We start from the raw sequence: 144,179 nt of genomic DNA, 5'->3' as shown, positions 1-144,179 counted from the left end.
ATAACTGTAGAGGCTTTGGGGTCCCTTCCTGAGGTACAAGATGGCTGGATAGGTATAGTAAGCCATCAATGTTGTGCCTCTGACTTTGCCGTGCTTTGAGTTTACTTCAACCCATATCTAAGTGGGAGCATTCCCTTTGGAGACTTAAGAAATGCATATTGCTGGGGCGCCTGGGTGGCGCAGTCGGTTAAGCGTCCGACTTCAGCCAGGTCACGATCTCGCGGTCCGGGAGTTCGAGCCCCGCGTCGGGCTCTGGGCTGATGGCTCAGAGCCTGGAGCCTGTTTCTGATTCTGTGTCTCCCTCTCTCTCTGCCCCTCCCCCGTTCATGCTCTGTCTCTCTCTGTCCCAAAAATAAATAAAAAACATTGAAAAAAAAAAAATTAAAAAAAAAAAAAGAAATGCATATTGCTTACCACAAGTTTCCAGCAGAGGGCAGTAAAATGTCATGAGGAAAAAGGTAGTAGGCACCTGCTTTTCCAACTCCATTCAAAAGACTTCAATGAAGAGATTGCCTCCCCACCCTTTCCATGTGTGGACCAAGCTAAGGAGACCAGTAAGAGATATTGCACTTGGAGACTGGCAAGAACGGGAAGGCATCACCATTCCTAGACCTCAGAGCATAGAAGGAAATGGTGTTTTCAGAATCCAGTGAAAACTGGAGCTCTAGCCCTGTGGACAGATGGCAGCCACTGCCAGAGATGCAGCCCCAAGCAGGGAGGGAGCAGGAGTAAAGATCCCAACAATCCTTCTGCCCTTTTACTGTCCCATTGGCAGAACCCAAGTCTGTTGGCAACGGAGCCCACGTGATGTAGTCACGAATGGTCAGGCACCGACCATGACAGGGAAGTGTGGAAAACAGATTGATCTCAGAAACAAAACAAAACAAAACAAAACAAAACAAAACAAACAAAAAGAGAAAAACCAGCATGGGGTCCTTTTCCTAAGTTGCACAGAGGCACAGTGTGGACAAACAGCAGCCTGCCTTTGTTAAAGAAGTATTTAAACACTCATCGGAACTTAATAAATCTGGCCTGTGAAGTCAAGTATAGTGGTACTTTTATGTATTAAATACTTAACAAGTACAAATCAGTATGCAGGATTCTGAGGCCAGAGAGACGAGTAATAACAATAGCTAACGAGTGGCTCACTCATTATGTTACAAGCACTGAACTAAATGCTTTATAGGCAATATTTTATTATATCTTCATGTCAACCCTCTCACCTAGACCCTATTATTATTGACGTTTTACACATAAAGAACTAGGATGCGTAGCAGGTTAAGTAACTTGCCTATATCATGAGCTGCCCAGATGGGAAATCACATTAATCTGACTGCAGACCTTGGGCCCTGATCTAAACAAAAACATTGGTTATAGATAAATGGGGGAAAAAAGGTTAGTGATAAATGCTATGTCTGCAGTAACTGTAGGGATTTATGAAAAAAGATTGGTGGGGCAACTAACCCAGAATACAGTGGGAGAGAGGGGCAGGTGCTTATGAAAAGTCATGGGGAGTAGGGACTTTATCTTAACAATGGTGTCTGTCTTATCAACGTTCAATTATATTCTGCTTTGTAGCACAGCTATTTTGTGCACAGGCCACATGCTGGCCTTAGTGGTCCTCAGCTCTAGCTGCACATGCATGTCACCTGAAAGAAATGTCCTAGACCCCACACCAAATCATTTAAATCAGAGTTCCTGCAGATAGACTGTTGGCATCAGTATTTTTATGTCCTCCCCAAGTGATTCTTCTTTGCAGCCAGAGGTTAGAAAAAAAAATGTATTACTCTAAAATTTCGTAGGAGTAGGAGTAGTGCCTTATTTATTTTATAGCTTATAACTCTGCTTTACATATAGTTCAATATTTAATTGAACAAACTTGAATCAAATAGCTAAAGAGAATAATTCATGAATGGGAAGAAAATATAACTTTGAAGGACTCAAATAAAAAAGAGGGGAAAATTTCTTTAATCAATGTTCTTTTCTTTGAATCCGTAAAGGGCATAGGACCCTTGTACTTTTCCCAATAGATTATCAGTGCACACTGTTTTTCTCAAGAAGCACATATTCATCCAAGTGTCAGGAAATTCACTGAGCTATTTCCATCTATATCCAATAGCGTGTAAGTCAGAGGTGAAATTTTTTTAAAAATCATAAAGGGTAAGACTATGGGAGAGGCCATGACCAACATGGGTGTTACTGGCAGAGACACCGTGACCTAGTAATGGTAGGAGAGGGAGCGGTGAGTGTCTGGACTACCTGGAATGGGAACATAGCTCTGGGGTTGAAGAGAAATAAACCAGAGGGAAAGAAAATAGAGCAAGTCTGGGGCGCCTGGGTGGCTCAGTTGGTTAAGCGTCGGACTTTGGCTCCGGTCGGTTGCGATCTCATGGTTTGTGAGTCTGAACCTTGCATAGGGCTCTGTGCTGACAGCTCAGAGCCTGGAGCCTGCTTTCGATTCTATGTCTCCCTCTCTCTGGTCCTCCTCCGCTCACACTCTGTCTCACTCTCTCTCTCAAAAATAAACAAACATTAACAAAACAACAACAACAACAAAAAAACCACTTCAGGCTCAGATGGCTTTCCCAATGAATTCCATCAGGCATTTAAGGAAGAAATAATACCTGTCATAAATGCTTTTATAAAATAAAGGAAGAAGGAACATTTCCTAACTTGTTTTATGAGGCCAGCATATCCTTCATACCAAAACTAAATACATTACAATAAATGAAAAGCACACTATCAATATCCCTCATAAGCACATATTTTAAAACTCCTTAACAAAAATTAGCAAACTGATTCCAGAAACATATAAAAAGTATGACATATCATGGCCAAGTGGATTCTGTCCCAGAAATGTAAGATTAGTTTAATATTTGAAAATCAATCAATGTAATTCACCACATAAAACAATAAGAAGAAAAGTTATATAACAATTGGGATAGAGAATAACAACAAAATAAGTTTTAATACCAATTAATGAATTAAAAAATAAAAACTTGCAGCAAACAAGAAATAGAGAGTGACTCTTAATATGATACACAGCCCACATCATATTTAATGGTGAAACACTGCTGTATGTCCATTAAGACTGGAGAAAACAAAAAGATGTGTACTCTCTCTAACATTATAGTGGAAGCCCTAGCTAGTTTGATAAAGCAAGAAAAAGAAATAAGAAGCATAAATATGAGAGAGAAATAAGTAAAACTATCCTTAATCACAAGTGACATCATTGTTTATAAAGAAAATACTATAGCATCTATAAAAACTAATAAATTAATAGTGAAATTACCCATATTACAGGATATCAAAAAAATAAATTATGTACAAACTTAATAGATGTGCAAATCTGAACACACACACACACACACACACACACAAAGCATTGCAGAGAGAAATTCATGAAAATCTATATAGGGAGATATGCCATGTACATAGATTGATAGACTCTCAAATTTTAAGATTTGAATTCTTCCCAAATTGATCTGTAGATTCAATGCAATCCCAATCATAATTCCAAGAAACTCTGTCAGAAACTGAAGAGCTGATTCTAAACTTTATATGAAAAAGCAAAAGGTCTTGAGGCGACTGGGTGGCTCAGGCGATTAAGCAGCCAATTTTTGAATTCAGCTCAGGTCATGATCTCAAAGCCATGTATGCCAACCCAGCTGTCAGTGTGGAAACTGCTTGGGATTCTCTCTCTCTCTCCTTCTCTCCCTCTCTCTGTCCCTCCCCCACTTGTATTCACTTTCTCTAGCTCTCAAAATAAATAAACTTTTTAAAAATATACACTACTAAATAAAAATTAAATTTAAAAATATTTTTTAATTAACAGAAAAAGAAAAGAAAAGGAAAAGACAAAGGTCTAGAATGGCCAAAACAAACTTGAAGAAGAACAAACATGAAGAAGAAGAACAAAGTTGAGGGAATTACATCCTATGATTTTAGGACTTAATATAAAATACATTAATCAAGAGAGTGTGACATTGGTATGAGCTTAAATAGATCAGTGAAGCAGAACAAAGACGTTAGACAAGAAGCTAAATATATATATATATGTATATTTATATATATATATACAATTATTTTGACCAAAGTGCCAAGGTAATTCAATAGGAGAAAAATATTAAAAAATGGACCTCAGCATTTATTTCACTATATTAATTCAAATGGAAGTTCAAAAATTAGCCTAAATGGAACTCGACCTAAATATAAAGCTAAAATCAAAGAGTATCTACCAAAAAAAACTTGGAAAAATACCTTTTGTGATATTAGACTGTTAAAATATTTTTAGACAAAACAAAAAAGCACTAACCATAAAATTAAAAATTTATAACATGGATTTAATCAAAATTAAACATTTTTGCTCATCAAAAGATATCATTAAGAAAATGAATAAGCATCCATAGCCTGGGAATAAAAATAATTTTAACACATAGGGCTTGTATCAGAATATATACTTCACATACTTTATCATAAGTTACTCTTTGACTCTGCAAGTATGTGGATCTGTGTGAGAGAAGGGGTTGGGGAGAGGTACAAGAATGGGTATAGCATCATTGTTTATAGTAGCCAAAAACTGGAAACAACCAAAATGTCTACCAGTTCAATAGGAGCATGGATAAACAAAATGGTGTATCCATAAGTGGAAAATTACTCATTAAGAAAGGAACAGATAATAAAAGAACCAACTGCTTATACACCAACTAAACAGATAAAGTTCAAAACACCATGGTAAGTAAACAAATGTAAGCACAAAGGTTGCATTATCTATGCCATTTACATGAAATTCAGGAACCAGCAAAACTAATCTGTGGTAATAAAAATATGAACAATTGCTGCTTTGGGAGGTAAGAGGGAACTGACTGGAAAGGAGCATGAGCACACATTCTGTGGTAATAGAAATGATTTGTCTTGTTTTAGGTAACGTTTATATATGTGATGAAATTGTCAAAACTCAGGATCTATATATTTTGTTTTTATTAATTATACTTTAAATTATATTACATAAATTATACTTTAAGAATGTCGGTTTAATATAATCAACCCATAGGATTTACGTATTCCTTTTCTTAGAAATTTGTTCTCCCTTTTCCCTGATCTGACCTTTATTGTGAATTTAAGGCACAACTCATTGTTCCAAATTCTGTATTAACCACTGACCAAAGTTATTATAAATCTGACCTAACCCAAAGAAGCAATGATAGCATTAAAAGAATAGTATGTGAAGTAATTATTTTTGCATCTGTGAGTAGATAATACCGATCTGAACTGATGCAAGAGTGGAAAAAAAGCTTTTGTCGCATGTTTCTGCACATAATGGTTGGGTACAAAAGGCAGCTGAAAAGCTACCGTTACATCACTGGTACACTTTGGTGTATTTCTTTGGTGACTCCCAAAGGAGTCCTTGTGTAATCTCCTCCCCATAAATTCGAGCCAATCCCATGACCTATTGTAACCAAAAGTAAGGCAGAAGTCCCCTGACCTTCCATGTAAGAAGTCTGTCTACCCTGCTGAAGAAATTACATATAGAGGCCATATGGAGACAACATTGGGAGAGGAAAGGTCATAAGATTATATGGAGAAGAACTGGGGAACCCAGCCAACAAGAAGAACAAGGCACTAAACATGACCCCAGCAGAGTCATTCAAGCCCTTACCACTGACAACCTCCAAATAGAGGCATGAGACATGCAAGTTAGGAAACCACTTAGACATGGTAGCTCCAGCAGACATGACATGGAGCAGAGAAAAGTCATCTCTGCTATTCCCTGTCTGAATTCCTACCCCGCAGAGTGGTGAGAAATAACAAAACAGTTCTTGTTTTCCACCAGTAAATCTTGGGTACTTTGTTATACAGCAGTGAATAACTGAAACACACCTAATGGAATAAGCTCCAGAGGGAAAGTTGGGGCCAGGAGGAGAAGGAGGTAAGAAGCTGTTTGAGAATGAATAGAAGATGAAAGAACAAAGGAAACTGAGGCATATATATGATCCAGAGGAAGCAGGAGGATGCCTGAATCATAGACATGCTTCAGACAATCCATCCCATGTATATGATGGCCTTCAGCCCACCGCAATAAAGAGGTAAACTATCATTGGGTCAAAGTATGGGATGAACACGGAACAGACTTAAAAGCCAGCTATTTCTACCAGTTTGACCATGAAACCTAAGCCACATTGACTACTTTAAAAGTTATTTTTAGTCTACACCTCTATATCAAGATTCTCCATAAGGTTTTCAGTGAGCTACAAAATTGAGATTGCCTTAAGCAATTCCAAATGATTTTCTTTTTTTTTGAACAATAAATATTTGTTTCAGTTAAAGAACTTAAGAAAAATTAAATAAAAAACTCAGATTCAATAAAATTCTACCTGTTACTTATTTACCCCAGAATATTGACAACAGAGTTTTATAATTATAGTCCAAGAATTAAGTAATATTTTCCATATCCAAAACAATCTAAGTTTGCATAGTTTACTTGATATCTTCCTATGGTACAGTAATGAGTAAAAGTTAACAATGTATTCATATGTCCTGAAGTTGTTTTTTATAATTAACTAATTTTTTAAATTTTATTTTTTTAATTTACATCCAAATTAGCTAGCATATAGTCCAACAATGATTTCAGGACTAGATTCCTTAGTGTCCCTTACCCATTTAGCCCATCCCCCCCCCCACAACCCCTCCAGTAACCCTCTGTTTGTCCTCCATATTTAAGAGTCTCTTATGTTTTGTATTTGTATATTTTTTATATTATTTTTCATATATTTTTAATATTATTTTTGTTTTTATATTATTTTTGTTTCCCTTCCCTTTATGTTCATCTGTTCTGTGTCTTAAAGTCCTCATACGAGTGAAGTCATGTGATTTTTGTCTTTCTCTGACTGACTGATTTCGCTTAGCATAATACCCTCTAGTTCTATCCACATAGTTGCAAATGGCAAGATTTCATTCTTTTTGATTGCTGAGTAATACTCCAATGTGTGTGTATATGTATATATATATATACCACATTTTCTTTATCCATTCATCCATCAGTGGACATTTGGGCTCTTTCCATACTTTGGCTATTGTTGATAGTGCTGCTATAAACATGGGGGTGCATGTGTGGACCTTGGATAAATACCTAGTAGTGCAATTGCTGAGTCGTAGGGTAGTTCTATTTTTAAGTTTTTGAGGAACCTCCATACTTTTTTCCAGAGCAGCTGCACCAGTTTGCGTTCCCACCAGCAGTGCAAAAGGGTCCCTCTTTCTCCTCATCCTTGCCAACATGTGTCAGTTGCCTGAGTTGTTAACGTTAGCCATTCTGACAGGTGTAAGGTGGTATCTCATTGTGGTTTTGATTTGTATTTCCCTGATGGTGAGTGATGTTGAGCAATTTTTCATGTGTCGGCTAGCCACCTGGATGTCTTCCTTGCAGAAGTGTCTATTCTTGTCTTTGCCCGTTTCTTCACTGGGTTATTTGTTTTTCGGGCGTTGAGTTTGATAAGTTCTTTATAGATTTTGGATATTAACCCTTTATCTCATATGTCATTTGCAAATATCTTCTTCCATCCTGTTGGTTGCCTTTTAGTTTTGCTGATTGTTTCCTTTGCTGTGCAGAAGCTTTTTGTTTTGATGAGGTCCCAGTAGTTCATTTTTGCATTTGTTTCCCTTGTCTCCAGAGACGTGTTGAGTAAGAAGTTGCTGCGGCCAAGATCAGAGAGGTTTTTCCTGCTTTCTCCTCGAGGATTTTGATGGCTTCCTGTCTTACATTGAGGTCTTTCATCCATTTTGAGTTTATCTTTGTGTCTGGTGTAAGAAAGTGGTCCAGGTTAATTCTTCTGCATGTCACTGCCCAGTTTTCCCAGCACCACTTGCTGAAGACACTGTTTTTATTCCATTGGATATTCTTTCCTGCTTTGTCAAAGATTAGTTGGCCATACGTTTGTGGGTCCATTTCTGGGTTCTCTATTCTGTTCCATTGATCTGAGTGTCTGTTTTTGTGCCACCAAATGATTTCCTAAATAAAGAGGTGTTTATTTAAAAAAATTAAACATTAAGATAGCACACAGCTATTACCTCTCTATAATCATTACATCTGTAGCAAATTAAACTACAGATTTATTTTTGAATTTCTGCAGATGGCTTCAATCTATATCTGCCACTCCAGCCACACCATCTGTAGATGGTGCTTTTTTGAGAGCCATGCTTAAGTTGTCGGTAAAAGGACACATTAAGTCTTGCAATGACTGAATTTCTAGACCTGATTGCACTTGAGAAGTAAGAAAGTCTTACAGAAATGACTCATTAATAATGGTTAAAGTTGTGAACAATGGGAAATAACAGAACTCTTGACTCCTCCCCTCTTTTATCTTTTACCAGTGTCTCTATTCCTTGGAGAATTTTAATGGTACCTGGCTCATAAGATTATTATGAGGATTAAATAAGATAGTATGTGTTTAATGCTTCAGACAATGACTGGCATGAAGTGCGCATTCAATAATAAATTTTATTATATTGTTTCCAGTCTGCACCATATTGTTAATCAACCAAAATACCTTATCACTTTTATCTTATACAAATTAAATATCAAGCAGAATTTTAGTTATCCTGACAGATCATGGGGATGCTAAAACACTTGCTACATTGTCACAAAGACCTGCATAGATGTTTCAATTACTTTATACATTTTGGTATGTCTCAAAAAGATAATCAACATTAACAATTTTAGGGCTGTACATGATGGCTCACCTTCACAATCTCTGAGTTAGAGATCCTATTGGATTACTGAAGCCTGAACTCCTAAGAAAATATTAAGATATGGGACGCATGGATGGCTCAGTCAGGTAAGCATTGGAGTCAGTTTCAGCTCAGGTCGTGATCTTAAGATTTGTGCGTTTGAGCCCCACATCTGGCTCTGTGCAGTCAGTGCACAGCCTGCTTGGGATTCTCTCTCTCTCTCCCTCTCTCTCTGCCCCTCTCCCACTTTCTCTCTCTCTCTCTCTCTCTCTCTCTCTCTCAAAATAATTAAATAAACTTAAAAAAAAAGAAAATCTGAAGATAGATACTAAAATACTAGGAAAGACTGTTACACGTATTAGAAACCTCCAAAGCAAAAATAGCAGAACTGACACCAGTTCTCTTGAGTAAATAGGATTTATCAAAGAATATTAGGAGTTGATGTCATTAGTGGGCTTCTGGAAGACCAAACTTGGAATATGGGCCAACACCAATGCAGTGTTAAAGGGCAGAAAAAGGAAGCTTTTGGCAGAAATAACTGCCCCTGCTGTTATGAATTATGCCTAAGTGTCTCTATGTAAACGTCAGTCACCAAAGAGTCAGAGTCCTGGGTGGGAGTGTTTAACCAAACCCAAGTAACGTGACCATGTCCTGGCTCCTAGGAGAGGAGAAAGAGAATCAGGCCATTGTGGTTACTATAATGGGAGGTAGGACACTGTGTTCTATCGAGACCAACGGTGAGTTAACAGGAGTGAAAGTTTGGAAATGCCATAGAAATGCTGGCTATGCGGGGCGCCTGGGTGGCTCAGTCTGTTAAGCGTCTGACTTTGGCTCAGGTCATGGTCTCGTGGTTCCTGAGCGAACCCCATGTTGGGCTCTGTGCTGACAGCTCAGAGCCTGGAGCCTGCTTCAGATTCTGTGACTCCCTCTCTCTCTGCCCCTCCCCTGCTTGTGCTCTCTGTCTCTCTCTCAAAAATAAACATTAAAAAATATATTTAAAAAAAAAGAAATGCTGACTATCCAATACATCTTTGAACTGTTTAGACATAGCAACATGAGACTGGCATCCACCTTATAACTATTTGTTCAAAAAGTAATATTCAGGGCTCTGGGTGGCTCAGTTGAGCATCCAACTTCAGCTCAGGTCATGATCTTGCAGTTTTGTGAGTTTGAGCCTCACTGCTGATCAGTCTGTCGATGCAGAGCTGGCTTCGGATCCTCTGTGTCCCTCTCTCTGCCCCTCCCCAACTTGTGCTGTCTCAAAAATAAATAAAAATCAAAAAAGAAGAAAAAGTCATTTTCATGCTGTCCATTCAATGACCTACTGAGAAAGCCAAATGCACACTCCCCTCAGCCTTAAATGAACTCTGCCTTTTAAGCAATTTGTCTTAAAAACTTTTGAGTCTATATTAGCACAATACTTTGAATCAATTCAGAGATTATATAGACAAATAGTTACAGATTACATGAATATTTTAAATATTAATTACATAGAAAGACAAATTGGTTATTTGTAAATTTATTTGACATGCCCACATCAGTTGACACATCTACATTAACCAGTCAGGCTATTTTCTACCACCATGATCAATTTAATAATCACTTTAATAACTTTTCCATATTTTCCATCTGTATTAGTTTCCTGTGGCTATTGCAATAAATTACAGATTTGGTGGCTTAAACCAACAGAAATTTATTTTTTTGTAGTCAATGAAAATACCAAACACATTTGAGTTTTTTAATGGTTAATCAAAGAAAAATGCAAAATCATATAGAACATTTTAAAATTAAAAAAAAATCTATATAAGTAATAAAATAATGCCATACACAGAAAATATAAAACTCTGGCTCTTTTAATATAACATATACTTATTATATAGGTTCCTTAATAAAAAAATAATACAGGGGCGCCTGGGTGGTGCAGTCGGTTAAGCGTCCAACTTCAGCCAGGTCACTATCTCGCGGTCCGTGAGTTTGAGCCCCGCGTCGGGCTCTGGGCTGATGGCTCAGAGCCTGGAGCCTGTTTCCGATTCTGTGTCTCCCTCTCTCTCTGCCCCTCCCCCGTTCATGCTCTGTCTCTCTCTGTCCCAAAAATAAATAAAAACGTTGAAAAAAAATTAAAAAAAAAAATAATATAAATTATGAAAGCTTAGGAAGCATGAAACAAAAGGATTATCAATATTTCATTTTTCAGTTACTTATATTTTACTTTCAAATATATGAAGAAATTAATTAAAAAACCATCTTCACAGATCCCCAAAGTTTCTTCCTTTCTGATTTCTTATTCTGAATCAGTTTATAGCTTAATAATATATCAAAATTGTTTTACCTACTGCTGTTTGTTAGATCAATTGAATTATAATAAAAACTAGGTTTAGAAATTTTGCAGAAGCATATTGTAGCCTGAAAATTATTTGCAGTAAGCAAACTACGTTTTGCCCTCAGGGAAGCAAATTTTATATTCAAAGCACTTACTTCCTTTTAAAGATAACTTGTATTTTTCTCTTTTTCCATACTAAAAACATCCAAATTTAAGTGTTACAGTCAAAAGTAACTTTCTCACAATTGACTGGGTTCAAATCATAATATAGTGACTTATCAGTGGAAACCATTTCAAATGCTTACAGATTTTTATATAAATATATAGTGAAATACATATGAAATGACAACATAATGGTCTTTCTGTGATGGAAATTGAGGACTAATTGTTAGTTTGTCTAGTATTGATTTCCTAGAGACTGGTTCCCAGAGACGGAATTGGAATATGAAAAATTCCACAGACATAGGCTATGTCTTGTACTTAAGGGAATCATTCCCAGTCAACCCCAAATCTTGGACCCCTGTGTTCTGGTTATACCACGACAGAGATGGGTAAATCTTGCTATTAGCTTACCACATAGGACTTGGACCCAGTCCCTGAACACAAAAAAGGAGAGATACTTCAACCCACACCCTCATAAATATACCTGGATTCAAAGTCTGAGCTATTAGAATAAGACTGATGTCAACATTCTCCTTGGCCCTGATCACACCAGCAGGAAGCCCAGTACGTTCTTACTCATGCAGCCTAGCAGCAAAATAATCCAACTGTCCTCCTGGAATAGAATATTTAGCCCTGCATTCATATATTTAGCTCTGTGCATTTCTCTAGACTGAATGGAGCATGGGATCCCTTGAATATTATTTAGTCTGTCTCTGGTAGTTTCCTCCTAAAACATGCTGCTTTAGCAGGCCTGATCATTAGATCATGCTGCCTGGTCATTAGAACTTGTTTGTATAATAAAAATACAATATTCCTATTCGAAAGCTTGTCATTTTGCTCTTAAGTAATTTTGAAACTACATTTTTTTTTAAGTTTATTTATTTTGAGAGAGTGTGTGAGCTGGGGAGGGGCAGAGAGAGAGGGAAGGAGGGAGAATCCCAAGCATGCTCCGCGCTGTCAGAGCAGGGACCAATGCAGGCTCAAACTCAGGAAACCTGAGATCATGACCTGAACTGAAACCAAGAGTCCAACACCTAACTGACTGAGCCACCCAGGAGCTCTGAAAAATATTTTTTTAATGTTTATTTATTTTTGAGACAGAGAGAGCAGGGGAGAGGCAAAGAGAGGGGAACAGAGATTCTGAAGCAGCCTCTGTGCTGATAGCATCGAGCCAGATGCAAGGCTGGAACTCACCAATCGTCATGACCTGAGCCAAAGTCGGACGCTTAACTGACTGAGCCATCCAGGCACCCAGCTACATTTTTAAATTGTTGGCTAGGGTGGCCATATTCTTTTGATAAAGCTGCCAAATAATTCTTATGATATTAGAGCAAATGAAAACTAGAAAGTGTCATCAGTACTGAGAATTTTGTTTAGAAAAGTGAAATATGTAGCAGTGCTACAGAGCTATAAACTGCTTAGGTGGGTCGTTCGAACATGAATTTGGAAGTCTTAGGCTGACTCTCTCCATTGCAGTGCATAGACTTACTGGGAAATTGTGTCAATAAATGTATTACCATTATCTCCCCCACTCTTTATATTAAGGATAGTAGCCAACAAAATTAGAACAGAAAAAAAACAAACAAACAGCTAAAGACAAATATTGGAAAGGAAGAGGTAAGATTATCTCTATTTGCTGATTATGTGATAGAATACCTAGAAAACCTAAGAAAAACAAAAGCAAAACTAATATAAACAATATGAAAATTCAGTAAGGTAGTAGAATATAAAATAAACATAAAAATCAAGAAAAAGAAAAAAATAAAATTAAATACTTACAAAAATAAACTTATAAATTTGAAATATGTGGAATAAAAATTTTTATTTTATTTTATTTTTAAAAAAAATTTTTTAATTTTTAAAAAAATTTTTTTTTAATTAAAAAAAATTTTTTTTAACGTTTATTTATTTTTGAGACAGAAAGAGACAGAGCATGAATGGGGGAGGGTCAGAGAGAGAGGGAGACACAGAATCTGAAACAGGCTCCAGGCTCTGAGCCATCAGCACAGAGCCTGACGCGGGGCTTGAACTCACAAACCGCAGATCATGACCTGAGCTGAAGTCGGACGCTTAACTGACTGAGCCACTCAGGCGCCCCCTTTTTTTTTTTTTTTAATTTTTAATGTTTATTTTTGAGAGAGAGACAGAGCATGAGTGACAGAGAGAGAGGGAGACAGAATTAGATGCAGGCTCCAGGCTCTGAGCTGTCAGCACAGAGCCTTATGTGGGGCTTGAACCCACAAACCGTGAGATCATGACCTGAGCCAAAGTCAGAAGCTCAACCCACTGAGCTATCCAGGCACCCCTGGAATAAAAATTTTAAACAAGTGTGAAGGACTGAAAAATTCATGAGTAAACTTGAACAAATGGAATGATGTCTCCTCTTCTTGGAAAGTCCGTTCAACATCATAAAAAAGTCAATTCTCTCCAAGTTGTATAAATTTAAACACAACAAAAATAACAAAGAAACAAAAGTTATTTTCTGGAAGTAAATAAGCTTAGTCTACAGTTAATTATGTAAGTAAGCAAAAATAGCTCAGAAATCCTGAAAAAGGACAGTAGGGATGCCAAACCTTATCAAATATTAAAGACAGTACAATCAAAACTGTGTGGTATTGGTGCATGGGTAAACAGACTAATGGAACCTAAAAAGTACAAAAATGGATCCAAAGACAAATAAAAATTTACTGTACAATAAACATGGCATCTCAGATCACTGGACAAAAAATGGACCTGGGAAAAATGTAACAATTGGTTAGCCATTTGGAAAAAGACGGAGGGAGGGAGGGAGGGCAAGAAACTATAGAAATACTAGAAGAAAATAGGGGCGAATTTTTCTATAACCTGTAAGTGGGGAAATATTGCCTAACTATAAATCAAAATTTAGAACCTAAAAAAGATTGATAAATTAAACAACATAAAAATAAAAAAAATGTTTGCATGTAAAAGATAAAGCTAAAAACAGGATCAAAAAGTAAATGATAAACTGGAATGAAAGGGTTTCCAATTTATATTACAGACAAAGGACAAACATCCCTAATTTGTAAAGAGCTCATAAAAAAGAGGAAAACATATACTAGAAAACAGAATTAAAAATGAACAAAGACATGTACATTTACAGATAAAAAGAAAGGATATGGGTTATAAACCTATGAAAAAGTTGTCAGCCTTATTTGTAATAAGAGAAATGTGTTTTGGTTTTCTATTGCCCCCAAACTCACTGGTTTAAAATAACAGCCATTTTATTTGCTCATGATTCTATTGGTTAGACACTTAAGCAAGGCTCAGCTGGATAATTCTGCTCCACGTGGCCTGGGGGCACTCCTGAGACCACATCAGCTGGGTTCTGCTGGTACTGAAATATCACAGAAGGCTTCACCCACCTGTCTGGGATGGCTAGAACAACCTGAGAGCTGACTGAGTTAGCACCTTCCCTCCCTCTCTCTCTCTTTCTTTCCCTCTCTCTCTCTCTCTCTCTAGCTCTCTCTCTTTTCATGTGACCTCTCCAGTAAGGTAGACCTCATTATGTGACAGTTCAGAGCTCCAAGAGCAAGGAAAATGAAGCAAGATCATTAAGGTTCAGGCTTGCAAGTTGCACAGTGTCACTTCTGGTGATTAATCATAGTCACACTGGTCAGCCTATTGTCAAGGAAAGGGGGAACAGATTGTACTTCCTTATGGAAAATTGGCAAGGTAACATTGTCAAAAAAAAAAAAAAGCATGGGGGGTGGGAATTGTTAACAGCCATCTTTGGAAACACAATCTACCATAAAATGCAAATTAAAACTACAAAAAATTTCCCTTCCATCAAACTGGCAAAAATCTAGAAGTTGCTCATAGACTCTGAAGAAATAGGCACTCATATATTGCAAGTGAAAGGTCCCATAAAGGGGATTTAGCAATAATTACACTTTGACACAGCAATCATAACCCTACTTCTACCTCTATAAATAAAATTCTTGCACACAAGAATATATGTGGTATTATTTGTAATAGCAAAGAACTAGACAATCCAAATAATAGGGCTACTGAAATAACCTATGGAACATCCAAACAACACAGTACCATGTAGCCATAATTAGGAAGATTTATATGTCATAGCGAAGAAATATTTCCGGTATAAGTAAAAATAGTAAGATGCAGAACAAACTCACTGATATTGGAAATATCAATTTTGCCTCGTGGTTAAAAAAAAAAACAAAACTTATTTTCTACCTCTGTTCCGTGAAAGGACCTAGAAGCAATGACAGTAATAATAAGCACACCTCTTGTCCATTTCTTGGTTTCTAAATACCATGTCCACTAAAAGAGGCATTCTGGGTATGGGTCAGGGAAATATAAGAATAATATGATTGGGGTGCCTGGGTGGCTCAGTTGGTTGAGCATCCGACTTCAGCTCAAGTCATGATCTCACAGCTCATGAGTTCGAGCCCCACGTTGGACTCTGTGCTGACAGCTCAGAGCCTGAGGCCTGCTTCGGATTCTGTGTCTCCCTCTCTCTCTGACCCTAACCCACTTGCATTCTGTCTCTGTCTCTCTCAAAAATAAATAAACATTAAAAAAAAGAATAATATGATTATGTGGGGAAATGTCTTCATTCTTAGGACATACTTGCTGAAGTATTTAGACGTATAGTGTCTTATGTCTGCAGGTTACTCTCAAATTATTCACCAAAAGAAACTACAGTAGTCCCATTTGGAAACAGGTAATCCTTCTGACATATGATCACAAAGTCAATAGTAGCCTAACACTACATTACAGTGCCTACATCATTCACCTCACCTAGGCATTTTATTATCTTACATATCATCAAAGAAGGAGGCTCAGTAGAATACAATACGATATTTTGAGAGAGAGACCACATTAACATAACTTTTATTACAGTATATTGTTATAATTGTCCTATTTTATTATTAGTTATTGTTGTTAATCTCTTACTGTGCCTAATTTATAATTAAACTTTACCATAGGTTTGTATGTATAGGAAAGTACATAGCATATATAGGATTCAGTACCATCTGCAATTTCAAGAATCTGCTGGGGGTCTTAGAACGTATCCTCCACAGACAAGGAGGGACTACTATATACACTTGTATACACACACATGGGCACACACATACACACACACACACACATGTATATATACAGTGTAGGTATGTATACATACATCTAACTATACATCTATCTATATACACATAAGATGGATACATAGATAAATTACATACTGGAATATATTTAACAATTGTTGGATCTAAATGGAAAGTATATGGATGTTTGTTGTACCGTTCTTTTCAACATTTTTAAAGTTTGAAAACTTGTATTGAAATTATTTAGTACCAAGCTGGTGGCTTAGTCGGTTAAGCATCTGACTCCTGATGTTGGTTCAGGTTGTTATCTCATGGTTGAGAGATTGAGCCCTGCATCAGGCTCTGCACTGAGTGTGGAGCCTCCTTGGGATTCTCTCTCTCTCTCTCTCTCTCTCTCTCTCTTTCTCTCCCTCTCTCTGCCCCTCCCCAACGTGCATGTGCACACATGCACATTTTCTCTCAAAGTAAGTAAACTTAAAAAAAAATTTTTTTTAATAATGGGGGAAAGTTTTTGCTCTCAAAAAAATAAAAAGATGATCAATAATACAATAATGTCCATTCTCAAGAATGACTGAAAAAAGAAGGGGACAAATTAGCATGTATTAAGTGCCAGGATGGTTTAGGTATAGTATTTCACCTAAACCCATAGCCACACTGTGTGACCACTTTGTTGTTCCTGCACAGATAAGAAAAGAGTCTCGTAGAGGTTAGGTAACTTGCCCACAATCATACAGTAAAATTGGTCTTCAAACCTTGGTTTAACGGAGTCCAGAGTCCCTGCTATTTCTACTAAACCATACTGAAGAAGAGAAAGAGCCTACAATGGTGAGGCAAGACAATATAACTGAGATAAAACTTGAGTTGGGTGCAACTTTGGAGAGGGATAGAATTTGGAAGGGCATGGGTTTGGAAGATGTTGTGGCATCCTAGTCATGACGTTGGCCATGGCTTATTTAGGCAGCAAGGAAGAGACCGGCCCCCGACAGACAATGATGGTTGTCATCAATGAATAGAGTAACTTTTCAGAAGAGATTGAGTACTTGCACTTAGGTATCCTGGATTTTGGATGTCTGTTTTAGGAGTCTGCCTTTATGTCATAGATTAGAGGAAGGTCTGTGGGTAGGAAAGTGATATGAAAAGAACGTTTTAGAAAGGTGAATATGGTAGTATATACATAGGAGATCCCAAGACATCGAGTTATTTCAAACAGTTTATTTACCTCTTACTTCATGCCAAGCACCATGTTGTATATGGCAGGAGATGAAAAAAATAATAATAACATTAAATTTATGTTCACAAAATCTTTAAAACATTAAAAAATATTTATTGAGAACCTAGTATGTGCCAAGTATGGGGTTAAGCAAGATAGATAATGTCCCAGCTCTCATGAAGCTTACATTTGTACAGGACCAAAGGGATATATAAATTACTATATCATTGTGATGTAAGTCCATCAAAAAGGGGGAAAATGCTCTGGGGGAGGTGGTCAGATGAGGACAACACTATATCTAGTTCGAAGAGATGGAAACGACATCATGGAAGGAGTAGCACCGGTGAGATGGGTTTTGAAGAATGAAAACTGCTGTGGCAGGCAGAAACAGAAGGGGAGCATTCCAATTAAAAGCAACAATTCGAGCAAATGAAAGGAAGCAGGAGATTATTAAGTTAAGAGATAGGAAGTGGTACCTCATGGCTGGACTATTGGGTGTTTTTTTTTAAAAAGTAAGAGGAAATATAGCTAAACATAATGCCTGGACTCATATATAGGATTCTTGGATGGCAGTATAACAGTTGAATTTACTGGTTAGAAAATAGGAGGACCTAACTTGGGGAACAAAGAAAGCAAAACTATGCTTTAGGAAATTCTTCTGATACTAGTCTATAGAAGACATCAGAAGGGAGATATAAAGCTGGATAGTTATTGGGAGATTAGCGTGATGGTTTAGTAAAAGGACATAACGATTTAGCTAAAGTCTTGAGCATGGAAACTGGAAAAAAAAAAAAGCCAGAAGTTTGGGGCATGAAGAATCGATAAAAATTGGACAGTTAAGTGAATTGGGGGGCAAAGAAATAGGCATTACAAATGTAAAGAGAGGGAGTCTGGGTGGATTTAAGATGAACTAGCAGAGAGAGGCATCAGAAAGTCCATGGGGGAAGGGGAATGAGGGAAAACGGGGTGAGAGGTGTAAGGTGTCCGGAAAACCTCCCTGTGAAGATGTTCAACATGTGGTAGAATTAGGCATCAGTGAGTCAGTAGTGATGGTGGGTAAAATATAGATTGAGCTATTTATGTAAAGTGGTAGTGGGAACCGTGAGAATGGGTGAGATTGTTGGAGGAATGCACGTGGACATGAGAGGGGCTTGAAGGCTGGTTTCCTTGTCCCCAAAGTGCTCTGTCTCTGTATCATCCCTCCCAGGACTCCTTTCCATGGCTGCCAGAACTATGCAAGGTGCGATTCTGACCGTTTCACTCCCTCACCTACTGCCTACTACAGCCGGGGTTCAAGCTTTTAAACTCTGCACTCAAGACCGAGCCCTTCTGGAGCCTCCCTGTTATTACTTTCTGTCTCACACTTTATATTCCACTGTCAACTGTTGGTTCCCATGCTCACGTCTTGCTTTCCTGAGATGCCGGACGTACCCCAGCTGCCTTCACTGCCAATAAGCAATTCTTATGCAGCTCAGACTCCTTTCCTGAATTCTTTCCTGTCCTTCCAACCACTGCCCTGGAGTAGACATCCTTACTCCAAAATGGTAAAGTGACCATGATTTTGCTTATCACACTGCAGCCTGATGATCCACTTGGGTACCCATTTCCCACGAGTTATATCTTGACCTGTCTCTGGGGTAAAAGTGTTCCTCCTTATCAAGACTAATCTCACACTGTATGTGCTAAGGTGGGGTCTTTGTCATTTGTCTTCATACCCTCAGTATCTAGCATAATACCTGGAATGAAAGAGATGGCCATGGGGTACCTGGGTAGCTCAGTTAGTTGAGAATCCGACTTCGGCTCAGGTCATGATCTCACGGTTGGTGGGTTCGAGCCCCACATTGGGCTTTCTGCTGTCAGCGCAGAGCAGCCTGCTTTGGATTCTGTGTCTCCCTCTCTCTCTCTGCCCCTCCCCCACTCGCACTGTCTCAAAAATAAGTACACATACGGGGTGCCTCGGTGTCTCAGTCAGTTAAGCGTCCAACTTTGGCTCAGGTCATAATCTCACAGTTTGTGAGTTCGAGCCCCGCGTCGGGCTCTGTGCTGACAGTTCGGAGCCTGGAGCCTCCTTCAGATTCTGTGTCTCCCTCTCTCTCTGCCCCTCCCCTGCTCTCTCTCTCTCTCTCAAAAATAAAGATTAAAAAATAATAATAAGTAAACATTTTTTAAAAAGATGGCCATAATTGTTGGCAGGGTTTTTTTTTTTTTAAGTTTATGTATTTATTTTGAGAGAGAGAGAGTAAACAAGCAGAAGGGCAGAGAGAGAGGGAGAGAGAGAATTGCAAACAGGCTCCCTGCTGTCAGCACAGAGCCCAACTCAGGGCTCGAACTCACAAACCCTGAGATCATGACCTGAGCCAAAACCAAGAGTCAACACTTAAGCCTCTGGGCCACCCCAAGCACCCTGGTCTGCAGATTTTTAAATTAAACAACAAAAACAGGTTAGGGAAGTAATACTGGGTCTTTCTAGAATTCATTTCTTAGGAAAACAAATGAATCATAAACTCCAAGTATACAGGAGAGTATAGAATCCCAGAAACTAGAAATGTAACATTTGTAACTCAGGGAAAGAATCCCCTGTATTTAGCAGACAGTGACTGAAAATGGGAAGGAAAAAGCAAAGGTCCTGAAGAGAGGAAGAGATGGTATCAGAGGTACAGTGTGAGGATTAGTTGTGACACGAAGAAATGTCCTTTCCTCACACAGCTTGCAGACAGACAGAAATTTTGAGGTAAAAAGGAATGATGCTGACATCTAGGTTGGAGAAGCCCTCTTCAAACCAGGCCGAACTAGCAAGTTTCAGGTTCATCTTTTCGGACAACATGCTAGATTAGAAAATACTAGAATTCCAGAGAATTCTTGGACATAATCACCAGTTCAGGACTCAAGTAGTACTAGTTTTTGTGTGATATCTGTTTCTTTTTTTATGATGACAAAAACTCACATTCCAAAGCACACGTACTCATTTATTTAACTTCTCTTTTCCCCTGCCTGGGCCCACATGAGTAGGCAGCAGGTCAGCGATGATTTTCTTCTAAATTAATTAAAAGCATCACCAATTGATATTCTGTGAGCATCATGGCTGGTCTTCTCCACCTGATACGCTGAGGACCTCAGAATACATCTGATAGCGTCTGATTTTGCAAGTAATTAGGTATTCTGCATATTTACGTATAGATGAGCTTCTGCTTCCAAGTAACTCATAAATTAATATTTAATGAAATCATTTGCCTGGAGATGCTTTGTGTATTCCTATTCATCTCCCGAATGCTTTATATTTGGTGTTGCATCTCACACTCCAAAGCCAGTGACAGACTTGGCGGGACTATTTCTACGTACACATATGTATCCCATGTACACCTGAATGAAAGCAGGCTTATTTCTCTGTAACTTTCCCTCAGAGAAGTCATCTTTCTCCAGGCCAAGAAAAAACTCTTTGTGAGAAGCAATCCAATTACTTATTTGAATTACAGGTAATATTTAGGAAAATCACATTAGATTGAAGCCACTTGAATATCACTTTCAGAAGACTAAAAAAGGCCACCAGATAAATTACTTAAAAATAAAAAAGGGGGCACCGGGGTGACTCAGTCAGTTAAGCGTCCGACTTCAGCTCAGGTCATGATCTCAGTTCGTGGGCTTGAGCCCCACGTCAGGCTCTGTGCTGACAGCTCAGAGCCTGGAGCCTGCTTCAGATTCTGTGTCTCCCTCTCTCTTTCTGCCCCTCCCCAGCTTGCACTCTGTCTCTGTCTCTCTCTTAAAAATAAACATTAAAAAAATTAAAAAATAACAATGCTTAATCATTATTCTTGGAAATATGACCTCAAAAACAAGCACAGGATGTTACAAACAAGCATTTTTAAGAACATTATTAGGTGGTTATAATGTGGAAATCAACTACATGCAGATTAAGGGGGGAAATTTGCTAATTTGATGTTTATACAACAGGTAATTGAAGCATGGAATTTTTTATAACATCATACATGGGTAAAGCATTACTATCTTTCAAAAAACACTGCCTTCTTTCAAATAAGCTTAGACAACAAGCTGACAGGCTTTGGGAAACTGGTGTTTCAAAACATCAAGGAAAAATGTGAAAATAATGAGAACTCGTGCATGGAAAGAAGCTAACGTATCATTTCACAGAATTAAAATATGCACATATAAGCAAATGTGTATTTCATCTTTAAACCATGAACTATAGATTCAAGTAAACTTGATTTGCTTTTTAAAGTTATGCTACAGCATATTTTAGGCACTATCCCTCACCACCCCTACCTAGGCCTCTTTCCACTGGATACCGGTAGTATGCCCCCTATTGTGACAAATAATAATGTCTCCCAATGTTTTCACATGTCCACTGGGGGGTGTCATCACTCCAGTTGAGAATCACTGCTCTAGACAAATGCTGTCAAACATCTGTCAAGTAACTTCCACGTTTTTCTTGATGTTCCATTGTTTAATTATCTGAAATCTAATTAAAATATTGATTCCTCTCTGGTTAAAACAGTTGGTTACTATTCCCCTTATCTATTTACTTTTCCATTAAATTTTGTAAAAATAAGAAATTTAAGGCAGTTATGAGTAACTGTTACTGAGGAATAACCTTGCAAAATATACATTTGCTAAAAAGAAAGGAAGGCTTCATAGAACCAGATCCATTAAAGATAGAGCAGTTGAAATCAATCTTTATCAGAATGGAAATATTAGATACTCTATACAAGTAGAACTATGCTGTTATGACTGCCCTACCTTCAGATCTTTTCATTTTGCTCAGGTTTTCCTTCTCTGAGCCAAACATCCTGTTTTCCTAGTCCTCATTAAAACTTAAATGATGATTAAAACTACTAATGATGGGAAGTATAAACACGGTCAGTAGCAGGCAATCCAAATAGTCTGACCTCGGAGTAGATCTAATTTTTATCTTTTGCATTCTTCCGGATGTCTGAATCTAGATGCTAAAATTTATGTATAGTTCCCAAATCTCTACAAGACAGATGGAGGGAAAAAAAGAGGAGTACAAAATTACTTGAAGAATTTGGACTAAGGTTAAATACTCATTAAGGGTAACTGAATGTGGACTGTAATCTCTCCCATTTTATTTTCATGTGCTCATGTGATTGTTTATATCGGGACACAATAATTAAATACAAAACAGAATGCAAGACTCTCAATTTATAGTTTGTAGCTTAAAAAGAATCTCTTTATTAAACCTGTTACAGAATTCATTTTTTCAAATAGAAGTACAAAAAAATTTGATTGTCACCAAAAATGTAACCAATGAATGATGGTATTAGAAATTATTTTCCTTTACTGTAGCTTCTCTAAATTTTCTATTTTTTTCTATAATGAGTATTTTTTAAAACCACAAGCAAAAAATAAAAAATAAAAATAAATAAATAAATAAAACCACAAGCAAATTCTTTCTGCACTCCCTTTCCCCACCAATTTTATCACAGTTTGTGGCCTATCAAGTAGGATTTTTGGACAAGTGCTTACATTACTCTTGGTTCCTGGGTTTTATTTCAAAGTATACTGAACTCTCCCTAATTTTTATTAAGTGCATTTCCTATTAACCAAAATTAAAAATGTGCCCTTTGAAAAACCTGATTTCAGATGAAAATCTGTCTTGCAATTAGATACATAGAAAACGAATATTCTATGCAATGTAAGACAAACCATGGTTCTTACCATTCTATTTCCTAGTTTGATAAGGACTGTCAAATTTCTTAAAAGAGTACACACATACATTTTTAACTTGGCATTCCATGTTCAGTAAAAATCAATTTGATCTTAATTACTGTGGAATTTTGACAACTCTAGCAATGGCAAAGCTGAGTTTTATCTTGCCGTTATCTAGCAAAAAGTAAATACCATTAAGATTCCAAATGCTTAACCTGGTTAAAATGAGAATATATTTCAATCAAAAACATACCATTGGGGGAAAAAAAAATAGTATTGCTATCTAGCCATGAGTTTCTCAGTACATTTCTGCAGGCCCTAAATGTTTAGAATAAATGTAGCATTCACATAATACTATAGTCCATGAAAAGAGTATATTCTTTTATTGTTTTTGTACATACATGTTGTTTCAACTTTCAATAATAAAATTCAATAAATTTGATTCCTCAATCATAAAAACTTGCTTTACACATTATGTACATGTTGCCAAAGTCTATAGCCATACAAAACATCACAAAGATTTGACTCTATGCATGGTGCCATCACACAGGAGGGAGCTAATCAAATAACATACATTCAAAGATTAAACTGTAGATACGCACAGTGTATTTGGCACTGTTTCCTTAACATTAGAACACCTTCCTCTCAGAGACAAGTATTCTTAAGCTTTAGTCCCAATATACCAGGATTTCTTTTATTCACGTCAAAAGCAGCTTTCAAACTCTATTGTAACAGTAATCAGTTTTAAGAAACAAAATACAACCAGAATTGGGAATGGATTCAAACACGCAAACTTTTTGCTATGCTCCAACCTGCCATCCTTAGAGTAGGTTTACTTTGATAATTTTTCCATTGTCAGGGGTGTCAAGAAGAAACAATTTAAAGACAAATACCTTGAGTACACCTAAAGATAACAGTTTGTTTAAACTTTAAGATTATCAGTTCTTCTTGGGAGTGCCCAGGGAGCCCTGATGATGTGAACTTGTGATGATTTTGGCAGGAACTCCAGAATGACCAATGCCATTCAAGTTGTGGAGACCATACAAGCAGTTAAACTCATGAGGAGAAGGATCTGGAATGCTTATATCTGAATTCAGAATCCTTAGCAACTTGTGTTAAGGGTCTCTTTCTAGGACTATAACAGACTCAAGTCACAGGTTACAGATTTACTTTGATGTGTAATGCTACACTGCTATGAAATGGAAGGAGAAAATAAAAGTACAAAGGCTTAACCATTAAACTTTTAGAGACTTTGGCTACATCCCAGTGGGTAATGTTTGATTAACTTCATTTTACCAAAATTAAATCCCTTCACTTCAACCAGACCCATTAAATTTATTCATTGAAGCCATACATATTCCAGAATGTTTATAAAAGACACATACCATGTTTATAAAAGACATAAATTCAGTCTCAAACTAAGGTAAAAAACCCTCAACAGAACATGGATCACAGTACAGGGGTACAGAAATCAGAAATTGGTAAAGTTCAGGGATATGCTATAGTTTCACACAAAACTTGTAGCAATAAATTAAGACTTAAAAAAAAGTCTTACAATGTACAAAGGACTATGAAGTGCAAAGTAATGTCACTGAACCAAAATTTAGTTTAATCATTTTATTTCAAGTGTAGTTTTTAAAATCATAAATGGGGTCTTATAGTCCAAAGTCCAAACATTTATTCCTCCTCAGAGCTTTAGAACATGACAAGCAACTTTAGACCTTGCTTTCCAAGCCCAGTCTTCCTTGCCATTTTTTAGACTTCTGAGACCTAGTATTTAAGCTACTCCATTCTAAATGTACAATTTTAGACAACTATTGTACACTTAAGATTTTTCTGAAAACAGTCCATCAAGTATAAAGAATGGTTTCTGTCCAAGGATCAGTAGTGAGGGAAGAAATACTAAACATCAAAAAATCATTTATTCATTTAAAAAATAACAGAACCAGTGCTGTTCTCTGTCATGAAAGAGAACATGTAAGGTTAACTTAAATTACTTTTGTAGACTTTGGTAATATTTTATTACCTACACAGACCTCAATCTTACTTAAAGATCTTTTAGGCAAAGTCCCCCATCATCAGGATTTACTGAGTAAAAATCCTGGGAACTAACATAGACCTAAATGTGCTATTCCAAAGAGTAATAGGTTACTACTTTAGGAGGAAAAAGCTGCCTTGATAACTTTTCAAATGCTCTTTTAAATAGAAAGTTAATGGGAATCTTTTTTTAAACCAACTTTGGGTACATACTGCCCACCAAATAAAAAAGGGAATCAAACTTTATTTCCTATTTTAGGAAATTTTCCAACTTATAATCCTTTAAGATTATAACTTTTTCACCTTTTTTTGACTGATATTTAAATTTTTTAAATTCTACATTTCAATGTAGTAAGAGTTCTTTTTCAAATAATTTTCACAACCCAGAACACAGACATCAGAGCAACACTCACAAGTCACATTGTTTAACTATAATGAGATGAAAATGGACGGATATCTGAAAATAGGTATTCCCTCTACTCCAAAGGTGAGCAAACTTTTAACATGTGACCAACACAGAACTCCATCCCTCCGGAGATCCCTCAAACTCAAACGGTTCCATTTAACAATACATTATTCTTAAAAATTAAGTTTGGTCACTAGGAAAGACTGAACAAAAACGATTCCCCTCCGCTCAAAACAACCAAATAGCTCTAGTTACCCCCTCCTCTCCCCACAAAAATAGGGAAGTAGTTGAGGCTGAAGTCTTTAAATCTGAAATTTCAGCTCCTAAAACACTGCTGCTATTTGCTCAAAGTTGCAGATCTATGTATTTCCTTCTCCAATACTTCCCCCATTTATAAATTTATTTACACACACACACACACACGCACACACGCGCGCACGCACACACACACATATATTCACACATACCCTTACTCTCAAGTAAGACACTTTTTTGTGTTTGTTGATAAATTATGAGGATTATGAACTAGGTGTGTACAGGGTTTCATAGGTGCTTTGTAAACATCAGAGTCACTTGGGTCCTTTTCTCCAAAAGCCTGAAATCAAATTACACAACCAGGGATCACTACTTTCCCAGACGCTGTTCACAGGCTGCATATTGACGAAGGGCAGAGAAAAAGTCCTCATAACTGATGTTTAGGTGGGAAGGCAAAGAGCTGAAAAGAAAGCACAGGGGGAAAAAAAGCAATTAGATGATACACTGTAATGTTGACGGGGGAACCAGAAGGAAAATACCCCAAAAGACGTTAAGGACAGAAGAAAGTAAATGATAAACACAGAGTATGTCAAACCATTTCTACCAAATGACAGCTAAACTCACTGTGAAACAGTACAAGTACAAAATAATCTCTCCTTCTTTCCCTAAGGAGAGAAAAGCAACTTGTAGCAAGACAGAGATTCAGAACCTGTATCAGCCAAAGTCTAAATCAATGCAGAACTGGAGACCTATTTGTAAGGATCTCATTACAAATTCACGTTCACGTTAGGAAGTCCTCTCTGCCAGAGCGAAGCCCGCACTGTGTGAAGTGGTCTATGAAAGCCAGGCTTAGCACTGGCAGAGCAGCACAGCACCCTCACATGACTGCATCTCGAAGCCACGCGGTGAGCAACCAACAAATGAACGTTCATCTCTACCATTTCCATTCGCTCAAGGCGGCAATCACAGTGCGATGTGAAGACACTTTAAGGGCAGAATGAATGTACAGTCAGAAGGTTCCCTGTTACATGTTTTAAATACTTAAAATAATTTTCAATAATTGACATAAACAATTCTCTAACGTACACAGCTTTCTTGTGAGGCTTTGGGAATTACAAACTGTATCAGAGCCAAACACCTGGTCAGAGTACAAGTCGCACTGGGAGCTCCAGGCACATACATCACAAAAAAAAGACTGAACAAACTTACCATGAACAGACTCCTGTCTGACCATGTGCTGGTTCTCGTAGCTAGGCTTTCTTTGTCCTTCCTTTTCCCCTCCCTAGCTTTACTGAAATATAATTGACTTATAAGCTTTTTTCTTCAACTGCCAAAAATTCTGAAACAAGTCTCCTTTTCCTCCACTTCCTTCTCTTATTAATCCTGCCATCAACCTTTTATCTTACTCACTCCACTGCAGCGATAACCTCACAAGATATCCTCAAACAACAAGTCAACGACACTCTTCTTGCTGAAGCTTGCTTCATTCAGATGTCCTCCTCAAACAACCCACTTGACTAAGTCTTTCCCATTTTATCCTCTTCATCAATAGCTTCGTCTCCTATCACTCAAGAAGCACTTGGTGCCACTACCTCCTCACTGCCCCCAAAGTGGTCTTGCCATTCCTGTCTGTTCTGTTAGGGCTCCACCCTTCTACTTCTCCATGTTATGATTAAGACGTTAAGACATCAGATGCTTACGGTCTGGTGGGCAGTAGACAAATCCCAAGCAAACCTTATTATAACGTGATAGGGCCATGACAGACATATGTACAAAGATCCACAGGAAAGCTTATTATGTGCTCGGTATCTGATGTCCGTTATCTGACTTAAACCCTCAATTTCTTATTAAAATACCCATTTTACAAATACAGAGAAGTTTAAAAGCTATCCAAAGTCATGTTACTGAAAAGCATCACCAAGATTCAAACTGAGATGTATCTGTTCTAAAACACACTCTTCCCTTCAAACTACTCTCAACCTCACAAAGCAGCACTGCTACCTTTCTTGGAGCCCAATGCACAAGGCACCTGAAATTAACTCAGAAAAACCCTGGAGAAAAAGAAACAAAAGAAACATACACCCATCATACGGAAACCCAGAGTTTGGAGATTTGGGTTCTAATTCCACTTTACTACAAGCAATAGTAAGAGCTATGTCTCCTCCCCATTTTCCTCATGCCTACGAAATGAGGAGGCAGGACCATATGATCTACAGCCCTTTCTGACTCTACAATGCTACGGGTTCTTTTCTGCCTTTTTATTTGACACCTTTACCCTGTCTTGCCCCTGAACTTGGAGCATTTATTAAAAGGCCAAAAGATCCCTTGATACTGTGCTCTTCAAAATACACTTGAGAAAGTTCCTCTATTCTCACAGACTCAACTCTACTACTTCTAAGTATTGTCAAACTCTAAATATACATTTTTTAGCCCCTTGACTTCTCATCCATGGACCAATTCTGCATCTTCATCTGCCCTTGTAAGTGTTTCCACGAAATAGACTATGGCTTTGAAATCATCTTATCCCTGAAATCAACCTTTTTTTTTTTCAAAATCAATGCTCCCTTGACTTTGTAGTTTCTCTCAGTAACGTCATAATTAGGCTTAACAGCTTAGGAGTTATTTCATTTCTTCTCAGACTTTTAGCACAGTTGTAATTATGCTTGATAAATAATTCTCATTAGAGACAGAATTTATAGAATGTTCCTCCTAAGACTCAGAATTTAAATATATTTTAAGGCTACTAAGTCTCTTTAAAATCAGGGGTCAGCAAATACAGCCCATGAGCCTGCCACCTGTTTTTTTTTTAATGACGTTTTATTATGACACAGTCACACACATTTGTTCTGCGCGGTCTGTGGCTGCTCAGCTATACTGCCAATGCTGAGGGGTAGCTGCAAAGAGACTGTATGGATCACACATTCGCCAAAAATACTTACCATCTTACCTTTATATAAAAAGTTTACCCAACTCTGCTCTAGATAAGCAATTTCATTCTCCGCGCTGTATTATGCCCTAAATCATAGCCAAGGGTTCTTCACTTGTCTCTTTACCAGGTTCTTTCCCAAATCCAATCTACTCTAGTACACAGGTGCCAAACAAATCTTCTAAAATCACCATTTCCACACTATCTACAGGCTCAGTGGTTTCCTACTTCCTGTCTAAACCGTTATGCATATTCTTAGTGCTGGTACTTAAAACCTTCCCAGCATCAATACACCCAAATTATTTGTTTTCATCTTACAGAGCTGACCCTTCAACAACATGGGTCTGAACTGCATGAGTCCATCTGTACGCAGATTTGGTTTTTTTGATACAATACAGTACTATAAATGTATTTTCTGTTCCTTATAATTTTCTTAATAACATTCTTTTCTCTAGCTTACTTTATTGTAAGAATACAGAATATAATACATATAACACACAAAATATGTATTAAGTTAGGCTTCCAGTCAAAAGTAGGCTATTAAGTTTTTGAGGAGTCAAAAGTTATATACAGATTTTGGACTGCACAGGGGGTCCACACCCCTAATGCCCACATTGTTCCAGGGTCAAGTGTACTACCATCTAATGTCATAATGCCAAATCTCTGTGCTCTGGTAGGGCCAGTTCCCTCACAATTTCTCTAAAATGAGATGTTGACTCCTCACTTCCCAGCTTTTCTTTTTTCCTTGTCCATCATCCCCTATACTTCTCACCCTTTCTGTAATTACAAAAATTCTATCCATTTTACATGCCCTGGAGTATGTCAGACCTTTTCTTTAAAATCAACAACTATGGGGGCACCTGGGTGGCTCAGTTGGTGAAGCATCCGACTTTGGCTCAGGTCATGATCTCACAGCTGATGGGTTCAAGCCCCACATTGGGCTCTGTGCTGACAGTTCAGAGCCTGGAGCCTGCTTCAGATTCTGTATCTCTCTCTCATTCTCTCTCTGCCCCTTTCCCACTCACACTCTGTCTCTCCATCTCTTAAAAATAAACATTAAAAAAAAAAAAAAACAAACAATACAACACAATAAAATCAGCAACCCTGACCACAGACATATCTCTCTCACTCGTCTCCTATGAAATTTGTATTAGTGCCAGATATTTGCACAAGCACTCTCTCTTGTGTCTGAGTCTTTATCTTACCACTGATACTGTGAAATATCTGAGGCAAAGGACCAGTATTATAAGTCTTTGGGAATTCTCACCATACCTAGTACAGTGCTAGGCTTAAGAAACACTTGCTGAATTGAATCAAAGTCAGTACACTTTTAATTACTTACACAATCTCAGTCAATCTGATGTGCCAGGGAAGAAAGCCTAATGTGCTGTCCACAGGGCCAAACTTCAGTACTAAATCGGGATCGGGGAAACCATTTGAACCTTATAAAGAAAGAAATACACAGGAATTTAACATGCATTGCTCACAAATAAAATGACCAAGGGCAAAATCTGTTCATCAAATTGGCTTTTTATGCTTTATCTGTTTTCTTCACAAGCTTCACTCGTATGTTTCCATACCACCACCCCACTGCCCAACATATACTTTAGTATCTATGTTATTTCCAAACGTGAACGCTTTCTCTAAAGACCATTTGACTGAATGGATTACCTCATAAGAAGAGGTAACCCCACTCCCATCCTAAACCATACAGACAGCCCCCAAATCCCATCCATCTTTCAAGACTCCAAAGTTCTCCTGGCACCCTGAGAACCATACTGCTTTAGGGGCACAAATGCTTATTCTGGCCATAGAATCACAGAACTTCAGAGATGAAAAGGAACCATAAAAGTAACTACAACCCTTCCTTCCCCAATACCCCTTATTTTATAGCTGATAACAAAAAAACCCAACTCCTAGCTATCTAGTATAAATGTTTTCTCCAGAGCTCCAGCCCAGGGAGGGAAAAGACCAGACACCTGCCTCAACAAAGGCATGGCCATTCAGTCTCACAAACTAGTTTCCATACAAGACCTGGTTTGAGAAAAAAAAAAGGGGATAAGGATAGTTCAACTGCTTAAAAAATAAAGTAAAATAAATATTAAAATAGTCACTGGTAGAACAGAAAAGATGCTATTATCCAAGAAACCCAGGCTGCAACAGTTTCTAATAACCTCAATTCTGCCACTAACTTTCGGTTGCACAACCTTTCCAGGGCTTAGTTGTTTCATTTGTTAAATAAGGAGACTAGATTAGACAGGCTCATCCAGCAGTAATTAAGAATTATTTCCATAAAAAAGTCTATTTAGGGGCGCCTGGGTGGCGCAGTCGGTTAAGCGTCCGACTTCAGCCAGGTCACGATCTCGCGGTCCGTGAGTTCGAGCCCCGCGTCAGGCTCTGGGCTGATGGCTCGGAGCCTGGAGCCTGTTTCCAATTCTGTGTCTCCCTCTCTCTCTGCCCCTCCCCCGTTCATGCTCTGTCTCTCTCTGTCCCAAAAATAAATAAACGTTGAAAAAAAAAAATTAAAAAAAAAAAAAAAAAAGTCTATTTAAAGCCCATATTGGTAAAGGTGCGTGGACTAAGAAGAATATATATTCCTCTGACTGCTAAAGAGCAAATTCTCTTTAGTTTAAAAAAAAAAAAAAAAAAAAAATTAAATAAAAAATGGCAAGAAGGAATTTCTGGCTAAGGGTAGTGTGAAGAAGGTGATGAATCCTCCCCCCAAAAATATGTATTAAACTGACAAAACCAAACATTTAAGGGCACCAGATACTGGCCAGACGCAGACAATTATTCTTTTAATAACAAAAAAATGAAACACCAGCTAGAGCTTCAGGTAAGAATGGTAAGGGTCTTTGTCTTTCCTGCCTGGGAATGGTCCTAACTCCCATGCCTCTACTCCCAATCAAATGGAAAAAATTATAGGTTTACCAGCATGGGGCTGATGGCAAAACTGGTAGATTTGTTGCCTGTGGTCAAAAGATATGAACTCAATTTGGAACTGGAGATTGTGGGCAGGAGGGGGCAATGATGAAAGCCCAGGGTTTTGCCAGCTAAAAGCACCAAGTGGCAAACTCAAAAGGAAACAAATGAGGAAAACACACAGCTTGTTGGCTTGATGTTGTGGCCCCAGTTAGGGCAGGCAGTCTAATGGTCAGAAATTTACCAGGCAGATCCTGAAAATAAGGGCTCAGCTAAGCCCTCCACATACCCATAGCTGATGAGGAAACTGCATACATGCAAAGGAGGAAAGTAACCAAGGAAAAGCAACCAAGAAGACTTGAGAACTGGTGGGAACTCTGAACCCAGCAGCCAACATCATACAGATCAGGGGAGCCTTCCAAACTCAAGCTGTTAGAGCACAACCAGTGTGCAAATGACAGTCTGACACATACAACTAGACAGACACAAGAAGTGAGACTAAAACATAAAATTAAAAATAGAAAATCTGAGAAGAGGCAACGGGTGTCATCTTTATATACAGGCAACGCAACTGTATATTTAAAAAATCTTAAGGGGCGGGGCGCCTGGGTAGCTCAGTCGATTAAGCGTCCGACTTCAGCTCAGGTCACGATCTCACGGTCCGTGAGTTCGAGCCCCACGTCGGGCTCTGGGCTGATGATGGCCCAGAGCCTGGGGCCTGCTTCCGATTCTGTGTCTCCCTCTCTCTCTGACCCTCCCCCGTTCATGCTCTGCCTCTCTCTGTCTCAAAAATAAATAAACGTTAAAAAAAAAAAAAAAATTTTTAAAAAAATAAATAAATAAAAATAAAAAATCTTAAGGGGCAGGGTGCCTGGGTGGCTCAGCTGGTTAAGCGTCTGATTTCACTCAGGTCATGATCTCACAGTTTGTGAGTTCGAGCCCCGCGTTGGACTCTGTGCTGACAGCTTGGAGCCTGGAGCCTGCTTCAGATTCTGTGTCTCCCTCTCTCTCTGCCCCTCAACCGCTCACACTCTGTCTCTATCTCTCAAAAATAAATGAACATTAAAAAAAAAATTTTAAGGGGCACCTGGGTGGCTCAGTCGGTTGAGTGTCCAACTCTTGGTTTCGGCTCAGGTCATGATCTCATGGTTTGTGACATCTGACAGTGCGGAGCCTGCTTGGGACTCTCTCTCCCTCTCTCTGCCCCTCCCCCAGTCTCTCTCACAATAAATAAACATTAAAAAAAAAAGTCTTAAGGCTCTGAAAATGAACTATCAGAACTAGTAAGTGAATTTAGCAAGGTGGCAAAATACAAAATCAATATTAAAAAAAAACAAAACTATATTTCCATTTATTATCAACAAACAATCTAAAAGCAAAACTAAGCAAACAATCTCATTAATAACAGCATCCAAAAGAATAAAATACTTGGGAATAAATCTAACAAAAGAAGCAGAAATCCCAAATCCTGTTAAAAACTCTGTTAAAAGAAAAATTAGGACCCAAATATGGAGACATGCTATGTTCATGGATTAGAAGACTCAATATTGTTAAGATGGTCAATCTCCCCAAACTGAGCTACAGATTCAATTCAGTCCCTACCAAAACCAGGTGCTTTGGGGTTGGTGAAGCTGATTCTAAAATTTACATGAAAATGAAATGTTCCTGACTAGCCAAAGTTGTTTCACTTCAAAAAAGAAAATCAAGGGGCGCCTGGGTGGCTCAGTTGGTTAAGCAGCCGACTTTGGCTCACATCATGATCTTGTGGTCCGTGAGTTTGAGCCCCGCGTCGGGCTCTGTGCTGACAGCTCAGAGCCTGGAGCCTGTTTCAGATTCTGTGTCTCCCTCTCTCTGACCCTCCCCCGTTCATGCTCTGTCTCTCTCTGTCTCAAAAATAAATAAACATTAAAAAAATAATAATAAAAAAAAAGAAAAGCAAAGTTGAAGGACTTTAAAGACATGATTTCAAAGTTTATCATTAGTAGGCACTACGGTAATCAAGACCTTGGGGCATTTGAAGGGACAGGCAGTACAGACCAACGGCAGAGAATAAGAAGTCCAGAAATAAATTCAAAGATTTATAGTAAATTAGATTTCAACACAGGAGTCACAGTAATTCAAGGGAGAAAAAAGTGGCAGAAGAACAACTCAGTTTGTCTGCCTCACACCATTCACAAAAAGTAAGTCAACATAGCTTACAGATTTAAACGGAACAAGTTAAGTGATAAAAATTCTAGAAGGAAATAATGGTGACTTTGGGTTAGGCAAAGATTTCTTAGCTATGACACCAAATGCATGATTCACAAAAGAAAAAAATGATAAACTGGATTTCATAAAGATTAAATACTTTTTTTTTAAGTTTTTATTTATTTATTTTGCGGGGAAGAGAGGGAGAGGCAGGGAGAGAGAGTCCCAAGCAGGCTTTGCACTGTCAGTGCAGAGATCAAGGCAGGGCTCAATCTTGAACTGTGAGATCATGGTGTGAGCTGAAATCCGGAGTCAGACACTTAACCAACTGAGCCACCCAGTCACCCAAAGATGAAATACTTTAAGGAAAAAAAAGTAAGCCATAGATTGTGAGGAAATATTCATAAGTCATATCTTACTACTGAAAAAAAGATCTGTACCCCAAATATATAAAGACCTCTTAAAACTAAGTAAGACAAACAACCCATTAAAAGTAGGCAGAATGTCTTGAACGGATATTTCACCAAAGAAGATACAGATGACAAATTAGCACATGAAAAAAGCTCAATGACATTAGTCATTAGGAAGATGTTAATTAAAACCACAATAAGATACTATTACATCCCCAGTAGAATGGCTAAAATTAAGAAACAAAAACAAAAAACTGACAATACTATGCCTTGGCAAGGACGTGAAGAATCTAGACTCCTCTCTCTACATTACTGGTAGAACATAACAATACTATAGCCTCTTTGGAAGTTTGGCAGTTTCTTAAAAGTTAAACATTCACTCAACCAACACAACCTAGCAATTCCATTATTAGTCATCTACCAAAGAAAGGAAAACATGTCTGCAGAAAGACTCGTATGTGAATAGTCACAGCAGCATTATTCAAACAAACCTAATGCACATCAACTGGTGAATGGATAAACGAAATGTACATCCACAGAACTGAATACTATTCACCAACAGAAAGCAATGAACTACTAATACATGCAACATGGATGAAACTCAATAATATGCTGAGGAAAGAAAACAAGACATTAAAGATTATTTTATATGATTTCATTTATATAACATTTCTAGAAAAGATAAAAGTATAGTAAAAGAAAAAAAGCAGACATGTAGTTGCCTTGTATGCAAGTAGGAATGGTGAAGTTCACAATCATAAGCGAACTTTTGGGGGTAACGGTATTCAGGGGGTCTGCTTCTGTCAGATTAGTAAATTAACTTATGGACTGTGTACTTTTTCACTTATCGTGAGTTTGCCACCCCTGAAGGCAACACCTGGGCTCAAAACTTTGGCACTTCTCCATAGGCTCCCTGAAGGACCACCTTTGGTCCCTCTATCACTTTTAGGACACCCTCATAAATTACTCTATGGCTGGGGCCTTACAGAATCCGGGAAACAGTCAACATCCAGTAACCTACAATGAGTCCTTACAATGGTCTACTTTAAGTCTATTCATTCAGCCTAAATGCATCCAGGCAATGAGAGAGAATACCAGAGTAGGGGAAGAAATGAGTAGTCAGTGAAAGACAGGAGTTGGTGAGACCGGAGGCCAGAGAGCAAATGTGCTATATGATGAAGATGTGTCAATGTGGAAGAAACAAAAATGGAGAGTCAAGTAAATGACTGAATTAGACAAAAAAAAAAAAAATGCATGATTAATAAGTAAGGTAAATGGAGACCCTATTTGAATGAACAAAAAATGTATGTCTGAAATTGCATAGCTATAGAAGCTATTAATGGACATAAACTTGTTAGAAGCACTGCCTTTCTTCAAAAGATCAAGGATGGGGTGCCTGGGTGGCTCAGTTGGTTAAGCATCTGACTCTTGATTTTGGCTCAGGTCATGACATACGAGTCCTGAAATCGAACCCCGCATCAGGCTCTGTGCTGGGCAAGCAGCCTACTTATGAGCCTCCCCCCAACCCATCTCTCCTACCCTTCTGCCCACTCCCAAACAAAAGAAAATAACCCAAAAAACAAAAAAACAAAAGGATCAAGGATAATGCCAGTAAGCAGAAGGACCATAAAGTTGAAGCAAAAGGTTTCTAGGAGGCTCTACAGAGAATAAACAAATTAAAGGCTTTTATAAATAGTTGAAGGAAAAAAACCCTATAATGTTATATTTGGTATAACATGACAAATACAGTGAGTATATTTCATATCACATAACAGAAAGAACACTAAAAATAAAGTGACGAATGTTAATAAGATTATATTCTTGGGACTGCCTCCTAAATAGCTGTTAAATTCAAACTTAACAGATAGTTCAAACTAAAAAGAAACAGTAAGAGGAGTGCGATATTATAATAAAAAAAATATGTGTTTGGTCTCTGTCCAGGTTCCAAGCACAGAGCTCCTAAAATCCTTGGAATTTCCTGAATGATAGGAGTGAGAGGAGTATCTTGTGTTATTCCTAATAAGCCCCCTTCCACCACAGCTGAGTTTCTGTTAATGGTGACTCTGGGCAGGCCTCTGGATAGCTTTAGGATGGGAGCTAGTTGCTGGGGAAACCAGTCATGTGACTGGAGGGCTGTAACTTCCGGCCCTACCTTTCAACCTGCAGGTAGGGGAGAAGAGCTGGAGACTGAGTTCAATCCCTAATAGTCAATGATTTCATCAATCATGCTAACATAAAGGAACTTCCACAAAATCCCCTAAATGACAGGGTTCCAAAAGCTTCCAGGTTGGTGAATGCACTGAGGTGCTGAGAGGGTGATGAGCCCAGAGAGGTCACGGAAGATGACTGCATCCCCTGGCGATACCTGGCCCCGTATGCCTCTTACGCTGGACGGCTCCTGAGTTGTGTCCTTTATTATCAACTGGTAAACATAAAGTTTAGTCAAGTTCCTTCCTGAGTTCTGGGAGCCATTCTAGCAAATTAGCAAACCTTAGGAGAGAGTCATAGGAACCCCCTAGTTATAGGTAGTTGATCAGGTGGCCTGTACAGATGGCATGAAAACTGCAACTGGCATCTGAAGTGGGGGCTGTTTTGTGTGACTGAGCCTTTCAACCTACAGAGTCAAACACTATCTCTGGGTGGTTAGTGTCAGAAGTGAATTGAACTGCTGGACACCCATGTGGTGTCTGGAGAATTGGAAAACTCATGGTGTAGGAAAACATCCCACAGGAAGGCTGACAAGCAGAAGTCCGATATTCAAGAACATTCATCAGCCCCCCGCAAAATCCTCTTATATCCTCTCCTTTACCAGTAAGTTCTCTTGCAAGTGAGCTGACTACAAATCTCATTATCTCAAAATCATTTTCAACATGTGGGGCTTCAAAATTTCAGAAACATTACAAATGTAACAACAACAACAAAATCAGGCTTTATAGTGCAAAAGGAACCCAGATGCTCTCCTTCATAGTGTACCCTCGTAAACCACGTACAGTTGTAGGACACAACTGAAAACATACATATTTGTCTATATATGACTTACTAAGTAAACTGCCAAACATATCTACATCCAAATCTGTGGATCTCTTTTGCTGCTGGGCTACTAACTGGCAAAAGTCCTGAGCAGCTCTCACAATATCTGCTTTTCCATCTTCTGGGGAGAGCACCTTCACTGCCGATTGGCAATTTAAAACTGAAAGAAAAAACAAACAAGTTATTAAAAAAAAAATCCTGTTCCAGACATATTTCAAAATCTGTTTCAAGAAATATTAAGTTCAGACTAAAATAAAAGTATAGTTCTTATAGTAAACATGGATCATTTAAGTCCTTCAAATTGAATATCAAAACATACTTATCTACTCTCCTCTGAAAGGACCCACACATCACATTTGTGTGTATATTTATATAGTACCTTCCTCTCAAAGTACTCAAAGACCTTGTATCTCTGAATAAATCCTCTAGAAAATAGGAATCATACGCTAGTTTACAATTTTCACTCACCTAAAATGCCATCTACCATCATAGTACAGTTAGCAGTAACACAAAAGATAAAAACGAAGAATATAGGGGAAAAAATGTGTTTCAATGAAACAGGCACTGTCTACCTTATCAGAATCTGATTCTGTGGGAGCTATTTTATAATTGACAGGATTCTAGGTACCTGACAGGAATGCCAAATTCTTGTCTATAGACAAGAATGCAAATTCTTTCTTGTCTGGTAGAGGTTCAATTATCTTCCCTCTAACCCAAAAGAAAAACCAGTTTTGCCTCCACTTACACATTCATTGCAATATTACTTACCTGTAAGTGTGTCCATTCTTTGGACTCTCTTTGAACTGGTTACAAAATCTGCCTGGTTCCTGGTTATTCATTAGTTAAATAAAATCTTTAACATGTGTGTATTTTTTAATATCTATGAAAGTCACGATTTTATCTTTTTCTGAAAATTCTTTGAAGAAGATGAAGAAAGAAAAGTCTAAATCTGATGATAAAAGAAGCGTGACAATAAAGACTAACAGCGCAAAATGAATGAATGAGTGACAGGACCTGCCTTGAAACACAAAATACATCTGTGTAAGTTAGATACTCAATTTGCTACTCACGCTTACCTTGATCATCTTTGTCATTACTATTCGCAAACTCTGGTGAATATTTGGAACAATCTAAACCCAGAAGTTCCTGCTGTTGTTTTAAAATTTCATCCATTAATCTGGAATTATTTCTTTTGAAAATACCTTAAAAAGAAAAAAAGCAAGTAAATCCCAACTAGGTTAATTTATCCTCTTCAACAATTAATGGACGTTTGCTGTGAAAACATCACTGCACCCAGAACTGAACAAACTCCACATGAAGCATTGCTGACTATGCCTCAACCGGAGTCTAAAAGAAAAACAAAACAAAACTCTGTTAACATAAGAGTCTGGAGTCAGGCTAACATAAAAAAAAAAAAAAAAAAGGATAGAGGTGACTACTTGGAGCCAATAGGAGTATGATGAAAAATTTACACCTAGAAGGAAATTTTTAGCTATCTTTTACTTGAAATTTTCATTTACAGATTAAGAAACTGGGACCCAGAGTCCTTAAGAGACTTGTTCAAGAATCTGTAACTGTGGCAGTGGCCCAGAGCCCTTATCTTGTGGACTCCCAGTCTGATGCACTTTCCTTGCAGACCCATTACGTGCATTCAATATTATTACTTCTATTTGATTCGTTGTTTTATTTATTTTTTATTTTTTTAATGTTTATTTATTTTTGAGAGACAGAGAGAGACAGCATGAGCTGTCAGCAAAGAGCCTGACTGGGGCTCAAACTCATGAGCCGTAAGATCATGACCTGAGCTGAAATCGGACGCTCAACCGACTGAGCCACCCAGGCGCCCCGATTCGTTGTTTTAATGGTAAGAGGAACTATTAAGAATTATGCAGGGACGCCTGGGTGGCTCAGTCGGTTGAGCATCTGACTTCGATTCAGGTCATGATCTCACGGTTCTTGAGTTCAAGCCCCGCGTCGGGCTCTGTGCTGACAGTTCAGAGCCTGGAGCCTGCTTTGGATTCTGTGTCCCCCCTCTCTCTCTGCCTCTCCCCTGCTCATGCTCTCTCTCTCAAAAATAAACATTAAAAATTTTTTTTAAAAAGAGAATTATGTAGAAAATAGAGAGAATACACAAAAGTAACAAAATCAAAATTTAGTAAATTCCAGCAAAGCATGGAAATACACTACCTAAAACTGTTTCTGATCCTTCAACCATGCACAAAAAAAGCTAAAACTTTTAACGACTATTATGTCATTGAAAAAGATGAAGTAACTATGTGGCATAAATTTAACATGAAACTAATGAAGAGAGTTCTAACTAAAAACAAGTGACAACTATTTAGCTATTTTCAGAGGGGCAGCTTTTTTACTGGTCATTGCCTTTTCGATCTTTACTAAGTGTTCCTACTCTGTACTCTCAGTCAGATATGACTTTAATTTTTTTTTTTTCAACGTTTTATTTATTTTTGGGACAGAGAGAGACACAGCATGAATGGGGGAGGGGCAGAGAGAAAGGGAGACACAGAATCGGAAACAGGCTCCAGGCTCTGAGCCATCAGCCCAGAGCCTGACGCGGGGCTCGAACTCACGGACACGGACCGCGAGATCGTGACCTGGCTGAAGTCGGATGCTCAACCGACTGCGCCACCCAGGCGCCCCAGTCAGATCTGACTTTAAAGTACTTCAAAGATTAACTGGGAAAGAGAATATAGTTAAAAATATATAAAATAACACAATCTGGTGAATATGCTGTGTACACATTACGTTGCTAGTCCATGTGTAATAGCAGTTCAAAGGTTAAAAAAAAATTCTCCTTTGGTAGGGAAAGCTTTGTAAAATAAGCAAGACTTGAGCCGAGCTTTCGAAAGTTAGAAAACTGAGCTTCAACCTTAGAAAGTTAAAGACGATGGAGAGGATATTTAGTTTGGGAAAATGTTTAAGAAAAAAACACTGAATACTCAAAAGACAGACAAATGTTGCTGGTGCAAAGGATTTGAGAAAAGGGGACAGACCTAATTTTCATTTCATGTTGCCTACCGACTGGGTAACCAACAATTTCTAAGCCATGTGGGAAGGTGGAAATTTATAACTTTAGGAAAACTAACCTGGCAATGGTATAGAGAAGGTCAGGCAGCAGAATACTACAATCGTCCATTTGTAATTTGATGAAACAATGGAAGGAGTTCATTACAAAAGAACTGAGAGAATGAAAAGCATGACTTAATGAGAGGTGAACAGAGAAAATTCCATGGCATTAATCCTAGCTAAAAGAAAATAATAACTTTTGTTTAAAGTGTGGAATTTCTAGCAGAGAACTGGTTTAAAGGAAAACATAAGCTTAAGTTTTAGACACCTGATGATAGAATATTTGGGCAGGGGTACTGAAAAAGTGATTAAGACACGTGAAGGAAGCACATTCAAAAAAGGTCATATAGGGACACCTGGGTGGCTCAGTCCATAGAGCATCAAACTCTTGATCTCACGGTCATGAGTTCAAGCCCCACACTGGGTGTGGAGCGTACTTAAACAAAAAAACAAAAAACCGAAAGAGGTGATATAAGCACCATGTGGGTAGAGATCTTAACTGTGTTTGCTCACCAGGGGCTAGCACAGTGCCTGGCACAGAACAGACACTCAGCAAATAAATGTCTGCCGAAAGAAGGCAACAGTCACAGACTGACTAGGGGACTTAAAAAGACCTCTTTAGGGTAAGTGACATTTCATCCAGCCCATGGAGAATTAGGAGAATTCTACAGGGGTAAGGCTGGGAAGGTAACATAACAAAAGATGGGGATACAGACACACATTTGGGAGTCACCATCCTTAAAGTGAAGCCGGACAGACACACAAGAAGTGAAAAATAAGATCTGCAAAGGTAAAGAAGCATACGTGAAGAAGAGCAGGGGGCTAAGGCTGTGGCACCTTATGAAAGCCCACAGTCATAAGACCAAAAGCTAGGAAGTATAGAAGTGAATACTGTGTAGTACCCATATGCAAAGCAACAAAAAATACATAGTCCCAAAGACAAACAAAAATTTTAAAGGAAGGTGATTAATATCAGAAGCTGTTGGAATAACAATGTTGAGGACAGCAATACTTGTGCAACAATACAGATATGTAGGATATTAACATTATGTTCAAGTCAGTCATAAAATTCACATGTATGACACAAAAGCATGTACTATAAGACAGCTACATGATACAGTCTTATTAATGTTACAAGACTTCCAGTTGTTTATGCAAGTAAAAAATAAAAAATGATTTAGACCACACTTTGGTCTATATCATAGATATAAATCATGGAAGGCATGCAAATGCAAGCTGGTGCAGCCACTCTGGAAAACAGGATGGAGGTTCCTCAAAAAACTAGATAGAACTAGAACTAACCTACAACCCAGCAACTGCACTACTAGGCATTTATCCAAGGGATACAGGTGTGCTGTTTCGAAGAGACACATGCACCCTAATGTTTATAGCAGCACTATCAACAATAGCCAAAGTATGGAAAAAGCTCAAATGTCCATGGATGGATGAATGGATAAAGAAGATATGGGGTGGGGCGCCTGGGTGGCTCGGTCGGTTGGGCGTCCGACTTCGGCTCAGGTCATGATCCCACAGTCTGTATTTCGAGCCACGCATCGGGCTCTGTGCTGACAGCTCGGAGCCTGGAGCCTGCTTCAGATTCTGTGTCTGCCTCTCTCTCTGCCCCTCCCCTGCTCATGCTCTGTCTCTGTCCGTCTCAAAAATAAATAAACATTAAAAAAAAAAAATTAAAAAAAAAAAAAAAGAAGATATGGGGGGTGTGGGTGTGTGTGTGTGTGGGTGTGTGTGTGTGTGTGTGTGTGTGTATACACACATACACTGGAGTATTACTCGGCAACCAGAAAGAATGAAATCTTGCCATTTGCAACTACGCGGATGGAACTGGAGGGTATTATGCTAAGCAAGATTAGTCAGTCAAAGAAAGACAAACATATGACTTCACTCATATGAGGACATTAAGTGACAAAACAGATGAACATAAGGGAAACAAAAATAATATAAAAACAGGGAGGGGGACAAAACATAAGAGACTCATAAATATGAGAACAAACAGAGGGTTACTGGAAGGGGTGTGGGAGGGGGGATGGGCTAAATGGGTAAGGGGCATTAAGGAATCTACTCCTGAAATCATTGTTGTACTATATGTTAACTAATTTGGATGTAAATTCAAAAAATAAAATAAAATAAAATAATAAATAAATTATGGAAGGCATATGAATTTCAAAAACAATGTAAAATCTCCACAACACTGCTAGAACATATGAACTTACTAGAATGTAGATTTATTCATTTTAATAGTAACCCACCACTAGGAACCCTTACTTTTGTCTATTTACAGGACACTGATCCCTTCCTTCAATACTCCAAAGACCTATGCTTCAGTGCTCACTAATTCACTCATCTCTGCCTTAGCTTCCAGATTAAAATAGAAACACATTTCAGGAACTCTTGCTCTCTCCAAATCAATGGATGACATTCTTTGTCACCAAAATGGTCACTACCTCTTTTCAATCTGTATCCTTTCCTTCTCAATCTTTCTGAAGTGTTACCATTAATGACCAAGCTGCTCCATTCTCAAAATTCCATCCTTAACCCACAACTTGTCTAAACTCCCTTTCTTGGTTCTACTCCCAGCCTGCGCCTTGAATGGCCCCTTCTCCCTTTGCACTGAATCCTTTCCCTCTTCCCACTTCTAACTGGAAGATTACTCCTAGAGTTGCTATCTCAGCCTTCTCCTTCTGTCCATGTGCTCCTCTTTCTCTGAGTCTAGTCACTCATGGGACTTTAAAACCACTCAGGGCCAGGACAAGGGTGAGATAAGTGAAGCAAAACTTAAGTTGGCATCAAAAAACTCAAAGAATAACGCATTATCTTCAACAACTTAATGCAAAAACATCCCATGATGAACAAAACATTAAAATTTTAAGTAAAAACAAGGATTAGCATTTAATAATTCCAGTTCAGTTCAGGGGCGCCTGGGTGGCTCAGTTGGTTAAGCCTTCTACTTCAGTTCAGGTCATGATCTCATGGTTCGTGAGTTCCAGCCCCGCTTCTGTGCTGACAGCTGGAGCCTGCTTCGGATTCTGTCTTTCTCTCTCTCTGCCCCTCCACTGATCATGCTCTGTCTCTTCCTCTCTCAAAAATAAATAAACATTAAAAAAAAAAAAAAGAAAATTCCAGTTCATTGTACCCAGAAGTTCTGTAAGCATCTGAAACATACCTAAAACATAGCAGCTGATCTCTTTTTTTTTTTTTTTTAATTTTTTTTTTTTTCAACGTTTATTTATTTTTTTTTGGGACAGAGAGAGACAGAGCATGAACGGGGGAGGGGCAGAGAGAGAGGGAGACACAGAATCAGAAACAGGCTCCAGGCTCTGAGCCATCAGCCCAGAGCCTGACGCGGGGCTCGAACTCACGGACCGCGAGATCGTTACCTGGCTGAAGTCGGACGCTTAACCGACTGCGCCACCCAGGCGCCCCAGCAGCTGATCTCTTAAAGCTAGTTCTCAGGGAGCCTGGGTGGCTCAGTCGATTAAGTGTCCGACTTCGGCTCAGATCATGATCTCACAGTTCGTGAATTCGAACCCCAGCTCTGGTCTCGCGCTGACAATGCAGAGCTTGCCTGCGATTCTCTCTCTCTCCCTCTCTCTCTGCCCCTCCCCTGCTCATACTGTCTCTCTCCCTCTCTCAAAATAACAAATAAACTTAAAAAATTTTTTTAAATAAAACTAGCTCTCAAACACTTATATCAAGTTTTTTTTTTTTTTTTTAATTTTCTTAAATGTTTATTTTTGAGAGAGACACAGAGCGCGAGCAGGGGAAGGGCAGAAAGAGAGGGAGACACAGAATCAGAAACAGGCTCCAGGCTCTGAGCTATCAGCACAGAGCCTGACGCAGGGCTCAAACCCATGAACTGTGAGATCAAGACCTGAACCAAACTCAGATGCTTAATCGACTGAGCCACCCAGGTACCCCTATACCAAGTTTAAAAAAAAAATGGAGCAGTACCATAACTGTAAAATTTACATGCACTTAGGAACCAAGCTTGGAAGGGAATAGGCTATATGACAACAGTGAATGTATAAGGGTGATAGGACAACAGGGGATTTAAAATGTTAATTGAGGTAAAACTATATAATTAAAAAGAAAAAAAACACCAGCCTTTTGTTGTTTTAGTTCCTTTTTTTTTTAAGTTTATTTTTGAGAGAGAGAGAGAGAGAGAGTGTGTGTGTTTATGTGTGCATGCAAGTGGGGAAGGAGCAGAGAGAGAAGGGGACAGGGGATCTGAAGCAGGCTAACAGCAGAGAGCCCAATGCAGGGCTCATATCCAGGAACCATGAAATCATGACCTGAGCCGAAGTCAGACACTTAACCAATTGAGCCACCCAGTTGCCCCGTGTTGTTCTATTTCTAATAAAGGCATCACTACCTGCCCAGTCACCCAAACATCTTCTCTACTCTAGTATTTTCACTACCACTTCCAATGCCCTATTAACATGCTAAACCCATATACTAATCTACAGCAATATTTCCCCTATCCATTTCCATTTGTCCATTGTCCCCAACTGTTTCAAGTTTTTCTTTTTCATTAAAATATTACAATCACATGATCTTCCAATGGGTCTTCTTGCCCCTTCTAGCATGTATCACTAGATTGACAACCAGATTAATCTTTGGGTTCATCTTTAATCCTGACATATTCCAATTTAGGATCTTCAATAGCTCCCAAAATGCTTAATATACTAAGAACAAACTGCTCAGATCAGCATTAAGATTCCAGCCTACGCTTCCACACTTGGTGGGTGGAAATAATGTTTATGAAACAAATGAATTTATTTCTCTGTAGTACTCTGTCCCCAGCAAATTAGAACTGTCGTATATTCCCCTCAAAACATATGACATGAGCCCAACCTCCATCCTTTATGTTACCTCCCCAGCCCCACACCTACAAACTCTTCACAGGCCAGCTAAAATGTCACTTACTCTTAAGAGACTCTTCCCAATATCTGGCTGGGCATATCCCAGCCAGATATGCCCCATTCCTCCTCTGACTCACCCTTACCTCCTCCAAATACACACATTTTGTTCAAACTCCATAATAAACGAGATTCTACTTTGTACCATAATTACAGCTTAATCCCCCTACTGAACTGTAGTCTTCCTTGTGAACTTGTGGCTTACTCATTTCTTTTCCCCTAAGGTACCTTCCACATAGCAGGAGTTCAATGTTTATTTAATAAACTGAATTAATCAGTGCACAAAGTGCCACCTAACAACAAAACCTAAATGGATAGGTCACTAAGTGGAATTTTTAAGAAGTTTCCAGGAACCTCTCACAATAAAAACAGGCACTTCCTCATTGCATACAGGCAGAAATTCTGTTAAAAAGGAAGAATACACAGAGCCACAGTTACAAAGTATCTTTCATAAAGAAGTTCATAAATTTATTTTATTTTATTTTATTTTTTATTTATTTTTTTAACGTTTATTTATTTTTGAGACAGAGAGAGACAGAGCATGAATGGGGGAGGGGCAGAGAGAGAGGGAGACACAGAATCAGAAGCAGGCTCCAGGCTCTGAGCCATCAGCCCAGAGCCCGACGCGGGGCTCGAACTCACGGACCCCGAGATCGTGACCTGGCTGAAGTCGGACGCTAAACCGACTGCGCCACCCAGGCGCCCCCATAAATTTATTTTAAACACAACCTTTGTCTCAGCTAATTTGGATGGAGAAATTAAATGCACAAGTATAGTTTCTGAGAAGTGTATAGATAAAACAGAGTATCAGCAAGATGATTCCTGATCACTTACAGGTTGCCCCTTCCAGAAATCTGATTATATGCTATGCTGCCTATCTCACTTACCCACAGGCAATACTATCAGCTTAAAATTTTCTTCAGGATTCAAAGTCTACACATACATACTTCTCATGATACACAAGAAATGCAGAAAGATATAAGAGTGCCTTTGTCTATGATAGGCAATTCCTCCACTAATATCATAGTATGGTATTAGGCAAGTATTCATACTTGCAGAGCTCTTTTTCTCATATCACACTTCATCTTGTTTGCCTTCACAGAATCTAAACTAACGCCAAAATGGTGTAATAAAAGAAACTATGACAAAAGTCATTTTATGTAAAAGGAAGTTGAGACTACATTCGCTCAGAAATAACTGACCTAAGGGAAAAACATTTGTAAATACATTTTTCAGAAAATCGTGATTTACAGAATTATACAGTAATAAGCTGAAATAATTATTTTAAACCATCCTTTCACAGATGAGGAAAGAGACCCAAAAAGGTCAAGCAACTGTCCTTGGCCAAGAGTCTAAGATTTTGGCCTGGAATCCAGGTCTCCTGGATTCTAATTATTCAGTTCAGTAACTATTTCTAACATTGATAAACCAATGATGCTAAACCCACTTTACTAATACACCCATTAAATTTTGAATTCCCCTCCCTAAAAGTTGAACTCTATTAAATATATAAAACTGGCCTTTTTACAAATAAGCAGTATCTTTGGAAAAAACTAGAACTAGAGCTCTTTTTTAAAAGACTCTTAAGGAGGTTTCACAGGGCTGACAGTTATTTGAATTAAGAAAAAATAAGTTTGGGGTGCCTGGGTGGCTCAGTCAGTTAAGTGTCCAACTTCAGCTCAGGTCATGATCTCACATTTGTGAGTTTGAGCCCCGTGTCGGGCTCTGTGCTGACAGCTCAGAGCCTGGATCTTGCTTAGGATTCTGTGTCTCCCTCTCTCTCTGCCCCTCCCCTGCTCATGCGCGCGCTCTCTCTCTCTCTCTCTCTCTCTCAAAAACAAATAAACATTAAAAAAAGTTTTATTAAAAGAAAAAAGAAAACATAAGATTTTGCAATAATGATTTCAAGAATTTTATATTTTGTTGCTCTACAACTATACCTCATGTATTCTCAATTTCCTAAGTGTAAACTGTATGTGTGTGTGTGTGTGTGTGTGTGTGTGTGTACATAATATATATGAGAACTATCTTTTAAAACACGCACATGCACACACACAAACATCTACAATTTCCATAAAAAAATAAATAAAATATTATGCCAGAAAAATTGGACCTCAGAAAGACTACAATGTTTTTAGTATTTCTTGACAAACATTAGCTACACACTTTTGGGGCCAAATGTAAACTTCTCATATTCTAAGAAATATCTATTTTGAATTCTAGTATTAAAAACTACTTAAGACACTCAACATTTAGACAATAAGGTAACCATTCATCCTAAACTGAATATTCCCTAACCTCATCACCATAACACTTCCAGTTTTTAGTGTTTCCTAGTCTTTGTTCCCACCCATGTATAATACTGGCCTATATGATTATGCAATTTTATATCCTGCTTTTTTCATTTATATAACATGTATTCTTCCTTGGTGCTAATCTCATGATTATTATAACAATTGCATTATTTAACAGAAAAGCCTTTGCTGATTTGTTCCAGCTCTCAAAATATAAAAATCAATACTTCCAGGACTAAGATTACTACTAGAGCTATTGCATATTCTCTCAGCATTTAGGTTTTCATCATATTCAAGGAAAATAAAATATATTGCCGATATAATTGGCGAACAAAGAAATTAAGTGGAATGAAGGGCATCATATGAGGCCAGGCAAAGGGGTAATACAAAGGGGTCTGTGGGCCTTGGTAATGAGCTGAGAAAACATTCCAAGTACAACAGGAAGCCGTTGGAAGGTTTTACTCAGAGCTTAAATGACGTTATCAAGAAAGATCACTTTGCTGGTGAGTAAAGAATGGATTATACAGGGGCCAGAATATAAACGAAGACCAATCAGGTGGCTACAGCAATAATCCAGGTGAAAGATAATGATAACTCAAACTGAGGTGGCTACAACGAAAAACCAAAACAAGTATCCAATTTGGAACATATTCTAGAAGTAGGGCCAGGGAGGCCTGTTGGTAGATTATAGGTGGAATGTAATGTAAGAGACTCACAGAAGACATCTACGTTTTTGGCTTGAGCACTTACTAGTATGTTTTAAGATGGGAAAAACTGTGAGAGAGGTCTGAGGGGAGTGAAATTCGAGACATGGTTTGGACATGTTAAGTACCTGAGATGCCTAATAAAAGTAAACCTGTTAGGCAGTGAATTAGATATAGGAATCTGGAATTATGGGAGAGATAAGGACTGGAGATACAAATCTGGGTATGAGCATTTAAAGGACTTTTAAAATGATAAGGTTAGAGAAATCATCTGGGACAGGGGTCAGCAAACTACTGCTATGGGAACACAGCCACACCCATTCTTTTATGGCTGCTTTTTGGCCTCATTGGCAGAGTTGAGTAGTTTTCACAGGAACCCATAACCCACTAACCTAAAATATTTACTAGCTGGCCCTTTAAGAAAAAGTTGTTGACCCTTGACCTAGGAGATGGCAAGAACAACAGAAGGACAAAGGCATATATGCAGCACAATACTCTAGGACACCCCAACATTTAGAAGTGAAAAAAATGAGAAGCCAGAGGCTCAGAAGGAACACATAGCAAGACAGGAAGAAATCCAAGCATACGTACGTTTCAAAGAGAGTCGAATTAAGCATGCTCTATCCACCCATTCGATTATATGCTATATTCAGGTACCTTACTGGAGTCCTTTGAAATCTTTACTATACCAATCGAAATGACATTTTAGAATTATAGGTTTCAATATAGTCTACTCTTTCACTCAACTCATGCACACGTTAACTGGCTAATACACCCATGACATACATACTTTTTTCAAATTCAGGAAACCAAGTAAGGAGTTTAATTAGACAAATATTCAGTCAGCAAATCTTATCTCTATTCCTTAAATCCTGCTTCTTCTAAAATTTATGTGAAATGAATAATCAATCCCATAAAATGAGACTTTTAAAGCACATATTTAACATATTTTCTTTTAAATATGAAATTACAGGGCATTAGGTGGCTCAGTCAGTTGAGCATCCGACTTCAGCTCGGGTCATGATCTTGTGGTTCGTGAGTTCGAGCCCCATATCAGACTTTGTGCTGACAGCTGAGAGCCTGGAGCCTGCTCCAGATTCTGTGTCTCCTTCTCTCTCTGCCTCTCCCCTCCCCCCAAAATACACAAACATTAAAAAAAATTAACTGAAATTAGAATTTTTATCATGGTTATTCCCTCCTTTCTACAGAAACAGACTTTAAGATATAACTAACATCAAGTATTTATAAGGATACAGGAAGGGAAGACAGAAAAGTGAGATAAACACTAAAACAATCTCTCCTAGTTATAAAGCATTTCATCAGCTATGGAATTAATGTAATACTTCTTTAAAAATAAATGCCTGTCTTTCAAAATGGCCTACCTTTTTTCCTTTTAAACTAGACACTTAAGTAAGTTACCTAGTGGCTACCTTCATTTAATTTCTCTAACAATCCATTTACAAAACTATCAGAGGCAATATTCAGAGAAGAAAATATAATACTTATGGAGCAATTATTTAAAATTAAAAAAAAAAACTACCATTAAAATGTTATATGACTAAAGCAGTCCTAAAAAAAACAAATCTTATACACCATTAAACAGTTTTATTTCAAGAGAGAGCCCCAGGATTAGGAACCAGCGTGTTGTAGCAGGGAAGGTATGTGTGTGATGGCGGCACAGCATAATAGAACGAGTGTTGTGTTTCAAGTCCCAGCTCTTCAGCAGGATAGGTGTGTAAAATTAACAAGCCACGTGGCCTCTCTCAGCCCCTGGGTACACATTTTAAAAATGAGAGTATCTTCACAGACTCTGCTCACCTGACAAAGAAACAGTTCAGTACAGAGCAGGAGTACCATGATATTACGTTTAGTTGATTAAAAAAGTGTCCTATGGGGCGCCTGGGTGGCTCAGTTGGTTGGGCGTCCGACTTTGGCTCAGGTCATGATCTCGCAGTTTGTGGGTTCAAGCCCCACGTCGGGCTCTGTGCTGACAGCTCGGAGACTGGAGCCTGCTTCTGATTCTATTTCCCTCTCTTTCTGCCCCTCCCCTATTTGTGCTCTGTCTCTTTCTCTCTCTCTCAAAAAATGAAAAAATTTTTTAAAAATTTAAAAAAAATAATAAAAAAAGCGTCCTATCAGTCACAGGATGAACGTTTATATTAGTGGTAGGAAGAAAATTCTATTTGCCTTCATATTATGTTACAAATCATTTCTATCACCTGTAGATAAGTACCACTTTACCGAGGCTTTCAGATGACCTAACATAATTAGGAACAGTACTAAAAGTGACTATTGTAGTCCTATTCTCTTAGGAGTGTCAGTATAGCAAAATGGTTAAGTATAAAAGCTTTGGAATAAGATTTAGTTCAAATTCTAGACCTGTTCCTTACCAGATATAGGTTCTTAGCTTTCTCAGTCTCAGTTTCTTGATTTGTAAAACTGCTAAGGGTTTAACGGGCTTCTTTGCACAGAAAGAATTCAACAAAGACTAATTATTCCTATTAAGTAAAGGTTTATTTTCATAAATAGATCCAGTACTATGGTTCACCAGAAGGGTACTCAAGAGAAGGTCATTTCAAAAGTTGCCAAAAGCAGAATAAAGCTTTTCAAAGTCAGCAAAACTGGGGATGGAATAATAAGTCAAGAGGTTACCTAGGAAGTAACAGAACGGACGTTATAAGAATTGATGACAGCCTTTTGGGGCGCCTGGGTGGCGCAGTCGGTTAAGTGTCCGACTTCAGCCAGGTCACGATCTCGCGGTCCGTGGGTTCGAGCCCCGCGTCAGGCTCTGGGCTGATGGCTCAGAGCCTGGAGCTTGTTTCCGATTCTGTGTCTCCCTCTCTCTCTGCCCCTCCCCCGTTCATGCTCTGTCTCTCTCTGTCCCAAAAATAAATAAAAAAACGTTGAAAAAAAATTAAAAAAAAAAAAAAAAAAGAATTGATGACAGCCTTTTGACAGGTAGCTAACTCTCTGGCACAAAATGAAGACGACGTTCCAGGATGCTAGGATATATATGAAATTATGTACAAGATGTGAACTACACAAAGGTGAAGATTAGGAACAGATGTTGCCTTCCATGAGTTTCCACATGAGGGAAGACAAGTAGCCTAGTTTGTACTGCTCATTGTGTCAACATGTAATCACAGTACAAGTGGATTTTCAACCCTCCTTCCAACTCTGTATTTCAACATAAGGAGAACAAGAAGTATTTAGTAAGACCATGCTTCCCAACAGCATCTCCGTCAGTGTGCCAAATATGTAACTAGGGGAAACTATGTTCATTTCCTTCCATTATTCTAAGGTTCCTGGGTACTTGTGCTCAGAAACAAATTACACGGAGAACACCAAGCTACCTACACGCTGTAGGAGAAGCAAAGATGACAAGGATGGACAGTATCTGTGGAGCCTAAATCTAGTAAGAAAATTGAGGCACATATACATGATTACTATTTTAGAAAATCTAAATACCTTTCAAGATGCAAAGTTCTGAGGAGATTCAAGAAAAGAGCAAGACTAGGAATGGAATAGTCAAGAGAGACTACATAAGAGGTGACAGGATAGACTTACAAGGATCAATGACAGCCTTCTGACAGGTAGATAGCCATTTGTCAGGAAAAGGAGAAGAGCCATTCCGGGGAGGGGAACATCAAGTAACCTAAATGTGGATGAGGCAAAAGGTATATAAAATGTGAGAAGTAGGTTAGGGAAGCCGTGAGTACACTGGACAGACATTTTTAATGCCAGTGTGAGAAATCTGTACCCAAAACCAATTTCAGAAGACACCTAGTACACATTTACAACTACGGAAGTAACACTAGAAAGAGCATCGTGAAAGATTTCTGTTTGCTTGTTGCTGGATCCTCACATGGAAGGCAATGCCTTATCCTAGATCACTCCAATTTATAACGAGCAATACTAAAACCCTACCCAGATTTCCTCATTCATGACAAGGAACATGAAGAATGAATACTTTGAGGCAAGGCAAGCAGCAGAGTATCCCTCAATTTGTGTTAGGGTCAAACTTCAAGGCACAAAGGCAGTATATAGGCAGTTGGGTAAAAAGAGATGCTCAGGTCCCACTCCCCTAATTCAGTCTGATCAGTAATTGTGTTGAATCTGTAGTTTTTACACGTATTCCCAAAAACTCATTCTCAGATGGTCCACAGGCCACATTTTGAAAAATACTGCCCTACAGCAAGGTCCCCAACATGGCACCAATATAACTGGGCCGAAGAACAGGCTTCATCATTGAAGATGAATAATACATACCCAGATAATGTGGAGCCCAGCATACTTCAAGTGAGATCCAGGCCAGCACAACGCCCCTAAGGTGGTAATACCAAAAGTCCCTGACCTCCAGGTTTTGTGCCATCCCAATTATGGTCATTTCTTCAATTATAATCATGTAGACACATTAGGCGAACCTCTTTACTAGAATTCTGGGCTTAAGAAATCCTGAGAAAACAACTCCAATTTCTAATATGTGAAAGAATTACTGGCAGAAATTATTACAATCAAGAAATATGGCAGGTAAATGAAAATAAAAAGTTCAGTTTGCTGGCAGTCAAACCAAAGTAAATATCAAGGGGTTTTTTAAGTCCAAGAATAAAATATAATCTAGATTCAATTATAATTAATTAGAATGAATACTTACGTAAACTCCAATTTTTAAGTGACAGGGTACAGGACAGGGAAAGATGTAAGAAGGTACAGTAGCTCGTCTCCGAGATCCCTGCCATCAATCCCCCTGCCTAACCCCCATCCTTCCCACACTTGTCTCCCTTGCACCTTTCTGGATAAGCTATTTTCTCAATGAGAGGTAAAGTCTATTTCACCATTTTCTTGATTTGGGCCAGACCTGTGATGTCTCAAACCAAGAGAGTACAGCAAAAGTAACACTGCATGGTTTCCTAAGCTAAGTCAAAGAAACCGTGTAAGCTTTGGCCTTTGGCTAGGTCTTTGAGAACTTTTTCTGGGAGAAGCCAGCTCTACCATCTGACTACCCTGAGGCCACTATTAATGAGGAAGCCTAAGCCTGTCAGGTAGAAAGACTGTGTGAAGACAGATGACCAACCTGCCCTCATCTATTCCAGCCATTACAAACCAGGTATCAGACTCATGCCAAGAAATGTTTACGTCCTGGCCACTATCTGACCACAACCTTATGAGTGACCAACCCCCAAAAAGAAATGACCAACTGAACTGAGTCATATAACATATAAGCTGTTGTTTTAAAACACTATGCCCCGGGGTAAATAACTGGAACAGTCACGGAAACCTTCACCCTACCGCATTTCTCAAGTTTTCTTTATAAGAACTTGCTTATATTTACTGCTCCCCACAGTCCTCAGCACCGTTGTTAAGGCTTGTCTGATAGGAATGCCACCCAAAGGGAATTCCCTAGTCACATACAGAGCAGGGAGGGAGAGAGAACACTGCTGTTCATGCTAATCCAAATTCTACCTACTTTGGCAAAGCCTAGCTCAAGTGTCACCTCCTTCCTTATCAGGGGCATATGGGGGTGACCCTGCTTTGCAGGGATTTTTCTTTCCTTAAATAAAGTCTCTGCCACTCCCTTAGCATCTATATATTGGCTTATATTAATTTTTAGTAGATATCCTTGAGATACTTTAACTTTCTTTTTCTTTTTTTTTTTTTTTTTTTTTTCAACGTTTATTTATTTTTGGGACAGAGAGAGACAGAGCATGAACGGGGGAGGGGCAGAGAGAGAGGGAGACACAGAATCGGAAACAGGCTCCAGGCTCTGAGCCCTCAGCCCAGAGCCCGACGCGGGGCTCGAACTCACGGAACGCGAGATCGTGACCTGGCTGAAGTCGGACGCTTAACCGACTGCGCCACCCAGGCGCCCCAGAGATACTTTAACTTTCTTAAGAAACACAAGTTCTTGTATCCCTTTGTATCTCAATGCTTTACACCATAAGGTACTCAATAGATGTGGCATTTGTGCATATGTCAATAGGACTTTTTTTAACTTATAAAGAAATGGGTTTAAATAAAAGTTTGTTTGGGAAAACTAAATAAAGCGTAAGTAGCTACACCTCCCCTGAAAAGGACAACTTTTCTCACATATCCACAGGTCGTTTCCTCACCTCTTTCAGGTCAATACTCAAAAGTCAACGAGGCTTTCCTTGCCCACCCTACTTAACGCTGCACCCCACCATTGCCTTTCAACATTCCCATTCCCTGTTTCATTGTTCCTCATTTCACTTATGATCTAATTTACCACTCTTGTACTCTTATATAATATTTGTCAGGCTTCCACTAAAGTGTAAGTTCCATGAGCACAGGGATTTTTGTCTGTTTTGTGCACTGGTGTACCCCATGCCCAAACGAATACCTGATAGGTAATAGACAGCCAACTGTCACTGTTGAATGAAAGAATGAACACCAAGAATGGGTACGTCAAAAGTCTCTTGTTTCAAACAATGAAATTATCCCCTTAAAAATAATTAAAACTGCTTTTACAGTTGGGCACAAAGCGCCCTATGTCAATTCCCTGGAAATAACCTTAAAACTCCTTCAGGTTTTCAGTCAATACCTGGTTAGCTTGACTTCTCCCTGTTCATCAACAATCACTTTTCTTTTAGCAAATATGGCACAAGATATTTCTGGACCATATCAGCAATTCAAGAACAGGAATTATCAGAAGAAGAAAGTGTTGCAATATTACAATCTGTAGGCACAGTCACCAAGTTAAACTATTTAGCTATATACATCTGCATTTCCTACTAGAACGTAAAGGTACTTGCTTTAAAAGAATCACCCGTATATAAGGGATTCACTTATAAGTTAATTCACCCTATTGTTTAATGGCTTTAACTGATTTCCATTTCTGCTTCACTTGTTTCTTTCCCCACACAGTGTTTCTGTTGCATTGGTTTAAGCAAAGACTGGGTTGCTTCCTAACAGTCCTGTATTTCTATTGGTCTGCTCAGTTCTTTGGCAAGTTCCATAAAATGTCAGCCCCTATTAAACTTTACCCTACAGGTTATATCATCAGTTGATAATGACAGACTACTGAGTCACTATATTCCTTGCTGACTGCACGGAAGGTGACAGGTCAGTCAAAGATTACTCTAATACCCTGCAAGAGTTCCTGTCTGACCTTGACGTACCCTTTTGGACAAAACCCTGCACTTACACCTGCCTATGTGACAAAGATTTAAAGGAAAAAAAAGAAAAAATCAAACCGTAGCATCTGTGGAGCATACCAGTAATTTACGTTACTGAACAGAGAAGAAAACATTAGTTTTCTTTCCTTCATACCCATACACCTAAATCATTGTTATCGTCACATCTTTATATCTAAGGAAAGGAAATGACACTACTTCCAGGATCTGACTGAAATCCAAACCTGCCATTTAGAGCCTTCCTCAACCTGACCTCCTAGTCATCATTTCAGTCCAAAGGAAAGCCCATTTCCTCTGCATGAACTTCTCAAATTCCTCCAATTCAGAATTTCTCTCCCCCATTCTCATCGTGGTTACTTACTCCCAACACTTCTTGCTATTCACCAACAAGTTACTTATGTACCTACTCCCCTAAACCTGAGAATCCATGTAGTTAAAAGTAAGATTACAAGGAATGTGTTTATTAGCACAGTGCTTAAGGTTTGTAGCCACCCATGGTTAAATGCATTCCCTCAATCAAACCTTAAAAAACGGCAATTACTGTATCAAGTACTGTGTTAGCCACTAAGGATCAAGAATTGCACACTATCCCAGACCTCTGAAGACACACGTTGACTATTTTCATTTTGCCTATCCAGTCTCTCACATACTTTTTGTAAGCCCAGTTCAAACGCTACCTGCCCCCAACCACTCAGCTTATGCGCCTTCACAGACTAGCAATGATTTAAGAGCAGTGCCTTGAATCTCTCTGAAGAAACAGTGTAGTAAAAAACACAAACAACAAAAAAGGTTGGGGCGGAGGGCAAATACGTGGAGAAGCGCAGATGTTGGTGTTTGTGTTCAATAAAGCTTATCTCCCTTCCACGAAAGCGCTAGCACCGTAATTTGCCCTGAAGGGCCGTGGGATGGGGCAACTGGAAGAGCAGGGAGCGCTGCGGTGCGCGGCGCGCCGCGGATACACCTGCCGGATGTGCGGTCCCCCCCGTCGGAGACGCCCGGGTCCCCCTACCCGCGCCGGACCTCACCTTGGTGGTCGTAGACGCTAATGTAGGAGATGCCCACAGCCATACACCACACCACGAGGCTCGCGATGTCCGTGAAGCTGGGCTCCTGCTCCTCCTCGGTGACCACCAAGCCCATGTGCACTGGCAGCTTCTCCAGGGAACGGCCGTCCGCGCGCCAGCGCAGCCGGGGGTGGGCGGCGGCCGGGCCCGGCCTCCCTCGCGGATGCCGGTGGTGACGACGGTTCCTGCCGACAGCCGGGGGCTTGCGGAGCGTGAAGCCGAGCGGCGCTAGGACCGCGGCAGAGGCGGCGCGGCAGCAGCGCCGCCAGATCCAGTTCCAGGTGCCGAACCGAACGCGGAGCCAGGAGGTGAGCGTGCGGTGCAGGCAGAGCAGAGCGTGCAGCACCCGCCACACCAACTCGTACAGCCCCGTCATACTCCCGTGGCGTCCAGGCGCCCTCTCCTCCCGCCCTCCCACACCCGCGGTGCGACGGCTTCTTATCCAGCCCTGCGGCCGGCGCGGGCCATCACTCCACGTTCCCCCGCCCCCCACGCCTGAACCCCTTTCCACTGCCAACACCTCACCTCGCCCCCGCCGCCATCTTCCTCCTGCCTCGGCAGCCCCGCCCCCACTAGTACATGGACAGTTCTGATTGGTCGATGCGGAACTCTGACGCGACTTCTGAGTTCGAGGATGTGGCCTAACCAGACGCCGCGAAGGAGAGGGCGCTCCTGGGAACTAAGCGGGATGGGGACCGAGGGCGCCCCCTAGTCGTGTGGAGAACGAGGAACAGACGCCGCCAACCCTTGCCCGCAGGACTCGACGGAAAGGCACTTGTCTTCAAGGTTGGAATGGGCCACCTCAGGCACTCCGCGTCCCTCGAGGCCTTGGGCGTCTTCTACTGCCTGTCTCCTCGCACGGCCCCGCCAGAAACGGTTTCTAAGGGATAAAAGTGGCCCAACTGGATTACATTACATTGCAAACGCCAGAAAGAACCTAGGAACAGAAGGTAGCCCTCAGCAAGTGCTGATGTTGGGGGTCAACGAGGGTCCTCGAAAGGAGGGGTGCGGAGACAGAAGCGTGCGCCTTACGGAGGTCCTGCTCCTGTTCTTTAGTCAAACCTTGTACCTGAGGCTAATTCTTCCCAAAATGTGAATGAGGATCTTTAGGAGTGCTCTTGAAACATAATTCTGCCTATGTCCTCCCCCTCTAAGTGGAATCTTTACTGGCTGTCCATTGCTTAATACAGAAAAGGGGGTTCCACGGCCTGGCAATCCAGTCAGTTTATTGTTTTGTTCGTTCAGCACGCGATCGCTGACTACCAGCATGAGCGACCTGAGTAACCACCTCTCTCTGGTGGAAATTGCCCATGCAGTGACATCATCCCCTTCACACAGGCTCATGTTCCAGCCCACCTGGACCACAAAGTATTCCTCCAGGCCAATTCTGTACCTGCAGGAGTTCTGTACCTTTTTTGCCCCCTTTGCTCTCTTGCCTTCTCCTTAATCCCTGTTTCCCAAGTAGGTGTTGCCCGAGCCCCAACCCATTTCCCGAGCATCATCGTACAGGCCACGTCCTCGGTGAAAATTCTCTTGATCTCCTAGCCTGAAGTCATTTCTTCCTTGTAAATCTCACCACTGTTTGCAAATGTCATGGCTCTACTTATTACACTTTCCATTTTCATATTCAGTTTACCCTTGAGGAATATAGTGGGTTAGGCTGCCAAAACTCCCCTCCCCTCAGTCAAAAATCCTCATATAACTTTTGACTCCCCCAAAACCTAACTATTAACAGCATACTGTTGACCAGAAGCCCTACCAGTAGTACAAACACTGGATTAACACATATTTTGTATGTTATATGTATCATATCCCTTATTCTCATAATAAAGCTAGAGAAAAAGAAAATGTTATTAAGAAAATCATAAAGAAGAGAAAATACAGGGGCGCCTGGGTGGCGCAGTCGGTTAAGCGTCCGACTTCAGCCAGGTCACGATCTCGCGGTCCGGGAGTTCGAGCCCCGCGTCAGGCTATGGGCTGATGGCTCAGAGCCTGGAGCCTGTTTCCCATCCTGTGTCTCCCTCTCTCTCTGCCCCTCCCCCGTTCATGCTCTGTCTCTCTCTCTGTCCCAAAAATAAATAAACGTTGAAAAAAAATTAAAAAAAAAAAAAAGAAGAGAAAATACATTTATCAAAAAAATGTATCAAAAAAAAAAATCCAGTAGGAGTGAACCTGCACAGTTAAACCTGGGTTGTTCAATGTGAATATATATATAAATATATATATAAAAAAAAAAATATATATATATATATATAATATTGCATGTTCCATATAGCATGTATAAAATAATTGCATTTTTGTAATGCCTACCTAGTCTTTGTTCTCTCAAGCCCTTTTTCCCACGGGAAACATCTGTTAACTTCTTGGCCACATACCTTAGTGTTTCAGTCATTGTCACTTTTTGGACTAGTCTCATTGTCCAAGACTCACTTCATTTTATTTATTTATTTTTAAGAGATGCTTGAGAGTTTTAATGTTCATTTATTTTTGAGAGAGAGAGAGAGAGAGAGAGAGAGAGAATCCAAAGCAGGCTCCAGGCTCTGAGCTGTCAGTACAGAGCCCGACACAGGGCTCAAACTCACAAGCCGTGAGATCATGACCTGAGATGAAGTGGGACACAACCGACTGAACCATCCAGGTTCCCATCACTTCACTTTATTTTGAAACTGGAGGGGCACCTGGTTGGCTCAGTCGGTTAAGCATCCGACTTCGGCTCAGGTCATGATCTCACGATTCGTGAATTCGAGCCTGTTCATGGGTTCAAGCCCCATATCGGACTCTGTGCTGACAGCTCAGAGCCTGTAGCCAGCTTCAGATTCTATGTCTTCCTCTCTCTCTGCCCCTCCCCTGCTCATGCTCTCTCTCTCTCTCTGTCTCTCAAAAATAAACGTTAAAAAAAGAAACTGGAATCTCATGTCCATGTCAAAGTTTTTCTCCCTTTGGCAGTTCAGCCAGAGGAAGTGAGGGCTAAGCACCAGGCACGCCCTTCACTCCCTTCTACATCTCTCTGGACCCTCTGTCTGGTGATGGACAAAGAGGAGGGAGAGAGGAAAGGCAGTGACCAGGAAACCCTGCAGTCTTCTTCGTCACTAGCCATTGCCGTTTATGTGACTACAGGATGCTCTGCTAAGGAAGCTCTTCAGGCACCAGCATCCTTCTGAAATTTTGCTGTGTATTCCAAAGGGCAGCCCCCTACACACACACACACACACACACACACACACACACACACACACACGGCTACATTTCTCTGTTCTACTCACCTCTATGCCCCAATGTTTGCCACTTCTGGCAAGACTAGAGGCATCAGTCTCATCTCTCCATGGTCAGCTCTCAGGTCTGCAGGCACATGCAGGCTGCAACTTTTGTACTTCCTTGTATTGCAAACTTAAGCAAAGGGGTTCTAGCTCCATTTCTGTCTGACAGTATCCCACCACCACCCCCCCCTCCAACATGCAGACCCTGCCTCCTGTCCTCAATTGTTTCTTTTTTTCCTCCAAGAGTAACCGTAGGTAGGGTAACAGGTCTCTTGACTTCAAAATGTTCAGCCTCCTGAAAGGAGATAGGCAAGGGCTCCCCCCTTTTCTTCTTTGCCATCTTTCAGTAGACTGAGAATGGAAGTGTCAAATTCCAGCTACTTCTCTGCCCTTAGAAGGAGCTGGATTTGGGGGCACCTGGGTGGCTCGGTTGGTTGAGCGTCCGACTCTTGGTTTCGGCTCAGGTCGTGATCTCATTTTTGTGAGTGCGAGCTCTGCGTCTCTCTGCACTGCGGTGCAGCGTCTGCTTGGGATTCTCTCTCTCCCTCATTCTCTGCCCTTCCCCTGCACGCACTGTCTCAGCCTCTCTTAAAATAAATAAACTGAGGGGCGCCTGGGTGGCGCAGTCGGTTAAGCGCCCGACTTCAGCCAGGTCACGATCTCGCGGTCCGTGAGTTCGAGCCCCGCGTCGGGCTCTGGGCTGATGGCTCAGAGCCTGGAGCCTGTTTCCGATTCTGTGTCTCCCTCTCTCTCTGCCCCTCCCCCATTCATGCTCTGTCTCTCTCTGTCCCAAAAATAAATAAATGTTGAAAAAAAAAATTAAAAAAAAAATAAAAAAAATAAATAAATAAACTGAAAAAAATTAAATAAAAAAGTAGGAGGTAGATTTGATGCCTGTTGTTTTCTGCCACAATTCTGGAACAATAGGAAAACATATTATCTTATTATGTATATCCATTCAATCCAAAGCTTAAGGACTTGTCTCTTTTCTAAAGAATTTCTAATTTTGTCACTTACGAAAAAAAGAAAAAAAGCCATGAATGTGGCACTTTTAGGAATGTTAAGTGTTCGTATAAATAAGGTATAATATAAATTTTGAACTTCTTAAGCATAATTCCCACCACCCAAGTTCTACCAGGGACAGATACATGCAGAAAGAATTCTAAAGCCTCAGAAATATGGTAAGTCTCAAACATTATGGGGACAAGCATGCTGTGATTCCAAGTGTATGACATTTTGATATGTCACCTCGACATCCTCGTTATATCTCAGTCAGGTTCTGATGCTTGCTCTCTCTCTTCAAACTGCTTTTTGGGTTTTTGTTTTTGTTTTTGTTTGCCATTTAGAATGCCTTGTAATTTTTATTTGGTGATTGGACATGATGTACTGGGTGGAAGGAACAGTCCTTTAGTAATGTGGTGTCAAGGTGCAGAGGGTGGGAAGCGTTCTGCAATCCTATGATCAGGTCTCAGTCTTTTAGTGAACCTTGTACCTCTGGTTTGTGAACTCACAAGTATTTTTCAGTTCCCTAATCCACCCCCCGTCTTATGTGGGCCAGGATGACTAGACAGGGCTGGCGTTGGGTATTTCCCTTCCCCCTGGATTGGATAAAACCCCAATAATTTAGACTGTGGTAAAAGAGTTTCTCTTGAGAGTACCCCCTGTTAAGAAGAACAGAATGCTCTGGCATCTTTCAAAATGGCTCTTTTTCTCCTCCTGCTGTCAGAAGCATGAAGAGATTTTTTTCCCCCTAATATTCACTGGAGAACCTGGTTGAGTTCCTGAAGGTGAAGCTTACCTAAGTGTGGGGGACCTCCTGTGTCTGCCAGCCCCTCCAGAGCTTTTAATTCTCAGACTTGTCCACTCTGAGCCTCTAGCAATTACCCATCACAGGTCAGATTTTTCTGCCACAGCACAGGTTCCTGCAGAGGCCTCTGCTCAGGGCTTTCTGCTCCTGTGATTCTCTGCATTCACCTGGCTCTCTAGTTGGGATCTCACTTTCTCTTATGGATCAAAAAAGAGTTGTTGATCTTCAGTTCATTCAGCTTTTTTATTTGTGGTTGCAACAGATTGACAACTTCCAAGCTCCTTACATGGTGAATCATAAACTATAAGTCAACTATGAGTTTTTAAAAAGTTATTAGAACACGGCCACATTCATTTATGTATGAATTGTACAAATACGTACTCTTAGGTCATTTGCCTTACAAGTTGACCAACCTGGAGTGCCCGGGTGGCTCGGTGGGTTCAGCATCCGACTTTGGCTCAGGTCATGATCTTGTGGTTCATGGGTTCAAGCCCCACATTGGGCTCTGTGCTGATAGCTCAGAGCCTGGAGCTTGCTTCACGTTGTGTGTCTCCTTCTCTCTCTGCCCCTCCCCTGCTTGCTCTCTCACTCTCTCTTGAAAATAAATAAATATTAAAAAATAAAATGGGCACAGTGAACAGATCACCAACAGAAGAGGAAATGCAAAGGCTAACAAACATATAAAAACATGCTCAACCTCACAAGTAGTCAGTAAAGTGAAAATCAAAACAATGAGGTACTGTTTTTTCATTCATCAGATGGGCAAAAAGTAAAGACTGAGGGTAAAAGCTGATGACCAAGCAGAAACAGGTATCTAAAAACATTGCTGATGAGTTGATACATTTGGAGGAGGTAATATTTGTAAAATGATCTGATAGAATTGATTATAATTAAAAATACACATAACCTTTAACACAGGAATCCCATTTTGAAATTTCATCACATTTCCAAGGGAAGAATTATCATGGATTACTTTTCATATAATACATGGACCTTTATTATCTGTCAGACAGTTTCATTTTCAGTGGCATTTGTGATTCTTTTTTTTTTTAATTTTTTTAAATGTTTGTTTATTTTTGAGAGAGAGAGAGACAGAGCACGAGTGGGAGAGGGACAGAGAGAGAGGGAGACACAGAATCCAAAGCAGGCTCCAGGCTCTGAGCTGTCAGCACAGAACCTGATGCGGGGCTTGAACCCACAAGCCGTGAGGTCATGACCTAAGCTGAAGTCAGACACTTAACCGACTAAGCCACCCAGGCGCCCTGGCATTTGTGATTCTTTTAAAAAAGTGGTTGATTTTGGGATGAGCACTGGGTGTTGTATGGAAACCAATTTGACAATAAATTTCATATAATAAAAAAAAATAAATAAATAAAAATAAAAATAAAAAAATAAAAAAGTGGTTGATAAATTAATCCTAAAGCAGAAATGAGTACTATAAGTCTGAATAACAATGATCCAACACTGGGTGGGGCAGCCTGTGGGGAGTTTGTGTTGTGGGGAGAGAGCAGGTGGGAAGGAATGACGATACACTAGGTATTTTATGAAACCAAGATAGACTGGGATGCAAATACTCGAGAGGCAATGGTCAGTGACAGTTTTAAAAGTTGAATAATGGCTATTAAATAAAATCCTCTGTATTGGGTTCCTAAAAACAGTGTTTTGTGACAGCCTATAGAGAATATTGGAACAGTATTCTACCTTAGAGGAAAAACATAAAGAAATCCATCATTCGAGCTCTTTCCTGTCAAAAACAGATACCATCTGGAATAAAGGTAATCCTTGAGCTCAGAGACAATGCTAGTAATGTTACAAAATCAAACTGTTAAGATAATCCATTATTATTACTGGAATGATACCAGGAAGTTCCACGAAGTTCATTCTTACAAAATTGCACTTTGGGGGCACTTTTACACATTCCCTGAGGTTTCAGACTAATAAGCTGGCAAGAATCCAAGTTTTAACATTCACTACACAATTATATGATGGAGAAACATTGAGTTTTTGGTTGATTTGCAAAGATAGTAGTTTTTCATTCGTGTGCATATTTGTTTAAGCAAATTCAGCTAAGAGCAAAATGTCTAATTAACTAAATGATGGGTGATATAACTGAACCGTGACCTCTGGCAAAGTAGAGCTTTAAAAACATACTGATTATTCTGTTTCTCAGGGCTGGTGAAATCTGTATAACCTGTATTTAGAAGGAATGAAAAAATTAAATAAAAGGGATGAAAGCATTAAACGTCAACCGACCCTCTTCCAACCTTCCCCACCCCCACCCCCGCATGGTTGTTTTACCAGAATTTTTGGCTACAGCCTCAATATCAGAGCATTATTTGATAAGGGGACATAGTGAACAACTATTAAAAAAAAAAGAACTTCTTTAGAGAAAGGAGAGTTTTCTGAGCATTGGCCTTAGAGACATCTTTGTCATCTAAAACCAGAACATCCATGAACCATGAAGTAAGGGAAGAGATTCAGAGGTGCAACAAAGCAGAAAATTTGAAACTTGTGAGCCCCTTTGCAAAGGCATTAACAGAAAGCCTACACATCACAAGAAGGCAAGTCCAAAGTTCTTGCTATTGCACATATTGTGTAACAAAGTTATAAAGTCTGTGAGGAAAAACTCTTCAAAGTTGGTAAATTCTGAGTATTTCTAAGTAGAAACTAAGTATGCTCCTGAATGAGAATATCAGCTCTGATAAAAGTAGTACATTTGCATGTGACCATGTGCATGTTCTAGAAAGGAGCTTCAGTGCCTTCTTTTCAGATCATTCATTTCAGCTATTTATTCATTTCCATTTTTCTCACTCCCTTTTCCAAGGGTGAGTAGAAGACTAGTCTTTCATCAAAGAACAATCAAGCCCTGCAGGGGGCAATTTAAAGGCTTCAACCAGGATTTGTATTACCAAGAGAACAGTCACAGTAGGAGAGTATTGACCAGGCAGTGGCTCAGTTCTGACTCTTGGAAGGTCTAAGCAGGCATGATTTGAAAAGGGAGAAGGAAAGCAGTGAGAGAAGAAAAATGCCTTCAGTATGGACACATGCTATCCACTGCATAACCTTTGGCGGTGGGGGGGGGGGGGGGGGGGAGGCATTTGCATATGCTGCTGTGTGATTGGCCTCTGAGGTATAGAACAATGTCTCCATTTGGAGAGACAAGAGGATTTGCAAATTATGGGGGCAATTAAGGAAATGTTTTTCTTCCATATAGGTTTAATTCAAATGAACGCTAGGAGCTATACTACAATCCCCATTTTACAGATGAGGAAACAGTGGCACTAAAAGGTAAAAGGAAAAACTAGTCTCTGGACATTAATCTCCCCTTTTCCTTATCTACCACAAAGTAATCCCTTTTTTCAGATATTAAATGTACCCTTGTGCCCAGGATGACTGCCCCTTCTCCAACTCCAATGACACCCAACCTACACCTGTCTTCCAGGATCGTGAAGCATTATCTCACAATCTATATTTCACTCTTCTTTCTAAGTTTCACCTGCCTTATATCTCAATCTTGCCCGCTAGCTGTCTTCTCAGATTAGCAGCTAAATATCTGATTTTTAAAAATCTCTACATAAGTATAAATGTGCGATAATTGGGCCTTAAAATTTCCTGATCCTTTTCTACTTTGTTCTCCCCACTCTTTCCTTTTTCTTATTTCTTTTTCTTTTTTCTGTAAAGATATCAATAAACTTAATCGAGAGCCCCAAACTGAGATAGATAGTATAGGTAAATAGGTAAGTAGATCGATAGATAAGAACTTACATATATATATATATATATATATATATATATATATATGTATACTGTTATGGACTAAATTGTGTCCCCCAAGATCCTTATGTTAAGCCCTAACCCCCAATATGATTGGATTTGGAGATAGGACTTTTATGGAGATTATTAATATTAAATGAGGTCTTAAGGGTGGGGCCCTAATCCAATAGGACCGGTATCCTTACAAGAAGAAGAGACAGGAAAGATCTCTCTTTTTCAATGTGTGTGCACACCGAAGTACACACAGAGGAAGGGCCATGTAAGGACACAGCAAGAAGACAGTGGTCTACAACGTAGGAAGAGAGGCCTCACTAGAAGTCAACCCTGATGACATCTTAATCTTGGGCTTTCTAAACCTCCAGAATTGTGAGAAAATGAATTTCTGTTGTTTAAGCCACCTAGCCATAGTATTTTGTTATGGCCACCAGAGCAAATAAATACACATACTTTATGGAACATTTTACTATTCTGGACATTGTGAGTAAAGCGTGTCCTAAGCGAATCTTACAGCTAATTCTGTAGTAGGAGTATTGAATGGAATTAAAAAAACAAAACAAAACAAAAACAAAACCAAAAAACCCAGGTGCAATCAAGTTCCAGTTCTCCCACTTTCTTTTTTCTAAGTTTATTTATTTATTTTGATGGAGAGAGTGGGGGAGGGGCAGAGAGAGAGGGAGAGAGAGAGAATCCCAAGCAGGCTCCCCTCTGTCAGTTCAGAGCCCAATGTGGGGCTCAATCCCAAGAACCATGAGATGATGACCTGAGCCGAAATCTCGGAAGCTTAACTGACTGAGCCACCCAGGCACCCCTAGTTCTGCCAGTTTCTATGTTTGTGAACCTGACAGTGACTTCACCCCTATGAGACTGGCTCTCATATCTGTAAAAGACTAAGATTCTTTCTCAAGGCCCTCATAGCTTGGAAATTCTGATTATTAATACCCACGCAATGGTAGTGGGTATATATTATTACATATCACAAATCACTGGTTTTTCTTAGAATTATAGGTCAGACAAATCACAAGAGTTGAAACCCACACCATAACAAGGAAAATCACGTAAGAGTTCCTTTATTTCTGTACTTCTGTGCTTTATGTTGTTGGGAAACATGTCACTATGCCAAGGAGTTCTAGAAGCCACAATAAAAATAGGGCTCTTTTCCAAGGAATGTCAATTTCATAAAGATTTTGGGAGAAGAAAATGTGGACATAAAGCAAGTAAGACAAATTCTGCACAAAATTTTAAAACATGACACTTTGGTGAAAGTTCAAGCTTCTGGTGGGCATATTACTCATCCACTCAATCTCTACTATTTCCTTTCTCTGCCTTTGGAAGCATTTTGATGGAAGTCTTTGTAAAATGCTGCAATAGGTAAATCTTACTAATTAGGAAAGGAGCCAATTTAGATGGGGTTTCAGATTTATATGCCTGTAGATTTTATTTACAAGTAGATTGATAGAAAAAGATTGCTAGTAGATTGATAGAAAAAATACTGATTGAAGGAGTGCCTGGGTGGCGCAGTCGGTTAAGCGTCCGACTTCAGCCAGGTCACGATCTCGCGGTCCGTGAGTTTGAGCCCCGCGTCGGGCTCTGGGCTGATGGCTCAGAGCCTGGAGCCTGTTTCCGATTTTGTGTCTCCCTCTCTCTCTGCCCCTCCCCCGTTCATGCTCTGTCTCTCTCTGTCCCAAAAATAAATAAACGTTGAAAAAAAAAATAAAAAAAAAATACTGATTGAAAAAAATTATTCTACAGTCACACCTCTATGACCAGACACGCAATTCTCAAAAGTATGCAGTTCATCAAAAGGAAGGCAGTGTGGGATTGTGGTCAACTCAGGGAGAATGGACTGTAACTCAAAACACAACTCTTTTCAGGGAGGCCATTATAGGGACATCTGTAATATTTAAGGTGCCAGTTTATCTTTCCCTTTTTTTGGTTTCCCTTTGGTCTTGATAAGACTGTCCCACAAGACCTACTGTCCCTTAGCAGGGATGAACATGTGACCCAAGTTAAGCCAATTAGCCTCTCCTTCTGAGGACATGACTCTTGAGAAGAGGGAAGCGAACACTGGTAATAGCAAGAGCTCTTCATTCTGCACAGAGAACCTCGAAGAAGCTGAGGGCCTCTCCATTACATCATTCTGTCTGGGGCCCTGGAGCAGTTCTGATCCCTGTTCTTCCCAGATTCTTCAGTTTTCCTTTGATTCTGTGGGCTATTCCCAATCTTTCTAATACTTTCTTGCTTGCTTAAGTTGGAGTATGTCTCTATTGCTTACAGTCAAAAGCCAGTAGTGTAGACCTGCAGGCATCAGCTTCATATACAAAAGTCATCATCTTATGTGAAAAAATGAGCTACTCTATTTGCAGGAAGTTAGTGAGATGGCAATTTATTTGGCATTATTATTTGTGTAGATTTCAGTATAAAACACTAATTACCTTTTAAGTGGAAGGAATCTTATATCTTCTTACCATTGTCCCTTTCTCCTTCCCTCCCCCCACCTCAATTTACTTCAACTCTGATTTCATTCTTAAAAAAAAAAAAAAAAATTTTTTAATGTTTATTTATTTTTGAGGCAGAGAGAGACAGAGCATGAACGGGGGAGGGTCAGAGAGAGAGGGAAACACAGAATCCAAAGCAGGCTCCAGGCTCTGAGCACAGGCTCTGAGCCTCAGCACAGAGCCCCACACGGGGCTCGAACTCACGGACTGTGAGATCATGACCTGAGCTAAGTCAGACGCTTAACTGACTGAGCCACCCAGGTGCCCCTCTGATTTCATTCTTTAAAAAAAAAAAAAAAAAACTTACAAAAAAGACTCTTGCGTATCTAAATTTATTGTATATTTCTGCTTAGGAGATTGAACGCTATAAAACTTCATCTGGAGCACAGAACATTTTTAAGGCAGTGAAACTACTCTGCTACTATTATGATGGACACATGTTGTCATACATTTGTCCAGGTCCCCAGAATGTATGCCTCCAAGAGTAAACCCTCACGTAAACTATGGACTTCAGTTGATGATGATGTGTCAATGTAGGTTCATCAATTGTAATAAATGTTCCACTTTGAAGGGGGATGTTGCAATGGGGGAGTCTATACATGTGTGGAGATAGGGGGTATATGGGAACTCTCTATACCTTGGTCTCAACTATGCTATGAACCTAAAATTGCTCTAAAATGAAGTCTATTAGAAAAAAATGTTTTTCTAAACTGTAGGTAAAGCTCATACTTAATCTATTTCATAATCATAATAATCATCATCCATGTTGATTCTGATGCTGGAGTGCTCTTCTGGTTTTGATTTCTTTTTGGTTTCTTTGTTTTTCTCGGTTAGATGTAGTTGATGCTCACATTGTCTCATGATCTTCTTGGAGGACATCCAGCTTTCCCCTTGTCGTTCAGCTGGTGCAGCACATTGTCCCCCCTTCACATCTGTGCCCTTGGCCTTCAGGATCTCCCTTGCTCTTATGAGACTACAGGTACAATTCCATGGATTTCCATCCAGATACAGGTGTCTGAGGCGAGGCAACCCCTCCAAGGCTTTGAGGTCTAAGGCAGAAATCTTGTTATTCCTAAGGTTTAGAACCTGAAGCTGCTTCAGATCCTTGAGGTCCCTCTCAGTAATATCCTGGATGGCATTGCCTTTGAGGTCCAGCCTGGCTAAGGTCCCTGGAAGCCTGCAAAAGTATGGAAACAGGATGTGAGAGGAAGCCATGATCACCATTCCATAACTACCTAGGCAACCCGGACTGAGCAACACCAGCCTTTTCTGTACCACCATGTCCTGTTTGAAGCTAGAAAACAAGACTTGTTTTGAAAAATTAAATCTTATGTATAGGTCTTTAACCCTTTCTCATAGGTCTTGTTTTCTAACCCTCTGAGTTTTCTGGTTCCTAGCCATAAAACTCTTTAATTTCTTTTGTTGTCAAATAGGATCACAGAAACAAATTGATAAGAAAAAAAGTTCCCAATTTTTTAGTTGGCAAAGGCCACGAATCCATAATTTATAAGAGAAAAAAAAGTACTGAATAAAAACATGAAAAAGTGTTGTTCTTCATGAATATAAAAGGCAATGAAAAAGTGATGCAATGTTTTATGTATGAAATTAGAACATGGCTTTGGTTAATTTTTTTTTAATGTGTATTTATTTTGAGAGAGAGGGTGGGCACCCACAGTGAGGAGCCCGATGTGGAGCTCAAACTCACGAACCATAAGATCATGACCTGAACCAAAATCAAAAGATCATCAAGACCCAGATGCTTAACCAACAGAGTCACCCAGGCACCCTGGTTTTAAATTTTTATATTTATTGCTGCTGAAGAGGTTGTAAGGTAAGAACTTAAACTCTATTGGTGGGAGTTTAAATTGGTACCATTTTGGAAACAATTTGGTACTATGTATCAAATTTAAATAATGTCATACCTTTCAACCTAGGAGATAACAGAAGCAAACAGATTTATTTGTAAACATGTTTGTCACATATTTAATTATACTTATAATGGCAAAAAAAGGATAGATGAATGTCTCCTAATATGTAAATTAAGAGATAATAAACTTATGTGACAATAAAAATCATATACTTAAATCATTTTTGAAGTACTAATTCTATGAGAAAGCTTTTCTAACTATGGCTTGAAAATCCAGAAGCTATAAAAGATCAATGAATCAATGACATTAAACCTAATTAAAAAAAAGAAATTGTGGGGGCGCCTGGGTGGCGCAGTCGGTTGGGCGTCCGACTTCAGCCAGGTCACGATCTCGCGGTCCGTGAGTTTGAGCCCCGCGTCAGGCTCTGGGCTGATGGCTCAGAGCCTGGAGCCTGTTTCCGATTCTGTGTCTCCCTCTCTCTCTGCCCCTCCCCCGTTCATGCCCTGTCTCTCTCTGTCCCAAAAAAAAAATAAATGTTGAAAAAAAAAAAAAGAAATTGTGTATAGCAAAAGACATATGCAAAGTCAGAAGATAAATTATAAACTGGGGGAAAATATCTGCACCTTAAAACCCAGACAAAGTGCGGCACCCGGTGGCTCAGTCGGTTAAGTGTCCAACTTCAGCTCAGGTCATGATCTCACAGCTCGTGAATTCAAATCCTGTATCGGTTTCTGTGCTGACAGCTCAGAGCCTGGAGCCTGCTTCAGATTCTGTGTCTCCCTCTCTCTCTACCTCTAGCCCATATGAGCTCTCTCTCTCTCTCAAAATAAATTAAAAGAAAAACCAAAACACAGAAAAGCAAAGCCCTGAAGTCTTCAACCATACTCAAAATAGAGAAATGAAAAATAAAACCACACAGAGATGCCATTTCTCACCTACCAGATTGGTAAAAATCTTAATCTCTAGCAACACATTCTGTGGGCAAAGCTGTGAAGGAACAGACATTCTCATACACAGAGACTAAAGTAGCATAGCCCCTATGGAGGAGAATTCAGCAAAGCCTAAAGAAATAACCTGTGTATTCACCCTTCAACCCAGAAATCTCACTTCTACATATATGGTTCACAAATATGAAACAGCATATATGTGTTTATTATGGTATTACTTCTAATACAAAATGATTGGAAACAACCCAGTACAACAGTAAAAAAAACTACTATGCAGCCTTAAAAAAGGAAGGGACTCATTCCTATGAATTACTACAAAATGATTTCCAGAAAGTATGGTTAAGGTGAAAAAGCAAGAAGTAGAATTGTATGTACAGTATGTGTAAGAGGGAAATAAAAATACATGTCCATATATTTGCTTATGTTTGGGGGAAAAAAGAATAAACCAGAAGTGAATAAAACTGGTTACTTATAGGAAGTGTTTGCATATGGTTTTAACTTTTGAGTCATGTTAATGTTTTACATGTTCACAAAACAAAAATGGTAAAGCAAAAACAAGCCCTAAAACTGAATACAAACAGAAATAAACATATCTAATTAATCAAATGTTTATGTTGGTGTATAACCAATAAAGGAAAGAAAAAGTACTCTGACTAAATATCCTTGGTGGATATATCTAAGCCTTAGACACTAGGGACAAAAGGATCTGCAAGGAAACTTCTCTTAGCATGCTTATTATTAACACCACCTAGTAATGAAATTTTGAAACTTTTTAAATGAATGCTCTAATACAAAACAAATAAGTAAATGTATTCATACCATTAGGAACCAAGATTTCATTGTAAAAGAAGATATGCAAATATAAGAAAAACCCTCTAATGTTAAATGTGAATTGGAGATTTTAATATGAATTCATAGCTTAAAAATACATATTTCCTAATTCTGGAAGGATCTAGAAATAAAGTTACACTCTAATGGCAATGCTATTCCAATAGCATAGCACACTGAACACCCAGATCTTAATTTCAGAATTCCAGTTTCCACTTAAAAGAAGCAAGGCTTCTTAGAGAAATGGCTTATTCTATGTCTGGAGCAAGGTAAGCTAGAACATCTGAACCAGAATGCAATGACATATTCAAAGATAAGCAATATCCATCAGCATGGCTGCTATCAAAAATCCAGAAAATAACAAGTGTTGATGAGGATATGGAGAAATTAGAACCTTTGTGCACTGTAGGAGGCAATGTAAAATGGTGTAGTCGCTATGGAAAACAGTATGGTACTTCCCCCAAAAATTAAAAATAGAATTACCCCATGATCCAGCAATTCCATTTCTGGGTACATACTCAAAAGAATTGAAAGCATGATTGGTCTCAAAGAGATATTTACATATTAAATAATCTTGTACATTATTTACATGTTATTCACCCATATTAAATTCACAATAGCTAAAATGTGGAAGCAATCCAAATGTACATTGACCATGAATTGATAGGCAAAATACAAGATATACATACAATGGAATAGTCAGCCTTACAAAGGAAGGAAATTCCGGGGCACCTGGGTGGCTCCGTAGGTTAAGTGCCCTGACTTGAGCTCAGTTCATGAATTCAAGCCCCGTGTCAGGCTCTGTGCTGACAGCTCAGAGCCAGGAGCCTGCTTTGGATTCTGTCGCCCTCTCTCTGTCCTTCCCCCGCTCACACTCTGTCTCTCTCTCTCAAAAATAAATAAACATTAAAAAACATTAAAAAAAACAAACTAAAAAATGAAAAAAAACCCAAAACAAAAAACAAACAAAACAAAACAAAACAAAAAACCAAAGGCAATTCTGATACATTCTACAACATGGATAAACCTTGAGGACATTATGCTAAGCGAAAAAAGCCTAGCACAAAAAAAGACAACTACTATAGTTCCACTTATATGAGATTTCTAGAGTAGTCAAATTCATAGAAACAGAAAGTATAATGGTGGTTGTCAGAGGCTGGGGGAGGGGGAAACAGGGAGTTGCTTAATGAGTGTGGAGTTTCAGTTTTGCAAAATGAAAAAGTTCTGGAGACCAATTACACAACAATAAGAAGGTATTTTACTGAACTGGACAGTTAAAAATGGTTAAGTAAATTGTATGTGTATTTGACCTCAATTTTTAAAAAAGAGAAATAATGGAGGAGCACCACCAGACACTTGATTTCGTCTCAGGTCATGATCTCACAGTTTGTGGGATCAAGCTCTGCATTGGGCTCTGCCCTGACAGTGCATAGCCTACTTGGGATTCTCTCTCTCCCTCTCTCTCTGCCCTTCCCCAGCTCTCAGGCACACATGTACTCACTCGCTCACCAGCTCTCTCTCTCAAAAATAAATAAACATTAAAAAAAATTTTTAAGAGAAATAATGGAATCGGGTCTCATGAACACAGGGACCACCTTGGAGGGGCACCCACTAGACAAATTTGGAGCAATTTCAGAATCAAAAGAGACTAGCAACTGGAAATGATCATAACACACTGAAAAAATTAAGATTCCTTAGGTCCATAGTGATACTCAGAAAAAGTAGAAAGGGTAAAGGGAGAGAAAAATACTCTATAATGTTCAATGGAAAAAATAGAAAAAAAACAAAATTAAATGATCTCAAATACATAAAAACAAATTATGTCTAGACATAGGCTCTTGTTGAGCAATTCTTGGATGATATTTCATTTTTCAACAGATGAAGTTTTCAGTCTTGAACAGGTACTGCTTTATAATCAGGAAAAAAAAAGTTTTTCACTGTGGATACCAATGTGAAAAATGTCATGCTAATGCTTATTGATAAAAAGTAAAAAAAAAAAAAAAAAAAAAAAGAAGCACAATTGTGAACCTGAAAATTTTTCTGCTACTCAACAGCTTCATATTCTCCTATTTCCAGATGCTATTTCCATAGAGTGTGAACCCCCTGAATGTGCACTCATGTCTTTTAGTATTCAGTGACATTTATTGTGGTGGTCCCAGTTATATGATGATTGTATATTTTATGTTAATATCCTAAACTGTACAGTGAATATACATATATAAGTATTTGTGATTTTGATTATTTATTTAAAGTGTTGTCGCCTTAGTTGGAATAAAGTTTACCTTAAAAAGTAGATGAACTTACCAGGGAAAAATCACTTCTTTCATTTTAACAGTTGATAGTTAAATTTATATAACATTTATTTTTTATTTTATTTAAATTTTATGTATTTTGAGAGAGACAGAGAGAGAGAGAGACAGAGAGAGAGAACAAGTGGGGGAGGGGCAGAGAGAAGGAGAGACAGAATCCCAAGTAGGCTCTGGGCCATCAGTGCAGAGCCCAATGCGGGGCTTGAACTCAAGAACCTGAGTTGAGATCAAGAGTCGGACGCTTAACCGGCTGCACCACCCAGGAGCGCCAACAGTTTGATAGTTAAATTTAATTTGAAGTCAGTCCTCAAGACAATGTATTTTATGTACATACCAACTGACATAAGGTACATCCCTAAAAGTTATACAGAAAATCTTATGTATAGCTTTTCTCCCCAAGGAAATATGGACTATTAGCAGATGGTGTAGCAGTAAGCAAGACACTATTACCCTTCAGAGTACAAGGGAGAGAAATTGAGAAAAGATATGATAAAGTAAACCAAAGAGTCCAGTCTACTAATTAACACTTGAGTTCTAACTTTGGCCATTCTTTTTACCAGTACGCAACTTCAGGTAAGTTATTTGGCTTAAAGTTTCTGATTTTCAACCCAATAGATGAAAGTGCCTAGTACACAGAAGTCACATAATAAATGTTAGCTAATGAAAATGAGAAAGCCAAGTTTTCTTTTAAACAAATATAATGAACAGTTCTAGGGTGGGTATCTAAAACTTATACCTGCTCTTCCTTTTTTTTTTTTTTTTCTTCTGTGTTTCTATGAACATTATAACCAAAATGGCACTGTAAGAGAAATCACTAATGTCCTGATTTTGTGAACTTAGGGCATTTATTGCTTTGATATACTTTGTCTTTATAAGTCTGCTTTATGCTCAAAAAGTTTCCCTGATTTTAAGACAAACATGTTTTTAAAAATGCTGTTTGTTCTTTGGATCTGTGGCTTTTTAAAGTAAAAAGGGGTACACCCCATTTTACCAGTAGATGGCACCTGAGTGTAAGTAAGGTAAAATGCTATGCCTGTGTTAGGTTGTAGAAAGCTATTCTGGATTTGAATTATCCAAATTGTGGATAAAGAAAAGGTGATGTGATTTATATTTGTTCACTGAGCTACAGATTGGTGAAATGAAAAGCAGCAAAAGTGAGACCCAGGTCTTGGGCATTCTAAATTTTAAGTAGTATAATATATTGTTTATGGCAGAGTAAATCTCAGAGGTGGGTAAATCTCACGTGGTGGCTAAAATTCACTGACTCTGGAGTTAGACTACTGTGTTTGATCTTGACTCCACCACTTACTGACAATGTGATTTTGAGCAAGTTTCTTGATACCTCCTAACCTTAATGTTCTAACCTGTAAAATAATAGTTTAAAAAATGTACGTACATTCGCAGGTTTGTTGTAAAGAGTAATGGGAAATAACATGCATATATGAACTCACTGCTGGTTTAGTCAGTACTTAATGTTATGTTAGGTATTATTTTTTCTTTTTTTTTAATGGTTATTTGTTTTTGAAAGAGAGCGCGCGCGCGCGCGCGCGCGCACAAGTGGGGGAGGGGCAGAGAGAGGGAGACACAATCTGAAGCAGGCTCCAGGCTCTAAGCTGTCAGCTCGGAGCCCATCGTGGAGCTTGAACTCACGAATCGTGGGATCATGATCTGAGCAGAAGTTGGAGGTTTGAATGAGTCACCCAGAAGCCCCTAGGTATTATTTTCTATTTTGAATAATGTATTGAGGCAAAAGTAGTAGATATTTGAATATATGTGCACCTGAAAACATCCACTGTTATTTCCTTGGTACAATGTAGAATGGAGGATGGTCGGCCAAAGAAGGGGTTTGTGATTTGTGGTAGGATACATAGCTAGCAACTAAGCAACAAATTAGGTTAGGTTAGCAACTAGTAACAGGTTGCCTGTGTTTATAGTTTATTAATACAAAACTGAATTTTAAAGTACAATTTTGTGTATGAATAAAACCCATGAAAATAAAAAGTGTCCTGTTTTAAGCTTGTGGATAAAAGTCTTAACATTCAGAAATTAAAAAAACAAACAAACAAACAAACAGATCATACTGTGTTTTAATGCTCTATGGGAGGGGCGCCTGGGTGGCGCAGGCGGTTAAGCGTCCGACTTCAGCCAGGTCACGATCTCGCGGTCCGTGAGTTTGAGCCCGGCGTCAGGCTCTGGGCTGATGGCTCAGAGCCTGGAGCCTGTTTCCGATTCTGTGTCTCCCTCTCTCTCTGCCCCTCCCCGTTCATGCTCTGTCTCTCTCTGTCCCAAAAATAAATAAACGTTGGAAAAAAATGCTTTATGGGAGGAAAACCACAGAGAACCTTTTCTGGGTCATTCACACTTTCCAATTCAAAGAAAAGCTGGGGAGGTGGGGGGTGATGGAGAATTTAAAAATCACTTTCCACAAGAAGCAGATTGCTCTCACAGCTGGCCAAGTTCTTTGACAAAGCAGATAGCTGTGATGCTTAAGTTAATCCTCATAGGAAAAGCCCAGTCTCATCTCATGTCCTTTGCCCCATTGTTCTTGCCCATTACTTCTCAACCCTGGCTGCACATTAAATTGATCTTGGGAGCTTTTTAAAAATGCTGATGCCTGGGCAAAAACTCTTGGGTGTCTGCTTTAATTGGCTTGAAGTGAGGTCTGGGCATAAGTATGCTTTTTTAAAGTTCTCCAGATAATTGTAATGTGGAGTCAGATTCAAGAATTATGGCTAGCTCAGGCTTGCAATTCTATTATACACTCCATTGGGTAAAAGCGTTGTGCTTTCTGTAGTCACTTATTAAACACACAAATGCCCTGGCGGGAGTAAATAATTAAGCTACTTTTCACTCATTAAACTTAGCAGGATTACTTAGCCAAATGCTTTCTAAAAGCTACCTGAATAGAGAAGTCCACTGGATTCACAGTTTTGCCATGGCTGTTACAGCCCACTGAGAATCCTTGACAAGAGAGTCATTCCCCAATCTTTCATGAGTTTTTAGTCTATATGTGATTTGTTTTTTCTTGGAAAAGGGGCATATAGTGATAGAAAATAAGGCTTGAAATACAGTAGAGAAATGACTGAAATTACAAGTATTAGAGTCTTGACACACTGCAGGCATGTTCTTTATGGCTTTTGTATCGGCTCTTCTGTCTAGAACACTTCCCTCCCCCACCCCCACCCCCCAAACAGCTTCACAGCTAAATCCCTCACCTCCTTCCAGTCTTTGCTCAAATTTACATTTTCATGAGGGTTACCATGCTTACCCTATTTCAAATGGCAACCAGCCACCCTCTTTTGTTGTTGCTAACTATAATACCTAACACCATGTAAATGTTATATACGTACACCTTGTGTTTATGGTTACTCTTTCCCTGCTAGAATTTAAGCTGTATAGAACAAGAAGTTTTATTTTTGTTGCACTGGTTTATCTCAAGTGCCTGGTAAAGTACCTGGCACAAGGAAAACACTCAAAACTTATTTGTTGAAGTAAATTAATTGTATGCATATGCTCATACATTAAAAGAAATTGCTTAATTTCAAATAACCCTGAATATGTATTTTAAAATCTTGATTTCCATTGCATTGGGTACAGTTACCATACTATACAACAAACTTATTTTTTTCAACTAGAAAAAATGAACATCCGGGGGAGCCTGGGTGGCTAGCCGGTTAAGTGTCTGACTTCGGCTCAGGTCATGATCTCACAGTCTGTGAGTTCAAGCCCCGTGTCGGACTCTGTGCTGACAGCTCAGAGCCTAGGGCCTGCTTCGGATTCTGTGACTTCCTCTCTCTCTGCCCCTCTCCCACTCCTGCTCACTCTGTCTTTCTCTCTCTCAAAAATGAACATTAAAAAAATCTTTTTAAAGAAAAAATGAACATCTGTACATATCAAAGATAATTTTTCCCTTTTTCATTCATAAAAAAAGTTGTTTATTGTAACTAGCAATGCAGATAAGTAAATTGAGTGCCATAGGGTCTTACAGAAGCCAGAAGTTGGTATATTAATTACAAGCAATTTGATAATGATAATCAACAGAGCAAGATGCCTTTTTTTCCTATAAAGCACCAAAAGGAAAACGAGTCCACTGATAGGCACATATAATAAATAACATAACATCTTTTTAAGAGAATAATAGGGCTTTATTCTTCTACTTTATTATCTACTTTACAAATGTAGAACATGTAATAAAGTTTACATAAAAAGCATCAATTAATGTCAACATGTACATTAGTCATAGTTATGACTGGGTGGGGGAACAGGATGGTGGGTTGGGCACAGAGGGAGGGAGATTTGGAAAGAGAAATTAAGTGTCAGAGTATGAGGATATGTACGTGTTTGTGTCCATATGTGCAGGAGTGTGTGTGTATGCGTGTTTGTGAGAGAGAGAACTGAGGAGACAACCGAGAACACAAGGTAAGACACCCCAAATGGACTCACACACCCACAGGCAGACACAGATAGAAGCAGAACCAGGATTAAGTCCTTTAAAGATCACAGCCCTGAGAAAACGAGTCTCCCAAAAACAGAATTCCAAGTAAATACAAGATGAGATTATACACTTCTGATTTTTTTCATAGCTACTATTTCAATGCTTTTAAAAATATAGATATTTTACTACGCTTCCCTCTCATTTCTTTTACATATCCTTGCTTCGCTAGTGGCTGTGTACCTGTTGCTGGATCTCAGGCCACATGCTTAAAAACCAAAATACATTTTTACAAATATTATCCCCATATTATGTTTGTTAGCATACTCCGCCAAAGTGGCGTTGTACATTTTCAAATACAGATCGCCCCTGTTGGTGTCTTGTCTGACAGGTGAGAGCAATTAAGTTAGTGCAGATTCAGTTAGAGGGCTGGGGATTCCAAAAGCCCGTCTAAAACCTCTACCCTGGAACCCTTGGATAGCCTTGATCAGATCATTTATGTTTGCTCTGTTTTTCTTGCTTGTATGATGTGCTTAATTGCCCCAATCTTCAGAAAACGCTAAAAGGAGTCAACATAAGTGAGAACTCTCCCTTACCTTAGAGGTATAGACAACAGCAGGTTCTGTTCCAGGGCCAAGTTGGAGAGCTGGGAACACATCTGCAGGGCTCCAGCTTCGAACAAGCTGACAATGTTGTTGTCCAGAAACAAGTGTTTCAAGTCTCGGAGGTCCTGGAAGTCTTGGGCTGTAACTCTCTGAATCAGATTATTGCTAATATCTAGTTTTTGTAGCCTTGCTGGTAGTTTAAGGGGCAACGTTTGAACCTGGTTTTGGGACAACTCAAGAGTAGTTAAATTGGCAAGGATCTGTGCCCCATCAATGGAGGAGAGTGAGTTTTCTGACAGATAAAGGTGGGAAAGATTCTCCAAGTGTCTCATGTCTCGAAACCTTACCACTTTGAGCTGGTTTCTCTCCATTTTTAAAGAGAGCAGGGATTTGGGCAGATTAATAGGAATTTTAGTCAGAAAATTACCACTGACACTGAGAAATTGCAAAGCCTGAAGAGAAGCAAAGAAGCTAGCTGGTATAAGATGCAGTTTATTATTCTCCAGGCTCATACTTTTCAGGTGGGGAAGTACCAGTGGTCCAGCTACAGATTCGATAATGTTGCCATCCAACATCAAACTCTGCAAACTGATCAAAGAAGAGAGTGTGCTGGGAGAGAGAGAAGAGATCAGATTGTTTTTAAGTTCAAGGATTTTTAATTTCTTCAGTCCTTCAAAATCAGATCCGTGTAGGACATTTATTGAATTCTCATTTAGTTTTAACACTTCCAGACTGGCTGGCAGAACCCTGGGGACTCGTCTTAACTTATTTTTCCAGAGTTCCAAGGTCTTCAAGGTACTCAGAGTTTTGAAAGTGTCATTTTCTACTGACTCTGTTCCACTGGCCAGCAGAATAAAATCTTCTAGAGCCAACATTCGGGTGAAGCTGGACAGCTACAAAAAAAAAAAAAAAAAAGGCAGGTATGGAGAGAAAAATAGAAAATTAAGACTACTGAGAAAAAAAAAAAAATACCGTACACAATGAAATGCAGTTGTCATTCAATACTAATGATACTTCAGATTTCCCTTCAGGACCTCTTTAAAATTACTTTTTAGAAAAGGATGGAAACTCAGGTTCTGACTACTTTTTTTTTGAAGATTTTATTTTTAAGTAATTTCTGCTCCCAACGTGGGGCTCAGACTTACAACCCCAAGATCAAGAGTCACATGCTCCTTCTCCTGAGCCAGCCATGCACCCCAGGTCCTGACTAGTTTTATTCATGATTGCTAACATGAAGGATATTAAAAATATGTTAAGCACTTTTACACACTATTGGTAGACATAATACTAGCCAACTTTTTGGAGTGCTTCGGTGGCTCAGTTGGTTCGGTGTCTTGACCTTAGTTCAGGTCATGATCTCACAGCTCGTGGGTTTGAGCCCTGCATCAGGCTCTGTGCTAACAGCTTGGAGCTTGGAGCCTGCTTTGGATTCTGTGTCTCCCTCTCTCTCTCTCTCTGCCCCTCTTCCACTCATGCTCTGTCTCTCTCTCTCTCCTTCAAAAATAAACATTAAAAATTTTTTTTTTTATATTGGTCAACTTTTGCTGTACATTCTCTGACCAGCAAGCTTATTTCTGGCCAGAAGTACCTACTAGTTGCACAATGATTTATGAAGCAGGATGTTCTTTGTGGCATCATCTTATAATAGCCCCAAATGGGAACAATCTGGAAATCTTTCACCAAACTATTAGCAGCTGCTAACTCTACAGTGCAAGATTACTAGAGGTTTTCATTATCTTCATTTTGCATTGTTTATATATTTTTAAGTTATAAATTACATTAAAAAATTTTAAGCATTAAACATAAAAATTTTAAATGTCCTAGACACTGCTATCACTAAGATGGGCCTATTAGAGAAACATTTCAACTATGTTATAATTTGAAAAACTAGCCTCCATATTCCCTATTGTTCAAACTGTACTTCATTGATGCAAAAGATCCATGAAGAAACAAACAGGATACACGTGTCTCCATCTCTGTAGAACAAAGATTCCATTCGTGCATATACCGCAGATCTAATGCTACTCTTGTCCTAGATTTTAGAAATGATCAAATCTGATATGCTTTCTCCATAGGTTGCAAGTTCAAGTACCCCTCGCCTCTCCGCGTATCTGTCAACCTCCTAGCTTGCCATCTAGGTCTTCTTCTGAATGATGTAATTCTTGGTATTTGGTTCTTAGAATAAGATCATCTCTAGGCAGAAAGAGGAATTGTTCCAGATTTTCTTCAGCTTGGTAAAACTTCACAAAAATTTTCAGTCTGCTTTAGAATTCAATTGCTAAAATTTTCAGGGCACAATTTTATGCCTTACTAGCTACAGGTTTTAAATGTTTGATTTAATTATGCAGTTGAGCCCTTTTGTAATAACAATTGCATGATTAACACTTTCAAAGTGGGTTGATTTTGTACCATATATTTATTTATCCCGGGAAGACATGTGATGTGAATTATGGTAGAATTTATTTTATTTTAATTTTCTTAAGGAGTCGGGGAGAGGGAGAGAGAAACCCAAGCAGACTCCATGCCCAGTGTGGAGCCCGACGCGGGGCTTGATTTCACGACCGAGAGATATTTACCTGAGCCAAAACCAAGAGTCAGACGCTTAATTGACTGAGCCACCCAGGCACCGAATCATGGTATATTTCAAAGCTTCTCCTAATATGATACTCTGTTAGGAAAACCTCATGTTAAAATTTCCATAACAGATGTTTCTAATCATAATAGTTTAGGCGGCTGCTAACGTGATATTTTCTTAATGATTAATCAGATGTGTTAATTAGTCCTAGTCCCAGTAATAATCATAATTTTTTCTTGCATTTATTGAACACCTACAAGTGCCAAATACTTTTTTATATTGTTAAAAAAAAAAAAACATAAGCCCCAAATGGAGTCATTTGCTCCCCACCCATGATAGCAAATCAAGACTTAATTATAGTTTTGACCTCTCCTAAAAATGTGACCTTTTAGGGGCATCTGGGTGGCTCAGTCAGTTAAGCCTCAGACTCTTGATTTCAGCTCAGGTCATGATCTCACAGTTCATGAGATAGATAGAGCCCCACATCGGGCTCTGTCAGCGGAGCCTGCTTGGGGTTCTCTCTCTCCCTCTTTCTCTGCCCCTCCCCAGCTTGTTCTTTCTCTGTCTCTCACTCAAAAATAAATAAATAAACATCAAAAATTTTTTTTTTAAATGTGACTTTTTAAGAGTCAATCTGAAATTTCTTCATCAGCATTAGTGAGGCAATCACCATGATAAAAACGCTTTCCATCCCTTCTTCCCCAAAGAAACTTGACCTGCCTGAAACCATCCTTACTTTTGTTTTGTTAATAACTCCTTTGCTCTACCCTCCTGCCTATAAATCCTCCCATTTGGTACAACTTCTCAGAGCATCTCTGCTTGCTAGATGAGATGTTGCCTGATTCATGCATCACTTATTATTAGATCTTCAAATGTACTCAGTTGCATTTTGTGTTTTAACAACATATTATCATTAGTTCTTCTAATAACTAGCAAATTTGCTGTTATCAAACTTTTGAGAGTTGAGAATTTCAACAAGGTCTGTTGGACTCTACAGCCCTTTCTTCTTCAACTTACCATTCTCTATTGAATTTAGTCTACAGTTAATGGTTTTCAAAAAAGATAAGATCTAGACACAAATCAGAGAGTTTTAGAAAAGCAGAAATTTTAGGGGTACTTGGGTGGCTCAGTCAGTTAAGCATCTGACTTTGGCTCAGGTCATGATCTTACAGTCTGTGAGTTTGAGCCCCGAGTTGGGCTCTGTGGTGACAGCTCAGAGCCTGGAGCCTGCTTCGGATTCTGTTTCCCTCTCTCTCTGCCCCTCTCCCGCTTACGCTCTTCCTGTCTCTCTCAAAAATAAAAATAAACATTAAAAGAAAAATTAAAAAAAAGATAAGCAGAAACTTTAGAGGTTACCTAGTTCAAATCTCCCATTAGAATTTCAGGCAAAAAAAAAATTTTTTTTTAATGACCTGCTCAAGACTGTTCCTGAAATACTTTTCATCCTGAAGTGTCCTTTCTAGACTTTCCTTCATATAAAGTCATGTGTGATTCTAGACATAGATCTTCACTTCTTAGATTGTTGATCTCCCAAAAGAACTTGGTGTTATTAGTACTTCCACATTTTTCTGACTGACCATAAACCCTAAAAGATTACTGTTTATGTAGCAAGGCTCAGAGATGGCACGGCTCTGAATGGGCAATTTATTTAGGCAAAGTGTGGTATCAGAGCCTCAATTTGTCTTTATTTCTATTCATGAAGTGTACAGACTGGCCTAAGTAGACTGTTCATGTTCCTAACCAAATCCAGTGGGTAGCTGAAGCACAGAGACCTTTCTTTCTCCTTTTTGTCAGTCAATGCCGATTACTCTTGATTATTATTAGTTAAAATGGCTACCATTTTCTAGGGGTGCCTGGCTGATTCGGTCAGTGGAGCATGTGACTCTTGATCTTGGGGTTGTGAGTTTGAGCCCCACGTTGAGTATAGAGATTACTTAAAAATAAAATCTTTTTAAAAAATGGTTAGCATTGTCTAAGTATTTACTATGTTTATAAAGCCTTGTGTGCAAGCATGATTATTACCTTTTCAGAAAGGGAAACTAAGGCTCAAGAAGGTAAAATAACCAGTCCAAGTACATCTTGGTAGCAAGTGTAAAAGTTGAGCTTCCCACCCAGGTTTATCTTATCCCAACACACATATTTTTATTTTAACTTTACTGCTATAACATGAATTTAGCAGAAGAATATAGAATTCTGGTACCACAAACAGTGAAGAAGATGCCCACTGATTTTCAACTTTTCCGTTGATTTACAGAGCTGACAAAGGAAAATAATTCTGCAAGGCTAGTTTTTCCATTTTCCTGGACTAAGGGGAGGTGTGCTCCAGAGATGTAAAAAGAGATGCTTTTGCCCTTGAGCTAACTTGATGCTACTGCTTTTTCTTTCTTTCCTTTTTTAAGTTTTTATTTATTTATGTATTTTGAGAGAGAAAGCATGCAAGTGGGGAAGGGGCAGAGAGAGAAGTGAGAGAGAGAGAATCCCAAGCAGGCTCCACATCACCAGTACAGAGCCCGACGTGGGGTTCAAACTCACAAACCATAAGATCATGACCTGAGCCAAATTTGGACGCTTAACTCACTGAGCCACACAGGTGTCCCCCTCACCCTTTTGGTTTTGTTGTTGTTGTTGTTGTGTTGTTTTTAAGGTTTTGAGGCTGCTGGTTTTTCAATGTTGCTTAAAAAACAAGGCAAGTATGGCTTGGTGTTAACAATTAGGCATAGGAAGTTTAGCTAAATATAGTTCCTGCCATACAGTCTTACAGTTTAGTGAACCTAATATATATGTAGATAAAAGTTACAATAAAATATGAAAATTTTTTAAAAAAGCAAAGCAAGTAAAATGAAGTAGAGCAAAGAAACAACTTCTGCTGGCTTTCCAATAAGAGGCTTTGTTTCTGGTTTCCTCTGGGCAGGCCTTGCTCCAAGCATTGAAGGGCCACAGACCCTTCTTGGGTTCCTTATAGGTCCAATGTACACATGAAATTGAAATATTAGTTACAGCCTCAGACATCTGTGAACTAAGCCAGTAAAAGTTTTGTAAAACAATGTTGGAATTATTTTTCTGATCATCAAAGCAACACTTGTTCTCTGTAAACAATTTTAAAATTCTGGAAAGTATGGAATGGATATAAAAATAATACATAATCCCCCCACTTGGTGATAAACTGTTTATATATTTCTTACCCAGGAGGAATTTGACATAGCTTCTTCCCTTCCACAAAATATGTAAAGAGCAATCATTTTATCTATTTTTTTAAGTTTATTTATTTTGAGAGAGAGAGAGAGAGAAAGAAAGCGAGCTGGGGAGGGGCAGACAGAGAAGAGGACAGAGGATCCAAAGCAGGCTATGTGCTGAGAGCAGAGAGCCCAATGTGGGGTTCATACCCATGAGCCATGAGATCATGACCTGAGCCGAAGTCAGATGCTTAACCAACTGAGCCACCCAGACGTCCCTGCACAATCATTTTAATTGGCTACTGTCATAAAGACACTCCTATTCTCTAAATGTAAGAGCTAAAACTATAAAACTCTTAGAAGAAAATATAGGCATAACTTTTCATCACCTTGGGTTTGGTAAAAGCTATCTTAGATATGACACCAAAAGCAAAAGTGACAACACATCCACAAAACAGGGATATTGGACTTACTCAAAATTAGGAACTTCTGTGCTTCAAAGGACATCAGTAAGACAATGAACAACAACAATGACAATGACAACAAAAACAACCATAGAATGGGAGAAAATTTTCTCAAATCATATATCTGATAGGAGATTTGTATTTAGAATATATAAAGGACTCTTACAACTCAATAATTAAAAGACAAATAACCCAATAAAAAAAATGGGCAAAGGATTCATATAGACATTTCTCCAAAAAAGATATGCAAATGTTCAATCAGCACACAAAAAGATGCTCAACATCATTAACCACTAGTGCTTGTGCTCTGTCTCTCTCTCAAAAATAAATAAACATTAAAAAATTAAAAAAAAAAGTCAAACCATAATGAGATACTAACTGACACTCAGTAGGATGGTTATGATCCAACAAAAGATTAGAAATGTTAGCAAGAATGTGGAGAAGCTGGAACTGTCATACATTACTATAGGGATATAAAACAATGGAGCCACTTTGGAAAACAGTCCGGCAGTTCCTCAAAATGTTAAACATAGTTTCCATATTACCCAGAAATCCCACTCTTAGGTATATGCCCAAGACAGATGAAAATATATGTGCACACAAAAACTTGTACATGAATGTTCTTTGGAGCATAACAGCCAAAAAAAGGAAGCCATCCAAGTGTTCATCAACTGATGAATGGATAAACAAAATGGTATATGCATACAATGAAATATTCAGTCTTTAAAAGGAAGGAAATTCTGACATAGGTTATAACATGGATGAACCTTAAGGACATTATTTTAAGTAAGAGAAGCCAATGACAAAAGACCACAGGTTTAGGGAGAAAGATTGACTACAGTTTGGGCATGTTATTTTGAGATCATAGACCAAAATGAAGAGGTCTAGGAGGCAGCTGGATAAGTCTGAAACACAGGGGTAAGGCATGAATCCGAAACTCAGTTATGGGAGTCATCATCACTTCCTTAAAGTACACTCTCCTAAGGAGAGTGTACATAGTAAGAAATGGAATGACCAAGGATTGAGACTCCCTGGAGATGACAAAAAAAGAAGGGGCAGTGGAGGAAAAGAAACCTACAAAAATGGCAGAAAAGAACTATCAGAGAGGAGTAATGAGGACACAAAAGTATGGTGCCACGGAAGGCAAAAGAGAGAATTTCAAGAAACAGGAGTGAACCAATGTCCTGGAGAGAACAGTTTTTAACTGTATGAAGTGGGTAGAAAGCAGACAGTAGTGAATTAAAGAATAAATGGTAGATAAAGATGGGGTGCCTGGGTGGCTCAGTCAGTTGAGCATCTGTCTTGATTTTGGCTCAGGTCATGATCCCCAAGTTTTGGGATCAAGCCCTGAATTGGGCTCAGTGTTGAGTGTGGAGCCTGCTTAATACTCTCTCTCTCTCTCTCTCTCTCTCTCTCTCTCTCTCTCTCTCTGCCCCTCTCTGCAGCTTTCACTCTCTCTCTCTCTCTCAAAAAAGAAAAAAAAGAGGTAAAGAAGTAGAAACAGTAAGTACAGATTACCATTTTTTTTTTTACACACAGACTTAAAATAATGTTATTTGTATTGTAATGAAAGGAGCCTATTTCTAAGCTAGAACAGGGCCCTCATAAAGAAAGAGCCACTGGAGATACGGGTATGGGGAAGATGATGGAGCAAGCTCCAGGGAGAGGTGAGGAAGGTGGACTCCAGGGCATGGGTGTGAGGTTGCCTTGAGCAGACAGAGGGAGATCTTATCCTCTCTGTCTGGAGGAAAGAGTTCGCAGAATTGAATGGAGACAAGTTAGTACACAGTGAGCAGGAGTTGAGGGAGATCAAGACTAATGGCCTCAGTTTTGTCAAGAATAGTCAATAAAAGGGAAGACCAATCATTGGTGATAGGAGAGCAAGGATGGCGGGGATTGTGAAAGCAGCCCAATGCTGCACTGAAGTTTTGAAGATGTCAAGGGAACACAAGAAGAACTGAAAGGGCAGATGGGTGATGCTGAAGACCCAGATGAGGCCGGAGACCTTAAACTTGTGGTGGTTCTATGGATTTGTGGTTGTTGCAAACCACACATACATATGCACATGTGTGCAGAGAGGTTGTGTGACCGTCTTCAGCAGCATCTGGGTATCCAGGCATAGGAGAAACAAAGGAAGATGATCACCCTAATCTAAGAGAGGCTTTGCTGGATAGGTGTTGAGATCATTAATTTTGGGATGCAAAAAAGGCAGGGATAGGGAAAGAAGATGGATAAGAAATGAACTAATTATCTGAGAAAACATGGGCAGATCTAGGGTTCGAAGTCTCCATGGGGTGGATGGAAGAGAAGTAGAGAGGGTGGCAGGTGAGATCAAAGAAGATAATGACCAGGGAGTGGAGGAATTCGAGATTTCTGAGTGGAGGCATTTTGAGTATAATGATTATGATATGACCAAGAGGGCAGACGGCTGTGGTGAAGTAGGAATGTAGATACACACTTTCTTGTGAGCTCATGAGGCTTACACATCGGACACTGAAGGCACCAAGGAGATGTGGGACTCAGGATGGAGAGGACGACCAGGAGCCAGGAGGGAAGGGGCCAAGGCACAGTACGAGGCAAGCAAAGAACAAATGGGGAGTGTTACAGTCTGATGGATGTGCCTCAAAAAAGTAGGAATTTTTACAAATGCACACATAAATAAAGGCCTCCTGTGAGGGCAAGAACTGTGAATTTTTCATATTTTATCCCTGGTCTCAAACACAGCATTCACAATCCCAAACACAAAACATATGGTAAGTAATAGAAACATTTTTACTTTTATGCATGGATATATGTATGTGTGTACACATCCATGCATATGCGGTGTGTGTACAGAGATATATACATATATGTTGTATATATGTGTAGATACACATATGTGTGTGCATATGTAATTTCTATTGCTATTAATCTGAAGGTATTTTCAAGGTATTTTTTTCTTGAAATACAGGCACCCGATTCTGTAGTTCCAACCAAATGGACAGAACATACAGCATATTCACAAGATACAGCTCACATTCGTGAAATATGGTCAATTTAAAACCTAAGGGTTTTTAAAATAGAAGTATTATTGCTTAGAGCTGTTTATTACTTTCGCAAAACAATCCTGTCTTTCATCAACGTTTCTGCTGGGAACCGTCCTTCCAAGAGGCGGTTAACTGGGTTAAATTCGGGGAAGAGGCAATATTGCTGTTCAGTGAACCTAAACCCACGACAAATGCACTCATTCAATAACTGAATTTGATGAGAGGGATAATTTCATCTTATCGGCTGCAAGGCAACAGTGTGGGATCATTACCCGGCTTAGCTGACACTTCAGCTCTTGGCGTCTCAGGCCCTCAGAACAAATATTTAAGCATCTCGCCCTTTAACCAGCTGTCCCACTTAAATGCTGAGACCTGACAAGGTCGGACTTGCTTTCTGGCATTAGGCACTACTGGATTACAAGAGCAAAGTAAACATGACGACTAGGCAATTTTGCTTATTGAGCCTTGAAATAAATACCATGCCACATATTTGAAAGTCTCCCTGCTTAGGCACACGTACGTTAAAATGTCTTAACCAAATGAAAGGGGATGGTGACTCTTTTGAAGGGAAAGTACATTCACCTGCTGACTGTCTGTGCCTGGATCACAGAAAGGTATTTCCTTATCTCAGGATTTGGCCTATGAAGGAGAAGCAGTGACTAGTAAAAATAAAACCAGAGAGCCATGGAATCTGCCAGGGAAAAGGAGCCTGGGATCACCATCACACCCAGGCTTCTTACTTCACAAAGGTAAAAAGTGAGGCCCGGAGATTTTTTTAACTGCTTGTTTAAGACGATTATATCTCTAGCTAGGGAGAAAATGAAGATGAGAACCCTTATCTCTTGATACCTTTCAAAATACCAAAGGCCAAAAACTTCCTTCATATTACAAAAGTCAGGCAAATCTATAGCATTCTTTACAGCACTCTGAATAGGTAGGCATAAATAAAAATGTTAGAATTAAAAGTGCATAGAACGAGAACGGCAGTAATGTACCCAAACATAAACATGTATTTCCTCTGTAGAGGTGTCCACAAAGACACTGAGGCCTGGCATGTTTGTAGGATTTGTATAAATAATTCTCAGATGCTTGGGTTCATCTTCATGGTCTTATGATGCTCTAAGTGTCATCTGTTTTTTTATGGCACAAACAAAACTACTTTTTCCCCTTTCCCCTGAAAGCACTTCTTTTTTTTAATGTTTATTTATACTTGAGAGAGACAGAGAGGGAGAGAGCACGAGCAGGGGAAGGGCAGAGAGAGAGAGAGACAGAGAGAGAGAGAGAGAGAGAGAGAGACGGAGACAGAATCTGAAGCAGGTTCCAGGCTCTGAGCACAGAGCCCAACGAGCAACTCAAACTCATGAGCCGTGAGACCATGACCTGGGCCGAAGTCAGATGCTCAACCGACTGAGCCACTCAGGTGGCCCTGAAAGCACTTATTCTTAATCCTGGGAACAGGAAGTAGCCATTTGCTCTCAAACTCTTTTTGTTAGAGAGAGCCACTTCCTGGGGCACCTGGGTGGCTCAGTGGGTTGAGCGTCAGACTTTGGCTCAGGTCATGATCTCATGATTTGTTCCACATCAGGCTCACTGCCTCTGGAGCCTCTGTCCTGCTCTCTCTGCCCCTCCTCTGCCTGCTCTCTCTCTCTCTCTCTCTCTCTCTCTCTCTCTCTCTCAAAAATAAACATTAAAGAGAGAGAGAGAGAGAGAGAGCCACTTCTTTTACTTTGCAATAGTATAATTACATTTGTTAAAAATAAAAACTGAAATAAAATATCATTAATTATAGATTCAGATTTTTTTTTTGACCAAAGAAATATCCAGAGGCATACACCCATCTCTGCAGTAGAAGGCAAAATGATAGTGCCGCTACACAAACTTGATAACCACTAGTTCTGAGTTTGGATTATTTAAATTAAACGTCAACAGCCCCACACTTGCCCCTCACCCTGCCTCAAAAAATAAAATTGCAGCAACTTGACTGTAGAACGGTTACCTGGAGGTGTTGAATTTTGCTGTGGCTAATGTAGAGCTTCTTGGTGGTGGAAGGAAGGCCTGACGGTACCTCTGTTAGCCTATAGCATTGTACCGAGTGCACTGAATCGCAGCTACATCTCCCAGGACAGTTAGGATGGAAACCAGAGGTAAGAGAGAGCAAAGCAAGGAAGGCATAAAGCAGATGCATCTTCCAAAACAGGGCCTCTCAGGCAGCAGCCAAGTGTTTAGATGATGTCTCACTCTTTATACCATGAAATCTGATCATAGAATCTTATGAATGTGTGCTCTGTCAATGTAAGGAGACAGGGAAGAAAAAATTCCAATTTTGTCTGGGTTAAAATGTTAGCAACCATTACAAAGGGCTTAAACATTGATAAGCTGCCTTAATATTTGTAGGTGAGCAAACCCCTCTGTTATTTATGGCTTGGAAGGCTAATCTGCAAACACGTCTATTATCTGTAGTTTCCTTGTTTTGTTAAATGTGACACTAGGGAATTAGTGGGGAAAGACAAAGAGCTGTTTTATAGTGGGCTATAAACCTTTGGATTTTCTGTGACCCTATATTACAACGATTTTTGTAGGACTGCAACAGGCAGGTGTTTTCTTCTCCCATTAACTAGTATGGGCAAATGAGCAGGTTTTCTCTTTATTATTGTTGTTTCAGTAACATTTTATGGCTAGGGAAACAATGGGCTACCAAGAAGAGGGGTTTAGAGCCAGAGATAAATTGTTCAACTCATCTATCACTTGGTCCACTCAAATATCAAATTTGGACAATATTTTTGTCATCAAAAATATTGTTGACTTGGATGAGAATAAAACATCAAAATGGGTCAGTTACCTTCATCTATTTGTAATAATGGAAGAAAAGGCCTCGAGTGTCTTCAGAGGAACTTGTGTGTTCTGAAACCTGACTGCAGAGGGAAGGCTTCATTTGTCCCAGGCACGCTTTTGTTGAGGTTCTTTTACTTGCTGTGCTCATCCCTGCTGAGGAATTTAAAAGCATTTTAAGCAAAAGATTATATAGAGAAGTTCTCTCCTCCCCAATGGAAGACCTGAATTTCCCTATGCTGGTTGGCCTGAGCCCATCGCTCCAAAGAAACCCTTTCTAATATTGAAAAGCTTTTCTGATGTCCCCTTCAACCTACCTCTCTACTGCAGTTTTCATTTTGAAGCCAAAAGTTCCTTTGCTCTGATAATCTATTTCCAGAGTAAGTAAGGATTTCTGTATGCTTTTCCCAAAAGACTTTTCTACTCCTCTCTTTTGATTTTTTTTAAGTCCTCTTTTCTTTTACTATCTGAGAAAAGGAATGATAAGGGATTTCTTTTCTATCAATATTCTGATTTTCAACAAACTTTATTACTAATTTCTCAACAAGAGAATTATTTTTTTTTAATTTTTAGAATTTTCAGATAGGAAAGTAATGTTCAAGAAAAGAAAATTTGGAAAAAAAGAGCAAGGAGGGGAAAAAAAAATCAGTGTTAGTCTTGTCCCCAAATCAAACACGTTTCTGGTTTCTTTTCTCTGCCTAGGCTTTGAAAAAGCCAAGAGAAATACTCATGGAACACTTTTTTTTCTTCTGTGTTAATTCATAGTTAATTAAAATGGAGAGAGTAAATTCATAGTTAATTAAAATGAAATGTCTACAAAATCCTTTGGTGTCATCTGCCATTAGAGGCAGCTAATTTTTCTGTTAAGCAGCATAGCGATGGATTTCATTTTCTACCCTCTGTTGGTCACTGCAGTATACCCTTCTCTTTGAGCCCTGAAATTACACGGTATAATATATTTCTCTTCCATCGTATTTCTATAGCTTTCCTGTAATGACGACATTATCTCTAAAATGTTACTATTTTACAATAGTAAATAGTTTTATTTTATTTTTTTATTTTTTTTATTTTATCAATTGTAAACCTACTTATATACTTTATATTCTGTACCTTTTACTATTATATTTTTCATATTATTTTATAGTTTCCATAAACATAAATTTTAATGTCTAATAGACTTTCAAGAGTATTGTCCAGATTTGATTAGCTACTAAGTGTTGGAGTTTTAAGTTGTTTCCTGGTTTTAATATTACAAATATAAATAGTTTTGATCATAAAAAGTTGAAAATGTTTTGAAGAATAAAAGCTCCATTTGTTCCCCTAGACCACACCTATTTAGTTAGAGTTAAGCTGAGAAGTCTTTTTTTTTTCCAGGTGGAAGGCAAAGTCTTATTGATACCATAAACTGCAGAGAAAGTATAGTACAAAGGTACAGCCTGGGTGCTTGAAGGACGTGCACGTCTTCTTGTACCTGCTCTGGAGGCGACAGTCCCCTCTGCAGTCATGCTGTGCTAAGCCACAGCCACAAAACGGCCATCACTGGTCAGCTTCTGGCATACTTTCTGCTGACTTTTGGAATTTTCACATGTTGACTAAGGGCCCGGAGTGTAAAATTCCCTAGATTGAGTTTTTAGGTCTTGAGTTTATGGGTTCCTAAGGCTAAGTGTGAGACAGACTGTTCTTTTCTCTGAAAAGATTTAACACCTTATCTCATCATTATTGCTTGGCTTCTTTGGGCGAGAAGAAACCTAATAAAGAAGCATGGGTGCCTTTCTCAAGAATGGAAACTCAAATGACTCACCCAGCAACTGTTCAAAATATACCCCAGAATCTAGGTTTAATCTTTCAGCACAAGGAGGATTGCAATCTCAAGGAATATGCTTTGCATTTGAATTTGGATTGAATTAGATTTATGTCTTTGTTTAGATTCTCAAGCCAGGATCCTCCTTGACTTGCTTTCTTATCTTCTTTATCTTTATGCCCCCTCCTCGCCTCCCTTCCTTTCTTCCTTTCTATAACCCAGGGGTTCTCAACCAGGGGCAATTTGGCAATGTCTGAAGACATTTTTTTATGACAATAAATGGTGGTAATGGTCAGGAGAGGATAGGCAGTGTTATGAGCATCTAGAGAGTAATGGTGAGGGATACTAGTAAACACTCTACAATGTAAAGGACTGCTCCACAAGAAAGAAGTCTCTAGTCCAAAATGTCAATAGTGCCTTGTCAGGAAATCCCACAATAAATATAAACATGTGTCTCAATGCAATGGGTATTGGCCTTCCTTGGTTTATTAAAAGCAAAGGTCTAGTTCCCATTGTAGACAGGAAACTGAATTCCAGAGAAGAAGCTGACTAACCCAAGATCTTCCTGACTTGGGTCTGTAAGCACTGGCTTGTGATTCCTATTATAAAACTGATCAGCCAAAAGTGAGACAGAAGCTTTAATTTATGAAAATCTCCTTTTGAGGTAAAAGAAAAGAAATTTTAAAGACTCAAAAAATTATGAATAGGATTCTTTTTAACTTTTATTTCCTTCTTGAAAATGTTGCAGAAAAAGTGTAACTTTGAAGTAAGACAAAAAAATAATTTTTCTACCGCTTAACCTCTCTAAATCTTAATGTTTTCTTCTATATGTGAAGATAAAATGTGAGGAAATAATGTCCATTCTACAGAAAGGAATAGATGACATGAACTAAGGCATGTCAAGTCCATGGGTGAAAAGGGAGTCTCAATACATGATAGTTGTATTGGTTTGGATTATTAGTTACAAGCAATGAAAAAAAAAATCTGGCTAATTTAAGCAGAAGAGGAATTATTGAAAATTGGGTAGCATACAGAATTGTGAAAACCTACAGAACCAGATTTGGAAATGGCAAGAATAAAAGCAAGCCTTTGTAGCCAGAATCACAGGCAAAATCACACTTCAGTCTGGTGTCACCACAGAACATGGATGCCCTGGCCTGCACCACTGAACCAGAAATTGTGTGCCACTTGCTGGCCCGCTACTACTCAAAAAGGATGTTGCTACCCCCACTCCCATCTCTCCTCCCTACTAGGAAGAATTATCCCAAGCTTGCCTTACTGTCTCCAAGGTAAAAATTCCAGGTGGATTATTTTGGTTAGCTGACCCCAGATCATATGCCTGTGCTCCCGCTGTCAAGAGTTGGGGAGTGGGCTTGTCTGACGTTTTCAGTCCATTATGGGAAGAAGACTCGGTTTATCATATTCAAGTTACGTAAGGTAGGGAATTCCCTAAATAGAGGAGGGGAGGCTTAAATATGGGCAGTCCTGCATTTATAGTGACAAATATCCACTATAAAAATCTTTTCATCCCCACTCCCTCTGCTTACCATGGCCACAAAAGCCAAATGAACTTTGAGTGAGTTACAGTCAAATGGGGCCAAATTCTTTGTCCAACAATGCTTGTGACTTGGCTTTTGTGTAATTGTTTCCCCACACTTTTCTGACTTGTTTCTTTGAAAGACTGTGAAAATTCTAAAAAAGATACTTAAAGGTATTCTTATAGTTTTAATCTAAGTGCAAAAAAAAAAAAAAGATAACTAATGTTTAACAGTGTTCAGAATGCAATTGTTTGGGGCCCCTTGTGGAATTAATCTACAAGAAACATAAATGACAGGGGCTGATGAGGGGGAAGTCTGTGTTTGATCTGTAAAGTCTGACAATCTGAGAAATAAACAGTGACTTGACAGTGATGAAAGAGGAAGAATCAATGATTAGTAAACTCTGATACCATTGTCGCTAAATGGTGGTTTTAGATAATGCTGAATCAAACCTGGAGTTGTGGGAAAGGGTAAATAAAGAATGTAAATCAGGTAACAGTGGAAAAGCAGTTGTAGTTGGTCGTTGAGAGCGTAAGGAAAAAACAGTGATAGAGATTTTGAAAATTGCTTTTTGTTATGTTTTGTCTTTTTTTTTTTAAGCTTATTTATACTGAGAGCGACAGAGACGGTGCAAGTGGGAGAAGGGCAGAGAGAGAGAGAGGGAGACAGAGAATGAGAGGCAGGCTCTGAGCTGCCAGCTGAGAGCACAATGCAGGGCTCGAACCCATGAAAACATGAGATCATGACCTGAGCTGGAACCAAGAGTCGTATGCCTAACCAACTAAGCCACCCAGGTGCCCCATTATGTTTTGTCTTTAGGTTTGGGTACACCACACAAAAATGTAGTAGGTCTTAAATTTTAACTATGGAATAGGTAAGATAAAATAACTCTCAAAGCTTAAATTATACTGGATTTATTATTAGTCAAGTCAACCAGATTATTGTTAAATAAACATTTCTCTTTAGGTTGGGAAAAAATATTCCTTAGATTTTAAAGGTTGACATGTATTTTGTAGATATTCCTAACTCTTGAGCTATGAAACATTAAACATTATCAAAGGTATGTTTTGAAAAGTGACAGTTTTTAGATTTCTAAGTAGACTGTTGTAATATTTTAAATATTAAACTGATTCCACAAATACTTACATCATTTCTACCATGTTCTATGTTCTGTGTTAGGACCTGGCATTCAAAGATTAAGTAATATATGGTTATTGCTGCAAGGAGCTCACGGTCTGAGGGGCTCCAAAAAATATGGTCAGAGCTATAGCAGGTACTTGCAGGAAACTAAATGGTGATGGTAGCCATAGCTCCACATGAGAAGAAAAAAGGAAGTTTTCCTGAAAGAGGTGTCTGAGCTAATCTTTAATCACTGCATTAAAATTCCCGGTTTTAAGAAGAAGGCTTCTTAAAAGAAGTATGAGTATATAAAAGAAATGATCAGAAGGAGAATAAGGCTAAGAAATCACTTTGGGATGCCCAGATTTACTTCTTCAATATGAATATCTCAAATTTTCAAATTGGTAGTAAATACAAATAAATATAATTTAAATAATACATATGGACCTGATATTCCAAGACTTGATCTGCATTGCTCAAGTAAAATGGTAGTGGATGTTCCTGGCTTTATTTATCACACAACTGTTTATAGTGACCCAACATCACTTAATTTGCCTTTTCTTTTTTCCTGGTGGGGTTACTAGAAAGTAAATGAAACATGTGAAGCATAGTACAGGGCCTGGCACATAGTAGAGTTCAATAAATGGCAGTCTCTCTCTCCAATCCAAAGTGCATCATCTATGTCCATTCAATACAGTGCCTTTGCAATTAAAAGATGCTTTGATAAATGTCTGCTTAAGTGCCAGTACTCACCAAAGAAATATTTAGCACTTTCGTTTTTCCCCCGTTTCCTCAGTCCCCACCCTGTTTATTCTTAGTAATAATACCTTGTGGTAAAACTCTATAGGGATGAGTTCCTAAAACAAAACTATCACATTTAAGTTATATTAGAAATTTTTTAATCACATAAGCATGATTCATGAAACAGTTATCAGAAATCTCTGCCAATGCAATTGCAAATAGAAGTATCAAGATTTTATTATCTTTAGGAAAATAAATCCCACAAGAATTGAGATTACATACAATTCCAAATTCTAGAGTAGGTCAAGATGAGGCAATTCAAAATTAATTAACTCATTAAGTCCATGGGGGGGGGCAATAAATGTAGACAAAGCACACTGGCAACAGATGGCAGCACTTGAATATCAAACCCTGCAACCCTGCTTTATACTGTAGGTGAAGTTGTGATTTGCAGAAATGCAAATCCCTGGTCTAAATGGGCAGAAGATAATTTCTACACAAAGGCACCTCATGAACATTTGAAAGCGTCACATAGTACTAAGATAGCAAGCACACATTGATACGGGCGACTGCTACAAGTGTGATTACAAGAAGGGACAACATGAGATAGTAAGTCTTCTGAGACAGAGGGTGTGATTTGTTGGGAGTTGTAAAGGTTGTAAACAGAAATGGAGCTGGGTTCTACAATCCTGAAAATGGTATTCACCAAGGATCAGAGCATTGGAAACCAAAAACACTCAAAATGCATTTCAGCTGTGCCCTCACAGTATAGTAGGAAGCTGAAGGATGTTCCTTTTTTAAAGAAATTAATTTTATTTCGAGTGTCGTCCATGCAAACTAAAGAGAGTAATAACAGAACGTGAGTATTGTAGGGGTGCCTGGGTGGCTCAGTCGATTAAGCGTCCGACTTCAGCTCAGGTCATGATCTCGAGGTCAGTGAGTGTAAGCCCCATATCAGGCTCTGTGCTGATAGCTCAGAGCCTGGAGCCTGCTTTGGATTCTATGTCTCCCTCTATCTCTGCCCCTCCCCCACTCACACTCTGCTCTCTCTCTCTCTCTCTCTCAAAAATAAATAAACATTAAAAATTTTTTTAAATCTTTAAAAAAAGGAAATGACTTTTTTGGTAATATTTATTACATATCAATGGATTTGTTTATGGCTTAAAACTGGGAATAAATTATTTTTTTAGAAAAACTTTTGGATTGGGGTGCCTGGGTGGCTCAGTTGGTTAAGCCTCAGACTTTGGCTCAGGTCATGATCTCATGGTTCATGAGTTCAAGCCTCACATCAGGGGGTTTTGTGCTGATAGCTCAGAGCCTGGGGCCTGCTTCGGAATCTGTCTCATTCTCTCCCTGCCCCTCCCCCTCTTGTGTTCTGTCTCTGTCTCTCAAAAATAAATGTAAAATAATTAAAAACATTTTTTTTAAAAAAGAAAAACTTTTGGACTGATTTGCCAATTTATTATGCTGGTAACTTATACAAAAAGAAATGGATTTCTTCATCCCTCTATATTTCCTGGTTAATAGGTCAAGACTTTGGAGAAAAAGATACCTAGATTGAAATCTCACCTCATTTGATTTTTAGCTGTTTGACTTTACCAAGATACTTTAGCTCTTTGTGAATTATCTATTAAAAAGTGGTAATAGGGGCACCTGGGTGGCTCAGTCGGTTAAGCGTCCGACTTCGGCTCAGGTCACGATCTCGCGGTCCGCGAGTTCGAGCCCCGCGTCGGGCTCTGGGCTGATGGCTCAGAGCCTGGAGCCTGCTTCCGATTCTGTGTCTCCCTCTCTCTCTGCCCCTCCCCCGTTCATGCTCTGTCTCCGTCTCAAAAATAAATAAACGTTAAAAAAAAATTTTTAAAAAAGTGGTAATAGCTACCTCTTATGATTTTGTGAGGGTCAAAAAATTAAAGTAAATAGCACAGGGCTTTACACATGGTATGTTTTCAACAATTGAGAGCTGTTCTTAATGTGATTCCATGTATGTTCACCCTTCCAATTCTAAATTTTTTACTTCAAATTCCTTAAAATGCATTGCTAACTATAATACATACAGAGAAAGGGGCTGGGGCCTTGGTAACTGTAGTAATGATGTTCTTGCAAATACTGCATATGAAAATAAAGTTAATTTGGAAGGGAATGAGGAAAGACGAATATTTTAGGTTTATGTTATTTATTGTGCATTAAAACCTATGTGAAGGTGCCTATTTAAGTTCAAGGCAAAGATCTCATAGTTTTGCTTAACTAAGTTCGCTGAAGCCAAAGGACTTATCGATGGCAGCTAGCCTGCCCTGCACTATCCAGAGAGCAAACTAGAGCTAAGCTTTCTTACTCCTCAATGGCATTGCGTTGGCGAGAGGTACACGGGGCAGGCTTTGGTGGTGATCAATTGGAAGAGTGTATTCCATATCACAGGAGTCTGGGGTGGGCTAGTAAAGTATTCCCTTACGCAATGCAAAAGAGTTCTCACCAGCCTAACCCAATATCTGATTTCTCCTTTCTTAAGACTGGGCTAGTCTAGAAGTGGAAAGGAGTTGAGCGCAAATAGGGCTAATGGTAAAGGGCAGTTTGTCAACACTCCCAAAGGTACTACAAAATTCAAATCGAAGTAGTAGCTATTAGGATTAGACTCACTAGCCTATGAGCTCGGCTTGCGTGAGGCTCGTCTCGTTTTTGTGTCCCCAGTGCCTCAAGAGGGCTCTGCATTCAATATATTTATGAATATATGTATCTTCATAATTTTGTTTTTATGAAAGGTCACTGTGGGAACACCGTAGTTGTTGAGATAAGTACTTTTAAAAATAGTTTCTTTGGAAACGTATGACCTGGAGGCTAATAATCAGGATGAAGGCACTGAAGTTAAGCATCTTACCTCAGTACTGAGCGAAGTAAACTTTAGACACTAAGGCTTCAAGGTTAAAGAACACAACTAAACAGGACAGCTAATATGACAGGGTGCAAGATTCGAACTCAGGGCTGCCTATTAAAGGCAAGACAAAAGGTCCCGTGTGAATTCAGCAAAACCCGGGCGGCCGCTGTCCTTCAAGTCGCCGCTCCAAGCAGTTTTCACTCGGAGTTGAGGGCCTGGTTTAGCAAGAAGTGCCCGTATGTCCACCCACCTAACCCTCTACAGGAACCGTAACGAAAGGTAAAACGTGGCCCTTGCGCATGCTTACACCGCCCGTCCTCACATTCCCTTCCCCGCCCTGGACGTCGCCGCAGCAACTGTCCCGGAGGTCTTTAGAACGGCTCCCGCCCACCGTGAAGTCAAGCGGGCGGGAACTGTTCGTCTCTGCGACGTGGACACCGTTCTCTTCCTCCGGCCTTTCCAACTTGGAAGCCGACACGATGCGTGCCTGTTTCTCGGGGATTCAAGCTAGAGTTTGCCAGTTGTCAATATGGCCGCTGCCGGGCAGGTCCCAAGTAGAGGCTTTTCATAGGCCAAGGTCTCATCCTAGCCCCGCCCACTTCGTCCCTCCAGGCTGCGTCGGCCTAAGTCTTCGCTACGCATGCGCAGCGGGGGCGGGCCGGGAGGTGGGACGGCCGGTTTCTTCCGTGTGCCACCGCCGCCGCCTCAGCTTCACTGCTCTTGCCACTCAGGGGTGCATTGCCGGCGTTAGCCGCGCGAGGGGAAGGGAGGGGACCGACGGAGCGTGCGTGCGCGGGGGTCCCCGCAGTCCCAGCAGTTCCTCTCGCGCGGGGTGGGCGGCGGGGGTCAGCAGCAGTCGGGGGAGGCCCTAGACGGCGCCATGTCGGCGGGCGGCCCGTGCCCGGCAGGAGCCGGAGGGGGCCCCGGGGGCGCCTCCTGCGCCGTGGGGGTCTCCCCCGGCGGGGTATCCATGTTCCGATGGCTGGAGGTGCTGGAGAAGGAGTTCGACAAGGCCTTCGTGGATGTGGATCTGCTCTTGGGTGAGATCGATCCGGACCAGGCGGACATCACTTATGAGGGGCGACAGAAGATGACCAGCCTGAGTTCCTGCTTTGCGCAGCTTTGCCATAAAGCCCAGACTGTGTCCCAAATTAACCACAAGCTGGAGGTGAGCTGTGGGCCCTGGAGGAGGTGGCATTCAGTCCTAGGCATCAGATCCCATTTAACGCACTGGTGAAACGACCCTAGAAAACTACCTACCAGGGCACCTGGGCTCAGATGTGACAGGAGAGTGCGTGTGTATATGTGTAAAGCAAAGGAGTGAGGTGAGGTTGGGGTAGAAAAAGAGGGTGTAGATCGACGTGTGGGTGTCCTGGAGTCCTGTCACCCACCTTCCTAGTATTTCTATGCGGAGGAAACAGGAACTAGTTACTCCAGCCTACTTGTACATGCATCGTTAATAAACCTAAGGTTTAAGCTCAAAGATTGTCAGAATACCTTAGCCCACCTTTCAACATTTGAGTTCTCTTATATCGATTTTGACATTGACAAACTAGGTTTGTATATCACCAGACTGATACAGTGTTGATGGTTTTTTTTAAACTATTTCAGACCATCGTGTCTTGTTTCACACAGACATACTATTCCCTGAATGCATGAACTATTTAGGGGAATTCTATCAAAGCTCTTAGGAAAATCTAGTGGGATAAACAGGATAGTATCAGTGTCCTTCTTGGTTTATAGTTGGTCTTTAAATTACAGGCAGATACCGCAAGAGTTGTCTACAATTTTTCAAAAGACTTATAACATTGAGTGAAGTTTTGTTTGTCCTTTACTGTATTTCCCAAAGTCTGGATTTATTTGTGAGAGTATGTGAAGAATGATCATTTGCTTTAGTCTCTAATCTTGTGTGTGGGTGTGGGTGTGGGTGGAGTGGAGTAGTGTTGGTTCCAAAAAAACCCAAAAACCTACCACGTTGTGCAGAAAGTTAAATTAATGCATTATTACAATATTTAGAAACATGACACGTTGACATTATTACATAAAGAGCTTTTTCTAACTAGATAATTTAACAGAATGGGTCTTTCATTTTAAAGTACATAAAAATAGGATAATCAGAGATGTGCAAAGCTCTTTGAACATGAAGTTACCCCGGAAAGCATCATTGCTGTCAGTTACAATGATTGAGAGTGCCCCTTAGATCCAAATCAATATGAATATCAGGTATGTATCCTCTCCTTGATTAGTGGTTAGCAGTCTTCCTCTTTCCTGGCAGCCACAGAAAAGGTGGTCTAATTCATCTGTGATTAGCACAGACGCAAATCAGAGATTTTGGACTGTTCATCTCTTCCATCCTTTTTGAAGAGTTTCCAATGGAAGTGCTGATGTGAAGCTAATCACGTCTTGTTCTAGGTATATGAAAATGATTTTTTATTTCTTGATTGCTGCTTACTTCTAGAAGGTAGTTAATTTTTCAGGTAGTAAAAATGCATTTAATGGATTTTAGAAATAGTGCTTTAGCTTTAAATAACAGAGCAAGAGTAGCTTTTGCCTCATGAGAACTTTCATATCATTTCCAACTGCGGGTACCTACTGAGGATAAACAGCTTTTAAAAAGTGAAACAATATCTAATTTTTTAAATGACCAGAGGACTCTTTGAACAGTGATATTTTGATGTCGGATATAAAATCTGATTTTGGAGAAAGGATGATTCTGTGAGTAGGATGTGGTACTCAGTCTTTTTCATCTTTAAATATTTTAGATGAGTATTCAGAGCTATAATAAATTATGTATATCCTTTTTCTCAGAAATTGTAATTACATATTCTGACTCCACATCCTGGCTTAGGAGATGGCGTTATTTCTCAAAATAAGAAATGCTAGCCTGTCGTGATGTGAGCATGTTTCTTCAACATACTTTGAAACCCTTGACTTAAAGATCTTCGAAAATGGGGAAGGGACATTTTGTTTGTGTGTTTTTCTGTTACAGTTAACTTATCTATTTGTGGGTTAATCTGTCTACATTTAGCAGTTTTTATGGTTTTCACGGAACCGGTTGTGTGTTTTTGAGGAGAGAGGTTCGTTGTCAGCAGTGCCTTTCAAAGCAGACCTGCTGTTGGATTATTTGCAAAATTTCAGAGGTTCATATACTGTTATTAATCTGAGATCTTGAAATCTTTAGAAAAGATTTCCATACTTTCTTGCCCTGTTTTATTTCTTAGTAAGTGGATTGAATTACTTCTATTGTTTTAAGGATATGGGCATTAAGATTCAACAGTTGAGGCCATTTATAGTGTGATATAACAGGTGTGCACCAAAGTTCAGTGTTTTTAGAGATTAATACCTTAAACTATATTACCATTATAAAACATTTTTATAATCAAGACACAGATACTTCCAGTGTAGGTAACTTATATTTAATTGGTCTTGAGTATCTTTCCAGATTGCTCTTTCTTCTGCCTTAGTTATTGTGCCTTTAGGTAATACCATGTTTAATATCAATATAGCAGTTAAAACAATTTTGCTGCAAAAAAAGTCAGAGGTTATATTTAAAATTAAATACTAAATGGTGTGCCTGGATGACTCAGTTGGTTGAGCCTCTTGATCTTCGGCTCAAGTCATGATCCCGGGGCCGTGGGATCAAGTCCCCCAGTCTGCTTGAGATTCTCTCCCTGTCCTTCTCCCCCACTCACACACATGTGCATGGTCCCTCTCTCTCTGTCTCTCTCTGTCTCTCAAATAGAATTTAAAAAAGTAAAACAAAATATAAAGTAAATATAAATGATGCCTGTGTGACTGCTGCTTGCCGTAGGGAGAGGGCTATATATAAGGGGAAGGGGAGAACAAAGAATATCAGAATATATTGAGATATTTCAGGTTACTCACCTCGCTCTTATACTTCCCACATGCATGAGAATTCCTGCTCTAGTGAGCCACTTGGTGACAGCTGTGCTGGAGTCACAGGTATTGATTGGGACAGTAGTAAGAGCAGTAGTAATAGTAATAGTTATAGTAGTGTGTTAGAGTAGTACAAAGATTGAGAACCAATACTTTAGAAAAACTCACCTGTCTATCTGGAAATGCAATTTTCTGCCTATTTACCCCTTCTCTAAAATAACAGCAAAACATGAGGCACCTGGGTGGCTCAGTTGGTTAAGCATCTGACTGGATCTCAGCTCAGGTCTTGATCTCAGGGTTGTGAGTTTGAGCCCCACATTGAGCTCCGTGCTGGGTATAGAGCCTACTTAAAAAAATAATAATAATAAAAATAAAATAACAGCAAAACAATATATCTTCTGTCACATCTTCCTTTCCCTCCCCCAACAATTGCTGATTCAGTATATCTTTTTTTTTATTTAAAAAAAAAATTTTTTAATGTTTACTTATTTTTGAGAGAGAGAGAGAGTGAGCATGAGTGGGGGAGGGGCAGAGAGAGAGGGAGACAGAATCAGAAGCAGGCTCCAGGCTCCAAGCTGTCAGCACAGGGCTTGAACTCAAGAACTGTGAGATCATGACCCGAGCCGAAGTCGGACACTCAACCGACTGAGCCACCCAGGCTCCCCTGAATCAGTATATCTTTTTAAAGTGATTTACTGTTCACAACCATCAGAAGAGAAACTTTTGGTTTAGAGCCATGTTTATGATGAACTGATGATGTACTGTCCTTTTACTGCTTTGACACTGTTCTGTTTTTAAACAAATGGTAAGGCCATTTTGCAGCGTTGAACTTGAAGGTTAATATTGATTCACTCTGTATTTATTGAGGACTAATTCTGTGCCAGATGCTGTATTGGGTACTTGGGATACAATGGAGACCAAGATGGACATAGTTATTGCTGTTACAAGGTTTGAATTCTGTTGGGGAGTTAATTGGAATAATTGTCACGTAAGTGTGAAATTCCAACTTTGATGAGTATTATGAAAGGTACATAGTGTAATGGGAGCTTGTTCTGGGGGATCAAGGAAGGCTTCCTTCTGGAAGTGGCCATTGAGTTAAGACATAAAGCATAAGTAGGAATTAATTAGGCCAAGAGAAACAGGAATATCATTCAACATTCCAGTTGAGAGAACAGAAAGTGGAACACACTGTGATGGTCAAGTGCATAATGCACTTGAAGAACTGACAGAGAGTTGGTATGTGTTATAAGAGCAGATGGCCCAAGGAGTGAGATGCAAGATAAGTTTGAACAGGTAGTTAGGGACGGTATCTACATGATTTTATAGGCCATGCAGTAGATTTGGGGGCTCTATCATACCAGTGGGAGATGTTTAAAACTGGATGGTAACCTCAGATAGGAGATTAGCATAGCTCACTGAGGCTAGGGTTAAGGAGAGAGTTTGGGATAATGACAAGAATGAATGCAGGAAATCCTTTAGAAGATTCTTATTTTTATCCATAAGAGAGGATGATCGTGCAGGGTAGGATAGTGAGATGGAGGTGACAGAACAAGAGAGACTTGGGAGGTAAAAATAAAGTCTAGAAATGGATTGGAATGGAGAGATGAGGGAATTTAGGATGACTCCAAGATGTCAGTTGGCTGAATAGATAGATGGACATGAGTTATTATTAACAATAGTTATGTTGCTAACCTTACTGATCAGTTAATATTGGTCAGGTTCTGCTTTTAGTGTTTTGCATATATTCAGTCATGTAATTCTCACAACAGTCCTGTGTGATAGGTTTACTATTATTATTCCCATTTTACCAGGATTAAGTAAGGGGACCAAAGCTCTAGAACTAGAGAAACCAGTTTCTCCCAAAGCACATATTTATGCCTGGTGAGGGAAGGAGGAGGTAGAGAGAAAAGCAGGCAGAAAGAGTGAGTGTGGCTGGATAGGTAGCAGGAAGGAGGAGTGTAGAATTCCAGGGGGGTATTGCATGTATAAGCCAATAAATGTGTATAAGCCAATGAGAAGCATCTAGTTGAGAGGGAAGCTGAATGTTCTAGCAAAAGAGAAGGGTAAGTAGTAGTAGTAAGATTTCTGAATGAAGAGGAGATCTAAGATACATGTAGAGAGAATGGCCTCACATTGAAAGGCCAGCTGTTACACTTGGAGGGAGAGGGAGACTGTGAGAGCAGGAGGTGGGAGATTGAGAGTGTTTGTCTGATGGCTTCTTTGTTCTCTGTGAAATTGGAGCTGGGGACAACTGCTGAAAGTGGGTGAGAGTAAGAGCTTGGAGAGAGTGAAAAGATTTGAAATAGTTATGGAAGAGTGGAAGAGCCAGTTGGCCAGAGAAATAGAGGGACCGCCAGGCAATGTTGGAGACTTATTTGGAGTTAGTTATCATAAATTCATGATACAGCCAGTCTGCCTTGTTGTGTGACTTTCTCCAACAATACTTGTTTAGTAACAAGCACAGTAATGTGAGTAATAATCCAGTGTTGTAGCAAGGAGTTTGCTATGTTGACAAGAGCGTTATTGAAATGAAAATGGTCATGGGGATGAAGAAAAGGAATAACCTTCAATTAAAGAAGTAGAAGCAGGATTTAATAATTATGTATGTGCAGAGGATGAGGACAAGGAGGGGTTAAGGATGCCACCACATTTCTGTTTGAGAAATGGATTAGGTGGTAGCTGTTTGAGTATAGTAGTCTCCCCCCAAATTCATATACACCCAGAACCTCAGAATGTGACCTTATTTGGAGATAAGGTCTTTGCAGATGTAATAAATAATTCAAGGGTGGAAATAAGATCATAGCACATTAGAGTGGACCCTAAATCCAATGAGATTCTCCTGATAAGAGACACTCAGGACACACAGAGACACGGAGAAGAAGGCTACGTGGAGGAAGAATCAGAGATTGGGGTGACATGTCAACAGTCTTGAGAAATGCCCAGGATTGCTGTCAATCCTGATTGCTGTCAGAAGCTAGGAGACATGCATGGAACAGTTTCTCCTTCAGGTTATCCAGAAGGAAACAGGCCTGCCAATAGCTTGGTTTTGAGCTCTTGGCATCCTGAACTGTGAGAGAATAAAATTTTGTTCTTTTAAGCCACCAAGTTTGTAGTGATTTGTTATGACAGCCCTAGGAGACTTACACCATTTACTGAAGTAAAGAATCCAGGAGAAGGAACAGGTTTGGCAGGAAAGATGAGTTGAGTTTAGGAGATTGTATGTAGTTAAGTTTCTTATCCTTTCTTGTATATTCCTAACATAGTCTCCTAATTGCTTCTTACCCCCTCCAAACCATCTTTTCATTTTCAAAATCATTCTTTTTTTTTTTTTAAGTATTTTTAAAAATGTTCATTTATTTTTGAGAGAGAGAGCGCGCGTGTGAGTGGGGGGAGGGACAGTGAGAGGGAGACAGCATCCCAAGCAGGCTCTGTGCTGTCAGCGCAGAGCCAATCGTGGGGCTCAAACTCACAAACTGTGAACTCACAACCTGAACTGAAATCAAGAGTGGACGCTCAAACGACTGAGCCACCCAGGTGCCCCTCACTGTCAGAGTCATTCTAAAATATTTCAGTTTAATTGTTCATATCAAAAAAGGGCAACTCTGATTTTGGTCACTCTTCTTTTACTCATACTTTTCTTTTACTAACTGGGTAAAATTCAAACTCTAGCATAGTGATCAATGCCCAGTGTGTCTGTCCTTATCTCTTGTCACCCCTTCTTAGCTCCTTTTGCCTCTCAATAAAACTGGTCTATTTGCAGCTCTCTAAATAGGCCTTGCATGGTATCACTGCTTTAACATAGGCTTTTGTGTATAGTGCCTTCTCCGTCCCCTTTGTCTACAGTGTCAAACACCCACTCATCTTTCAAGATACCACTTACCTCACCATCTCTGTGAAGGCTTTCCTCACCCCATTTCTCTCTGCTCTATATAGGCAGAGCCGGTCATAACACCTTTAACTCACTTGGACTGTTAAATTTGTTACGTTGTTCTGTCATTAGTGGCTGCCACATCTCTCTACCTCTGGAAGGTAATCTCTTGGAGGGTCAAGACTATGTCTTAGGTGAAATAATATCAAGTGCTTTGTGGAAAGCTGACTTTAGGTGGGGGGAATATTATCTCTTTGTGAACTCATTTTGGTCTCTAGGAATGGGTTGGTAATTTTTTTCTCTATAGTGCTTTCAAACTTTATCGAGTAGTGAGCAATTCCTTTGAGTATGGATATCCAGTTGACGGATATGTGGACTATAGAATTGTTGTTTGGCCCCTTTTTAAAATTGGAAATTTGAGGGGCGCCTGGGTGGCGCAGTCGGTTAAGCGTCCGACTTCAGCCAGGTCACGATCTCGTGGTCCGTGAGTTCGAGCCCCGTGTCAGGCTCTGGGCTGATGGCTCAGAGCCTGGAGCCTGTTTCCGATTCTGTGTCTCCCTCTCTCTCTGCCCCTCTCCCGTTCATGCTCTGTCTCTCTCTGTCCCAAAAATAAATAAACGTTGAAAAAAAAAATAAAATAAAATAAAATTGGAAATTTGAAACTCACACATTAAATACCAACCTTTCTGCCCTATTTACATCCCTGTCTCACTTGCAAGGGATTTTCACTTCTCAGACCTTTCTCTACTCTATATATTAGCTGATCTCTTTAGTACTCAGGTAAATTTCTCCTTTCTGACTAACTTTTTCACTGCTTTTTTTTTTTTTTAAGTTTTTATATAAATTCCAGGGAGTTAACATACAGTGGAATACTGGCTTCAGGTGTAGATGATAGTGATTCAGCACTTCCATACATCACCCAGACTTTCGCTTCCTTTTTTTTTTTCACTCCATTTTGAATTGGTACATCACACATGGCCTCTATAACAGTGCTTATGACACTCCCTGTCATAATTGGAAGTGTAATTTTGTCTCTTTTTACCAGACAGTGAAATTCTGAAGGGCAGAATCCATGTCTTACTCATCTTTTTTGTCTCCAGATCCCAGCACACAGTGTGTACTCAATAAATATTTATTTAAATGAATAAATTATTTGAAACACTTTTAGTGTTCTACCACGAATCCTCAAAGATTACCAGTAATCATTCTATAATACAAGTTTCACGAGGGCTGGGATGGTTTCTGTCTATATCCGTGGTATCTAACACAGTGTCCACTATATTGTTGAATGACTAAATCTGCAAGTTTATTTTTTCCCCTGGTATGTGATCCACAAGGATAGGATTTGTAAGTTAATATTTCAAGGTATTCCATTTTAAGAAAAATTCGAAACTGTGACTAAAAGTAACATTAAACATTCATATTGTGTATGGACTTAGTGTACTTGTGACATTTCTAGAATATAGGGTAGCTTGATTCTCTTCACCCTACCTCCAGTTTGATCATAGAACCAACTGTGTTAACATGCAAATGGAAACAGGAAACATTTTATGTTGCTTGGAACTTCATTTTGAGCTTAACATCAAAGTAATTTAACTTTCAAAAATACATCACAGATTTATCTGTTTCTTTTTGAAAATCCTCCAGCCATAATTCATTCACTTTGTTTCCTGTATTATACACAGCTGCCCTTTTTTAAAACATAAATTTGATCATGTCATTTTGCTTAAAATGCCTCAATTATACTATGAGTAAAATTCAAACTTCTTATGGCTGTCAAGCTGTATGATCTGACCTCTGGATATCTCTTCAATGACATATCTTACCATTCTTTTCTCTTTTCTATATGGTGCAGCCACATGGGCCTCCCTTCACACTTCAAGACAACAAACTTTTGGTCTCAGGACCCCTTTCCACTCTACAAATTATGAAGTCCCCAAAATGTGGATTAGGTCTATAGGCATTTACTGTATTAGAAATTAAAACTGAGAAAACTTTAAATATTTCCTGTATCAGCTGAAAATAGTAACAGTAAGTCTATTATATGTTCATATAGATATCATTTTTAATGAGAAGATAACTTTCCAAAAAAAAGTAGCACTGTTTTACATTTAAGAATAATCTTTAAATATCTGGCTTACTAGAAGACAGCTGGATTCTTACATCTGCTTCTGCATTCAAACATTTGTGATATGAGGCGTGGGTTGTAGCCTAGAAAGTTTGACCTCACAGAGATACACAGTTAGATAAGGGAGGAGTATCTTAATAACCTTTTCAGATAGTTGTGGATATTTTTCTTTGATATTAAAAGGTAATTTCTTGGGGCGCCTGGGTGGCTGAGTCAGTTAAGTGTCTGGCTCTTGGTTTCAACTCAGATCATGATCTCACAGCTCATGAGTTTGAGCCTTACTTCGGGCTCCACACTGACAGTGTGGAGCCTGCTTGGGATTCTCTCTCTTTTTCTCTCTGCCCCTCCGCTGCTTGTGCCCTCACTCTCTCTCAAAATAAATCAACTTTTTTTTTTTTAAAAAAGGTAATTTCTTAAAGGTTAGTTACAATGTGGAGTCTGAAACTCTAATCAATGAAGTTTTCATCCACTGTTAAAGTAAAATACATTGGTCTATGTATGTAGTCATTGAATGGATCTCTTACTGAGTCCTGATGTTAACATTATGGATTGGTCATTTGAAAATACTGGTTTGCTGAGTTATGCAGATTTTCTAAATGTGGGTACACCTTATTGTACGATATTTAAAAAAAAACACATTTGTTGGGGTGCCTGGATGACTCAGTCAGTTAAGGGTCCAACTTTGACTCAGGTCATGATCTCATGGTTCCTGGGGTTGAGCCCTGTGTCAGGCTCTGTGCTCACTGCTCAGAATCTGGAACTACTTTGGATTCTGTGTCTCCCTCTCTCTCTGCCTCTCCCCTGCTTGCTCTCTGTCTCAAAAATAAATAAACATTAAAAAAAATTTTTTTAAGTCATATTTGTTAATATCACCAGCCTCATCAGAAAATCCTTTAAGTGTTTGGAAGCTGTCAAGCTTCAATTTTTCCAGAATTCTAATTTTCATTTGAAAACACAAATTCTTACCATTGGCAAGAATACTCTCAGTTGTTTGCCTGGAAGTAACAGATTCACTTAATCGTTGTCAAGAATATGTTTACCAATAGTAATGTATTTGCTCTTCTTTCTTTTTTAAAAGTTTTTAAAGTTTATTTTTGAGAGAGAGAGACAAAACACAAGCAGGTGAGGAGCAGAGAGAGAGGGAGACACAGAATTTGAAACAGGCTCCAGGCTCCAAGCTGTCAGCACAGAGCCCCATGCAGGGCTCAGACTCACGAAAGGCGAGCTCATGACCTGAGCTCAAGTTTGGACACTTAACCAACTGAGCCACCCAGGGATCCCTGTTCTTCTTTCAAGTAAAACTGGTGTTCCATGCAAACAGTTTGGTTTTGCAACTCAAGCAATTGCGTAAGTGCTTTTTCTTGGGACAACATGATTTGATATGCAGCATATATGCTTTATGCACACTTCCCATTTCATCACACAGAATATTAAAAGGAAGTACGCAAGGGTTGAGATTTTTAAAAATTTATAATTTTTTTTTTAAAGTTTACTTACTTTTGACAGAAACAGAGTGCGAGCATGAGCTGGGGAGGGGCAGAGAGAGAGGGAGACACAGAATCCCAAGCAGGCTCCAGGCTCCAAGCTGTCAGCACAGAGCCTGACGCGGGGCTGGAACTCACGAACTGTGAGATCATGACCTGGGCCGAAGTCGGACACTTAACTGACTGAGCCACCCAGGTGTCCCCCCAAAATTTATAATTTTTATTGCTTCATCACGGGCATTCTTAAATGAACTTTTTGTTCTTTAACTGCAAACACATTTTACTCATCATTGCTTTTGCACCTTCAATACAAATGTCATCATGGTGAAAAAGGCAAATAATGCTTTATTAGTATTAAAATAGTTTTGACCTTGTGGATGCCCTGAAAAGGTCCCACAGGCCTGTGAGAATTGCTGCTCTGACAGCAACTGGAACACTTCTCAGAAGAGTAAGTGTACTCTCCCACCCCACGAATCCCCTTCTTTTAGTTTCTTTCATACAGCTTACACTTGGTAAGTATATATTATATTACTTGCTTTGTAATGACCTTGGACAAGTTACCTGACTTCTCTGCACCTCAGTTTCCTTCTCTGTACAAAAAAATGTGTCTCTCAGAGGATTATCACGAGGATTAAGACAATTAAAATATGAATATGTCCCAAAAAGTACCTGGCATATAATGCCATTAGTGCTGTTGTTACATATGCCACTCATTTTCTTCACAAGCCGCCTCCTGCACAAGGCCACTGCACACTTTGCAGGCCGGGTTCCCCATTTGTTTCACCTACCAGTGTCTCCCTAGAGCCCAGCCCGTGCCTGGCATGTGGTTGGTAGTTGATAAATACTTGCTGAATGAATGTAGTTTAGAAACAAAAACAAGTTTGCTGGTCTTAAACTGCACAGCAGTTTGGAGAAGAATGATGACAGATGAAGTTAGTGGTCTTCTATGCTTGTATAGAGGGAATTGGAGCGAATAGGCAGTTTTCTCACAGAACTTTTGTAAGCCAGATGTGCAGGCTCTTTCAGGAGCTGACTTGTAATAAAGAGGAATATTATTTCCTATCTTGAGGGGTGGCAGAGGTTTTTATATTTGACCTCTGAGTATATTTTCTGTTTGGTCACAGTCTTTGTTTTAGAATTGGATCTGTTGTCTTTCTGTACCCTTGAGTGGTTGGAGCAATGCTAAGTACTTCAGGCACAGCGGGGAACAGGAAGGCAGAGGGAGATTCTTTACAAGAGGTATGGGTTAACTCAGATTAGGGCTGCGGCGTTGTTCTGCTCTGTTGAAGGAGTAGAAGGAAAAAACGGAATGGATCAAAATGCTTTCATGAGTTGCATTTTCCTTGTGACTTTTTCACAGGAGAAAAGTCCCTGTGAAGAATGGCTCTGTTCTGCTTTTGCTGTCGCTCAGGATCCTATATATATAACAATTCCTATGATACTTTTTTTTTTAAAAGTTTAGTTCCAGGAAAGAAGGAGTCTCACCAGATAAAATGGCATTGCTTCTTTTAATGAGTCAAGGAGAATTATATAATATATAAAGGTTTTCCTATTGATAGGAAACTCAGTATTAAATTTAATACACAATAAATTGTATTAAGGTGGATTTTTTTAGTGAAATCTTGCCATCTCTATATGTTTTTATTTTTATTTTTTGACTGTTTATTTTTGAGAGAGAGAAACAGAGAGAGGAAGAGAGAGCATGGGGGAAGGGCAGAGAGAGGAGGAACAGAGGATCCGAAGCAGACACCATGCTAACAGCAGCAAGCCGGATGTGGAGCTTGAACTCATAAACCACGAGATTATGACCTGAGCCGAAGTCGGACACTTAACCAACTGAGCCACCCAGGCGCAGTTTTTTTTTTTTTTTTTTACATTTTTATTTTTTATTTTTTACATTTCTTTTATTTATCTTGTGAGCTTTACAGCCTTTTTTTTTTTTATTTTTTACATTTCTTTTATTTATCTTGTGAGCTTTACAGCCTTTTTTTTTTTTTATTTTTTACATTTCTTTTATTTATCTTGTGAGCTTTACAGCCTTTCGGGAAATAGGTGGGTATAGATGATAAGTCTTAGATATTGACATTAAATGGTATAATTGCTAGAGATTTAAATTCTAATCTGTACTTTCATCCTAAACTGCATTTTCAAACATAAAAAAACATACAGACTTTTAAAAGCATACTTGTTTCTTTTTAGTGAAGTGATTACCTTTTGTGCACGTACTTTAAAACAGAAGGTGTAGAAACATTTGTAGGTAAATTTGTAGGTGAGATTATATTTACTTTATCAGCAGCTTTCTGTGCTACAGTTCATTACAGGTCAACTGCTATTTGGAGTCAGCTATTTTTTTTGTAATTCTTAAACAATTTGGGGAATGTATGTTTTTGTGTGTATGCATGTCTGTTCCTGCATGTGTGTCTATCTGTGCACACACATGAGTTCCACTGTTGGGCGCAGGGAAGGAGTTGCTAGCTAGATGAGGAATGTTCTGAGTCTCTTGCTTAAAGCCCTGTCTGAGGTCTGGGGATGTGATCTTATTTGGGGGCCCTGGACTGCTTGGTCACCATGTCCCTATTACTGCCGGATTACAAAAGATGTCAGGAGGTCTGAGTTTTAATGCCATGCAATTTGTAATTTGGGGCCACTCAATATCTTTGAGCCTCAGTTTCCTCATGTGCGAAATAAAGATATTTTACCAGAGTTTTTTAGGTTCCTAGATTGGCCCTTTTAAAATGTTACTAAAAGACTGGGGCGCCTGGGTGGCGCAGTCGGTTAAGCGTCCGACTTCAGCCAGGTCACGATCTCGCAGCCCGTGAGTTCGAGCCCCGCGTCAGGCTCTGGGCTGATGGCTCAGAGCCTGGAGCCTGTTTCCAATTCTGTGTCTCCCTCTCTCTCTGCCCCTCCCCCGTTCATGCTCTGTCTCTCTCTGTCCCAAAAATAAATAAACGTTGAAAAAAAAATTTTTTTTAAATGTTACTAAAAGAGCTGAATGATGTGCTGAAACGAATGACTGAGCTACATCCAAGTTCCCTGCCATACAACTGGATGTTTGCTAATTTCTTGTCTTAGTCTGACCTCTCCCAAAGAGGTTTTTGAAGGGTGCTTAAGTTAAAGTAATTGTCATTTTTCTCCATAAGACTGTTAAATAAAAATTAGCTTATGTTTAGAAAGAAAAATGCAAGTGTTGTGTATTTTTAGTAGATAACATAGAGGATTAAGGTCTGGACAAAATGGAAACTCTGAACAAAAAATTCCTTTGGTTTTGGTGCTGCACAGTGGAATCTAGTAATAAAGGATTATTTTAGAAAGGAATTACCTTGTTGGAAAAGTTTGGATGTTTCGAAAGAGTATGAGATGAGAATAGAATAGTAATGGCTGCATTAAATACAAATAAGTGGTGATGATAATACTCCAGTGTTATTTAGATAGACTGCCTGTCTTTTTCATTTTGGGGAATACTTCATTCCTACTTTGCAAAATATGCCTCAAATTTTCATCTATCTCCAGACTCCATTCCAGCTGGACCACATGCTAAGAATCACTGCTTTAGAAAATCTCACCAGTGGTTGATTTAAATGGCTTGGTTCACGTGAAGTGAAGGCCATACTCACAAACTGTGAGATTGTGACTGGAGCCAAAATCGAGAGTCGCCCGTTCAACTGACTGAGCCACCCAGGTGCCCCCATGTTTGTTTGTTTTAATGTTTATGTATTTATTTTGAGAGAGAGAGAGAGAGAGAGAGAGAGGGAATGAGCTGGGGAGGGACAGAGAGAGAGAAAGAGAATCCCAAGAAGGCTCCCTGCAAACAGCACAGAGCCCCACAAAGGGCTCGGTCTCACCATGAGATCATGACCTGAGCTGAATTCAGAGTTGGATGCTTAACTGACTGAGCCACCCAGGTGCCCCAAGGCTATGGTCTTAAGACCCAGAGACCCTCCTAGAATGAGATCGTTTTTTCCTTACTGTGTAAGGGTAGAGTATCTTGATGATCAGCTTTTGTTTTATTTTTTCTCTAAATGAATCTCCCAAGATCAAGTGCAGGAAGGGGAAAAGATCGTATCCCAAATTAAGTCTGTATGTAACATAGTTTTTAACTATTTTGGTTTTGCTTTTTAAAATACTTTTGGGGGTGCCTGGGTGGCTCAGTCAATTGCGCATCAACTTTTGAATCCACTCAGGTTGTGATCCCAGGATCGTGGGATCTAGCCCCGTGTGGGGCTCTGTGCTGCATGTGCAACCTGCTTAATATTCTCTCTGTCTCTCCTTCTGCCCCTCTCCCAGCTTGTGCACTCATGCTATCTCTCTAAGATAAAAATATTTTAAAAAAATAAAACATTTTTGGGATATCACTTGAAAATTTAAATAAGAGTTGAAGGTTGAAATCACCTGTTTCCTTTAAACTTTGGCTCTTTACGAGTTACAGTGTGGCCAGGGTAAGACAGTGAGGTAAAAGATGCTTAGGCTTTTTCTATGGTCAGAACGATTTGGAGTCTGTTACTTACTAGCTGTGTGATTCTGGTAAATTGCTTAAACTATGAGTTCCAGTTTCCTTAACTATTAAGAAAAAGTTGGAGAGTGTGGTAAGAATTGCAGATCATGTGTGGTGTGTATATACCTGCCATATGGTATATAGATGCTTGCTTTGTGGTAGCTGTGAATATTGTTAGTAAGTTAAACATATGTATTGTCGCTATAGAAACAGTTTTTTTTTCCTTATGACCAGCTGCTTGATAACACTTCCACTACCTTGTTCTGGGAGTAATTGGGTTCAAAGTGCTGTTTTGCTGCTGACCAGTGGGGTAGCCCTGGATATAAAAGCAACTTTGATTGGCCTTGGTTTCATTATGTAAATAGTAACTGTCATAATTGTAGTTTTTATGTTCTCTTTGAATTCTAAAATTTGGTGGTATTAGAAAGATAACCATTATATAAAATATGCACATTTCTAATTTTGACATAAAATTTATCAGTGACTAAGTTTTCTTAGCTAAAATGCTTATATCATGGACTAGAAAAGAGTTACTTAACTATTACAAAATTTAAAGAAAATTTGAAACACTTGTTTTAAAAATAAGATTGGCATTTAATTTAATTTAATTTTACTGTATTTATTTGTTTTGTTGGGAGGATACAGTGTACTTTATTGATGTGGATGACAAAGTGGGGCTCCCTAAGCCCCTCTTCTTCAGAGGGTCTAGGATGGAAACTGTGTCAAGGTCAAGAGGGGTCTCGTTGTGTTAGGGGATGATTTGTGGCAAGGACTCTCTAGCAGCTGAGGGCTTCCCTCTCTCTCTTATGCTTTCAATGGGGCTGGTCCAGGGGACTCTTATTTCTTGGAGGCCATATGGAACATGAAATCTATTGCCTGGTTGCTATAGCCAAATTCATTGTCGTACCAGGAAATGAGCTTGATACAGTGGTCATTGAGGGCGGTGCCAGCGCAGGTATCAAAGGTGGAAGAGTGGGTATCACTGTTAAAGTTGCAGGAGACAGCCTGGTCCCCAGTGGAGCCCAGAATGCTCTTGAGGGGGACCTCTAATGCCTGCTTCACCATCTTCTTGATGTCATCATTTTTGGCAGCTTTCTTTAGGCAGCAGGTCTGGTGTCCATGGCTGACACATTGACAGTAGGGTCATGGAAGGCCAAACTAGTGAGTTTCCTGTTCAGCTCTTGGATGACTTTGCCCACATCCTTGGCTGTAGAAGCAGAGATGATGACCTGGGCAGCCCCTTAACCATCATGCCACAGCTTCCCATTGGGGCCACCTACAGTCTTCTGGGTGTCATTGATGGCCTGGACTGTGTCATTAGTATTTTCATGATTCCAAAGTTTTTGTGGATGATCTTGGCCGAAGGAGCTGAACAGTTGGTGGTACAGGAGGCATTGCTGACAATCTTGAAGGAGTTGTCATACTTCTCATGGTTCATGCCCATCACAGACATGGGGGTATCAGCAAAAGGGGTAGAGATGATGATCCTCTTGGCCCTACCCTCCAGTGAGCCCTAGTCTTCTCCATGGTAGGGAAGAAACCAGTGGATTCTACAACATATTCAGCACCAGCATCACCTTGTTTGATGCTGGAAGGATCTCCCTCCAGGAAGATGGAGATAGGCTTTCCACTGATGACAGGTTTTCTGTTTCCAGCCTTGACTGTGCCATTGAATTTGCCATGGGTGGAATCATACTGGAACATGTAGACCATGTATTTGAGGTCAGCGAAGGGGTCATTGATGTCAACAATATTAACTTTGCCAGAGTTAAAAGCCACCCTGGTGACCAGGTGTCCTATGTGGCCAAATCCATTTTCTCTGACCTTAACCATCCTTTCTCAGGGATCTGGCTGGCACTGCACAAGGAGATGTGACTGTCAGTTGAACAGGGAGGAACAGAGAAACTGGGCTTCGAATTTTAATATCTGCATGTTCTCCTTATAAAGAATTTTTTCTTACTTTTTAAGTTGAGCAACCTCTTGAGAAATTAACTGACTTAATGAAGAGTCCATATTTGTAATGGGCCATATTCAAAAAACCTGTGTACTACCCTGTTTTTGTTTTTTTTTTTCCCTTTTAGAATAAAATCATTAAAAAATATTTTTTTTTAACATTTATTCATCTTTGAGAGACAAAGAGCATGAGCAAGGAAGGGGCAGAGAGAGGGAGACACAGAATCTGAAGCAGCCTCTAGGCTCTGAGCTGTCAGCACAGAGCCCGATGTGGGGCTTGAACTCACGAACCGTGAGATCATGACCTGAGCTGAAGTCGGAGGCTCAACCGACTGAGCCACTCAGGCACCCCTAAAATCATTTCTGACTTGAATATTAATCTGCCGAATTAATTAATGAATACCACTTATGCCTCTTCAATCTCTTAACTCCAGAAGTTTTACTCCATTGTTAATGATTCATGAGATATTTGATTTGAAAGGTAAATCATTGTGGGACTACCAGGCAGTGTATGCCTTTTGAAACATACAGTATATCCCTTGCCACAAAGATTTAATTAGTAAGTAAATCTAATTAAACCTTTAAAGATTTTTTTTTTTTTTTAATTTTTAAGTATTCTCTATACCCAACGTGGGGCTTGAATTTCTAACTCCAAGATTGAGAGTCCCATGTGTTACTGACTGAGCCAGCCAGGTGCCTCTAATTAAACCTTTAGATCTAGGGGCGCCTGGGTGGCGCAGTCGGTTGAGCGTCCGACTTCAGCCAGGTCACGATCTCACGGTCCGTGAGTTCGAGCCCCGCGTCAGGCTCTGGGCTGATGGCTCAGAGCCTGGAGCCTGTTTCCGATTCTGTGTCTCCCTCTCTCTCTGCCCCTCCCCCGTTCATGCTCTGTCTCTCTCTGTCCCAAAAATAAATAAACGTTGAAAAAAAAAAAATTTTAAAAAAAACCTTTAGATCTAACTTCCAGTTTATAGGAAATGTTAGGAATAGAGGAGTATATTATAATAAGGTAAATGCAGACTGAAAGTGAATGTAATGAAAAAATAGGTGAGGGTTGTTATGGAGTAAATGACTTATGTTAAACCTTTTCTGCATATAGGTTCACTCTAGCATAAGTTTCATATGCTTAAAAAGAGTGCATATTATTCAAATCTTTGTTTTCCTTTTATGGTTATCTTGTTTCAAACACTGTAAAAACCTGTAGGTTGTTTGTTTTGTTTTGACTAAGAAGAACTTTTTAGGCAAGACTTACTTGTACTTTAAAGGAGCAGTCTTCAAAATGTACTGAACATTGTCTGGTAAGAGGTGATTATAAATGTTTATAATTTTCTTTGGTGGGCATTTTTTTTTGTTAAAGGGAAGAAGATCTGTAAGACATATTTATCATACATGTAAGGTTTTTTTTTCTACGTTTTTCAATTAGGAGTATTTGTGAAAGTATTACACACTCTTTTAGAAGGTAATGGAAATGAAGTTCTTCTGTAATCTCTTGTATATGTTCATTACATTTAAAGAACAGAGTCAACTACTAATATAATTATTTCTTTTAGCATTTACATTAAAAAAATTTTTTTTAATGTTTTATTTATTTTTGAGAGCAAGAGAGACAGAGCATGAAGGGGGGAGGGGCAGAGAGAGAGGGAGACACAAAATCTGAAACAGGCTCCAAGCTCTGAGCTGTCAGCACAGAGTCCGATGCTGGGCTTGAACTCACAGACTGCAAGATCATGACCTGAGCTGAAGTTGGACGCTTAACCGACTGAGCCACCCAGGTGCCCCGCATTTAAATTTTTTTTTTTTTATGAAAGTATAGTTGTCACACTATATTACATTAGTATCAGGTGTAGTGATTGAACAACTCTATGTGCTATGCTCATCACAAGTGTAGCTATCATCTCTCACCATACATTGCTGTGGTAATACCAATTGATTATGTTCCCTATTCTGTACCTTCCATCCCATGACTTACTTAAATTCTGTAACTAAAGGCCTGTAGCTTCCAGTCCACTTTACCCCTTTGTGCCCATTCTCCTACTCACGATAAGAAGTGTGCCTGTGTGTATATGTGTATATTTGGAGGGAGGGGGAGAGAGAGAGAGAGTGTGCATGCAAGAGCACTTCTACAGTATTAGAATTCATCTCAACTTAAAGATATTTATTGAGCATTTTTTATGTCCTAGGCACTGATTGATGCAGTTGGGGTGTAGAGATGTATATTAGTCCTTTGGTCGCTTATACCCAGAGAGTTTCCCTCAGTTGCTTCTGGTCTCTTTCTGCCTCTTCTGGTCTTTCCATCTTTAGACTGTTTTACTACTACAATTTTGTCCTTGTCACTTAACTTCAAAGCACCTCTAGACTCTTTTTCCTTCACTAACCCTCTTTAAATCTTCCTTTACTTTGAATTCCTTGGGATGACCGATTCTAAATACACCTGTAACTTGCCACATTTTTCTTTAGTTGGTTTGCATATATATTACCTCAGTTAATAAATAAGAAAGCTTCTCCAAGACATAAATAATTGTAATCTATAATTCTAAAAGTATTTTCCACAATTTTTTTCTCCTTGAGCTAATATAGTTCTGAGCCCCTTGATGCTTAGTACAGTTACGTTGAATTAAATAGAAAAACAAAGATTTTTCTTAATCTTTGATCTACTGGTGATTGGGAAGACCAGACACACAAGACATCCTGTGCACAACTATAAAACATTTAAGTATAAAAAATGAAAAACTTCCAACTTGAATGAATAAGTGGTTTTGAGGGGTTGTTCTGCTATGTTGTAACAGTTAACTGTAGCTTATAGTTAACTCTGATATTTAGGCCCATTGTGACTTCAGTGGTTCACACCTTAGCACCTAAAATAATTACTAGAGGGGCGCCTGGGTGGCGCAGTCAGTTAAGCGTCCGACTTCAGCCAGGTCACGATCTCGCGGTCCGTGAGTTCGAGCCCCGCATCGGGCTCTGGGCTGATGGCTCAGAACCTGGAGCCTGTTTCCGATTCTGTGTCTCCCTCTCTCTGACCCTCCCCCGTTCATGCTCTGTCTCTCTCTGTCCCAAAAATAAATAAACGTTGAAAAAAAAAATTAAAAAAAAAATAAAATAAAATAATTACTAGATAGATAGTGGATGGGCTCATATGAGCTAGTATTCTCTGGGGTGGCTACTTCCTGGTCTCTCCTCTGATACACCATTAATGTTAGTGAACCACTGTAAAACATGTTATCGCTAAGGATGATGAGCCATCCCATACCTTTATATTTTCATAAACTTTGTAGGTAAAGGTGAAACAGTGAAAAGCCCTCTTAAAGTAAGCAAAGTAAAATGGAAGTAGCATTCTGTATTGGAAGATACTGTTTATGGGAGCACCTGGCTGGCTCCGTCAGAAGAACATGTAACTCTTGATCTTGGAGTTGTGAGTTTGAGTCCCACGTTGGGTGTTGAGATTACTGAAAAAAATAAATAAAAGAAGATGCTGTTGATGGTAGAGTTAGTTCTCTTACCACTCCAGTATCTTACCTGTGCTATTGCATTTATGACTATTTAGATGGATGTCTTAGAGCTCAGTCACTTCATCTCTTCATTCTGGTGTTCCTCTGTTCATTTTACAGGTAGCCTGTGTCCTTTTTGAATAACTATTATTCGAGTCAAAATAAAATTAAGCTTACTTGATGTTTTTTGTTGTTGTTTCATAAGGCACAGTTGGTGGATCTGAAATCTGAACTGACAGAGACCCAGGCAGAAAAAGTCGTGCTGGAGAAAGAAGTCCACGATCAGCTTTTACAGTTGCACTCTATTCAGCTGCAGCTTCATGCTCAAACTGGCCAGAGTGTTGACTCTGGTACCATTAAGGCAAAACTGGTAAGTCGTTTAGAAGGTAACATATACTTACATATATTTTAGAGGGCAAAGAGCACGGTTTTTAATGAGGCTTTTGACTATAAAAGGTAGTATGTGCTCATGGTGGGAAATTCAGAAAACACAGGAGATGTAAAGATCTTCATGATCATCCACTGTCTCATCACCTGGGGATGATAAGTGATAACATCAGTAAGCAACTGATACTTAGAATAGGATTTTGTTTTCTTCTTTGAAAATCTCTGTGTACATACCTTTAAAAGATATTTGTGATTATAACACGTAAACATTTTTTTCCCCTGTTGGATCAGTTAGGATTAAGTTCAGCTGCATATAACAGAAATCCAAGTAACACTAGGATTATTCTTGAATAGTACAAACTGTTTTCTCTCAAGCCCCGAGATAGGTAGTCTAGAGCTGGTATGATAGCTCTACAGAGACTGGGTGTCCAGGTTCTTTTTATTCTTGTGTTCTGCCATTTTTAGCTCATAGTTTCCATCTTTAGGATTTCTTTATTCCAGGCAGGAAGAAGGAAGAATCTAAGAAAAGGGCAAAAGGATGCTTACAGGCTGCATTAGCCTTCTTTAAGGAACTCTTCATGAAACCCTCCTCAGCGATTTTTGCCAATCAGTTTAGCCATCTCGTTGGCTATTGGGACTTGCATTTCGGCCTCTAACTTGGTCACATGACCACTTCCAGTAAAACTGGAGTTCTGTTAATAAGGATGAAGGGGAAAATGGAATTGGGTGCCAACCAGTGGCACATTTTTTCTGTTGCTCTTCATAGAAGCACTTTTCCTGTCACTAAACATTTTGTAATGTTTGTATAATACTCATTACATAAATTTTCCATAATTAACCTTTGCCTTCATAATATAGGTTGTTTAAATAGAAAAATTTTTTTAAGTCTCAGGTCGGCTTAATCTCTCATGTATTAAGTGTGCACTATGCGCCACTTTGTTGACCACAGGGGACACAGCAGTAAGACAGGTATAGCTTGGGAGAGGTGAAATGGGATGATGATAGTAATACATTTTTAAGTTTTCCCTGTTTTCAGTTAATTCCATTTGATTGGTTGATTAGTTTCTAATACCGATGGGTTAGAATTTATTTAAATGAATGTTTACATGCTCCTTAAACCTTTACAATTCAGAAATTCTATGGATCTAAGTTGGTAGTCTTGTTTTGTTTAACTGAAGTGACTTAGATTTGTAACTGCTTCTTTGGGATGTTTGATATTAACATTGAGCAACAATGTACATTTTCAGTAGAAAAGAATTGAAGTGTTAACATTAGATCTTAATCAGGGTGCTATAGTCAAAAGGCACTGAACTAGTTGAGTTGACTAATTTTGGTAAAACAAAAAATTTTAATGCTATATAGTTAACTATTGCTTATGGATTTGCAAATATATTTGTTCTAATGAAACTTCATCCAAATGATATTCAACATATGGGAATTTTCCTTATAATGATTATACCGCTAGATAAATTCATTTGTTTGACATTTTTCTAATTATGAAACTTTTTTCTTATATCTTAAGTCTGTCCCCTCTGTGGAGGAGCTGGTAAGTGTCCCGTTTCTGTTTTGCTTTAATATGTCATGCTGAAGTGTTCTTAGTGTCTTATTTGCATATTGCGTGTTGTCACTTTGTATTTGAAAACGATGGTCATGATGGTGATTTTTTCATGTGCCAGTACCTGAAAAGTTCAGTTGGTGGCCCTTTGTTCTTTTTCGCTACATGTTGTTAAAGATTTTTCTTTTGTTTGTAATTTTATAACCATTATTTGCAGAGCCCATCAATGTTTGACAACTCTTGAGCCTTGTAACTTGCTCAAACCTCTACTTCAAAAGAGCAGTTGGTTTCCTCACTTGAATATTTCAAAGATACATTAAGTGGAATAGCTTTTTCCTCTTCTATTTGAGTTTATCCCCAGGAGAAGAATGTGCATGTTGGTTTCTTACTCATCTACTGCATGTGCCATAACCTTTTAGTAGTCTTGGAATAATTGTGTGGCCTTTGAAACAACTGAATTTTGAAACTCCTTATCAAAATTTATTTTAGAAAATAACAATATGTAAGTTCTTAATATTTTTCCTACTCTCCCAATCTAATCAGCCTCCAATTTGTCTTATGGTTTTATTTCTTTTCAAAATACAGTGTTTGACTGTCTAAATACAACATGAGTTTCTTGGTTGTTACCTAATAATAAACAGGCTAACTAAAATTTTTTTTTTTTTTAAATCTAAAAGTGATTAACTTCAGTTTTCTTTGTCCTTTTCATGCTTGCAAATGTTATTTTTAGGCCTAAGAGTTTGCCAGATTCATTAGGTGTTTGAATTGTGAAGACAAAGTGGTGGCTTAATATGTGTTTCTCAGATTCAATAAATATTATGTAAATAGCTCATTGAAGTAATTGTTAAGTAGGTAATTCTTAACGTAAAGTTTATTTAGCCCATAAACCAAAGAATACCTGGTCTTCTAAGAACTCTTTTTCTGACACAAACAGCATTAACCCCAGTAAATGTCATAAAAAAGATTTTTGTTCATGTTATCCAAACTTTGGGGGGTTTTTTGGAATTGATACTTGCCTTTTAGGAAATAGGTTCTGAAATAAATTGCAATTTTAGTAATTCCAAAGTTGTTATAAAAGGAAGATTCTAGATTATTCTTCAAATTCTTTAAAAACAGTATCTGGAAGTTAGGTTTTAATGGTTACATTTTTTTTTTTACAGAAGCTGAAAAAGGCTGCTAATTAATTTTCTTCTGTTTATAATAATAACAAATATTTTTAATCAAAGACGTGATAAGTATATCCAACATTTGGTAGTTACTCATTTTAGCTTGTATATTATGTTTTTGTGTTTTAAGTTTGTGGTACTCACAGCCTTGTATTTGAATATATCATATAGTGATGTTTATATCATTTATTGATACACTATTGTCAGAACAGTTGACCAAAGCAGACAGTTAAATTAGTACCAAAATATATTCCATGAGTTGTTAAAAGTTTTTAGAATTTATTTCTCAGCTTCTTAATATCCAGAATAAAAAGGGAAATAATTACAATAATCAGTACCCATACAGTAGAAACTATCACTTGCCATTTGCTCAAGATAAAAATCTTTCTGGTGCTGAGGTAGATTTTTTTTTTTTAATAATTTTTTTTTAAGTTTATTTTCAGAGAGAAAGAGAGAGAGAGTGAGATTGCACGCGTGCATGGGGAGGGGCAGAGAGAGGGGGTGTGGAGAGAGGCTCTGTACTCCTCGAAGAGCCCGACGTGAGGCTTCATGTCATAACCGTGAGATCGTGACCTGAGCTGAAATCAAGAGTCAGATGCTTAAACTGACTGAACTGCCCAGGTGCCCCTAGTTTTAAGTCTCACAAAGGGGACATAGTAAACAGTGTCTTCACAGCTCGTCAACAAATATAGCCACATTGTCACTGATTCTGTGAATCAGTGAGTTGGTAAAAACAGTTCTGTAAGGCAGTAAAAACACTTCTACTTAGGATAAATAAATGGAAGTTTACAGTGTTTGGATAGTTTTCTTGATCCAAAAGTAACACTTAAAATATCTATCAGGGCCATTATTAAACTCTCAGAAGAGTTTTGTTTGGCCACAGAGTTTGTGTGTATACTTGAACTTGACTGCCTTTAGATTTTGTACCTTCTGTTTTCCATTCTACTTTGTTTTGTATCGGCCTGTCTGTTTTGTGTTTGGGTCCTGAAGGCATTTACATTAGTAACTCCTGATTTATAGGAATAGACATACTGTACTTTATATAATTTTAAGGTAAATTGAACATTATTTCTCACATGTGAGCTTGTGATAAAAATTTGATGGCAAAGATCTTGAGGTTTTATACTCTGGCTAACACTTGTAATTCACGTATATGGGCTGTCTGCCAAGTGGAGCATACGATGGTATCCTTTTTTGAGAGCTAAAAATGGATGTCCATCCTACCTCATAATAGGCAAGTGGGGCCCTGTTTTCCTCAGCAAACACTTCTTCATTCACTTTAACATATGGACAAATAGATGAGTCAGATCCCCCAATTCAGTGATAATCTGTACCATACATATGCTTATGTAGAGAAATTTTTTAACGTATGTTTCAATGCAGTTGTTACCAGCATTTTTCCATGACCACCAAATGTTCTTTATTTATTATTTTTTTCCATCAAATGTTCTTTAAAAAATTAGAGTATGTGTTCTAATTTAAGCAGTGCAACTTTCTTGTAGTCCTCTCAGGTAAATTAGCTGTGGAATCTATTCCACCGCTGAAGGATTTTGACTTGTTTATAGAATTGTTGCATTAAAGTTAAATAAATGTTTGGGTACAACCACCAGTGTGACTATTTTTATTTTAGTCTAGGTTCTTGCATCATTCTTAGAAAGTAAATAGCAGATTCAATTATTCATTGAAACCACTCCTATTAGTATATGATGACATTAGCTTAGAGAAGACTAACTCTCTTAGTATCCTCAGTGTCAAAGTACTCCAAGGCACGCAATTATCTTATGTGGAAGTGGTCCCAGTACCTTCTGGTACTAGTTAAAAAGAACTGTGTCCAAATCTTTGTTCCATTTTACAGAAACAAAGTGGTAACTTTTATCATATGCTTTCATTGTTGGTATTGTAGATTGTGCGCTTTTATGTATTCTGAGGAAATTGGTCTGTTGTTAAAAAGCCTTAAATGTATTTTCATTACATTGTGCTGTTTTTTTTTATTTTTTAATTAGGAGAGAGAGCTTGAAGCAAACAAAAAAGAAAAAATGAAAGAAGCTCAACTTGAAGCTGAAGTGAAGTTGTTGAGAAAAGAGAATGAAGCCCTTCGTAGACATATAGCTGTTCTCCAGGCTGAAGTTTATGGGGCAAGACTGGCTGCCAAGTACTTAGATAAGGAACTGGCAGGAAGGTGTGTAAAAAACGTGTACCCTTGTATTCTTAGGTAATGAATTGGGTATTTAATGAGGTTGACTCTTAACCTTTTGTGATAAATGAAACATTAATCTTTACCTTAAGACTTATTTTACAGTTTGTTATAGCTTACTGTTAACTTAATATTGATAGCATTATATATTGCAGATTTATTTCACTGTACTACATAAATATTTCTGGTTTACACGTGCACACACACACTTGATAGGAACTTACTATGAAATGCTAATAACTCCAGATCTGCACTTTTCAGCCATTTCGTGCCTTGAAACCATAAAAGATGATGTTCACATATACAGCATGACTTCCATAAGAAGTTTTTTCTGTGATCGTTGAAACCCAGTCTTTCTTGACCCTTTAAAACATGTTTGAATGGCAGTGATTTTATTATAATAAAACAGTTCTGCTTGCGTTAATTTTTTTACAAATAACTACTCACAAACTTTGGTGATTTATTATTGTTGGTAAATAATTTTTTACTCCTTGTTTTGATATCATGTTAAGAACTGATGTGGAGCAAATAAAAATAATTTCTGTCATGTTGAAGTGAAGATTTTCTAGTTAACTTTTACCATATTTAAAATAACCATTTTGTAAAAAGAAGCTATCATTAAAAGAAATGTTTTTGTACGGTTAGTTTCATGTGAAGACTAGTAGTCAGTAGTATCTGATTTTATTGCCCTGCCCTGACTGCACGCAAGACATGAAACATGTTCACTGACATTAGTCTCAAAAGTTGTTTTTTAGATGCATTTGAATGAAGTATGTGATTAGAAAAGGTCTCATTCATTCTTTGTTTTTAAAACTGGTTTTCCCTTGAAGACATCTGTTCTTTTCAGAGTTTTCATATTTTACAAATCTGAAAGCCATCAGGAGGTTCCTGAGTAGTAGTTTTAATACTAACTTAGGTATATGTAAAAGCTACTTGCATTCAGTAATTCTTGTGAATTCTCTCTGTAATAAAAATTATAGTAATGAAAAACTAACTGAATTAACTCTTTTCCCAATATAAAGGGTCCAACAAATACAATTACTAGGACGAGATATGAAGGGACCAGCTCATGATAAGCTTTGGAACCAGTTGGAAGCCGAAATACATTTGCATCGTCACAAAACTGTGATCAGAGCCTGTAGAGGACGTAATGACCTGAAACGACCAATGCAAGCTCCTCCAGGCCACGTATGTTTGCTCTGTTCCTGTTTCTTTCTTAGCCTCTTCTTTTCTTTAGTCAGAAATCCTTTCCATTTTTTTTTTTTTTTATTCTAGTAGTATTTAAAACCATTACTTAAAAAGTAAGAGCGGAATTAAACTTATTTAGAACAGATACATCTAGTTCTTTTCTGACTTATCCTGAAATGCCCTAAAAGTGATGTTTCTGAAAACTTAACTGTTGCTAGCAAATATATATTACTTTTACTTTGGCTCATATTTCAGAGTTTTCCTGGATCATAATTAGGCATGTTTAAGTTTGTTTTTCAAGCTTAGCAGAGAACTTGTGGTCGTATTAATAAATTGGCAAGTATTTTGGGGGTAGTTTATAAAATAGTTTTTGGTAACTAGATTTAACTGTAGTTTTTGAACTAACATTTACACCTGTTTGGTCTTGAATTAAGGTGGAATTTGAGATCTGTGTCCAATCGTCTGTTTCTGTAGCTACCATTGTACAAGAGCTTTTCTATCTGGATAAATCTTTATTAAATTTCATTACTACAGCTGCCTGATAATAAAAGCCTTACCATAATAAAGTTTATGCATGTCTGACTCCTACCCAATGGCTTGCATATCTTCATACCAGATAAAGCATGGCCTTAAACAGTTAAAGTATTTGTTGCCTCTGCAAAGATTATCATAAGAAGAATTGATATGTACGTGAACTTGGTGGGCAAAGAGTGAGAATTACAATGTCAGACTTTGGGGACCATTAACTTTAGGCAGTGGCCAAATGACAAAAATTATTTTATGCTAAATAAAGGCTTATGAACTTTAATCTGATAAACATGGGATTTTTTAATAAAATGGTAGACTGAAGATTTAACATTATTTTGACAAATTACTTTGGTATAGTGAAGAGGATATACCAGGAGAGAGCCTAATTAGAGTCGAGGAGATACGTTAGGAAGATACTTTAGTAAGCTGAGGAGAGAGTGATGGACAAAGAGGAAGTGTATTTGAGAGGAAGGACAGGTTTGAGAGAAATAGCATCAAGAGGACTTGGTGATTAACTGCTTTTGGTTAAGTAGGTGAATGAGAAGGAAGAGTAGTCTAGGTATTTGGTGTGGGCAGTTCAGTGAGATGATGGCATTCGTTTATAAAGCAAACAGAAGAAAGGAAGATTTGGGGGGAAATATGATGAGATTTGTTTTAGCATGTAGTGTTTGAGGTCCCATTGGGTCAAACAAAATGTGTCCCATTGGATATATGACTCTGGAATTTAGGAGAAGTCTGAGTTGAAGAAATATGAGGGAAATCATCTATCTGTTATAATGAAAACAATGGAATTGATTTACCCAGGGAAATGTGTGGAAAATAAAAAGAATAGGGGTTCTCGGGTGGCTCATTCGGTTAAGCGCCCGACTCTTGATTTCGGCTCAGGTCATGATCTCACAGTTCATGAGTTCGAGCCCCACATATAGGGTTCCTCACTGACAGTGCGGAGCCTGCTTGGGATTCTCTCCCTCTCCCTCTCTCTCTGCCCTTCCCACTCTCTCTCAGAATAAATAAATAAACTTAAAATATATTGGAAAAAGAAAGAAAAGACAAGAAAAGAAAAAGAATAGGAGGCCAAGGATGGAAAGAAACTTTTATGGAGTGAGGGAAAGAAATGGATCATTTAAAGGGAGGATTCTGAGATGGACCTGTCAGATATAAGCCATCTGGGAAAGTACTATAATAGAAACCAAGGAAAAGAGGGTTCCAAGGAGGTAGGGTGATGAACAGTATCAACTTTGTGCAAGGTTTAAGAAAGGTAGTAACTAAAAAGTGTGCATTAGATATAGCCATGTTGGTTGCCAGTGACTGTAGAGAAGACAGTTTTAATTAATGGAGCAGGTGGGGGCAAAACCCTAATTACAGTGACTGGAATAGTGAATGTGAGAGGCAAGGAAGTAGATATAGTTAGGTTTGACTTCGTGTGAAGGTTAAGGAAAGATGGAAGGAAGATAATAAAAATAATAGGTGATTGAAATGTTTTTATTTTGTTTTGTTTTATGTTTTTACATGGATAGTATTTTAAAGCTGGAAAAGGCTTAGAATTTGTTTATATGCAGAACAGGGCTGGAGCTTAACAGAAAGGAAAGAATAAAGGTACCAGAGAAAGAATTATTAATGGAGTAAAGTCCTTTATTTAAGAAGTAGACTCCAGAGCTCAGCAGAATGGAAAATTAGTGAACTAATTAGGAATTTGTTTTTCAGTTCTACAAGTTAGTTAAAATGGTTGTAGATCTTTATGATATTTTTCTAATGAAAATAAACATTTTATCAACTTTTATTTCTTGAAGATATGTGCTCATCAGTTCATTCCTGGCAATAGTTTCCTTTGTAATGTCCTACAATTTAAAAGATGAGCAGTATAAAAAAATTACCCTAAGAGTGAGAAAATCATCTATACATTTCACTATATTAACAGAACAACTGTTTTCATTTTTCCATTTTACCTAGTAATTAATTTCTTAACACTTTACTGTGTATCCATTCCAAGAAATTAATAAAGATTTCTAAAAGCAACTTATATAGCATGGGTTTATTCTATTTGATATATCTTTTAAGTAGTACTAATTTTTCTTCTTTTTTTCCCCTAATAAGGATCAAGACTCTTTAAAGAAAAGCCAAGGCGTTGGTCCAATTAGAAAAGTTCTCCTCCTTAAGGAAGATCATGAAGGCCTTGGCATATCAATTACAGTAAGAAGTAGTGCTTCCAGTCTCCTTTTCTATAGTTATGTAGTCTAATCATGCTTCTGTGTTGGACATCCTTGGGAAACAAAGCGTTCTGGATATATTCTCTAAGTAAATAAGTTTATCCCCCTGGGCACCAACACTTTTGTGTAAACTTTTTTTTTTTTTTGATATGTAAATCTTCCTAATGACCATTAAGTACTACTTTAGTAAAATTACTACTTTTCTCAGTATAATTTAACATTTTCATTATGCCTTGGGTCATAGTTCTATACAATATCCTATTATTGCCTCTGGGAGCCTTTGGGAATGGATCTGTTTTCTTCTGTGTTAAATGGCTCCATATTGTATTGTTCTTTTCTCTGGAGTGTATGTGTGTTATCTTTCTCTTGTCTCATTTCTTTGCTGTCAGATTTCACTGGCTCTTGGGTCCAAATATCCTTTCTAAATCTGATGCCTTTACAAACATTTACCTTGGGCAACATTTCTGAGAGCAACCTGTTAGGAAAAAGTAATATATTTGGAGTCATTTGCTGTTGTTTAGTGCTTTGTTCCAGATGAATGAATATGATGGTTTTACAACTATCTTTGATTTGGTAATACTTAGACACTGTATAATACTTAGACACTTAGAACTATATAAGTTCATTTGCTTTTTGGTATTGCTTAATGTAGAAATTATTTTTATAATAACAAGTTTATCTGTTAAGGATTTATTGATTACCTACCTACCTTTTTGAATGCACTGCCCTCAAAGGGCATAAATTTTAGAAGTAATACACATATATACAAATATAATACATATATACATACACACACAAATAATTAGGACACAAGCTAGAAAATGAAAGGCACCAAATAACTGCATTTCATCAATTTTTGTTGCATATTTTTTTCACATTTTAGTATCTCTGAAATTGAGATTACACTCTTAGAATGATTTTTGTAGTACATAAAATAATGGTATGTTTTACCATTTATAGTGATGTAGAGTTGATAAAATCTAACAGTGCTGTGGAATATTAATACATAGAATATTTTTATTTATGTTTAAAAGAGTTTAGCCAATATTTTGGCTTTGGAATGTGTTTAAGAAACCACATGCATGTCACTGTTTTATTCAGAGAAAACTTTTTGATACTTGTAATAATATATTTACCATTACCTAAGTAGCAAGTAATATTTCACTCAGCATTTATACAGTATAGATACTTATTGAAATGCATTTTTAAGAAGATATTTTATTGTTAGGATGGTATGTGACTATACAAAGAGTAAACTAATTGACTGCCCTTCACCTCCCCCCCGCTTTTTTTTTTTTTTGGTCAGGGTGGGAAAGAACATGGTGTTCCAATCCTCATTTCTGAGATCCACCCAGGGCAACCTGCTGATAGATGTGGAGGGCTACATGTTGGAGATGCTATTCTGGCTGTTAATGGAGTTAACCTAAGGGACACAAAGCATAAAGAAGCTGTAACCATTCTTTCCCAGCAGGTAAGTTCCCTTTATGTAATGAAAATTGGATCTATCGATTGGTTCCTTTTGAATCTATTGAATATTTTGTACTTCCCTAGGAGGCTTCTCCAGTCATAAAAGTGTTCATATATGGATACTAGGTTCCTTTGCTTTGGGCCTTTTATAGAACACATTCATCCAGATTTACTGAATAAAAAGATTTTATTTGCCTTTTTCCACAGTTGTGTAACTTTTAGCAAGTTTGTTAAGTCCCCTGCTACAGTGTCCTTATCTGAGAACTGTCAGGATTAAGTATGTTGATTCATTTAGGATGCTCGGAACAGGACCTGGTACTTAGGAAGCAAAACATCATTAATGACTAAAAAACACTATACAAATAGAAGGTATTATAGAAAAAACAATATGCTAGACATAGATTGGTTTCACAGTCATAGATGTTAGAACTGAAAGAGTCCTTAGAAATCATTTAGCCTATCCCTCTTATTTAAAATGAGTAAACTAAGGTTCTTAGGGTTTAAATAATTTGCTCAAGGTTGCAGAGCAAATAAATTATAGACTTTGGATTCATATCCACAAGTCATATTTGTTACCAGGTTAACTTAAGGTGGGTTTTTGTTGTTGTTGTTGTTGTTCTTTTTTTTCCTTCAAGAATAGAGTTGAAGAAATTAGGTGTTGACAGTACATTGAGATTTTTGTTGGGTCATCAGTATGGAATTGAATCTGAAAGTTGAAAGTGAATTTATAGCTTGTTTGGTCCAACCATACATATGGTGTAAATTTCTACGATATCACTAATCGAATATTTACATTAGAGGGGGACCTATTGATGATAAAGTAGTCCATTCTGTTGCTGTATATTGCTGATTTTTAGAAAGCTCTTCCTCATATTAAGCCTAGAATCCATTTTCATGACTATTATGCACAGACCTAATTCTTTAACCTAGAACTTTACTGAAGACCACTGAATTACCCATCTATCCTCCGAAAATGGTATTTTTAAAGCTTATCTGCTAAGAGAGATCTAAGAATGCAACCCTATCCTCTTTCTTAGTGTTTTCTTAACCAAACTTGGCTATATCCAGTAGTGTAAGAGTGAGATGAATGGCAGCTGTGATAAAGGAAATACAGACAGGCAGTCATAAACTTTTAAGGAAATGCCAAACACATTTTAAAATTCTGAAGCATAACCTTAAGAGGAGAACCAAAGAGACTGACTTAGTGAGTGGCAGTAAAAAATGACATACTTTCTTTGGAGCAAAGGCAGGACATGATTTTCAGAGTTGCAAATACCAGACTTGTGTATAGTGGTTAAAGTCTCTTATTAAATGACTTGGAATGTTTTTTAAACATAAAATAATCTGTAACTTTTTCTCATATGCAAGGTTTTATTCAAGAATAGGGGTACAGATATTACACATTCAGTCTAGTAGAAAAAGCAAGGACTTTGGAGTCAAATTTCTATTTTTTGTTTTACTTGCTCATCATATTGGGAGAATTATCTGCTCTTTCCAGACTCACTCAGGTTTATCATTCATGTAAAAGAGACTACACTACAATAAGGTTATTCTGAAGATTGAAGGATATAATTTCATATAATAAATATGATAATTACTATTATTAGTGACCAGATTACCTTAACACTGTGGTACTCAGTGAAAGTTAAGAAAAGGTTCAAGACCTGTTCAGTAACAACCAGGAAATCGTCATGTAAAGGTTTCTTGAATTAGTCAAGGAAAAGTTTGTGTGATGCCCTTAACTGCAACTTTACTATCTGCCTACTTAGATGGATTTGCCAAATTGCTGTGTAAAGTACAATATGGCAAAATGACTATTCAAGTGAATATTTGTTCCAGAATTTTGTAAGTTGAGTAGTTCAGCATCCTTTTTTTAGTTTAGATCTGTTAGCAAAAATACTGTCATCAGTAAAAACAGCTACTGTAATATTAAAAGGAAATTACTTAGGATTCATGGGGTTGGTCTGGACGTGATGACCTCTGTGTTCTCTTCCACCTCTTGAGAGTCTAGAATTTCATTATTTGTTGTCTTGAAAGGGGGCTACATCTGAACTCTCTTTCTCCTCATGCCTATTACCCCAAGGAATTTGGAAATCCTTTTTGAGTACGATTAAAATAACTTCCTCATTTTCTTTCCTCATTTTAGAGAGGAGAGATTGAATTTGAAGTAGTTTATGTGGCTCCTGAAGTGGATTCTGATGATGAAAATGTAGAGTACGAAGATGAGAGTGGACATCGCTACCGTTTGTACCTTGATGAGTTAGAGGGAGGTAGTAATCCTGGTGCTAGTTGCAAGGACACAAGCGGGGAAATCAAAGTGTTGCAAGGTAAAAATTATTCTAAAAGTTATTTTTAATATATTTATTGTTAGTAAAATAAGTTTTTAAATGTTTACTTATTTTTGAAAGAGAGAGAGAGCACAAGCGGGAAAGGAGCAGAGAGAGAGAGAAGGAGACACAGAATCCACAGCAGGCTCCAGGCTCCGAGCTTTCAGCACAGAGCCCGATGTGGGGCTTGAACCCACGGTTCATGAGATCATGACCTGAGCCAAAGTCGGACACTTAACCGACTGAGCCACCCAGGCATCCCTATTATTAATAAACTTTTAAAATACAGATTTTAGATTTCTTTGGTAACACTTTTAATGATGGGGAAGCCATCATTAACAATGAATGAATGAACAGAATGAACAGAAAACTATAAGCAAACAGAAACTTTGCTTATAGTTTTATTGTACACTGGTCACTATGCCAAAATTTTATTTACATAGAAGTTCTTCTGGATTCTTTTTGGACTTTAAGACAAGTGTATTACCAGTTACTGAACTAGATGAGATCCTGGAAAAATAAAAAAAATTCAAGTTTTCGAGACTGAAGTAAAAACCAATATGCCTTTTAGAATAGATTTATCTTAGTGTCATCTTGCTGTCTTAATGCAGATTCTTCTCTCATAATACAGTGATTTATAGACTAAATATGAATATGTTATTAGACTGTGGTGATTGTTATTAGAATCCAGATATGTGATCTTGAGGATTTTTGGGTTAATTCCTTTGCTATTATTTACACATATTTTAAAGAAAAATTCTAACCTTTCTTTTACATAGAGCATTGGTTCTTAAATTGTGATCCATGGATCTCTGGGGGTCCCCGAGACCCTTCTAGGGGATTCGTGAGATAAAAACTGTTAATAATAATGCTAAAACATTATTTGTGGGTTTTTTGAGTCGATATTTGCACTGATGGTGCAAAAGCAATGGGAGTAAAGCTACTTTTGCCTTAGTACGAATCAAGGCAGTGGTTCTACTACTATAGGAATCGTTTTCTTCCTTGCCATCTACTCTGAATAAGAAAAAAAAAAAGACAGTGACAGTTTCATGAAATAGTAAAATTAACTGTTCATTTTATTAAATCTTGACCCTTGAGTACATGTCTTTTTTAATACCATGTATTACAAGATGGGAAGGATGCATAAAGCACCGAGTCTGCACGCTGAACTAGGATGCTGGTCTCAAAGAAGAGCACTTAGTGATTAAGTAGCTAGCTGAAGTAGCCATTTATTTCATGGAAGATGATTTTTTACTTGAAGAATGATAAATTATGGTTGTTCAGGCTATTTGGCAGCCATTTTCTTTCAAAGGAACAAAGCGAGTCCATCACTTCAGGGAAAACAGCTGACAGTGTTTATTGCCAATGATAAAATGTCAGCTTTCAAGTGACAATTAGAATTTTGTAAAACATGCATCACCCCACCATAAGCTTGATAGCTTTCCAGTGCTTAACTTGTAAAGTAAGATTGGTGGTAATGTTAATAAATGTGATTTTTTTTTGATATAGTGAAATGAAATTTGTCAACCTTTGGAATTGCTACATGACTCCGTGATCTAATATTTCTCAAATGACCAGTGTATGATGTTACAAAATCCTGCATGGGTAAAAGCCATTCAAATTGCAAGATAGACCAATGGATTTTGATGTAACAGAATGTGAACAGTTTACTGATATGGTTTCAAGTCTATGGTGTCAAATTTTGGTATAATATCAAAGAATATTGACAGTTATCTGAAAAGGCTATTAAAACTAGTCTTCTCCAGGTGCCTGTGTGGCTTAGTTGGTTAAGCGTCCGACTTCGGCTCAGGTCATGATCTCGCAGTTTGTGGGTTTGAGTTCTGCGTTGGGCTCAGAGCCTGGAAGCTGCTTCGCATTGTGTCTCCCCCTCTCTCTGCCCCTCCCCCACTCATGCTCTGTCTCTCTCTTTCAAAAATAAACAAACATTAAAAAAAACCAAACCTAGTCTTCTCTTCCAGCTATATATCTGTGTGAGGATGAACTTTTTATATACTTGTTACAGATGGAACAGAGGCAAATAAGAAAATCCAGCTTCTAGAAAGCCAGACTTTAACGATATTTGTAGAATTGAAAATTATGCTCCTCTTCTGACTGAATTTTTAGAAAATGGAGTTATTTTCCCTAAGGCAAATGCTGTTCATGTTAACATTTGTTGGGCTTATTTTCATTTTTAAGAAAGTAATAATTTTTTTAGATTTCTCAGTTTAAATTACTAATATGGTAAACGCCATTAACCCACATAACATTAATAAACCACATGAACAAAAGTCTTTGGAGCCCTCAGTACCTATTAAGAGTGGAAAGGCATCCTAACACCAAAAGAAAATTGAGAACGTCTGGTATAGAGTTCTGTAGTGAACTGATGAACGGATGCCCTTCTGATAAGCCTGGATCTTGTGAATTCTCTACGTGTACACAGCAGTAGCAGTTGTGTTCTCCCCATACGTCTTGATCAAAACTATTGTGGCAGTATGTCAAAACTTTACACTGTTGGTCTACTTTCCCTATGATTTCATTGTCTTTTATCCTTTCTACTATCTGTCGGGATTAGAAGGCTTTGCCCCTCCCTTTTTTGCAGCTGAGGCTAAAAGACTTCTCTGTCACCTGTATGAATTGCAGACCACTGAAAGTGTGACTCATATAACTAAAATGTATGCTCTTATGATATATTACTATTAACGGACTCAAACCACAAAATATATCCATTGGTTACTGTTTAGCACATGTCCAGACTTCATAGCTCACTAAGTAGATGACATAATCAACTCTGATTTATTTGCAAGCCGAGTATGTATTTTTTAGATTTACCAAAATTTGTTTTATTTAAAAAAAAAAAATTTTTTTTTTTAAATGTTTATTTATTTTTGAGACAGAGAGAGACAGAGCATGAATGGGGGAGGGGCAGAGAGAGAGGGAGACACAGAATCTGAAACGGGCTCCGGGCTCTGAGCTGTCAGCACAGAGCCCGACGCGGGGCTTGAACTCACGGAACGTGAGGTCATGACCTGAGCCGAAGTCGGCCGCTCAACCGACTGAGCCACCCAGGCGCCCCGAAAATTTGTTTTAAATGTTATCTGGACATTGTCTTGCCAACAACCTAGATTTTAGTGCACTGTAGTTAAATAATCTGAAAGCAAAATGTAAAAGAAACATATAACTTACTGTTCAATATATATTTGTATAAGTGGAATTAACTGAATTTTACGATTGTTTGTATCAGTTCCAAGTTTCACAGAAATTCTGGTAGGACATTTTATATAATTTTTTGATAGGTCCAATAAATAATATGAAAAATCTGTACAGTGTTTGATATCTGCTGTAAGAAGAATTCCTCTGTCAGAAATTGCTAACTTGATTAGTTTAGGCCCCATTATTTACCTCATTACTATTACTAGTTATAGTGGGTACTCCTTTGTTTTTGCTCAGTAAAATTGCAAGACTTCTTTCAGATTAGATAGAAAGTTTCTATCTTTTTTTTTTCCTCTTTCTTTCAGGATTTAATAAGAAGGCAGTAACTGATGGACATGAAAATGGAGATCTAGGAACTTCAAGTGAACCTCCTGTAGAAGACAGTGCTTCTAAACTAGACGATCTGCACAGTCTATATCACAAAAAATCTTACTAAATTGACTGTCTCTCCAGACAAGATTCTTAATCAGACTCTTCTGAGTTTGGGGCACTAGGGAAGACGGTGACAGAGACTATACAAGATCAAGGGAGGCTTGTAGCCTAAATGAAAGGCGGGTACCTCAGGGCTTCATGTGAACAATTCTAAATGCATAAAACTCCTGTTTTCTGTGGTATACCATAATTAGCTATTGCATGTAAAGCGATTTTGATTTTCCTAAAATTGTAAAGCACCAAAGCATGTGTTTCCCAAAGGGATATTACTAGGCTCTTAAGTACCAAATGAAGCACTACTGTTTTATTTGGCTCCTTTTCTAGTTAGTAGAAGGACCGTGCTAACCGGAATTTATAAGAAATAGCCTTTAAATACAAGAATAAATGAATCCATATTATATATTCCAGAATGTTAAGTGTGGTATTTCAGAGGACAGAACTTAACTCAATGAATTGCAGAAATGTAGGCTTGACTTAATTTTTTTTTAAACTAGAAGAATGGTTTTAGTTTTTTTATTTAATTTATTGTGCATCCTGATATCTAAATCAGTTCTTAATGATCATTTATTGTAATGAGTTTGCCTTTCAGCTTTATTCAATGCAGTACAAAATAGTTTTCTTTAAGCAATCCTTTATCAATCAATGCTGCACTAGAAATACTTCCTGAAAAGTTATTGTACATTGTACTTTTCCTGGTTTTTAAAAGAAATGCAGATGAGTATAAAATATCTGTTCTCAATTATGTTGATCTGTGTGCATGGTATTGGAGCATTACATTATTAATGTTTAGAGTCAGATTTTTTTTTTCTGGAATCCACGAAAGACAGTTTTCTACATTTTGAGTTGTTCATAAAGTTTGTCTTGTTGTGATAGTCTTGGCACTTACAGATACATTCTTCTGGCAGTAAAAGCTCAAATTTATTTGTCAGTGAAATGCATTTCATTCAAACAGCAGTTTTCTCTCAGAGTAACTAATTTGCCAGTCATCTAAAAAGCCAAGGCACTGGTGGGCAAGATAAGGCGAAGACATTTCAATACCGGAATTGTTTTGGTTGGCTTTTCATCTCAGTGTTTGACTGAAGTGCTCTCATATGCAAACTACAGATTTGTTTCTCTTATCCCAGGATTAAGCATGGAGGGCCTGTTCTCTTAGTTACTGCTCTTGGAGGCCACACTGTACCTTGCTGGGGAAAGTGAAAACATTGCATTTAAAGAGGTGATAGTTTTGCCAATATCACGGTTTTAAAGGATGTATGTTTAAGGGAATATTAAGTGGAGGAAAGCCTGCAGGCTTTAGAGTATTATTAGTACCTTCATGTCTAATAGTCAGATGTTATGTGATGTAAAACACATTTTTTTTCTTTCCTAGATGCACTATATATTTGTTCATAGGTAAATCTTTACAATGTATATACTTTATTTGGTGGTTTTGCTATTTATAAATTTGATGTTTTAACTATTGCTCCTTTATGGTTTGTTTTGGGTGGTTTTGTTCATCTGTATATCACCATGTTAGTTTATAATAGAAATGCACTTCCTAGTGTATATTGTTACTGATATTAAAATACCTTATAGTGTAACGTTGCCTCCAAGCGGAAGCTAGTATTTAATTGTACAACCAAATAAGCAAGCTATATGTTATTGTTTGTTCCTGACAGGCTAGGCCTCTTAAAAGAAGAAAAGAGTTTTTCCCTTATGCATTTCCCCCTGTACCAAACACATACCCCAGGACTGACATGGGATCTGCAAACTAGATTTCAGCCGGTATATTCATTAGCCAAAAAAAATTCCATTGTAGCGTATCTGAAAACATTTTTGTTGTGACTCAAAACCATATTCTTATTTTTTTTTTAATGCAGCCTGGGATGGGATGACCATGGCATTTTTTTTGGAGAATATCCTTTATCCACTAGGTAGAATCCTTAGGAAATATTAGCTGAAACCTTTTGATTTTCAAGAACAATCTAGAAAGTCCACAAAGACTTTTTCTAAGAACCTTCAATTGGCATTTCTACTTAGACGCTGCTTAGTAGGAATCCTAGGGGGTGGTTATGACATAAACTCCTTTCAAGGATTGAAGAGCAGAATGCAAATTTTCCCCGATAGTTTAAAATTGCACAAGTCCGTCCCTTTTCATTCCTGCTTCACCTTGGTTTGCAAAGTCTACGTGAGAGCCCTGTTGCTCAGATGCTACCGTGAGCTTCCTGGCAGGTGTTTAGAAAGTACCCAGTTAAAAGTTCATTTTAGAATATATGGTCTCTGGGGAGTGAGCTAAGAATTATAAACTAATGAGAAGCGGTTTTTATATTTTCACATTTATAGGGAAGAAATCTCTAACACTCAAGTTTCTAGGGCAAAACCAAACAGAAAAGAACTGTTGCAAAGCCATTACGGTTAAAAGGAAAAAGAAAAATATACACATTCACAAGCGGAATAGATGAGAAAAAATGTTCGACAGAACGTGAGGCTTGTGTGTATGTGCGTATATATATTTACACTTTTGCCTCTAAAATTCTCTTCGGTGGTATCTGTTGTGAATATGATGGAGCAAAACCATTTGGGTCTTGAGGCTTGTTAAAGCAGGTTTAAGAGAGGTGAAAACGTTGTTAGTCTTGGTAATTATAACTGAATAGTTGTCAGAAGGTAATACAGCTTGTGCCTGGTGCTGGTTTTATTCCCCACACGGTGGACTTACTTTGTTTTCCTGTTAAAAACAAAATATATTGATTCGTGTGTAAGCCGCACATTATTTGACATCTTTATTATGTAATCCACTATTCCACCTGTTCAGTCTTCCACTTACGGTTGGCCTCAGATCTATAGGATTTATGACAAATGTATTATATCTAGTTAAGTTGAGTTTAATATTTTTTTATTAGCCTGTAAATAAAGATGGCATCTTCTACATTAAAATGTGTTGATCTCATTTTTAAAAAAATAAACATTTTAAGTTTCTTTCACATTCAGTATTTTGGTTTCTTTACTTCTAGTAGCTTCTGTCATTTGCACCAAGAGGTCCTAAAGTCCATGTAAAGGATGAAACCCAGTTACTATATTGAAATGTTTTTTTTTTCTTTTTTCTTTTTGTAGTAGTTAACTGTTTGATCTTAGGAACTGTTTACTCTGGCTTAGTTAAAAACATGTTGGTTGGAAGGATCTGTCAGATCTGTCAGAGCAACTGTGGGACCAGTGTTTTGTTGAAACTTAGCAGATGGCAACTACTCCAGCCTCCTTGGGTTAGTTTTGTGTTGCAAATCTTGATAGTCGATGTTATCTCAGAGGATAACATTGAAACAAACTAGAAAACCAATCCTCTTAGATACACCATGTAAGAGGACAGTCTTCCATTTTATCACCTGAGCCTACAGGTTTGGAAGTTCCCAAATTATGTGTAGAATAACCTTTAGAAACATCTGGAAACATTATTCCGTTTCCTTGTCTCAGAAGTTTTACATGTGGTCGCTTACAGTCAGCCTAAGAACTGGGGGCAAAATACCTTTTCTTTGCTAAAGGGTTTTTGAGGTCACTCAGGAAGATAAACTTACAAATGATATTTTCCTCTAAGTGTTTATGAATACAAATCATATTTCGGAAAATTACTTGAGTTATGAACATTTGGAAATACGTATTTTTTGTCGTTGACTAACCTTGATTTAGTTCTAATACGATACGCTGTCAGCTTAAACTCCCAGTTCACTAAGCAGTTTGGAAGTCTTTTCCCCAGAATTCATCTGCATAGGATGTTTAGTTTATGAAAGGTAAAAGATTATTTACCTTTTCATTCTTAACCAGTGTTCTAGGTAGTTTTACAACTTTTTTTTTTTAAACTGAAAGTGTTGCTAGTTACCATGTGCTGTTGGTGCTAAATATTTGATGATAAATCTTTTTCAGGTGTATTTGGAGAGCTGTAGTCCCGTGGTGGCAGCCAGGAGAATGTGTCTCCTGGATCTCTAGCAAGAGGAGCATAGCGACTCCAGGCCGTCCCGCCTGCTGCTGGGCTCTGAAATCCAGTCCTGCCTTAACACCAAGACTCCCGCTTCTCCAGCTGCTGCCATGACGCGGGTATCATGAGCCCTTGACTTTGGCTTGAGGACTCCCTGACGGTCTTGCCAGACTCCTGTGGAATTACATGATCATCTGAAGTGCTTTTTTTTTTTTTAATTTTTTTTAATGTTTATTTTTGAGACAGAGCATGAGCAGGGTAGGGGCAGAGAGGGGGGAGACCCAGAATCTGAAGCAGGCTCCAGGCTCTGAGCTGTCAGCACGGAGCCCTATGCGGGACTCGAACTCAACAAACCGCAAGACCATGACCTGAGCCGAAGTTGGATGCTTAACCGACTGAGCCACCCAGGTGCCCCTGAATTGCTTTCACCCAACCTTCCTTCCTTCCTTCCTTTCATTTAGTTGAGCTCATAACTGCATCGGAGTCTAGTTGCTTCCATCTTTCCCCTAAACCCAGCTTCTGTTCTAGTTTTCCTCACCAGCGTTGCCCCTAATCTGTTGCACAGTGGACCCCTTCTTGGTCTTGGTGTCTGCTTCTTGGAGGACCCCGGCTAACACAAGTGGACCAGGAGTGAGATCTGAGGAAACAGGCTAATAGATTAGGACCTGGCTTATCTCCCACCCAGAGGGTGAAGAGAATGACCTCCTGCTGGGTAAGTGGGGCTACATACAGTCCTTGGCATGAGGTCATGGCTCAGTTACTAAATATTTCTTAGATGGTGTGCCTGAACCTGTTATCCTTAGAAAGGCCTACCTGCAAAGTTCACCTTTGGCAAGTGTCCAGCAATTTGGATTTCAGGAGTGTACCCCCCGCTTTCACCCCCATTCCGTAACTGGTAAGAACTGTGCCTGGAACCTTTATACAAACAATAAGAGGTTGAACACCAGCTTTCCTTCTAAGAATCTGGAATTTTGATACATGCTAGGCAGAGTGCCTATGTAACTGAGCCAAATAAAAACCCTGGACTCCATGCCCAGGTTCAGGTAAGCTTCCCTGATGGACAGCATTTTATGTGTTACACATAACTGCTGGAGAATTAAGCTCATCCTGCGTGACTTAACTGGAAGGAGATTCTTGGAGCCTGTGCCTGGTTTCCTCTGGACTTTGTTCATATGCCTTTTCCTTTTGCTGATTTTGCTTGGTGTTCTTTGTAATATAGTTGCGAGTGTAGTTCCATGCTTAGTGCTGTGGGCCCCTCTAAGCGCCCCCTCCCCCTCAGACCGTAACTGTTACTCTCTTGGCTGCTTGGCCAGTAACAGGCTTAAATCCTAGCATAGCCTGGCTGTGGATGTGCTGGGTCTGGTAAGGGAGAAAAGAGACTAGAAATCAAAAGTGTAGGAATTAGCTCGCATATACTGGCAGGTGCCAAGGATGTGCTACTGGGGTTGGGTTTTGAGACTGCTTGATCAAAGACTAAACTCCTGTTAAAAGAATTCAAATTGAAAAAAATAATCCACACCTAAAACATAAGGATACGGAACATTTGAAAGTGATGGGGCGCCTGGGTGGCGCAGTCGGTTAAGCGTCCGACTTCAGCCAGGTCACGATCTCGCGGTCCGTGAGTTCGAGCCCCGCGTCAGGCTCTGGGCTGATGGCTCAGAGCCTGGAGCCTGTTTCTGATTCTGTGTCTCCCTCTCTCTCTGCCCCTCCCCCGTTCATGCTCTGTCTCTCTCTCTGTCCCAAAAATAAGTAAAACGCTGAAAAAAAAAAAAATTTAAAAATAAAAAAAAAAGAAAGTGAAATGATCAAGAAGATAACACTGGGCATATATTCCAGAGGCCAGCTTAGATAATTATTCATATCAGAGAAAATAGGCTTCAAGGGAACAAAAAGCATTATCAGTGATAGAGAAATCTACTTAAATTCTTAAAGAATCAACTCTCAGTACAAAGTTAAAATAATTCTAACTTGTATATACAAATTTAAAAATGCCTCAAAATATATAAAAGAAAAATTAACAACCACTAGAAAATTCTAAAAAGCCATCACAGCAGTGGGAGGTTGCAACAAAACTTCCAAAGAATTCAGGAAGGAAGGAAGATTTGAACAGCAAAAGTAACAAGATTGTTTTAAAGTTCAAGTTAAGACACTATGTGATTGTAAAAGACTTCTGGCTTATAAGTAGGGAGATGAATGAATGGAACTGTAAGAAAGAAAATTAGATCCACGAAGTGTAAACTACATACACACAAACTTGGGATTCTATGCCTTGGAACGGTAAAGGCTGCAATTTGTCAAAGTGCCAGCAGGGGGCAGCAGATTCCAAATGTGATAGTCTACTGCCTATTAGAGCTGGAAGGCTTTGTGAAGATTGCCAAATAAAATACTCTTGGGAGGATGAATAAAGTGAGAACTAGAGAAGTTACATTATTTGTGCAGGGTTATATAGCTAGTAAGGGTCAGAGCCAAACCCCTCTCTTGATTCTAATTTAATAGGCCACGTTGAAAGGGAGAGAGGGAAATACAGGTAAAATTGTTGGCTTTTCAGTCTTTCTCCCCCAATAATTATTTCTTCTTTTTAAAAAATGTTTGTTTTTGAGAGAGAACATGAGCAGGAGAGGGGAAGACAGAGAGAGAGAGAGAGTGAGAGAGGAGACAAAGGATCCAAAGCAGGCTGTGTGCAGACAGCAGAGAGCTGGATGTGGGGCTTGAACTCATGGAGATAATGACCTGAGCCAAAGATGCTTAACTGACTGAGCCACCCAGGGGCCCCTATTTCTATTTTTCAAAAATGGTGCACGGTTTGATGGAGCCTAGGATTGATTCAGTTTTGATTTTTAAGAGTGATGGTTGAACTGGATTTGAATTTCACTAGAAATAGCTTTTCTGCAGTTGAGTGGCTGTTAGAATGCAGGAAATCCTCACATTACACAGCAGAGCCACAGACCCTTCAGACTCCAGCATTTCCTCCCCCGCTCTTTGCTCTTCTGCACAGGGTTCCCACCATCTCTAGGGAGCAAGGTGGCAACAGGGTATTTGTGACAATTTGTGTCATTCTCACCATTGTTAAGGGCATTGTTACATCTGCCTAGGGCTGTAACAAATGAGTTGTCTGCTTCTGAAAGCACAAAAATAGAACTAAAAAAAAAAAATCAAAAACGAATTTTCCAGGGAAAAAGACAAATAGGTGAACTGCTGGCTAAACTAATAAACTGAAAA

General features: G+C 38.8%; 3 protein-coding genes and 1 pseudogene across 8 annotated transcripts; 1 reads left to right on the top strand and 3 right to left on the bottom strand.

The window, feature by feature from the left end:
- Positions 1–23,545: 23,545 nt before the first annotated feature.
- Positions 23,546–57,158, bottom strand: NUS1 (NUS1 dehydrodolichyl diphosphate synthase subunit). The gene is made up of 5 exons (XM_045499403.1): positions 56,551–57,158; positions 38,435–38,560; positions 37,369–37,518; positions 30,152–30,251; positions 23,546–26,343 (listed from the first exon to the last, which is right to left on the bottom strand). Exons 1-5 carry the CDS (start codon positions 56,963–56,965, stop codon positions 26,253–26,255), a joined length of 882 nt encoding a protein of 293 aa, XP_045355359.1. The 5' UTR covers positions 56,966–57,158; the 3' UTR covers positions 23,546–26,252.
- An 11,080-nt stretch (positions 57,159–68,238) lies between these two features.
- Positions 68,239–99,612, bottom strand: LOC123608927 (nephrocan-like). Of its 4 annotated transcripts, none has more exons than XM_045499396.1 (5): positions 99,050–99,612; positions 90,989–91,134; positions 90,146–90,433; positions 78,903–79,804; positions 68,239–69,099 (listed from the first exon to the last, which is right to left on the bottom strand). In XM_045499396.1, exons 3-5 carry the CDS (start codon positions 90,332–90,334, stop codon positions 68,652–68,654), a joined length of 1,539 nt encoding a protein of 512 aa, XP_045355352.1. In that variant the 5' UTR covers positions 90,335–90,433; positions 90,989–91,134; positions 99,050–99,612; the 3' UTR covers positions 68,239–68,651. The 4 variants fall into 4 exon arrangements, with proteins under 4 accessions (XP_045355352.1, XP_045355351.1, XP_045355353.1 ...); XM_045499395.1 differs by having other exon boundaries at positions 90,989–91,131; XM_045499397.1 differs by having other exon boundaries at positions 90,989–91,131; positions 99,438–99,612.
- An 83-nt stretch (positions 99,613–99,695) lies between these two features.
- Positions 99,696–139,930, top strand: GOPC (golgi associated PDZ and coiled-coil motif containing). 3 transcript variants are annotated; one of them, XM_045499399.1, is made up of 9 exons: positions 99,739–100,214; positions 120,562–120,726; positions 122,266–122,289; positions 125,468–125,643; positions 126,681–126,846; positions 129,469–129,564; positions 130,888–131,052; positions 133,195–133,375; positions 136,891–139,930. In XM_045499399.1, exons 1-9 carry the CDS (start codon positions 99,927–99,929, stop codon positions 137,019–137,021), a joined length of 1,392 nt encoding a protein of 463 aa, XP_045355355.1. In that variant the 5' UTR covers positions 99,739–99,926; the 3' UTR covers positions 137,022–139,930. The 3 variants fall into 3 exon arrangements, with proteins under 3 accessions (XP_045355356.1, XP_045355355.1, XP_045355357.1); XM_045499401.1 differs by lacking the exon at positions 136,891–139,930 and adding an exon at positions 134,885–135,142; XM_045499400.1 differs by lacking the exon at positions 122,266–122,289 and having other exon boundaries at positions 99,696–100,214.
- LOC123608930 lies at positions 115,753–116,794 on the bottom strand (annotated as a pseudogene).
- Positions 139,931–144,179: the final 4,249 nt, after the last annotated feature.

Source organism: Leopardus geoffroyi, chromosome B2, assembly GCF_018350155.1.
Source record: "Leopardus geoffroyi isolate Oge1 chromosome B2, O.geoffroyi_Oge1_pat1.0, whole genome shotgun sequence".
NCBI classification, from domain to species: Eukaryota; Metazoa; Chordata; class Mammalia; order Carnivora; family Felidae; genus Leopardus; species Leopardus geoffroyi.
This window is presented reverse-complemented; position numbering and strand designations above follow the sequence as displayed.

Coding starts and splice junctions, on each gene's coding strand:
- LOC123608927 (XM_045499396.1), bottom strand. CDS start 90,334: ATGCATCTGCTTTATGCCTTCCTTGCTTTGCTCTCTCTTACCTCTGGT. Junction 79,805..90,145: donor GCAAAATTCAACACCTCCAG/GTAACCGTTCTA, acceptor TTTTTTTTGTAG/CTGTCCAGCTTCACCCGAAT. Junction 69,100..78,902: donor CTGTTGTCTATACCTCTAAG/GTAAGGGAGAGT, acceptor ATACTTTTGCAG/GCTTCCAGGGACCTTAGCCA.
- NUS1 (XM_045499403.1), bottom strand. CDS start 56,965: ATGACGGGGCTGTACGAGTTGGTGTGGCGGGTGCTGCACGCTCTGCTC. Junction 38,561..56,550: donor TAGCGTCTACGACCACCAAG/GTGAGGTCCGGC, acceptor TTTCTTTTTAAG/GTATTTTCAAAAGAAATAAT. Junction 30,252..37,368: donor TATGTTTGGCAGTTTACTTA/GTAAGTCATATA, acceptor TTTCTTTATAAG/GTTCAAATGGTTTCCCCGAT.
- GOPC (XM_045499399.1), top strand. CDS start 99,927: ATGTCGGCGGGCGGCCCGTGCCCGGCAGGAGCCGGAGGGGGCCCCGGG. Junction 122,290..125,467: donor TCCCCTCTGTGGAGGAGCTG/GTAAGTGTCCCG, acceptor TTTTTTAATTAG/GAGAGAGAGCTTGAAGCAAA. Junction 125,644..126,680: donor GATAAGGAACTGGCAGGAAG/GTGTGTAAAAAA, acceptor CCCAATATAAAG/GGTCCAACAAATACAATTAC.